General features: G+C 47.2%; 2 protein-coding genes and 1 long non-coding RNA gene across 8 annotated transcripts; all 3 read left to right on the plus strand.

Annotated features, from left to right (window-relative positions):
• Positions 1-41754: 41754 nt before the first annotated feature.
• Slc5a3 (solute carrier family 5 member 3) lies at positions 41755-68591 on the plus strand. Of its 6 annotated transcripts, none has more exons than XR_012909607.1 (3): positions 42137-42698; positions 47223-47389; positions 49447-49780. XR_012909607.1 is itself a non-coding variant. In XM_075960371.1 (3 exons), exon 3 carries the CDS (start codon positions 59202-59204, stop codon positions 61356-61358), a length of 2157 nt encoding a protein of 718 aa, XP_075816486.1. In that variant the 5' UTR covers positions 42137-42698; positions 47223-47389; positions 58873-59201; the 3' UTR covers positions 61359-68591. The 6 variants fall into 6 exon arrangements, 5 of the variants coding, with proteins under 5 accessions (XP_075816477.1, XP_075816518.1, XP_075816486.1 ...); XM_075960371.1 differs by lacking the exon at positions 49447-49780 and adding an exon at positions 58873-68591; XM_075960382.1 differs by lacking the exons at positions 42137-42698; positions 49447-49780 and adding exons at positions 42728-42920; positions 58873-68591.
• Positions 41757-95325, plus strand: Mrps6 (mitochondrial ribosomal protein S6). Its single transcript, XM_075960419.1, has 3 exons — positions 41757-41890; positions 83750-83889; positions 94844-95325. The coding sequence occupies exons 1-3, from the start codon at positions 41846-41848 to the stop codon at positions 95034-95036; spliced, it is 378 nt and encodes a 125-aa protein (XP_075816534.1). The 5' UTR covers positions 41757-41845; the 3' UTR covers positions 95037-95325.
• LOC142843284 (uncharacterized) lies at positions 71009-79922 on the plus strand. The gene is made up of 2 exons (XR_012909612.1): positions 71009-78099; positions 78135-79922. It is a non-coding gene; the product is annotated as an uncharacterized LOC142843284 (long non-coding RNA).
• Positions 95326-143590: the final 48265 nt, after the last annotated feature.

A 143590-nucleotide genomic window follows, 5' to 3' on the forward strand; every position in this document is an offset into this window, starting at 1 on the left:
GAGAGGGAAACTGATGACATCACAAGGAACTAGGAGAAGGTCCTGTTCGTATCTGAGTCAAATACTCAGAAGTGTTCTGTGACCACATCCCCTGCTCTCCGCCCGTGAGGAAGATGCTCAGCATAGCCCTCTGGGTTAGCTCTACAAAGCAAGTCAGTTCCTGGAATTTTCTTTTCTTCTTGTATCAACTGAGGCCAAGCAAAGGGATACCTTTCTGAAAAAAAGCCTATATAAATAATCTAAAATATTTTGCTTTTATTCAATGCCTTGATGGCGCACGCCTTTAATCCCAGCATTTGGGAGGCAGAGGTAGGTGGATCTCTGTGCGTCTGAGAACAGGTATATAGTGAGTTTCGGGGCAGCCACGAGACAGTTCTAAAAAGGTGCAGTAGCAATTACCATGAAGGCGCCATTTCCCCCTCTGCAGTTGGTTTTCAAGGGTGCCTTGTCTCTCTCATCTTCATTGCGTGTATCTTAAGACAATTGCACAGCTTTTATTTCTAAGTGAAATATTTCCACATTTCTCAGAATCGGAAAGGAACGACAATTGCAGAAAATGTCTTTCTTTTCTCTCTGTTCTGTATTTCAAGTCATTGTATTGGTTAAAGGCCCCACCCTCCAAAGGTGCCCGAACATTTGAATCTTTTGAATTGGAAGAATGGAGAGAAATGGAAACTTCTAGAGGCCCTATAAGATGGGAGTAGAATTCAGGCTGCACTTAGGAGATGAAGGAGTTCTAATTCCCCGGGAAAATATTTGCCCCCAAGAAACAAGCATATCTGTCCTTTGTAGCTTATATTCTGTTGCTGAGAGGCTGAGGGGTGCGAAGCGTCCAGACCGACATTTGCTCCCTGTGCTCATTTCATAAACTACTCTTTTCCCAGGTAGTTGACTACTCCCCACTCTCTCGGACGCTCTACTCTCTGCCTCCCAGCCTGAGAGCCCGAGGTCGAGGTCAGAAGGAAGCCATCAGCATGAGAGCCGCAGAGCAGCAGTTTGGCTTGTTCTGAGGTGCTCATGGAGAAAACAAAGGGGCCGAGAATGTGAACTTGTAACCCCCCTCACATGCCATTTGGTTGGTGGGCGGCATGGGCAAGCGTTTAGTTCCTTGCAGTGGGTGTTTTCATGGAGTCCGGTGACAAAGAGCCAAAGAGGGTAAGAACCCGTGAGCCTCAAGTGGAAAACTACCGAGTTCTGGCCGGATCCTCCTGCTGCTAGCCTCGCCTCAATGAGCTGAGTGGAGCGCTGCTGGGCTCAAGCTTCCGAAACCTGTAGCACCAGGCGTCCCTGGTGGGGTCCTCAGCACACTCCAACGGTCAGCCCTGCACCCCACAAGGCAGCGGTTATTTTAGTTAGTTTTCTTGCACTCTCGGTCCCATACTTGGTTTCTTCAGTTCCAATGGGCTGACAAGTTGGTAGGCGTGGGGCAGGCAGTGCATATTTAACTATTGCTAACTAGTTCCTGCCTGCAACTTTTAGGAACCCCACATTGTAAATTAACACACCAAAGAAGAGCGTCAGCTCAGGGTGCCAGAGAAGGAAGTGATTCGGTTGATCTCAGCTCGGTGGTTGTCTGAATGCATCCGCTAGCTGTGTGCTTGGGGGAGGGCATTAAATGTTCCGAATGCCAGTGTCAAAATGTGGCAAGTTGTGTCGTGGCTACATCAACATTCTAGAAAGTCTCCCCTTTGGGATTTTGAGTTAGCTCTGACGGTTGATAAAAGCTTTCTGGGTGATGAATCCGTGAGACCCAGGGCAGAGCAGTGAAAGCCGAATCCGCATCTGCAGGGAATGGTGGCTTGTGCTTTTGTAAACAATGCGGAAGAAAGCAGTAGCGGTCTTGGAGTTGACCGCCTGTGGAGGTGTGAGAGCTGGGGTGGAAAGCCTAACAGTGACAAGCCCATTTGAGGGGAGGGTCAACTGTGCTTGCTTTCTCATACTAGATAGTAGGGGAGAATGTATCTCATTAACACATTTCTGTAGGTGCCATACAGTTTTATATGACAAATGACGGAAGTTGCCATCTCATGTGTTTGTTCAACAAGCATATAGTAAGCGCCTCTAAGAGCAAGACGTATCTAACAACAGACTGAGTCCCTGTCCTCGATGTTTACGGTTTCTATCTACAAACAGGGAACTTACTCCCTTGCATGCCAAGTGCTAGTTGGGGTGGAGAGAGGAGCTCCCATGAAAGCTCTGAGGACTGCACTGACCCTGGGCTTGGGAAAGCCGCAGGAGGTCTCTGGGGGGAGATGTGACATTCCAACCCTGTCTTCTTAAATTTCTCTGTCCTGCTAATTTACATCACTGTGTAGCTTGCATTCCTTCCTTTCTCTGCAGCCTACCTTCCCTTGTAATTTAGTTTACCGTAGAGTATGTATCTCTATGTATCAGCTTGTGCTGTGGGATATTCCTTTACACTGTGAGCATGCGTCACTGTGATGGTTTAATGAAGAGCGGAATGGCCAATAGCTAGGCAGGAAGAGGTTAGGCAGTACTTGTGGGGACAGAGGACAGAGAGGGAGGAAAGATGCCAGGAAACATGGAAGAAACAGGGTGGGCAGCATGTGACGGGACGGAGAAGAATAGAAATGGGTTAATTTAAGTTATGAGAACTAGTTAGGTCAGGTGGTGGTGGCGCAGGCCTTTAATCCCAGTACTTGGAGGCAGAGGCAGGCGGATCTCTGTGAGTTCAAGGCCAGCCTGGTCTACAAGAGCTAGATGCAGGACAGGATCAAAAGCTACAGAGAAACCCTGTCTCAAAAAACCTAAGGGAGAAAAACTAGTTAGGAACAAGCTTAGTTAAGGCCAAGCTTTCGGAATTAATAAGTCTCCATGTTGTTATTTGGGAGCGGACTGGAGGGACAGAGAGACTTGTTACAGGCTTCTTTGAATATTAGAGATGTCGTTTCTGTTTTGTTTCCTACTGTGTTTTCTGTGGCTGCAGTATTTCCTGGCACAGCATAGCAGGCAGTCAGCGTATCTGTTGAGTTAATGGCTGTAAAACGTAAGCTTGGATCACAGACAGGAGGGCGGGAAAGAAGGCTCTAAAAGGAGAGAACTGCACACACAGACCAGGAGTCAGAGTGTGAGTGGGTGCTTTGACTAGCATGTTAATGTGTGGGTGGGATGTGGGGAGAAGGAGGCAGGTAGGGCTGCATCACAAAGGGACGCAAAGGCCATGTTGGTGAACTTGCTTCTTAGTCAGAGGGTCGTAAGGACATCCAAGGAGCCCACTGTGAAAGGGATGGTGACCGTTCAATTGACGATCTGGGAGAATGGGCAGGCCTTGATAGTGATTGGCGGAGGAGGATGGAGAGGTGGCTGTGAGGAAAAGAAGAGGCAGATCAGAGGAGCGTGGGGTGATGGTGCCAGTCAAGGAAGTAAGCCAAGAAGAGTAGGTTTTGGATAAAAGTCGAATGTTTAGGTAGACCATCTCTCCTGTAGTAATTTAAACATCCAGAGGAAGGAAAGATTGCTTCAGCTCATAAAGTCCACCATGGCAGAGAAGACATGGCAGCAGGTGTGAACGGCAGGGAAGACATGGTAGCAGGTGTGAACGGCAGGGAAGACATGGTAGTAGATGTGAACAGCGGGGAAGACATGGCAGCAGGTGTGAATGGCGGGGAAGACATGGCAGCAGGTGTGAACGGCGGGGAAGACATGGCAGCAGGTGTGAACGGCAGGGAACACATGGTAGCAGGTGTGAACGGCAGGGAAGACATGGTAGCAGGTGTGAACAGCAGGGAACACATGGCAGCAGGTGTGAACAGTAGGGAACACATGGTAGCAGGTGTGAACAGTAGGGAAGACATGGCAGCAGGTGTGAACGGCAGGGAAGACATGGCAGCAGGTGTGAACGGCAGGGAAGACATGGCAGCAGGTGTGAACGGCGGGGAAGACATGGTAGCAGGTGTGAACGGCAGGGAAGACATGGCAGCAGGTGTGAACGGCGGGGAAGACATGGCAGCAGGTGTGAATGGCAGGGAAGACATGAATTTCATACATAATCAGAAGACAAAATCATGAGCACTTCTGTTGGTTCAAGCTAGGACCCCAGCACACTGAACGGCGCTGCCCTAGTTAAGGTAAGTCTCCCACCTCCGTTGGTCTAGTCTAGATAATCTCCCACAGATGTGCCCAGAGACTTGTTTATCCTATCAGCTTGTCAATCAGAATAAACTGTCACACAACTAAATGTTTAATGAGCAAATACAATCTACAGGTGAGCCAGCCTAGAAGAGGAAATCAAAGCCACAGAGGCATGTAGCTTTCCAGAAAACTCCACTGCCTTCCTACACCCATGTTCGACTGTATAAAGAGGAGAGGTGTATGTGGCTCACTTTCCTGGCAGTTGGAAGGCATGGTGCCTGTGTGGACTCAGTTCTGATAAGGACCTCATGGCATATGGCAGCTGGTTGGAGCCTAGGCAGAGCTGGATCACAGAGGGCACCAGGAAGCAGGGTGAGCCACAGGGGGCGGGGCTCACTTCTTTTAGAACAATGGTCTTGCAGAAGGAAAGGAGCCACAGGAGAACTTCCTGTTGAGAGTACTCCACAATAACCCAAGGACATGCACCAGCTCCTCTGTCATCCTAAATGTCTGCCAGCACTCACTGGGCCCCCCTGGGACCAGGCCTCCAATCACCATGCATGTCCTCTTGGGAGAAACCCTAACCACATAGGGTGGTTTGGAATTTTTCAGATAATTGAGAAGAAGGCAAGCCTAGGGAAAGCCCCTAAGAAGCTTTTGACAGAAGGATAGGCCGAGGGAGAGGAGACCAGGGGGAGGATGGGCAAGTGTTGGAGCTACTGAGGAAGGGCAGGTGGTCAAGCAGAGAGGGGCTTGCCAGGTCAAGTTCAGTGTGAAATGACTGTGGGTTCAAGCTGTCTTCCCAAAGGATAGTTCTAGGTACTAGCCCTGGTTATCTGTGAGTGTGGCCTTAACTGGAAAAGGATCATTACCATATATATTACTATTAAATATATTATATACAACAAATAAAGATATATATATATATATATATACATATATGTGTATATATATATATATATGAATGATACCACAAGATGTCATCAAGTGGACGTGAAGCCATCTAATGGCCCATGTTTTTATAGGAAGTTGGACACAGGCTCACACACAGGCTGGGAATGTGCCTCGGTTGGAAAGTGACATGCGTGAAGCTCTCACTTCAATCCCAGGTACTGCAAAACCCAACCTTGGTGGCATCTACTTATAATCCCAGCATTTAGGAGGTAGATATTTGAGAGGATCACTAGTTCAAAGTCATCTTCAGGTACATGGAGTCCTGCTTATATTTCTTATATGATATATTTAATACTAATACATTTATATATGATATATATTAAAAGATAATATTAAAATAAGTAGAAGGCCATGTGACGAGAGCGGCAGAGATTGGAATTCTAGCTCTAAGCCAGGGACTGCCAAAGAGGTTGTCAACAACCAGAAAGTCCTAATCTAGAACCATAGAGGGACCTGTGCACCCTCCACACCGCGCAAGAATAAATTTTGACTGTTTTCAGCAACCTGCTTGGGGCTATTTATCATAATAGCCCCAGGAAACTAATCCAGGAAGGGAAAGTGTCCACAGATTTTGCAACAAGGAAGTCACAAGAGGTCTGTTGAATGGAGCCTCAGTTCACAGCAAGGGAGCCCCAGGCAGGAGAGGGGCAGCAAGGCTAATGACAGAAAAGGAGACAGAGTTCAGGCAGCTCTCTCTGGCAATAGAAGATTCAGAGCTCGCCAAGCAGGTGAGATTTATTTTAAAAAGCTAATTAACACGTTCCTCACCTCATGCGGTTGTTTTGGTGTGTGTGTGGCTGGTGAGAACACTGAGATCAACTCTGTTAGCAGATATTGCGTTGGTAACACAGCTTCATTAACCTGCCCCCATGCTGTGTGCTCCAGAACCCGTTTATCGAGTCGAGCTGAAAAGCCACACCTTCTGACCAGTGTTTCCCATCACCATCTTCCCCCTGCCCTAGATTCTAGGAACCGCTAGTCCACTTTCTGCTTCTGGGTTCAGCCGGACTGAACACCTCAGAGAGATCATCTAAGTTTACTTCTAAGTGCTGGCTTACGTCACTTAGGACCAGTGCACCTCCAGGTTCTTCCATGTTGTTTAAAATGTCGGGCTTCCTTCTTTGTTCTGTATACACATAGCCATGTACGCATGCCCCCCCACAGGCATATGATGCCGTCTTTATTCATTTATCTGTAGGTAGATGTTATATTAGTATTTTTTCCAGTTGCTATGGCAAAATACTCTTACAAAAGCAGCTTAAGGAAGGGAAGGTTTGTTTTGCTCGTGGCTGAGGGTACAGCTAGCTCATCATGCCAGGGAAGTCATGGCTGCAGGGTGATGTGGGAGTGTCATATATTAATCTGTTGATTTCATTGGCTAAGCAATAAAGAAACTGCTAGGCCCATTGGATAGGCCACCCTTAGGTGGGTGGAGTAAACAGAACAGAATGCCGGGAGGAAGAGGAAGTGAGGTCAGACTCCGCAGCTCTCCTCTCCGGAGCAGACACAGGAGAGACGCCATGCTACCTGCTCCAGGGAAGACACACACCATGCCCCAGCTCCGACCCAGGATGGACTTAGGCTAGAATCTTCCCGGTAAGACCGGTGCTCACAGATTATTAGAGATGGGTTGATCGGGATGTGAGAATTAGCCTAGAAGAGGCTAGATAGGAATGGGCCAAAGCAGTGTTTAAATGAATACAGTGTCTGTGTAATTATTTCGGGTAAACCTAGCCGGGCAGGTGGCTGGGGTGTTTGGGGACGCAGCCCAGCACTCCATATTACTACAGCAGGGGCTGGAAGCAGCCAGTCACACTACATGGGCAGTCAGGAGCAGAGAGCAAGGGATGTTCTGCCAGTTGACTTTCTCCTTCTGGTTCTGTTCCTGACCCCGGCCTGCCCGTGGAGCGGTGCTGCTCACGTTTCAGGTGTGGCTGGTTAGACTTCTTCCTGCCTGGTTAACCTCATCTTCATAAAGCCTTTCAGACAGTCCCAGGTTTGTCTCCCAAGTAAATCTCAAGCCTGTCACGTGACCACAGACACTCGGGTTAATTCCACAGCTTGGCTATGCAGACACTGTCACAGAGAACAGGGGAGCACAACTATCCTTTGTGTAGTGATACCATTTCTCTTGAATACACGCCCAGGAATTTGGGGTTTCTGGATCACACAGTAGCTCCATCTTGATTCTTGGATGACTTCCTACTCATTCAGAAATCACAAGTTTAACATATTCTTTCAACAACTTATTTTTCTTCGACTTTTATTTTAGGTATAAAGATAGGAAAATTTCTAGTTTCTTGCCGGATCCTCAGAAGATTCACCTTGTTTGACCTCTGTCTGTCCTGGGAAATTGTAGTTGTGCTGGTTAGTGTCACTGTCAACTTGACACACGTAGAGTAAGCCTGGACGAGAGTCTTTTATTTATTTATTTTGGATTTTTCTAGACAGGGTTTCTCTGTAGCTTTTGGTTCCTGTCCTCGAACTAGCTCTTGTAGACCAGGCTGGCCTCGAACTCACAGAGATCCGCCTGCCTCTGCCTCCCGAGTGCTGGGATTAAAGGTGTGCGCCACCACCACCCGGCCTGGAAGAGAGTCTTAAGGAGGAACTGTCTAGCTCGAGTTAGCCTGTGGGCATGTTTTGACTGTTCATTGATGTAGGGAATGTCCCACAGTGGGCAGCACAGTTCCCTAAACAGTGTCCCTGAACAGTATAAGAGAGGAGGAAACTCGCTGAGGGCAGCAAGCTCTTGGCAGTGGATTGATATGACAGACTCGATTTCCCCGAAATGATAGAATAGAATTTGGAATTAGGACAATAAATCCTTTCTTATCATGTTGTTGGTTTTTTTTTCCTTCTGGGTATTTGTCATAGCAACAGAAATGAGGCTAGGATAGAAATCAAGCTACATTTCGTCCCAGAGCTTGGGTGAGGCTAAACATTTGCATGAAATTTACCTTCTGTAAGCAACAGCTCACAATAACTCTGTGCTGATTGACACACCAAACAGTATGCCATGACTGACCACAGTCCTAACCGGCTTAAATGCTCAGGAAGCGTCATTCCTGAATTGATCAATGCTTACACAAAGCTGTGTAGCCTGAACTAATCAATGCTTACACAAAGCCTTCACCTATGAGCTGGTGTCCTCCATGGTAGCTGTTGTATTCTACTGAGGAACAATGGGAGATGGCTGTCTTATTTGTCTTTATCCTCATGTTATCTACCAAGCTAGATTTGATATGCAGATGGGACATCAAGGAATGCCTTCCCAGCACTGGGAAGGTAAAAGCAAGACAGTTAGAAGTTCAAAGCTATCCTTGACAACACAGCAAGTTTTGAGGTGGGCCTGGGCTACACAGGACCATGTTTTAAAACAAAACAAAAATAAAAAACAATAACAAAACGCCTAAACAAACGGTTAGTTTATTCCTGCCTATACAGGTCCATGGTAAGTTGTGGGACTCCTGCACCTTCCTTTCTACATATACATTGTATAGACCAAGCCACACCCTACACTCTAATTGATGAACATTTAAATACTCAAGTCTTAAGGTAAGCACACTTAGGAAGGTGAATCCATTGCCAGGACATTGTGCAATGCACCCTGTAAACTATTTTTAGATTGGTCTATTTGGCATGATCTGTGAGAGGGACTCTTTCTGTTAGTGTAGAGAGATCAAAACCAATACCTGCTAATGGTAACCTTCATACCCTCGAAGTATGCAGACCCATGGATGCCAAGAAAGGAATATTCTTCAATTTTGCAGATGAAGTAATTTTCTTTCCAATTATACTGGAGGAAGCTTGGAACTTAACCTTATGCTAATATGCCAGTCTTGTCATGGCCAACTGTTCTTTCTGGTCTAGGTAAACTCTCTCTCTCTCTCTCTCTCTCTCTCTCTCTCTCTCTCTCTCTCTCTCTCAACAAAGTTTCTCTTTATAACAGCCCTGGAACTCACTTTGCGGACCAGGCTGGGCTTGAACTCACAAAGATCCACCTGCCTCTGCCTCTCAAGTACTGGGATTAAAGGCGTGTGCCACCACTGCCTGCCTGGCTAGGTTATCTCTCTTGTGGTTAACCTGGGAGATTGAATTTCCTGTCAAGGTGACACAGGACAAATGTGTTCCTGTGAAAACAGGACTCGGGTGGTGCTCCTTGTGTTGGGCATAAGGACTGCTGTTCAGGGGAAGTCCTGAGTCTGACTCTCAGGTTTGGGACTTGATGCCACGTCAAACATGCCCTGGCCTCAGGTTCCTCTTTTATAGAAATCGGACTGTAGACCAGAAGGTTCTGGGGATGTCTTGAGCTCTGAATTCCATGCTATGGAATTTTTGGTAATTTCTTATTGTAATCCCCCACCTTTTTTAAAGACAGGGATTCTCTGTGTAGCTCTGACTATCCTGGAACTTGCTCTGTAGACCAGACTGGCCTAAAATTAAGAGATTCACCTGCCTTTGCCTCCGAGTGCTGGGATTAAAGGTGTGTACCACTTCCTGGCTGCAATGTTTGCTTCTTAAGTCATTCAAGAAAGCAAAGGCAGGATATGATTAGTGTTCTATTATTTTCCATGGTGTCCTAGCTAGCTTTAACTGTCAGCTTGACATAGTCTAGCATCATCTGAGAAGGGAGTCTTAATTAGAGAATGCCCAGATCAGGCTGGCCTGTGAGTATGTCTGTTGTTGTGGTTCCTTGATTGTTAATCAGCCCACTGTGGGTGGCACCATTCCCTAGGCAGGTGGTTCTGAGCATAAGAAAGTTGGGTAAACCTGAGCCTGGGGGAGAGCCAGCTAACTAGAAAGCCTGCTGTCAAGTTCCTCTTTGAGTTTTTGCTTAACTTCCCTCAATGATGGGCTGTGATCTGGAAGTGCAAACCGAATAAATCCTTTCTTTCCCAAGTTGCTTTTGGTAAGAATGTTTTATCACAGTATAGCAACAGAACCCAAACTAGAACTCATGGTGGAGGTATATTGAGGGTGAAAACAGACTAAATAAATGTTCAAAGAGAAGGAGGAGGCTAAGGAAATTATGGTAAATCAGTCATCTCAGTAAAATATTATTCAGAAATCAAGGGGATATTTATGAATGGAACCTGTGTTCTCAATGAAAAAGGCAGAAGATAACGGATCTTTTTTACTATGATCATATCTATCCAGAAAATATACAGGAACATGTAAAAATTTAGAAGGAATGACTAAAAGTGGAAATAGTTGATATAAAAATACGTGGATATTTTCTTACTTCTGGAGACAAGTATTCAGTATATCCTGGGTTTCTCATTAGGTGCTTCATTTTGTAAATTATCTAAGATAGGCTGATGACTTTGAGGGATGTAAATGCTGAGAAAGAGTGGGGAGAACTGGCTCTAGCAGGCTGGGTCCTAAGCCCCTCCGCTCTGTTTTCACTCCACCTCTGGACAGAGCGGGGAATGAATGGACTGACTTTCCCCCTTGACCACTTCCCCTTGTTCCTCCTCCTCTTTATCTTTCTCTGCCTTCTCTCTCCCTCTTCCTCTCTTCTCCTTCTTTTCCCTTGTATCTATCTCTTCCTCTGTCTTCATTATTCACGTTTGCCTCGATTTACACACAATGGAATACACAGCTGTAATATACACTTTCCAATTTTGACAAATGTGTGCAACACTGTAATCAACCCTCTGACCAAGGGAATCAAGACAGAATATGTCTACACCTCCAGAGAACTCTTCTTGTCTCTTTCTGGCCAATCACTTGGTCCCAGACAACACCAACTGTGAAGTCTACCAACATAGATTGGTCTCACCCATTCCAGATCTTCATATAAATGGAACCACACAGATATGCATTGAGGTTTTCTCTCTGTGTGTTTTGTTTTTAAAACAGGATCTACCAATTTAGCCCAGGTTTGTTTCAAACTTTCACACACACACACACACACACACACACACACACACACACACACACACAGAGAGAGAGAGAGAGAGAGAGAGAGAGAGAGAGAGAGAGAGAGAGAGAGGCTTCTTTAGGTCAACATACTGTTTAGGGTCACCTGTGTTGTAGGGTATCAGTAGCCTAATGCTGTTTGTTTCTAGGTTGCATACTTCTGAGGTCAGCTGGTGACTCCAAAGATGTCCAGGTTTTAACCCCACAACTTGCAAATGTGCTTTGCCAAGGAGCTTTGCAGGCATAGTTACTGGACTTGGGAGGGATTTATAAGGTTTTAAGAACTTGGACTTTTCTTGACAGTGAGATATGTCTGCTTCTGGCAGCACCAATTACTTCAGAGAGGTTGATGGGAATTGAAGAAACTTGATATGGAATTTGCCTTCAGTATGGCAAGGCTATCCATTTGGGCAAGAAACTGTTCTTGCCTAGACTGCTTGATGATACACTGTATGAACTGGATATGCAGGACACACAAAAATGACTGCCAAACTTGCCTAAAGAAGGTGAGAAAGTCCTTCAGGGTTCCTGTTTCATGAAAGCCAGACATTCTGCAGGACGCAGAAGAAAGCAACTGATGAACTTTGCCAGTACAAGGCGGAACAGATCTTCAAATTTCCTGCTTCACTGAAAGTCTGCTGGATACTATGGGCCTGTAGGCTGAAGATGGGTGCCTGCAACATTACAGAAGAACTTTGGGTGACTGTCCAGGCAGTGAGATGACTCTGTCAATTCTAGAGTTTTGGAAGTTGCTTTAAATGCATTTCCTGTTTACTTAGGTAATACTATATTCTTCTGAGGTCTTTGATGGAATTGAAAATAGATTATGGTTTTCCTATAGTTACGATAAAAGATAAATTAGATATAAAACTTTTCAGATATAAATAGACTAAATATTATAACTGTAATTCCTGCTTGATACCTGTTTTGTTATATGTAATTTTACTATGTAAAAGTTAAAACCTTCCTTTTTATTTAGACAGAAAAGAGAAGATATGATGTGGGATTCACCTCTGCATGCTATGAATATGTTTTATTACCATTGGTTAATAAAGAAGTTGCTTTGGGCTATGACAGGACAGAATAAAACCAGATAGGAAATCTGAACAGAAATATAGAGAAAGAGTAGGCAGAGTCAAGGAGACACCATGTAGCTGCAGAAGGAGACAGATTCTAGAACCTTTCCGATAGGCCACAACCTTGTGGTGATACATAGATTAATAGAAATGGGTTAATTTAAGATATAAGAGTTCCTTAATGAGAAGCCTGAGCTAATAGGCCAAACAGTGTTGTGGGATCTGCGGGCCTGCTTTTCGTCCTGCCAGGCTCCCACACGGCTAGCTTTACACCAGAAATAACAACACACAAACTGTATTCTTTTAAACACTGCTTAGCCCATTAACTCTAGCCCTTACAGGCTAATTCTCATATCCCGATCAACCCATCTCTAATAATCTGTGTAGCATCAGTCTTACCGGGAAAGATTCAGCATGTCTGACCTGGCAGCTTGCTTCATGGCGTCTGCCAGGGAGAGGGGAGCATGGCCTCTGAGCTCACTTCCTCTTCCTCCCAGCATTCTGTTCTGTTTACTCCTCCCACCTATGTTCTAACCTATGAGGGCCGAGCAGTTTCTTTATTATAATTAACCAATGACCTTCCTCCATCAAAACAGTGTTGTAATTAATATAGTTTCTGTGAGATTATTCGGGTCTCAGCTCTGGCAACGAAAGTGCAGTCTCTGCCTACAGGAGAGAAGGTTGGCTCGGCTTAATCACAGGGATATTAAACACAACCCCGAGTAAGTGGGGCAGAGGGAGACTTGAGTGGGGAAGGACAGTAGGCAGGTGGAAGAGACCGGCTTCAGGAGGCCATGAGCGGCTGGAAAGGCAAGGGAAGGGCTTCTCTTCCAAACCCTTCAGAGGATTCAGCTTTGACAATGCCTTAGCTGTGGCCGAGTGAAATTTGGTCCAGACTTCTGACCTCTAGACCCACAAGAGAATACATGCCTGCTGCTTTAAACCGTATGTCTGTGGCAGTGTATCTTAGCGACAGCATGAGGAGACTATGATTCCCTGTGCGGAGATGCTTCAAATTGTCTCTCCGTTCTCTTCTTGATGAACTTGGGTGCTGTTTGGGACTCTTGCAGATAAGGTTGGTAGGAGGATTTTTTGTGGATTTGTTTATTTGGATCTTAACTCTCTGTGTAGCCGAGGGTGACCTTGAACTCTTATTCCTCCTGCCTCCCTCTCAGCAATGCTGGCTTTACAGGTCTGCTCCATCATACCTGGTTTATGTGATGCTGGATGGAACTGGGGCTTAAGCATGATGGGCAGGCTCGTTACCAACCGAGCCACATCCCCAGTCAGTCCTCTTGTGGAAATGTCTTCATTTCTCTTAGATGAACGCACCTGGGAACAGAACTATGGCAGTATAGCCCAGGTGTACCATTTCATACCCCGAACTGAGACCTGACCCTCTTTAGAAAAATTAAGAGGGAGGCTGGGGTCATTCACCCCAAACAGGAAGGATTGTGGGAATCAATTCCTAGTCCCTTCTACCAGAGGCTGAGTGAACTTCCAGAGTCCCCGGCATGAACCCCAGTACATGTTCACGCTTGAATGCTTTTCTCTTCTTCTTGAGCAAAGCCCCCCCCCCCCCCGTTCTCTCTCTTCTCTCTGGCCCTGTGCTGTCTATGAGTACACCCTGTGCTCTGTGGATGGGTGCCGCAATCTCGGTGACCCGGACAACCCAGGAGTCAGGAGACAGGGAGTCTAGACCTCAGGGTCCTAACAGGGACCTGGGGGAACCAGGACGCTGCATGCTGAGTGACTTTCCCTGGGGGGCAGTCAACCGTGTTATTCTGCAGCAAATGGAATTTTCTTGTCCCTCTAAGTAGAAAAGCACCTGGCGTTCAGATGCCTCCCACCACAGTAGTTGAGAAAACACTCAGAGGAAAGGATGTAGGAGAGAAGGGGGTCTCAAGGGTCCGGGTTTCTTGTGGGACCAAGGAACCATTTTGTTAATCTTGCTTTTGTGTGCACACATGCATCTGGAGGTCAGATCAGGTGCCTCCTTCAAAGTCCTCCACCTTAGTTTTTGAGACAGGGTCTCTTTCTGAACCTGCAAGTTGCTGATTCAGCTCGACTGGCTGCCCAGAATGCCCCAGGCGTTCTACTGTCGCTGCCTCCTGAAAACTGAAACTACTGGCGTGGGCCCATGTAGTTTGGCATTAGATACTTCTATTTGTTTATGTGTGTGCTTGAGTGTATGTATGCACACCATATGTGTGCAGGAGCCAGCAAAAGTCACAAGAGGGCATCAGGGCCCCCAGAACAGGAGTTACGGGCAGTTGGGAGCTGCCTTGTGGGTGCTGAGACCCAAACCCTGGTCCTCTGCAAGATCAGTGAGTGCTCTTACCCACAGAATCATGTCTCTGAGAACGGCATTAAACAAAAATGAGGTCTAGGAACAAAACTCAGGTCCTTTTGAGCAGCAAACCCTGTCCAAAATGAGCCATCTCCCTGTCCCTATTTGTCTTTTGCTTTTTGACCTAAAGAAAATTTGCCACTTCTAATTCTCATCCCGAATTCCAGAGCTTTTCAGGGTGAAGCTAAAGAACAAAGAGGTGGTTGTTTTCTGGATATAATCTCGAGATGATAAGTTTTGAATCCTGAAATGGGATTTGGGATTTGAGAATCAGGTGATTCATCCAAGAATCGTAGATTTATTCGGGTCATGGATCCTTAATCCAGAAGGGGACGTCCTCTTGTGACTTCCGTGGACACCAGTCATGCATGTGACTTAATCCAGAAGGGGATGCCCTCTTGTGACTTCCGTGGACACCAGGCATGCATGTGGCACACAGGCATGCATGCAGACAAAACACCACACACGAAACTAAGAAAATCTCTCCCATCTCTTGCCATTCATGAGACCTACATAATAATACCTTGCACCGCAAATAAGCTCCCACATCTACCTCCTGGCATAGAGTCTGCTGCCTTCTGCATCCCACGTGGGTTGCTCTTGTGGCTGGTGGGATACGCTTAGAACACTGAGAATGGAAAACCACCACTGTCACTTGAACTCCCTAACACCAAGGAGAAGTGTCCTTCGACACACTGGCAGGTCTTATTCATCCCTTTGGTGAGTCCTAGCTTGGCAATAGTTATGATGGCAGTGACCACACAGGCTCCCCTAGTGGGCCTGCGTGGATGCTGTCCTGAAAGCTTTCTGCATACAATGCGCATGTCCTTCTGCTTGTCCTGTAACAGATTGTTCTTGAATGAGAGCTTACGTGTGGCTGGGTACATGTTGGAACTCCGAATGCTTAGAACAAGCTCTCCAATATGTGGGGTCCCCATGGGAGGGCCAGTGCTTTGCCAGGCAGAGAAAGTAACTTGAACAAGCCCCCCAGCTTATGCCAAGAGAGAAAGGGAAAATATGTGGGGACCTGGCATGAAAGTGCCACCCTAGGGCACAGATGATCTTTTTTCTTTGCGTATTCTTCTGTGTTGGACTCATACCAACCCCAACCATTCGTGGTACCAAGCACAGTGACATAGGCTTGCCTTTGTCATGCCTTTATCTTCTCATGACACCTGGAAGGGGAGGAGGGAGAAAGGGTGGGCTGCTTCTTCCAGGTGCCACCTTTGCCCTTTTTTTTAAGCTGGGCATGGAAATGTGAGTGCAGTGTGGGTTGTGGGCATGTTCTTCAGTTGAGTCAGCACAGAAGTCAACAAACACCCTGTGGAAAGCACAGTGTGTCGGAGCCACAGTGTGCCAGAGCGTTGTGAAAAGAAGGAGGAGGAGGGGAAGGAAAAGAAAAGAAGAGGAAGGAGGAGGAGAAGGAGGAGGAGGAGGGAAGAAGAAGAAGAGGCAGTCTTTATTTGGAAGGGAGATAAGGGTAAAAAAAAAAAAAAGAGCATCCCTTCCTGAAACCTGTCTCTATCATCTGGAAGGTGGAAGATGCTACTTGTTGCTTCCCCGGGCTCTGATGAAGGTAAAGGGGACCTGGTAGAGGAGGTGTCTTGCTCTCTGTCAAGGACTCTATGAGTACAGGTGATTAACAGAAAATGGCACCCTGTGGGGAGCAAGGTGGGGTCCCCCAGGAGAGAGGTGCACAATGGGGCCATGTGTTTACTGAAGAAGTGGAAGGTTCTACCTGGCGGGAAAGTTGTACCTACTGGGGAAGTTCCCTCCCAGCTTGCTTTCCCTTGCTATGATAAACATCATGACCAAAAGCAGCTTGGGGAGGAGAGGTTTGCTTTACCACATCCTCATCACAGTCCGTCACTGAGGGAAGTCAGGGCAGGAACTCAAGCTGAGCGGAGGGAGGTACCATGGAGGGGTGCTGCTTACGGGCTTGCTCTCCGTGGCTTGTTCAGCTTTTCTCATATGACCCAGCACCCCCTGCCCAGGTGTGGCACTACCCCCAGTGGGCTGTGACTTCCTGTATCAGTCATTAATTGAGAACATGCCCCACAGACTAGCCCGTAGGCCAGTTCATGAAAGGCATTCTCTCGATTGAGGTTCCCTCCTCCCAGATGACTCCAGGCTGACAAAAATCTAACCTGCTCACACTCATTTGGGGAAACACCCAGTGGGGAAGCTACACAGTAGAAGGGCGTACTTAGCCAGAAAGTTATGCCCAGGAAAACATTAGTACCCTGGAAAGAGATGGTATCCATCAAGGGGAGGTTGATACCCAGGGAAAGAGATGGTACCCACAGGGGAGGTTAGTATCCACGGAAAAGGTGGTACCTAGTGGGCATATGGGCCTTGCAGAGGCTCACCACCTGACTTGGGTTGTGAAGGCCTGAAGCAGAAATCAAATCAGAAACGACAAGAAAAATTGTACAGTCCTTCACATTTAACTAAAAACCAGCAGGATGCCCCAAGCCTTCAGTCCCCTGCCCACAGTTAGGACTTTTAGAGTATCCGTTTTGTCCACATGGGTTTTCGATTTCTGCCAAGGAACACTGGTTAAAATTCAAGACAACATTTCTGGATCAAACTGTTCTCATATTTCCCTGTTGGAAATACCTTTAATTCCTGAAGACAATGTTTCAATTTCCCACATGTCCCGTCACATGCTGGAGAGTAATAAAAACCCTGCCACCCTCTTCCTGCCTCCCACTCCCCGTGTTTGGAAGACTGCAGGGCACACATGGCCTTCCCATCAAGGTTTCCTGCACCTCCCTCTGTACTGAAGTCGGGGGTTCTGGTCAACCACAGCTCCTAGCTACTTGGGAGACATCACGAGAAAGAAGTGGACAAGTTATGGTAGAATAGGAGCTGCTGTGCTTTCTTCAGCAGTTGCTGTGTCCCGTGCTTGTGCAAATGACCCGTTGATCTTCACTGACCCATCCCCGACCCGCCATGCACTCACATTTGTGCCTGTGGTTGGCGCTGTTCTCTGGAAGGCACATTTCAGCCTGTTGAAATACCGTACTACTGTCTCCTGGGTTGGCATGTAGCCATTATACAGACACTTCTCAGCCTCCTCGAGGGCCTGTGTATTACCTGATTGGTCAGTAGCTATTGTCACATTTACTGGTAACGAGTTGTGATTTCAATTTGTGGGGTAATATACCTCCTTGCCACACACACGTGGTGCTGGGTGTTGGGCCTTCCTCTATCTGGAAATGCCCCCCGCCCCGGGTTCTTTCAGGATGAAGTCATCTTTAACTCCCATGTTTGAGTGACGAAGAAAACCAGATTTAGAGAAGAAACCTATTGGAATGACACCAAGATCCAAGTAATATCTGCAGTCTTCTTGGTTCCAAGAGCAATTCAACCCAATAAAGTCAACAGATACATGGCTTCAGAAAAAGATGAAGCTATATAGTAAGACAGAGGTCATCTGGCCCTGTAGCAGGTCAACAAGGGTAGCTTCTTTCTCTTTAATATTATACATGCCTGGGGTTGTTGTCTAGTTGTAGGGTCTGAGGACACAGTGGAGGTCAAGCTGAGAAAGGTTGTCTGTTTTCTTTGTTATATCAAGGCTGGGCTATGTACAGAGAAAAGAGCTTTATTTGGCTTAGAGCTTTGGAGACTGAAAATCCAAAATTGTGTGTCTGTGGGTGAATACCTTAGTGGAAAGGCCTTTGGCAGCAAAATGGGGTGTCTCTAGGGGACCTCTTGACAGACAGCATCATGGCAAAAGTGTGAGAGAGATCACATAGCAAGGCAGGGGATGGGTCAGGCAGAGATTTAGCAGAGGCCTTAGATTTACGGCACACTAACTACAGTTAGCCATGTTCAATGTTAGTTTCTTAAAGGAATCTAAAAGAGACACTGGGGCATGGCTCAGTCAGTAAAGAGCTTGCCTTGTATGCATGAGGCTCTGAGTTCAATTCCCAGTACCCACAAGACATGAACAGCCAGCCACGGTGATGCTCACTTGGAATTCCAGTGTGGGGAAGCAGGGGCAGGGGGAGATCTCTACCCTGGAGCTCTCTGGGTTGCCGGTCTGACCTACCTGATGAACCTCAGACTAGAGAGAGATGACTTGTCTCAAAGGAGGGAGCTGGCATTCTTGGGGATAACACTTGGCTGTACTTCAATGTCTTAACCCACAGATATATACACGTGCACAAACCACACACATAAACATGCACTAACGAGAAGCTTTAAAAGGAAACCCAGCTAAAAAAAAATAAAGGGGGAAAAGAAACCTTGTTTGTAGAAAATTCTCAGGCACCCACAAAAAATAAAGAAGATGATACATAAAAATGTGTTGCTATCTCCATGCTGGTGATGAATGATGCCAACAAGAAACCATGAAAAATAGTTCCATTTGCAATGGCTTCCCAGACCATCTGAGAGATGAACATAACAAAATAAGTGAGAGGCTTTCGTGCTGAGGACAATCTGGAATGAAAGGGTCTGACCAAAACAACAACAAAAACCAAAACCAAACAAAGAAAAAAATTGGGGAGACACTGATGTCCGGTGGCCTGGAAGATGACGACACTCCTCTAGCTGGTGTTCAGAAACTGACAAGGTGGTCGATCTCACAGTGCATGAGGACCCACACTAGCTAAAATAACCCTGCAAAAGAAGACAGAAGTTAGAGAGCTCACGTGGGGTTACAGACAGGTGGGAGCTACCTGGTGTGGGTGCTGGGAACTGAACTCGGGTCCACTGGAAGAGTGGCGATTGCTCTCAATTGCTGAGCAATTTCGATTTTTTAAAAATAGCTTCCAGAGTGAGTTTCCCACATAGTTCATTTTGGTTAGTTCTCTCTGCTTCGGCAGCATCTCCCTGTCCCACATCTACTGTTTCCCTTTGTTCCCAGCATTCCCTGCTTCTGCTTTGTCCTCTGGTCTACCCCACTCCCATCAGCTTCTTTATCTGCATAGTGGAGCTGAGAGTATCTCACCATGGTGGTATCAGAAAGTTTAAATCAGATACATTGTGTTGTTTGAAATATTGCGTATATCAGAGTCAGCCCTCAGTAAATGTTGGCCGTTATTATTGCTGTTTTGTAGACATTTGATGCTTTAATTCTGATTCTTCTTTCACTTGGTTAGAATATATCCTTGGGTGATATTCTCAGAAAGAGAAGACGAGCGACTCATTCTTCTTGCCAGCACTCCCTATTTTTTCCTTTGATATTCATGTTTGATCCCTAGTGAACATCCAGGGCATGCAAATTATTATATTTAGTACTTGCAAAATTTTTCCTTTCTTCTTATTTTAGTTCAGGCTCATCTTCACGGGATTTATTCTTGAAATAACTTCTTTGGAAAGGATGTAGGATGTATGTAGTCTGACTCTTGGCCCAACCAAACTTGTCTCTCTTTTCCGACCACACCCAACTCACAGCTTGGCTAGAAACAGGGCTCTAGAGTCTTTCAGAACAAGGCTTCAGTCTTCCAGTTTGATGAATATTTCCACATCTCTCCTCAACTGAGTCTTTTTCTTTCTGGTCTGTAAGTGGGAAGGATTCTCCTCAGCCTTAGGGTCAGCAGGTTGGCATATTCTAGAGGCCATCTTTGGTGCTGCCTCCTCTTGGATGGGTCCATTGATGCTAATCAAGTGTTTCTTTAGTGTGAGAAATTTTTACTTGTTGAAGTATGCCTTTCCCTCTAGTGGATTATGGTCTATTGTGGTGGTTCTCAACCTGTGGGTTATGACCCTTGCGGGGGCACATATCAACTATCCTGCATATCAGATTTACATTATAATTCATGACAGTAGAAAAATTACAATTATGAAGGTCCAATGAAATAACTTTTTAGTTGGGGGTCACCACAACATGAGGAACTGTCTTAAAGGGTCGCAGCATCAGGAAGGCTGAGGACTACTGGTCTACTGTAACTCAGTCAAGTGGCTGACTCATGGGTCTCTCCTCCTGTCTCATAGTTGAGTTTTGAGATGCTCATTTCTTTGGTTTTCATTTTTGGAGATTTTGGCTTTTTTAGTTACTTATATACTGAGTTTCCAAGTTCCTCATTTGGTTTTTCAGGGCTCCTGTTGAGAAGTTATTTTGAATACTTAAAAAAAAAATCCAAGATACTGTCTTCATGTTGACAGCTTGCTTTTGAGTGTAAAATCTTCCCCTAGAACGAGGAGGATGAAAACTAGAATATTTTAAGTTCCTGAATGGTGTTAGCAGCTTTCTTGAAGTCTTTATGTGTTACCACCTGACTCTCCTCCTGGTCAACCTCCCGAGTCACACCAGTGTGTGCTCTGTGGACTAGATGGGACTCCTGGGATTGTCTTTTAACTTAGTATACACTGTGTTGTGCCGGGGCAGGATTTATCATTTGTGATAAAACGCTGTGAGCCTTCCTAGTCGCAGTGAGAAGTGGTCTTTATGCATATTTTCATTTCCTTGTGCTTGTTTTCAGCTGATGACGGCCTCACAGTTTCACTTCCACCATGTAAACACAGTAAATTCCCACCCTCATTCTTACAATAGGGGAGTGCAGTGGGGCTCCCTAGGGGAAAGGTGCTGCTCTCTCCTCGCAGGGTTTTACACATGCGCGTTTTCAGGCGAGCCCTTGGCACTGCTCTCAGCCCGCCCTTTCCTTACTTTATTAAACAGCCTTGTTCATGTCAACTGGTGCTGTTATTGTTTGGCTCTTCTTTAGGCAGCCATATTGTTGAGATTTCCTGGTGTAGCTTCCCTGTCACATCTAGAAGACACCATCTCTTCCTGGATTCTAAGTCTTTCTGCTCCCTCTCTCATTATGTCCTCTGAGCCTGAGGCATCAGCTGGGGCTGGGCACCCTAGGGTTGATGCTCTCTGAGTCTGAGGTGTATGGTGATGCTGTAGATGCATCAGCTGGGGCTGGGCATTCTACGGTGTATTGTTCTCTGCATTCTGACCAGTTGTAGCTCTCTTTCTACAATGCTCTCTCTTTTTTTTTTTTGTCGCAAAAAGAAACTTCTTTGATAAGGAGCACATGTCAATGTGTATGGGAGAAATGTCACGGGGCCCCACTTCTGCATGAACTAAGACAGTTAAGCAGCCCCTTAAATGCTTATCCACTAGTGGTCAGCACTAAAAACATACATACAAACAACACTAAATGGATGTAACAGATTGATTTATGCATCTATTCACATATATAAACAATAATTAGAGAAAAAGAGGTCATGAACTTGAGAGAAAGGGGCATAGGAGAGCTGGATGGAACTGAGGGGAGAATGTGATTATATTTTAATTAAAATAAAAATAAATTAATAAAAAAGTACTTACATTCTCTTTATGGCATTGCAGTAACATTGAATTTACACTTACTATAGCATTACTCAATATCTGAGTCTTGAATTTTTTACCTGAGTATTTATCTATATGGCAAATTTAGAAATGTCTAATTTGTCTTTAATCCTAGAGAATCCATAGTTTGGGGAGGGAGCAGCCAAGCAGCAACAGAGTGGCCTTGAGGAAAACAGATTACCTGGACTGGTAGAGAACTCAGAGATATTATCTAAAACTTTCTCTTCAAGAAAATGATAGCCCAAAAGTTTCAACAGAGCCCTTTTTGTAAGTATTTATAGGCGTATTGACGGAAGATATGGCGTTAATCTATCTTTGACAGACTGTCAAAGAAGAACCTTTCACAGCCTTCTATGTAAAGCATGGGAGGTAGGGGGTCAAAAGGGAATGCAGCCGTGTAAAGAATGCCAGCACACTGTGCAGTAAACACAATTCCACAGGTAAACACAGGTGCCTGCGTCACAGGGGAGTAGCGGGGGGGGGGGGGGGGACTCAAAGGCACTGAGGGAAGGTGTTAGCAGTCGGTGAAGCTGGGAAGAACAAACAGCATCCACAGGAGGGACACAGAAGTACACACAAGGTGGAGGAGGGACTGGCCAAAGGCAATAAAGCTCACGTGAGTGTGACCCAGTGGGCTATAAGGAGAGGCTGAGTGCTTAGCCATGAAAGAGTCATTCCTGTGTGACCGCAAGCATCTTTGGAGAGTTCTCCATGTCTGCTCTGTCCCCGCTGTAAACATGAGCTGCATACGTGCGAGCCTGTGAAGATCTGGAATAGGACGCTCCAGCACCCCTTGTTCTAGGCTTTTTTTATATTTGTTTTTAATTAAAAATTTCCACCTCCTCCCCTCCTCCCATTTCCCGCCCCCTCCCGCATCTCTTCCCCCTCTCTCTCCAGATCAAAGAGCAGTCAGGGTTCCCTGCCCTGTGGGATGTCGTAGGTCCTCCCCCTCAATCCAGGTCTAAGAAGGTGAGCATCCAAACAGACTAGGCTCCCACAAAGCCAGTACATGCAGTAGGATCAAAACCCAGTGCCATTGTCTTTGGCTTCTCAGTCAGCCCTCATTGTCCGCCACGTTCAGAGAGTCCAGTTTGATCACATGCTCCATCAGTCCCAGTCCAGCTGGCCTTGGTGAGCTCCCATTAGATCAGCCCCACCGTCTCAGTGGGTGGGCACACCCCTCGCGGTCCTGACTTCCTTGCTCATGTTCTCCCTCCTTCTGCTCCTTGTTTGGACCTTGGGAGCTCAGTCCGGTGCTCCAATGTGGGTCTCTGACTCTATCTCCATCCATCGCCAGATGAAGGTTCTATGGTGATATGCAAGATATTCATCAGTATGGCTATAGGATAGGGCCAGTACAGGTGCCCTGTCCTCAGCTGCCCAAGGATCTAGCTGGGGACATCTCCACGGACACCTGGGAACCCCTCTAGAGTCAAGTCTCTTGCCAACCCTAAAATGGCTCCCTTAATTAACATATATACTTCCCTGTTCCCATATCTACCCTTAATCTGAGCATACTGCATGTCTGAAGGTACTGCAGAGCCTGAGAGGGAGCCCCAGGTCAGCAGTCGTGTGGAGACTGTAGGAACACCTGTTTGGGCTCTGGAGTGAGGTGGCTGGGAGGAGGGGATGGGTCCGAGAACGCTTTTTGGTACTTCATTGGATGGTACTCAAGTCTAGCAGTTTTGCACACAGCTAGTGTGAGGACCAGGTGCTCAGCGGTGTCACTCACAGACTGGAAGCAGTGGGACCAGTATACAGGGAGACACTGGGCTCCTGGGCCTGCTCAGACTGTGCTGTATTAGGAACATCCTGGTAGGGATATCTAATTGTCAGTCACAGTGTGCTGGGACCCAGGCAGGGAGCATGGCTTGGGAGAAGAATGGCTCTGGGTCCAGGTAGTGATGCAAACCAGAGAGAACAGAGCTCAGGGAAGGAGACTCCCACACAGGTCCTGAGGTGGTCCTGGGGACAAGTGGCAGTGCCCAGCAGTGGTCCAGTAACCAGTGGTCACAGGACTGCCATTATGGTTTGAGGGAGCTGCTCTCAGATACAAAAGGACCTTTATTTCACCTTGTGAGGTGAAAGAGCAACCGAGGAGGAGGTATCCTGTGGAAAAGATAACACTCAGATTAGAACAAGGCAGGAGGACATGCTAGATCCAGCAGGGAGTGGTGCCCATTGTGGGGCAGGGTGAAATAGCCTCCAGGTCCATGTTTGAGTAACTTTCCACTCCGCCTCTCAGCTTCTCTGCATATTGTACCTCCAGGGTCCCGGCCTTCACCTGCCCTTGCCTGCAGTCCCCTTTCTCTCCCGAGCTGGAACCTTCTGCCAGGCATTGGGGCAGCCAGCGGTGTGGTGTGGAACCGCTCAGCAGCCCCTTCTTTGCCCAAGGGCAAGTGCCCGATGACTCACTCTTTTGGCACAGGGCCCCACACACAAGGCAGGCAGTACCAGTCATCTCTGCTTCCTCTTCCTGTATCTTTTGACCTTCTACCTAGCCCCAGAGATCTTTTATTGCTATGTTGTAGATCCTGAGAAAGTTAGGATCCTCGCTGTTCAGGCCTCAGCCTCACCCAGTTCTTAGACCTACTCTTCACAGATGGTACCCTTTGAGGGAGGGGCCGGGAGTGTCACCGCAGGTCGGAGGATTATTCATTAGCTGTAAATGGGAGGATGGAAGAGGTATGACCTTAAATTTCCAAAACTAAGGGGAAAATTCAGTAGTATTTTTTTTCACAGTTGTTAAAAACATAGCTAAGGAGGTTAATTAAGGACATAAACGCAGGGAAGCAAATTCGGGAGGTGGGACAGGGAGCATGCTCAGAACGGGAGAGTGCTGGGTACCTCCCCCAGTGGGTTGCAGGCCAGTCCCCAGCACCCATGCAGGTCAGCTTGCAACCACCCACAATTCTTCTGGCCGCTGAGGGCACCCATAGATCTTAACTATGAACCCATAAAAATAAGTCTCTAAACAGAAAAGAACAAAGACATTCTTATAATTAGCTAACAAAGGAAAACATAGAGTTAGAAAAATATGTGCATTATGATTGCAAGGATATAAATAAATGTATCCATGGTTAAGTCTTGGAGAAAGGTCTAGAATGCCAACACTAGTTATGCATGTTAGTTCTTCATTTTGCTAACTTTCTGTGATGTGACTATGCATCTTATAACAGAAGAATGTACATAATAAAATAATAATTTAAAATGTAAAAGTCTAGTTGAACTGGCCGGGTCTTTTCTGGGGTTTCTGAGCTCAAGACTGGCCCTGGCCTGCCCTCAGTCTTTGTCCTGTTCCCTTTCACTCCTGGGGCCCATCAGTCCACACCTGGGGAGGCTTAGGGCAGGGCCACTCTGGGAACCAGGCCCTGCTCCCTGGGGTGGGGCACGCAGGCCTCGGCTTGGGATACTGGCTCTTAAAAAGTGAGGAAACATTTAAATCAAGACTTTATGGCTTTTCACTCAGTGAGAGAACGGGAAGCTCCCCGGAAGCGCTGGAGGCCGGTTTCCCCACAATGCACTCTTGAAGATGGTTTTGAAAGCTCCAGAATATGGATTTTTGGGGGTGTGGTCATTTTGGGACCTGCAGGTCACAAGGAAGCAATGCCATGGGGGCCAAGGTAAATTAAATTCTGATAGGCCAGATGGTCCAATTTAGGAGATTAACTAAAATAAAGAAAGAGATCTGGTTCTTGAGGTGGGAACAGGCTTCTACAAGTTGTTCTGTTTTCTTGTCTGCACAGGTAGAATACAGGGCTTCTTACAGGCAGGGACCCCTGCCCCACATCCTTGCACAGAGGCCTGCGGGCAGTTTACTCTTTCTGGAATGATCCTTTGCATGCATGGGTGAAGAAATACCTTTGCCTCAGGAACAATGTAGGAGTGGTCTTCAGGAACTTGGAAGCTTGGAATCAGACATGTGGGTGTGAGGTTTTCTCCATTTCTGGTCAGCTGGGTGGTTTGGGAACAAAACACTGACATGTTTCCAAATCCCAGCTATCACTTTTTTCCCCATGAGAAAAATAAGAACTCCCACCAAACCCTTCCCAGAGGATGGAGAAGACAGCAAAGAAGGGTCCCGACTCCACCTGGACACAGTTTCCGAGTGCTCCTGTGCACTCTTCCTCTTAGGAAAGGACTGGAAGTTGTTTATCGGAGGTGACCCTGAAGGGCAAGCCTTGGCCAGCAGAAGGACAACTGGATACTCAATCCAAGCTGCCGAAATAGAGCCCTTAAATCTCATTTGCTTGTTTCATTTCTGTTCTCCCGATCCCTGGAGTACGGCAGTGGAAAGAGGCCATGTTTAGGAGAAGACTCAGACAGGTGGGGCCGGAGAGCGCTCAGTCAGGAACATTCTTGCCTTGTGAGCATGAGGACCTGAGTCCCCCGTACCTGTGTGAGAACTGCTGGGTGTGGTGGCACACGCTTGTAACCCTGGTGATGTGGTGGCACACACTTGTAACCCTGGCAACGTGGTGGCACACACTTGTAACCCCGGTGACCTGGTGGCACACACTTGTAACCCCGGTGACCTGGTGGCACACGCTTGTAACCCCGGTGACGTGGTGGCACACGCTTGTAACCCCGGTGACCTGGTGGCACACGCTTGTAACCCCGGTGACCTGGTGGCACACGCTTGTAACCCCGGTGACCTGGTGGCACACACTTGTAACCCCGGTGACCTGGTGGCACACGCTTGTAATGCCGGTGACGTGGGGTGGCACACACTTGTAACCCCGGTGACCTGGTGGCACACACTTGTAATGCCAGTGACGTGGGGTGGCACGCGCTTGTAACCCTAGCACTGGGGGAGTGGAGACAGGTAGATCTCTAGGCTCACTGGATAGTCAGCCTATCCACCCACCACAGGCCAGAGAGAGACCCTGGGTCCAAAACAAGTGGGTTGCGCCTGGAGATGACACGCAAAGTTGTCCTATGATCTCCACATACACAAATCCACATGTACAGGTGTGTCAGCACATACATTTGTACCCAGGTAACCCCCACCCCTCCACACACATGTCTCAGACAGGGTTGTGGTGTTATCGGGACAAAAAGCAAACTTTGCTAATATGAGATCCCAAACACACACACACACACACACACACACACACACACACACACACACACACACAAGTCCAGCTCTCTCTCATGAGCTTACACTTTCCCCAGCCTTTAATGCTCTACCCTTGCCTTTCTGCCATGAGAGGACGCAGCACGTCATCCCTGATCTTGGAGCCCCAGCCTCCAGCCTGTGAGAAACAGATTTAGGTTTAGAATTTCCCGAGTATGTAGTATTCTGCAGCACAGCACAGACCACGATGGCACCTGTGTGAGGGCAGGAGTGTGTCACGGTCACGAGGGGAACTTGAGAAACTACCGACGATCTGATAGAGTAAGGAAACTGCCATATTAGTTTTACAATTTTAATTTGAAACTTTTTGTGGTGCAGGGAATTTAAATTTTGAACCATTTAATAGACTATAATTAACTAAGTTTATGAGTTGACTTTGAAGGGTGTATTACAGAACTATAGCCTAACCTATTGGTCAATATAGATAGATGTTTATTTCTCTCTTATTTGGTAAGTCAGACAGAAAGCGGTCCTCTGTACCACCTATCATTTTTGTTCACTTCTTATTGGTTCACTGTGCTGCCTATCATGTATTCTCACTTCTCATTAGCTCACACTCAGTCATATCATCACATATAGCTGCAAGGGAGTCTGTAAAATATGATCTGTGCTTGGGAATCAAAACTCATCTGTGCAAGTCGAATCAAAACTCATCAGTGTTAAAAGTCAAAAGGGTGGGAATTCGTGGTCAGAAGCAGTTGACAGCTACTCACCGTCTTTCACTAGATTCCTTAATTCCAGTCATTTCAGGGGCATAGATTTGCCCTGTCATGTTCTCGAAGATCAACTCTAGTGTACCCAAAATGTTTTAGAAAATTAATCACTTTATAAAATTAGATATTTAGGGGAATTTACGATGACAAACTTTAGTCATTTCAATATTAAAGAGAAAGTGAAGCTGATGAATCTTATTTTTACACAGAAATCACTAGATACCAATAAGCTATAGTTGTGTGGTGGGGCATGACTGTGATCCTGTCACTTAGGAAGCTGAGACAGAAGGACTGTTTAGTGTGGGCCAGCCTTGGAAACAACAAATTTCCACCAGTCTGGACAACGTTAAAAGAATTAAAAGTATGAGCGAAATGCAAAGGTTTAGAAGTACTTAGGTCATAAACGTTTATCAAAACAAGTAAATGTAAGCGGCCACCTGCATCAAGGAAACCTCCCTTAGATACTGTAGTCTCAAGGGACATGCATTGGGGTCTGTGTAACAGGCCACCTGAGGCTGGCTAGCTCATAAAAAACAGGTTTTTTTTTTTCTGTTTTGGAGATTTGGAAGTCCAAAGTAAAGAAGCCAGGAAGGTTGTTTGCCTGGGAGAGGATGTCTCTGCTTCTAAGACGACATCTTGAAAACCACATCCTTGGGAGGGGAAGATTTGCCATTGTCTACGATGAAGACACTTTAAGGGCGGCTGAGGATGTAGCTCAGTTGGTTGAGTGCTTGCCTAGTATACAAGGGGTCCTGAGTTCCACCCCAGCACTGTCTAAGCATGTGTGCTGTTGTAACTTCAGCACCTGAGAGCATGTCGTTTATTTTGGGTTCAAGGCTAGCCTGGGCTACATGAGACCTTGTCTCAAAAAATAATGCAAAACAACCAAAAGAATCACAAAACAGGAGAAAATAAAACCAACTAGTTCTATATGGAGCCTTTGTGACCTAATTCCGTCTTCGAGACTCCAAATACATTTTGTGGAGGACACTTCTAGACCACAGTAGAGCTCATGGTTTCCACTATGGCCAGAGAAACCTGGTCAATACTTCCTGAACCTCTCCTCCTTTTTCCTCTTGTTTTGAGACAGGGTCTGGGATGATCCAGGGCAACTTTAGATTCACAATGTAGCTGAAGGTGGCTTTGATCTGTCCATCATCCTGCCCCCAACTCTCTGGCTTTGATCTGTTCATATCCCTGCCCCCAACTCTCTGGTGATGCAATGTGCCCTTACACCTGCTCCATGGACCAGGTTGTTCTCAAAATCAGGATCCCCTTGCCAGCTCCTGAATTCTGGGATAGGCGTCAGCACACTCGGCTCTACCTCATGGTTTTGTCCAGCAGTGCAGGTCTTGTATGCACGTTTGTAAAATTAGCTTACCTTCCCCGTACAGAATAATGGGTTCCACTGCAACGTTTTCACCCACGGCTATAACATTCTTTGTTACTCGCTCTTAGTCTCCCTTTCTTCCATCCCATAATCCTCTGCCTCTTTCCTAATAGTCCCCTTTCTACTTTTTTAAAAAAACTCTGAATCCCATGAGAAACAATGTTGCATATATGTTTCTTAAAGTTAGGACAGCCCCAACACTGTGTAGTGGAGGCGCTGCCTGTGGAGCAGACCATCTCATCTCCCATGTGCCATCCCGTTCTTCCCCTTAACTGTAGCTTCCACCTTAACTGTTTCAGAGGTGCTTTTAGCAGCCATGGTGATGTGATTAGGCTGACTGGCCCAGTGGAGGGTCTCTGGCCCAAGCTAGGCTAACGTGTGAACAAACCGAAGAGTGTCCCCAGCTCTGTCTAGGCAGTTAGGGGGATTATATACAGTGTAGACCAAGGAGCCCAGAATGGCTTTCTTCTATTGATGGAAGACACAGAAAATGATTTCTTAACTAAGCTGATGGGGAAGAGAAGCAAGCAGAAGATGGAGAATATCTCTCTCTAGTCCGTACCGAAATCCGGGTCAGCTGCACGTTGCCTTGAGTCTCGAGAGAAGAGTGCCACAGTAAAAATCTGTCCTTCCCTCACAGACGAGCTATAGCTGCTGTTGTTGTTTGTAGCCTAATAAACCTGACATTCACGAAAATACACTAAACTTGTTGTTTGATGCTAACTTGTGTGTTATGTTTTCAGAAAGTGGAAGATCCCAGTGGAGAATTGATCTCTGAGTTATGGCCCCTGGTAAGTCAGTAAGATCAAATGTAACTAAAGGCTAACTCTTTTAGTAATTTTACTCTGATAATCCCTTACAGATGCCCAGGACTAACTGAGTATGAGAAAGGCATAGCTAATCAATGACGGTAACTGTGTGGCCACACAGGGGTAACTGCGTGGCCACAAGAGGATAACCGTAGGAAGCCATCCTAGACCCACCACGTGGTCTCTGGCAGAGACCGTTAGCTCTCCACCCTTCTCCAGCTGAAGTTAAGCTCACCATTTCCTCTCGAGGCCATGGAACCACAGAGATAGTACTAAGTAGTGTATTGGATTCCCTGGAATCAGAGTTATAGACACTGTCAGCCACCCAACGTGGGTGCTGGGAACTGAACTTGGGTCCCCTGGAAAAGCAGCAAGTGCTCTTAACTGCTGAGACATCTTGCCAGCCCCCCACTTTGGTTTTTTTTTTTGCCTCTACCTTTTATAGACAGTAAATTATTCTCTGTTCTTTTTTTAATCTTTTGTGGTTTTTTTAGAATTGATACTTAAATCTTGCAAGGCTGTTTAACTTAAAACACATTTAGGTCTTCTCTTGCTAGATTATAACTTCTTGAGGACACGGGTTGCTTGTTGTATATATTTGTTTTGTCTATAGAGATTAGTAAAGTTCACACAATATTTATTATTAATTTTAACTTGATAAACTTGAATTCCAGACCTTTACCTTTTTCTAAGAATCGGAAACGGGGAAACAGGGACTGTGCAGATAGAGCCATCAAACCATGATCTAAAGTTACATTCATTCCTCAGGGAATAATAATGTTATGAACGTTTTCACAGTTTTTGAAGTATAATTGTCTTCTAACAATCAGTACATAATTAACCAGGCATGGTGGTGCATGCCTGTAATCTCACCTACTTAGAAGACTGAGGCACAGGGATTACAAGTTTGAGGTTTTACCCGAGCTAAGCAGAGAATTCAAGACCACGCCAGGTAACTTAACAAGACCCTGTTTCAAAAATAAAAATAACAAAGGGATGGGAACGAAGCTCAGAGGTGGAGCACTTGCCTAGCACGTACAGGACTGTGGGTTCAGTCCTGGTGCTGCAAAACATATAAGCAGAGATGGCTGCTTGGTAATATCTGATATGAGCACACATTCACTAATCAAGATAACCAAGATAACAAAGAGAAATGAAATCTATCCCAGGCCCCTAAGGTTTCCTTGTGCCCCTGTCATCTCTACTTTACTCCAACTCAGAGCGACAATTCTGTCACTGTCATTTTTCATTTTAAAATTTTTATACAAATGAACACATTCAATATGTACTTTTTAAGATCTATTTTTTCTAGACCAGCTTCACTGAGAGGCATCCATGCTGCTAACCACACCAATAATTCATTCCTTTTCACTGCTGAGCAGTATTTCATCCTGTGGATACGCAGCCGATTGCTCAGCCACTGACTTCTTGACGGCCCTCTGAATGGTTTCCGGCTTTAATCCTGCAAACAGTTATTTGCGTGGTTCTGCGCCCTTCTTCATCGTGTGGAAGTAAGAATAGAGCGTTTGAGTCACATGAGATCTGGATAAGACATTTTAAGAAGGTGCCAGAACGAATTCTCCATTTTCATCCCCACTGAGTGTTTCAGTGGCTCTGTCTCCTCCACATGGTCTTTGGAGGCCTTTGACTTTGCTCTCCTCTAAAGGGCCTGCACTGATAGCACACCTTAGCTTTAACTTGCATCTGCTTGGAGGTGATAATGTCGAACACCTGTTGTGGGATGCTTGTAGCTGTGCAAAGATGCATTGCTGTGATTGGTGGAAGGAAAAGCCGAGCGGCCAATAGCTATGCAGGAGAGCACAGGTGGGGCTTCTGGGCACGGAGCGAACTTTGGGGAGAAGAAAGGTGGAGGAAGCAGGATGGGCGGTAATGAACCATGTGGGAAAATGTCCTAAGAACTCGTTAGGAACAAGTCTAAGCTAAGGTTGAGCTTTCATAATTCATAAAGGGCTCCTTGTCATTATTTGTGGGCTGGTGGTCCTGACCAGAAAGTACCACTACAAACACCTTTTCACATTATTACATGCCACTGAGGACCGGCCCCGTTGTCTTCCTCTTGGACACTGTATCCTATTTAAGAGACTAGGCTGTTTCCCCCTGGTTGAATTCTTTTTTTTAAAAAAATGTTTATTTATTTATTTATTATGTATACAATATTCTGTCTGTGTGTATGCCTGCAGGCCAGAAGAGGGCACCAGACCCCATTACAGATGGTTGTGAGCCACCATGTGGTTGCTGGGAATTGAACTCAGGACCTTTGGAAGAGCAGGCAATGCTCTTAACCTCTGAGCCATCTCTCCAGCCCTCCCCTGGTTGAATTCTGACTTTCTCTGTGTACTCTAGGTGTAATAACGTCTATCAGATGTGACGACCTCATCAGGACAGTCCCGATATGTCAGACACCAGTCTGACTTCACACTGCCATGATGTTCAGCCATGGTATGGGTGACTTCTTGGTAGCTGTGATAAACACTGTGACCCACAGGGACTTATGGAAGAAAGACTTTCTTTTGACTTCGGGTCCCAGAGGGAGAGTCTGTAAACGGTGGGGGAGGGAGGCGTGACTGACTACTGATTGCCAGAGCAGGAACTGAGAGACCACATCCTCAACTATAAATAGGAGGCTGAAAGAGGTAACTGGAAGTGGGGTGAGGCTGTAAGCTTTCAAAACTTGCGCCCAGCTACGCACTTCCTTCAGCAAGGCCCTACTTCCTAAAGGTTTCATCCCCTCCCCCAAACGGCTCCACCAATGGGGACGCGGTGTTTACCTATGGGGGACGGTTCTTCCTCAAACATCAGTCACTGACAGTGAGTAGCAACCGGAGGACTATGTGACTTTAGCCTAAATGGAGCAGAGGAATGGAGGGACAGCAGCTGGGGACCTGGCCAGCAGTTTTCCACATCCAGTAAGGTATGTAGCACAATGGTAGAGGAAGCACAGGTGGAGACCACACAGGCAGGGGTCCCTGACTGTCTCAGTGAGGGTCACTATTGTGGGAAACACCCTAGTCAAAAGCAAGCTGGGGAGGAAAGGATTTATTTCACTCACTGTTTCATATACCAGTTCTTCATCCAAAGCAGTGAGGGCAGGAACTCACACAAAGCAGGAACCTGGAGGTGGGAGTTGATGCAGAGGCCAGGGAAGGGAAGCTGCTTACTGCCTTGGTCCCCATGGCTTGTTCAGCCTGCTTTCTTATAGAACCCAGGACCAGCCAGTCCAGGGATGGCACCACCCACCAGGGGCTGGGCCCTCCGCCATCAGTCACTAAGAAAATGCTCTACAGCCTTGCCTACAGCCCGGAAGTTAGCAAAACCATCCACACTGCAGATGAAAGTGCTGGGTAGGCCACTTCTTCGGAAAACCTTTGCAATTAGCTGGAAAAGCTGTTTTGCATACCAGGAAGGCATATTCCATTCCAAGGTCCCGGTCTTAGCAAACGCTCACACGCGCACGTCTAGATATGAGTCTACAAGGACAAGAATGTTTCTACGGGCTCTGTTGGTAATAAACGTTCACCCGACAACCAGCCCGTCATCATCGATGGTAGAATGCAGGCATGGAGGTTTGGTTGTACGGTGCTGTATCAGCAGAGGAAATGAGCTGTGTTCAATGACTGGATGAATCTCATCAACCTAATGTTGGGGAGGAGAACAAGACACACAACATTCAAAACAAGCAGGAACACGCCATCGCTTAGCAACGTGTATACAAAAGATAAAGACCTTGAAGGAAAGCAAGGAAAGGGTCAGAGGAGCGGTGGTATTTCTACGGAGGTGTGGAAAGGGTCGTTAGCTGACGCTCTTTTAGATTACATGTGCTTTGTGCAATTTCTGCTTATGAGATATAGTTCATAATAAAAAGAGGGGAAAAGTAGGAATAAGCCAAATGAAGGGAAAGATGCGCACGCCAGGCAGAGGGCAAAAGTCAGCAGGGAATAGGCCTGCAGAGCTGTAGGCGTGACAGCAGGAATGGTGGTGTAGCCAGGAGTGGAAGCTCGCAGGGGCCCCTGCAGAGGGAGAAATCTGGACTTCATCCTGGGGGCGGTGGGGAGCCAACTGCTGTATATGGATTGAGGAGAGATGGAATCAGACCGTCTTCTGTGGCGACTCTGAAGAAGCCTTTGAACACACTTCAGAGGATGTGCCTCATGGTACCCAGGTGAGTGGCAGTGGAGTGGGGAGTAGAGGGTTAGAGTCCTAAGGGTGTTGTTACTGCAGGTGGCGTTACCCAGAGCCCTGCCTGCATCCCAGAGGCTGTGTGTCCACGTGGAGTCCAGTTCAGTAGTGCTGCTCCCAGAGCCCCTGGACCAATGGCTCTGCTAGTTGCTGATGATGCGGTGGCTGAATCTGGGATCTTGTCACTTCCTAATCACAGAGTTGTTAAGGACGGGGCAGGGGCAGATTCTCCTGTCTTCTTGCTCTTTAACGACAGCAGGTTAATATGTGATTGAAGAGGAAGTGTCATCCCTGATCCTGGACACCATCTCATTTAGATTTTGGATATTTCAAAGCAAAGGAGAAAAGACAATAAAGGATTCTGGTCTGAAAACAGTGGATTGCTGGAAGTTAACCCTGTGTAGGAGCCATGTGATAAACTAATAATGTAATAATACCAAATACCACAAACGATGTTCAGCTTGTCACTAAAACAACTTGCTTCATCTGCAATAATAACAGAGCCTCTGTCTCGGAAAAGGTCTTCTCAGACTTGGGGGCTCCTTTAAGTTGGGAACCAAGTTCCCTAGATAGATTCTACACACACTCTTAGGTTCTCAGTTCAGGATGAAGGATACTGAAAAGAACCACCTGAAAGTTCCCAATTGTCTTGTAATTTTAATTATATCTGAGGGATTTACCCCCAGGTAGTATAGATAGCCACTGATATTGTTGCACCTAGATTTAGTTTTTAAAATAAAGCAACCTAAACACACACACACACACATTATATATTGAAATAGTATAGATCAACTTAATAATTCTAAACTCAAAATCAAGAACATTTCCCTTGTTGTAGGAGGACGCTTGTTTATTTCTCGGCTGCCCAGACTCCCGAAATAACCACACAGATGCTTTATTAATTAGATCACTGCTTGGCCTATTAGCTCTAACTTCTTATTGGCTACCTCTTACATCTTAATTTAACCCATCTCCATTAATCTGTGTATCACCACGAGGCTATGGCTTACGGAGTAAAGTTTTGGTGTCTGTATCCAGCGGGGCTATGTGGTTTCTCCCTGACCCCACCTTCTTTTCCCCAGAATTCAGTCCAGTTTCCCCCACCTAGCTCTGCTATGCTATAGGCTCAAAGCAGTTTCTTTATTCATTAACCAATAAAACCAACATATAGACAGAAGGACCTCCCATACCATATCTGCTTATGAGGCATTTAGCTTGCTATGAGATATCTTCTGTAAAAGATTATTTCTCATGTTCTCTTGTAATTCCCTTTGCTTCATACACATCAAAAACAAGATTTATTTTTATTATTTTGAAGTGTGTGTGTGTGTGTGTGTGTGTGTGTGTGTGTGTGTGCAGGCATATGAGTGCATGCTCCTTCAGAGGCCGGAAGAGGGCATCAGATCTCCTGGAGCTGGAGTTACAGGGGGTGGGAAATGTCCCACCTGAGTGCTGGGAAGTGAACGCAGAGCCCTTGGAAGAACAGGACATGTTCTCAACCACTGAGCCATCTTTCCAATCCCCATTTCTCTCTATTCCTTTTCAATGAATCTGTTTGTCTTGTTCCACAATAAAAAGGAAGCTCAAAACAGTTCAGATTCAGCCCGGAACTATTTATTCAGACAATCTTCATGCTGAACCAATGTGTGCTGAACAACTATTGAGCATAATTTGGTGCCTGTAAGATTGATTCCCATGACTAATCCTCTGTCAGTCCAGTCTGAACACAGTGTTCCCCTGTTCACACTGGAGCCACCTCCAGACCGAGCCTGCAAGCCGAGGGTGGGATGGTCTTCGCTGACGGGAGATTCTTGGACATGGACCTTACCAGGAAGTGTTGGCTGGTGGTCATGATGCTGTCTATCAGCATTCTCAAGGTGGCAGGATCCTTTAAAGGCAGGCTCCCGGTGGCCTGCTGAGTGACTGCCCTCTTTGACTGTTAAGGCCAGAGTGATGAAAGATACCACTGTAGCAGATCCGAAAGACGTATTTCATGAGGGAGAACACATGAATTGAACTGAGAAATAAGCCTTATGAATTAAGAGCTGAGGACATCCCCAAGACAGGTGTGACCTGAACTAACAAAACTGCCTCAGGAGGAGACATCCTGCCAGTCCTGAGCGCTACAGTTCGGGTGTCCTAACATGTCTTCAACCCTCAGGAACTGAGGAGCACCCCCTTCGCCTGCTACAGTAGCCTTGGCGCTGCGCTCTGTCCTTGTCCCCTTTGTCCCCTCTGTCCCCTCCTGCCCCAGCTTCTGTCACCATCACCTGCAATCTCAGAGCTCCTAGTGCAGAGCCACCCAGCCCGAGGCACCACTGCATGCCCAGCCTCACTTGGAGGAGCCCCCCTCAGAGCCTCACTTGAGGAGCCCCCCTCAGAGCCTCACTTGGAGGAGCCCCCCTCAGAGCCTCACTTGGAGGAGCCCCCTTGGGGCCTCACTTGAGGAGCCCCCCTCAGAGCCTCACTTGAGGAGCCCCCCTTGGAAAGCTGATGCTGGAACCCCTGGGCAGATGGTGTTTGTCTCCTCTCTGGATCCCCCAGCTGCTGGCCTTTCTTCTTTTTGCTAAATCTGAAAAATGCTTCCAGAGAATTCTTATGCATTTGCTCTGGTGGCGAGAAAGCTGCTTCATCCCTCTAATATTATTGACACTGAACATCAAGGACCCTTGTGGGCCTATGAAAAGCTGGTAGGGGGCACTTCACGACACTGTTAGCAAAGAAAAACCAGCTTGGCAAGTGGAAGGGAGGATTTTGCCTTTAAAAACTATTGTTTTTTTTTTTTTTTAAAATCTGTTAAGTATCTCTTTACTAGAAAATTTGGTAAGAGCATCTCTCATAGAACAGCCCATAACTTTTCTAAGGAAAAAAAAATATTTTTATCACTTTAGTGGTATGTGTTTTACGTGCGTGCGCGCGCACACACACAGAGATTAGAGGTGTTGGATTCCCCTGGGGTGAGCCACACCTTGACACACATACACACTGGGAACCTCGCTAGGTCCCCTGCTAGAGCTGTATATATTTGAACAGTTGAGCCATCTCTCCAGCCCCAGCTTTTCTTTTTAACAGGAGAGGGTGAGGTAAGAGAACTTATGCCATGATCCTTTTTTTATTGTAGCAGAGTCCCAGTTTGAAACCCTTCTCCCTCAAAATTTACTTCATCAAAAATTTTAAAAATAATTTGGAAACTGGAAAATGAAAAGTGAGAAAATGTTTAAAGAATTCTTCAAATTTCTGCCTTAAAAAATGTTCCATGCAGCAATCTGTTCTGCTCTCAGGGTCACTGATAGATTGCACATACAAACTGATCTAGACAGGCAATGGTTAGTTAGGCCACGTTTACTGAGAAGAAAGGGAATCTGAGGTAAGTGGGTATGACCAAAGGATAGGGAAGGGTCCATGAAGGTTGCATGTAGAGGTTTAGGAAAGACCAGAGGGGAGGGAGGAGTCACAGGTAAAACACTTAAAATAAGTCTGAAATGTTGTGGCCTAAATTGGTCCACTGGCTGACAAGCACAAATGCATACTGAGCCACCAGGCAGGCACAGCAGGGGCACGCCAGGCCTTCCAGGTGTAAGTCACAGGAGCAGAGGGCTGTGGAGCAATCCCAGTCCCAACTGAGATGCCGGTCAGGAAATACACGCACTGTGCCTTTAACGCAAGCTCCTTTTCACGAGGGAGAAGATGACAGGTGGGTGATCATTTGTTAACAGAAAACTTACATATTTCTCCACTTCCTTTTCGTTTTTTTTTTTTTTTTGAGACAGGGTTTCTTTGTGGCTTTGGAGCCTGTCCTGGAACTAGATCTGTAGACCAGGCTGGCCTCGAACTCACAGAGATCCGCCTGCCTCTGCCTCCTGAGTGCTGGGATTAAAGGCGTGCACCACCATTGCCCGGCCTTCCTTTTCGTTTTTAATTATGTGTGTCTACACGCACACACACACACACACACACACACACACACACACACACACACACGGGCTCTCAGTGTCCAGAAGAGGGCACCAGATCCCCTGAAACTGAAGTTACAGGTCATTGTGATGTGGGTGCTAGAAATCAAATTTGGGTCTTGTGGGACAGCGGTAAACATCTGTAACTGATCAGTGAGCTCCCCGCCCTCATTTCTTCACTTTCTGGAGGGTATATTTAGGTACAGCAGAGGTCACAAGCAGAACAATTTTTATGTGACTTACCTCTCCCCAGTAACAGTCCTGCACCCTGCACCCTTTAGGTTAATCCACTGACAACAGCAGAATCCAAGGCTTGAGCCCACAGATGGCGAGAAGAAGCTGGTAAGCTCCTTTGAGCTGTACCAGCCCAGGGCTGTGTGACTCAGGATAAATAATTTACCTTGCTTCCTTATCAGATTCCCTATCTACAGATCAGGAACTCATCACTTTTATAGACCTGCATCGCCACAGTAGACTGGGATCCGGGCAGGGATCAACTCAAATTCTTTCCCAGGCAAATTCCTATGCACCTAAATTAAGGAAACTTGGGTAATGGCCCCCTTGTGCCTTTAATCCTAGCTACCAGGATGCTGCCTCTGTTGGAGATCAGCTACAGGGACAGGGAGGGGAAAGGGGACACAAAGGGATTATCAGGATGGCAGCTAGTATCCTGGTAGAGATGCCTGGGAAATAGCTCCTGGGGAGGAGACCCGGAGACTCTGGAGTAATGGGCAGACACAGACCTACAAAGTCTGGAAAGGGGCAGAGTAGGTTTGGAGACCACTCGGGAAATGTGGTTGAAAAGAAAGAGAAGTTGAGAGGGCAACTCGGCTAAGACAAATGAAAACAAACCCGCAGTGGCTTGAGGGGAGGAGGACGAAGCCTTAGGGGAGACTTTGGCACGGGTGCTGGAGGGGGAGACGGCAGTCATGTTGGGTACTGTTAGTGGACAAATAGCTGCAAATTGGCTAGGGGGCCCTGAAAGGCTGTGCGATATTAGGGTTAAGTATGCAAGTCCAGAATTCTGTCTGATTTGGGGCAGATGGAAGTGATGGAAGATTTATTAAGTCTCATTTTCTTCCTGTGTATGTGGCAGGGGTGCTAATACCTATCTTTATGGTCAGAAATTGTTGTGATAGGAGCGGCGGGCTAAGTTCCCGGCACTTGGCTGCCCGCACAGCTAGCTTTATACCCGAAATAATTACACGGAAACTGTATTCTTTTAAACACTGCTTGGCCCATTAGTTCCAGCCTCTTATTGGCTAGCTCTTACATATTGATCTAACCCATTTCTAATAATCTATGTAGCCCACGAGGTGGTTTACCAGGGAAGATCTTAACCTGTGTCTGTCTGGAGTGGGAGAATCATGGCAACCGACTGACTCAGCTTCTTTCTCCCAGCATTCTGTTCTGTCTACTTTGCCTACCTAATTTTCTGTCCTATCAGAGGCCAAGCAGTTTCTTTATTACTTAACCAATAAAACAACAGATAGAAAGATGACCCTCCTCCATCAAGAAATGAATATCAAATGCAAAGCACTTACAGCGCTTCCTGGTTCACAGTGAATGCTCGAAATATTAGGCCTGGTAATAATAATAAAATACTTCAGCTGTCTTTGAGTGTTATGACGGAGAGCTCAAGGTCAAATCTCTCACACTGTAGTAGAAAATAAGAAGGCGACTGCGATTAAACTGACCCAGGGCATATTTGATTTCAACTTTTATTTTAAATTTTCTCTCTTCCTATTACTCCTCAAAAGAATTTACTTGAAAATTATCCAAAATCTTTGCTTAAGAAACTCTTATGTTATCGACCACATTAAATATTTTTCAAGATACCAAAAGGTATTTTCTAGATCAATAACTAAATAATGTAGGAATAGCTTATGATTCTACATAGAGTATATATACAATTTAAAATTATCCTGATAAAACTTCAACTTTTTGTTTTACTTGGAAGATGCTGAATTTGCATCATCATCATCTCTCATAATTTCAAGAAAAAAGTTAAGGAATCACAACCACTTATTAAAAAATTGAAATGGGAGGGGGAAATTATGATAGCTAATTTCTTTTTTCATTTAAGAAATGGGATGAGTCTGTGGGGGTAAGAACTTGAGAGGGTTATGGGGTGTTGCCTCCCCCTGAGGCACTGTGTTATGGGGCTGATTTTCTCACCTCCCTTGCCAGGCTAGACAACCAGGATGTCACTCCTCCCTAAGCATCAGGGAGAACCTGTGGTGCTTTCAAGAGGAGATGCTCCCGGCTAGTCAGCTCAACAGAGCTGTTTAGTGTTTTGCTTGGCTTGGGAATGTGGGCCTCCTATCTTCTCATTCCTTAACTGGGTCATGGAATTGGTAACAGGAAGAGCGGCTGAAGTGGGATGTTAGACAGATCTGGAATTCACTTCTGAAAGACCAGAAATTCTTTCTTCTTTCTGTTCTTTTAATATGCTGTCTTAAACAAAGAAACAAACAAACCAAATACAATAAAACACCCCCCCCCCCAAAAAAAAACAACAGGAGCGTAGTGGAAGCTAAGTAGGTGACTTATAGATTGTGTAGTTTCTGTTTAGAAGGGTGCTATGGACAAACCTGAGAAATGAAAATGTTAAGAACTCAGGCTCACCGATTGTATTCACAATCTTCATGTTTGGTGGCAGGAAATTCTAAATGGTCTGTGGAGGAGGTGGCAAAGATAGTCTCTGTGCTTTAGAAAGCTATCTAATGCCACTGACTAGGACCAACATCTTGGCCTCGGGGGAGGTCCAGAAGTGTAGGCAATGAACCTACTTTTCAGACAGTTGGGCCCCAAATTGTGTCTCTGCGTGCATATGACCTTGGACTAATTAGATTATCCTTGCATGTTTATATTTGCTAATACCTAAAATAGGTTGAACACGATTTGCTTCACAGAGCTCGTGAGAATGACTCTTGCAACAGCTTAAGTGTTGTGCCTGATACAGACCTTAAGCGCGCAATAAATTACTACCAGTTGTTAGAGCACTTTAAACTTAAGAGAACATTTCAGTTAGAGACCCTTTCAGTGGGGTAAGCTAGGACCAGGGCATGGGATCTGCAGCTGGAGCTGCGCCCTTGGAGCAGAGCTGAGAAAACAGCACCTCACTCTAGCGGCAAAAGGGAGGGGAGTCCTGAGCTCTCTGGTGTGTGTGTGTGTGTGTGTTGGGGAGTGCTTGACCCTCTACGACGCCCTCCTCACTCTGGTACCCTATAGGGAACTCTCAGGATCCTTTACCTGAAAGCAGGGGTATCCTTTAAAGAATAAATGACTAAAGTCAAATCATTAGCCTGCTTTTGGGTCAGGCCAGGCGCACACAGCAAAAGCCCATATTAGCCCTTCTGTTCCAGGCTTGTTTCTTTGCGACTTGGTGCATCAGGCACTCGTTAGCACCCCGCCTTGCTCCCTGGGGACGCGGGCGAGGGGCGCACACCACCCAGCCAGACCGCACCGCGGCGCACGCGCACATGCTCGCCTAGCGCCCAGCGGGAGGAAGGCCTAGAAAGTTCCACCGGGTTCCAGAGACCAAGGTTGGTAGGCGCGGAGGCGGCGGGGAACGGGTGCGTGTCGAGGGAGGATGCGGCCTCCCACGAGTTGCTGCAGACCGTGTCCGCAGCCCGCAGGATAGGGGACAGAGAGACTGTCCCGGAGCTCGAGCAGGAACCCGCGGAGGCACAGCCGCGGGAGCCCGGAGGGGCGGGGCGGGGCCTGGCCTGGTGGGCGGGACCCCAGGTGGGCGGGGCGTTCCGTCTGCGCAGCTGCCAGAGTCTTTAAGCCTGGCTCGCGCGGTCGCACGGTGCTTTCGCTGCCCGGGAGCTCACCGGCCCCTCTTCCCTCGTTCCCCTCGCCGCTCTGCGCCCCGCGTCCCCGCCCTCGGAGTCCCGGCACCCCGGCTCGCCTCGACTCGGCGCCGCGATCCCGGGCCATGCCCCGCTACGAGTTGGCTTTGATTCTGAAAGCCATGCGGCGGGTAAGTGACCTTCCCTCAGACCGGTTCCCGCGCGGGCCCGCCCCGCCGCCTCTAGGCCTCCCAGCCCCGCGTCCCCGGCCATCTGGACACCGGGCGGGCCCCCTCGCGCGATCGGTCCACGGGAGGCCGGGTGCGCAGAGGGGGCGCGCATGGGTCGGGCGCTCGGCGCGGCCGGGTGCGCGCGGGAGGCGGGGGAGGGGGGTGTGTGCCCGCGCGTGTGCGCGGTCGCGGGAGGGGGGTGTGCCATGTACGCAGGGGCCGAGGCTGGCCTCGGACCCCGGCCCTCCGGAGTCTGTTGGAAGGACCGCGGAAGGACACGCGAGAGAGCCGAGGCCGGCCCCGCTCTACTCCCACGCGTCGAGAAGCTGCTCGTGGTCCCCGCCGGCCGCTCGTCTCTACTGCCTGTCCTCAGCGTCAGTGATCAATACAACCTTCCTCCAAAGCCTGTCGGTGCCGACTGTGTACCCCAGACGCTTGTCCCCGCTGTCACACTTAAAAAAAATCCTTTTGACCTCTCTTTTTCTGACTTCAGCGAAAATCCTGCTTCTGGTACCCTTAGCCCAGTTTTCATTCATTCAACGGTGGCCTTGCTTGCGCCTTCCGAAGACATGTTCTCCCCCACCCTCAACCCCCGGCTTTTGATTGATCTTGAGGTAGGGACTTTCAGGTCTGGAGGGATGATAAGCCACCAGGAGCCGGGTCACGGACTGGGGTCGGCGGAGGCAGCTATCTTCGTCCTTTGGTCCTCTGTTCTGAGTCAGGCTCTCCTCAGTCGTCGCTGACACCCCCATTCTGCTGAGAGAATTCGGTAACGTAGTGTGCTTTTATGCTCTCTCCTTCCCCAGCAGGTATAATTTAAAACAAGCATCGTTGTGTCTTGCTTGTACTTTGGAAGCAGCCTTCTTCAGCACCGGGCATGTGGGCTTTGGGTCAATTTCAAGTAGTCACTTCAGTTTGCATATGCTAATCCAGGGATCCTGAGTGAAGGCTCTGAACGACTTCATTGCCGTAGAGCATGAAGAGATGTTAGGTATGCCTTACACAAGGTTGCCTGGGAAGGGACACTCCAGCCACCTGATGGTCCTGAAGTCTAGTCAGAATGCCACGGTGTCCCCAAGCTGCCTTGCTCCCCAGCTCTGGGAGAATTTTGTGTTGTTTCACCTCTTGGTAGTACACTTTCTCTACCTTCCTTCCCCTTTGGATTGTACAGCTTTAAGAGGATGGGAATAACGGGGGTGGGTGGTAGTGGGTACAGAGTGTTAGAAGGGACCGTTTCTGATTAAGTGGAGATAGTTTCTGGCCTCCTTTCACACTTTTTAGATGGTGTCAGAGACTGAAGAATGTGACCACCAAAATTCCTTTTCGTCTTGTCTTAGGCAGGGGTAAGGACACAAGCAGGGGATCTCTAAAGAGGTAGGGTAGAGACGTAATTTTGTAATCCTTTGAGTGAAAGCATACACCCTTGCTTAGCGTGCTTGCCAGCTAAATGTATTTTACCATATAGATATGTGTTTTCGCTCTAGGTCAGAAGTTGTGTGTAATTTGATTAAAATAACCTGCTCAAAAATCTTTGCTTAGAAAGTAGATGTTTAGACACTCCCTGGGTAAGAGGGACCATGGGATAGAGAAGGCACCAGCAACAGTTCTTAAACCCAACAGTGTTGAGATCTCTAGCCCAGATAAACTAACAAATCTCGTTTTTTTATTCTGACTTTGTAAACAATTAACAAAGATGTGCAGGTTTTAGACAGTTTTGTTTGTTCTCAGTTTTAGAAAGCTGAATTCTAACAGGATGTTGGGGGTATAAAGGAGAAAGTGCTTGTTTAATATGTAATACCAGAGCCACGGTTCCAACCTTGGGCAGTTGCTGCTGCAGCAGGAGCCCTGAACCCTTAGTTCTGAACTGCACGCTGGATTCCCTCCCTTCTGTCCTCCAAGCAGTTTGTGTTCTTTGACCCCAGAGGGTTAAGCCTGGCAACAGGAAAGGGAGTTAGAGACTAGTTTCCAGCCTTTGTCTACCAGAGTTGTGCTTTTGTTTCTTCTTTGCCTACAAAACAGTTGTAATTTCTCTTCCCTTTGAGGTTGTTCGGCAGTTGCACTTTCAGAGTTGGAAGATACATGCTGACACCCACAGTGCCTCTTCAGTGGGCTGCCTGTGCGAATTCTGGGGCCATCACCTCACTTCGTAGTTGGGGCTGATTATTATGAGCCCTGTGTTTGTTGCATTTCCAAGTTGGTGTGTTTCTGTGTGCAGACCACCATCCTCAAGATTGTTGGGCTTGGATTTTAGTGTAGTAAAAAGTTGTGATTTCTGTATTCTGTAGCCTAAAAACAAGGTAAAAATGCGGCTCCCATCTGAATGTAGCACAGTGACAGGTGATTGGAGGTGCTGACCAGGCCATCTGAGAAGTAGTTGTTGAGAACAGCCTTGGATGGTCTCATAGAAGAGACCTGCCGTGGGCTTGGGAAGCCCTCCTACCCCAGGCTTCCTGGAGCTTCTAGAAGGACGTAGCTGCAGAGGGACAAGCTGCAGCTCCCAGCTTCGCGGTTCACAAGGATCACCTATGGGGCAGTGGGTGTTCCACTCCCCATCTGCAGAGGACCGGTCAGGTGGATTCGGGTGGGGCTGAGCTGTGGTGTATGTGTGTTGTCTGGGAAGAGAGCTGCTCACCTTCACTTTGTAGTTACTTCAGGTAGGTGAAAGATAGTTGTGGACACCAGCTGACAAAGCCACATTCCAGCCCTGAAGTTCTTTGTAGGGCTTTGTTTATGTTTTTTAAAACCTGGAATGGATGTAGAAGAGGCAATTTTTAGAAGAAAAATCTGTGTGGTATGTAGATATTCTTTGGTCACATGGTTCAGAAACACGTTGTTAGGTCAGAAGATGGGTCACAGAAGGGGTAGATTTGTGACAGCTCTGGGGAAATGCTTTTCTGGTAATCATGCCATCATTACTCAAGAATTGTTAGGAGAGTTTAAACCATATGAATATTTAAATAATGACTAGTTGAAGTACTAGATGAATGGATGTACAATAAAATAGCATTTATGTTCCTTCTATATATACAGAATTTTAGTAATAGGGATTGAATGGTGCGGTGGTACATGTCTGTCATCACAACACTTGGGTAGTGGAGACAGGATCCTGCGTAGTGAGTGGGAGGCCTGCCTGGAATGCATAAGGAACTGTTTCAGAAGAGCAGCAGACATACTACATGGGGGTAAAATAGGTACTTATCTCATGAAGACATCGTGTTCATGCTCCCCGATGTTAACTTCAGGGACAAGCAGATTCTGTTTTCAGTAACTCACTTAAGTAGTGTGTAGGTTGTGGTTCTGGGTATCCTGTGGCGTTAGATATAGAAGACTGTCAGAAATGAACTCTTTAAGATGCAGAGGGCACTGATTTCCTAAGTTCAGAGCGGAAGAGGTTCTCACGGTTTCTTTCACCTGGGCCTTTTTGGTAAGACAGCCTGGCCAAAGTTTTGTGGAGTTCCTAAGCTGTGGCTAAGTTAGGATATTTGGGAAAGAATGCTAGGATCGGTAGCCTCCTGTGGGCCTTTCAGGTGGGCTGGCCGACCTGGCCACCGTAGCCTGGCTGGCCTGACAGCATTTGCTTTCAGGACACGGCGAGGTTTCTGCTGTTAGTCGGTGCAGAGGTGGGGTGGAAGTGTCCGGCTGTCAGGTGAGCATGTCAGTCGTTTCTTTGTCTTTGGGCCCAGCCATATCAGCTTAGCTCGGGTCTCTAATACCCTGTCTTGGCGCTGTGCTAGAAGCTGTGCATGTTCAAACTCTGTGAGCAGTGCTCTGCTTTGATTTTGCGTTTAAGTTCTTGGGTTCCAGTTCTCTGCAGCCACAGGGGACAGAAGGAGGAGGCCTCCTCTGCCCTGAGCTGTGGGTGAGGAGTCCTTCCCTGTCAGACATGGTTTGTATATCTGACAGTCCTGTCAGATGCTCACCTTCTATCCCACTGGACTCCCGCACTCACACTAATGCTCACTAGAGATTTTCTACTAAATCTTATCACTAGAGAATCTCCTTAAAATGTCACATAGTGAGAGACGATTTGTGAAGAACACCTTCCATGTAGTAAGTACTGTTGCCGTGCTTCTCAGATTTAGTTGGTTTATCTGGTTTGGCTGAACGTGACAGTGGAAGGAAGGTGGAGGGGAGAAGTCTGTCATGATTATTCATATGGCTAAAGGCTTTGGCAGTTGGTTTAATGGTTAGATTTTTCCAGGTTGACTTAGTCACTGGTTTTATAGTAGATTTTGTTTATGTATTCTCATGAGTTTATATATGCAAGAGAAAAGGGAACCTCCTTTTAAAATTTCAGCTAAGAAGGCCATATTGTGAAACCATGAGATTTGTTGTCAACACATGTAATTGTTTTTGTTTAAGAAAATCAAACTTAAGGAATTAAATAAATGCCTGATAAGTTGTCAGTTTGCATAAAAGAGAAACTGCTGGAGAATTAATCTGTCCCTCTTGTCCTTATGTTACTGTAAAAGTAGAGACTGACAAACTGTTTCCCCCACTACTTACCCTTTTTATGGGCAGTGTTCTAAGAAAGAGTTTTACATTTACTAGTTGAAAAGATGAGCTATAGTTTATGGGTCTATGGGATTGAGAAAAGTCCAGATATCACAGTCTGTCAGCGAGTTTGTATTGAAGTATGATCCTGTGGAGTTTGTCATCAGTGTTCTTGGCTTTCTGTGGTGCTGTTTTCTGACTTTTCTTCTTTGATACTCCCTCATTTACATAATTACACCTTTGATCATTTAGGTGATGTGTGGTTTTTGAATCAAGCCCCCAACTGGCTTTCCCTCTGCTTGTCACAGACGCTTAGATACCACCTTGGCATTTCAGACTCAGTGTGGTTCAGACTTAGTGGATTGTGGTTCCCAGAATCGCCTGTTAGTTGCTTTCTAACTTCTCTGTTCTGTGGCCTGGGACCAAAACCTTCCCTCCTGTAGTCTCAGTTGCGTGTGCTTCCAGCCTCAGATGAGCACCCTGGGATTCTTGAAGTTTGTTGGTGGCTTCTTCTCATGTCACTGAGGAAATGAGTTAGTACTCGTAAATACACTGTTGGAGTGCAAGGGTGTTTGTTCTCGGAACACTTTACAAACCTGAGATGAATTTTAATAAGGAAATAGCATTGTGTGGCATTGGATATCTGGTTTTCACACCAGTTGATACTGTGAACGCTTGCTGAGTCAGGGCACACTCTTCTCAGAAGTCAGAGATGTCACCATGTGACGTCATGGGGGCTCTGGTATAATTCCAGCCTACTTTTTTCTAACGTCCTCGCTGCCTGTGTTCTCCATTCCAGATGCTGAGTGGCAGAGCTGTGGATCCCTGGATCTGCAGCTGCCTTTTGTTTCCTTGGTGCATGCATCTCATTTCCTCTCTGTCGGGAGGGCCTTCCCTTTCCATAAAACCACGCTGCTTCCATGAAAGCCTCCAAGATCTTTTCAGCTCGCTTGCTACCTTAAGCAGGTATCAAGGCCTTCCTTCCGCTGTTAATAATGTCGACAGATAGCAGTGTTCCCATTGTGAGCACTCCTCATGGTTTGTGTCTTTCTCGCACAGCAAGTTGGTGAATGAGTCTTACCTCTTGTGCTAGATTGCAGCTCTCTTTGGTCAGGTGTGTTATCCCTGTGGTCCTGTGCTGTGAGCATAACCGGTTCGCCAGCTGCCTTTCAGGGTCATTGCTGTCTGTAGTTTTAAGAGACTATAGCATGGTGACCCCCTGTGCCAGGAGGTTTGCTGTCAAGTCAGAGGAGCTTTCCTGCCCAGAAGTTCTACTGGTTTCTAAGATGATTTTATGGCAGAAAACCTTCTTTTTTTATAGTAATTTGCTTATCATATAAATTGACCAAATGAAGGTAAACTTGACTCTGAAATCCAAGTTGGGATCTCTGGAATGTCTTGATACAAGGTGAGTGGCTAAAATCCTGGCTATAGAAGAAGGAGTGCCCCAGAGTGTCGTGGTCTCTGCGTCTGTGCATCTGTGCGTAGATTGCCATAATGAAGCTAGATGTGCCTTGTAGATGTGGCACAGCTGGCACAGAGAGACTGTCGCGGGGGAACTGGATCATCAGCACCATTCTCCAAGGGCTCTGGTCCCACGTTAGGTTGGCAAATGCACATAGTTCATGTACTAAAGCATTGAAGGGCTGTGGGGATGGGTTATGATTAGATGAGATGGATATGAGAAGAGCTCTGCTTCAATATGTGCAAAACCAGGGTTTTGTTTTCTAAATGAAGAGTGGAAGGCCCTAAGTAAAGATATGGTTGCTGTGGTAGAATCAGTAAGAATTGGCGGTGGGAAGACCTGTAAGGTCCTTTAAAGGCAGATAGAACTTGTTTTAGATCCTAGCTCGCACTTCTAGGGTGTTCAACCACTTCAGACCTCCACTTTCTCATCTTGGTGAGAGTGACCTTTTTTAGAAGGCCTTTGAAGGTGGAGTGGGAAGTAGGTGTCCAGTACGCCTCTAGAGGAGCTCCCCGGACTCGTCTGCCGTTCCGTTTACTGGTGATGCTTTGTAAGGTAAACTGACGATGCTTATTGTATTGACACCCGAGACTAGGATGCAGCTCTTCTCAGGCAGTGTCTGGAGTAGAGATGCTGGTGCTGCTCACTGCAGTCTGGCATTCCACTTGGGAGTCTGGGCGCATCAGCTCTTTTCTCTCTTGCTTCCTTACAGAAACCCAGCTTATGTAGGAAATCAGGTTTTTAAAGTGTTGCCCTGTGGGCTGATTGAGGTGTGCCTGGATCAGTTAGAGCTCTCATTTTGTAGTTTCTGATTTAGATATTGGATTTAAGTGGCTGGTTTGAGCCTTTTGGAGCATTTATGTAGACAAAGACCACCTTGTTAGTCTGTCATTGGTTTATAGTAGGACCGATAGGACCAATAGCTACTCAACAAACACCAAGCATGTTCAGTTCTTAAAAAACAGTGGCACCCCAGTTTCGTTGCTAGATCATGTGACCATTCAGGCTGAAGTGTCCAGCAGAGGCTTCCGAGTTCCAGGAAACATAGGATGGCCTGACAGCGTGAGTTGTGAGAAATGGCCCTGTGCTTAGCTCGGTTTTGATTCTTGGATTATTTTAACATACTTAGTTCTTTTTGTTTTTCCTTGTCTCCCTCCCCCCCTTCTCTCCAGGTAGAGTTTCAACTGTGCTAACCAGGCTGGCTTAGAGCTCCTTCCATAGCCCAGGCTGGCCTTGGTTCATGGCCCTGCTTCTGCCTCAGCCTCCCGTGGACTGGTGTTACATGCTCATCAGGTCTATTCGATTTGCACCCATTTTCTTAGTTTCTTAGGGGCTTGTACGGTGTTGCTTTGTATGGAGAATGACACTGGGTCAGGTTGCGAGGAGGATGGCGGTAGGTTAACCTGTGACCCTAGAGTAGAGCATTAGGAAACACAACGAGGACTTGAGACTTCAGTTTTTATTTGTGACTAGGCTTCGTATTTCTGTAGAGTAGAAACCAAGTTGGTACCACAACTAATTTTCTCTTCTTGTCTTTGTCCCTTCTTTACTCCTCCAGATACCTGACGTCAGATTGCAAATTTGAAACCTGAGGCCCGGGTGTTTGAACGTATCTTTTGGCCTATGGTTCAGTTGACACGCTTGGCTCCTTTTCCCTAATGATTTCTTCTATGGTTACAGCGTCCCTGCTAAGGGTATCTACCTACTCTTTGGATACCCAGAGATTGGTACCTGGGTGAGAACATAAGAAGGAATTGCGGTTGAAAGCTCAGACTTAAGGAAGTATCCACTGAAGTCCTCACTCTGCAGGAACTGGCACTTGGTTGCTTTCCCTGTAACCAACAACTCTTGTTTTTGGCTTTATTTAGATTTCACTTGAAAAAAAAATGTTCTTGACACCTATTCTGGCCATCAAATTCTTTGATTTTTGTCAGCCACAGCTTTGGGAATCTAGATTACTGTTTGTGTAGCCCAGTGTGAGAACGTTGTCCCCTGAGGAGGAGTGCAGAGCCGAGCGTGGTCAGTGGCTGGGAGCGTGAGGACGTTGTCCTCGTGATGAGTACAGAGCCGAGCGTGGTCAGTGGCTGGGAGCGTGAGGACGTTGTCCTCGTGATGAGTACAGAGCCTAGCGTGGTCAGTGGCTGGGAGCGTGAGGACGTTGTCCTCGTGATGAGTACAGAGCCGAGCGTGGTCAGTGGCTGGGAACAGGTTCTCTGCAGTACCGTGCAGTGAGCTGCAGAGAAGTACAGAGATGGTTTCATCTCTGATAGACACATTGCAGATATGAAACATCCACTGGGTACTGGGATTTTGGTTCTGTTTTAAGGTGAGTTTCAAGACAGATGGCAAGTGAGAAGCTAACCGTGGGCTGTTTGCCTGGCACAAATTCTGCTTCTGTTTGCCCTTTAAATTACTAGACCTTGTTCAGTAAACGGTCAGTGTAGGTTGTTGTGTTTTTTTGGCTGGTGTACTGCCTGCCTTCTGTTTTGTTAGTTGTCTCAAGAAAGCACCTGTATGGAGTTTGTGGTCCCACAACCATAAGTCATCTGGGTTCTGATGGGGACAGTCCAAGCCTGAGGCCTTGGGGCACTTCTTGTCTCACAAGGTTCCATTTTATACACATAAAAAGTTTTTTTTTCTTTCAGATGTAGTCGGTGTGAGAAAAAGAGTGAAGAAAACTTGAGAATTTCTCCTAATATCTTTGTTGTTGTTGTTGTTAAATTTTATCTGATTAGGATGAAATCACTGGAAGTTTTTTCTAGAGTTTCCGAGATCTCGTGTCTTCTGCTATCCACAGGAAAGCAGTTCTGAAATGCTCTCTAACTTTCAGCCCCTTCTCTTGTCTCAGCTGACGTGGAGAGGAAAGCCCCGCTGCGCCCCCTTCAGAGCAGGCCTGTGCTCCTGCTGTGCTGGCTCGGGTTCCCTTCAAATGCTCTTCAGTTACTCTCTTCCTGCCCTTAGTTTTCTTTCTTGAAAAAGAGTTCTCTGCCCTTTAGGGAAAATTAGGACACAGCTAAAGTGTTTTTCAGAGGAGGCACAGGCTTAGGAGAGCTAGAGACTGGTCTACAGGAGCATCTGTCTGATGTGAGCAGAAAAGCCGTGCGTATGTGCGCTAGGAACAGGTTCTCTAGGGACATGAGCAGGAACCAAGGAGGTCGGACTCTTTGTCTCTCCACCCCTTCTCTCTCTCTCTTCCTCTCCCTCTCTTTCTCGTGCGCGCGCGCGCGCGCGCGCGCGCACACACACACACACACACACACACACACACACACACACCATGAAGGTGAACTATATAACGCTGACTTGGCTGAGTTTTACTGCTTTAAGCCATGTGGGTGTTAGCCGTAGTACTGCCTAGTCTTAGTGATTCTGAAGCAGATGCTGTGTGTTTTTCCTTCACTTCGGGTTCATTAACATTTTGAAGATGAGTGTGATTTACACTGCATAGGCAGAGAAAAGGAGTGTCCAGTGTTACATGGCTTAGCCAGGCTAGTACGCTGGTAGTCTGAAGTGGGGCGTCATGCCTTGATGACTGCATCAATAAATAGGGCACCTTGTAGTTAGACTGTAGTTACAGTCCGCGTGTCGAGGAAGGGGCAGTGCCAGCGTTATTTCAGGAATGCAGAGGCTAATGCGATGAAGGTTCAGTGTTGATGGTGTTCTAGCAGGGGACACGCTAGCTAATGCTATAAGGAAACTAGTCAGGAGAAAGACCAGAGTGCACCGAGGTTCACTACAGTTAGGATGTTCAGGCAGGATGGAAGCTCAGTGAGATGGGCTGAGGCCATTGGCTGCAGCGGGACTAGATCTGGATGAGGTTGTGTTAATGCATACGCAGTTAAATAGGGTGACTGCTGCTTATGCTGCTAGGTCCAGCTTCTTAGAAAAGCCTTCCTTGGGAGAGTTGGCAGGGCATAAAAATAAGTGATCTAATAAGGCATCTAATAAGTGATGATGGAGTCCACTGCTTTCACATCTCAAGTCAGGGTGTCAGGGATTGGCCAGGGCTACCCGCATGCTTCCAGCTTAGCTGGGTCCTCATCATCTCCACAGTTCTTAAATTGATAATCTGTCTGATGTTGCCTTGAGGTGTGTTCCTGTAGTCTGTAGGTGTGAGACGGTTTGGGTGTACATTAGCGCCATCACTAGCTCTGACAGGTCCATCAACCCCAGTCTTAGGGTAGCTCTACTATTGTTACCTTTTCTGAAGTGTATTTTATATTTCCTTTAGTCCTTATAATTTCAGACTGTTACAAGAACTCCATTTGATAGTCTGGTGCATAGTTTTTTTATATATTTATTTATTATGTGTACAGCATTCCTTCCATGTGTGCACGCAAGCCAGAAGGGGGCACCAAGTCTCACTATAGATGGCTGTGAGCCACCATGTGGTTGCTGGGAATTAAACTCAGGACCTCTGGAAGAGCAGTCAGTGCTCTTAACCACTGAGCAATCTCTCCAGCCCTGTTGCGTAGTTTTTAATTCATCACCGATTGTTAGAAATCATCTTTCTCTGTTTTAACCCAGCACCGAGTGGTGCATACCTTGATGGTGCTGTTAGGAGTGACGGCCTCTCCGGTGCCGTACAAGCATTGGCCTTGAAACTGCTACAACATTCGGTTTATACTGAAATGTGTCTGTTAAATCAAGGGTCGTGCTTTTATTGTTTGGTTTCCTTGGGCAGCCTACAGTCCTTTCCAGGAATGACAGTGTGCATTGCAGCCTCCATTATTTCGGGCTCTTCTGTGGTTCTCTCTGTGATTAGAGGAAGATTTGATATGTTAGTAGGTGTCGGTGACAGTGCCTTGTGTTGAGGTGTGCTTGTGTGCTTTGTTGGGGAGAGTAGGCAGTTGTCGGGTTAAGGTGACATGCATTAGATTACTTCATGGTGAATGGTAGCTCCTTTTCTCTTCTAATAAGGGATGATGGAGAACAGACTTGGAACTGGACATCTTGTTCTTACCCGTTATCCATTGGCTTTTGTATTTGAATCAGTTGCTGCTGGAGGACTTTACTATTGTCATGTTTCTCTTTAGAAACAGCTACTGCAGCTTCATGGTGGTGTCTCTTTACAATTGTTTCTTCCAGTCTGAATTCAAACAAGTTCCACAAGTTACCCTTCGTTCTGGCCTCACCATGCTGTTAATGAGAGCAGCCATCCTCTGCACAGTGTTTTGTGAGTTTGAATATTTTCTGGAAGCTGGTGGGAGAGATTTGAGTACCTAGCCAGGCCATGGTGGCACATGTGTTTAATCCCAGCATTCAGGAGGTAGAGGCAGGTGGATCTCTGAGTTCAAGGCCAGCCTGGTCTGCAGAGTGAGTTCCAGGAAAACCCAGTGTTACACAGAGAAACCCTGGCTTCAAAAACAAAACAACAGTGTAAACAAAATGAGTAGTTGAGGTTGCATTTTGTGGAGTATTTCCATAGTTTTGGTGATGACTGTCCTGTAGAGATAGACTGAGCATCAGTGAATGCATGCAGGCAGCCGTCCACTTTAAAGTTCACCGTCAGCTTCCCCAAGAGTCTTAGCAGGGACTCATTGCCACAGGTGCATTATTGTGCAGGTGGCTGTGGTTATCATTTCCTTTTTTCTTGTTTTTTCCTGATGTGTGTATATTTCTGCTCTATCTCTGTGTGTATCTTCCCAAAGAGTGCAACATCTACTCCAGAGACAGTGTTCCTGTCCTTCAGTGATCCTAGAGACCCCTCCTCAGTTTTTGTTCGTTTTAGTATCACTGGGACTCAACCCCCAGAGCCCTGCACATGCCAGGCAAGTGCTGCACCCTGAGTTGCATCCCAGCTCTTAAGTCTTCTTACCTGTAAACTGGGGTGATTGAGTCTGTGATTGTGGAGGGGCTTCTCCATGAACTGTAATGGTGCTGTGTGGTCAGTGCTGGTGCAGGAATCGTTTTTATCTGGGGTGTAATTCAGCTAGCGTGTGGGAGGCTCAGGGATAAGTGTCTCACACTAATGATTGTCATAGTGAAGAGTGGAGAAAATAAAAGTTCTTTGTAATACGTTGCCTTCTCAGGAAGCTTGGGCTTGTATTTGTATAGCGTGAGCTTAGGGAATGTGTGGGAGCAATCATCAGAGAACAAACACAAAGCAGCACAAGCAGCAGTGTGGTGTGGAAGCTGTTCCGAAATGGAGGTAGCAGTGTGAAGGAGCTGTGGATTGGTGCTGGAGCTGCTGGTGCCTCGAGACACGGGCGTTCAGTGCTCAGGACCTGACGGGGTCCGCATCTAACAGAGGGTTTCCTTGCTCTGGCAGGCTGGCCTGCTGTTCTGCACACCCTTACTTGAAGTCGAGGGAAGGGCTTCTGTTTTCCTCCAGTGAGTGATGTAATAACATGCGTGGAACTGACAGTTGGTGGATGGCTGGGAACCACTTTAAGACATTTGCGAGTGAATTTTACATGTTCAATACATTGTTTAATTTTGTCCTTTCATTTTATGTGTGAATAACATTTGTGAAGATCCTAACCTTCCTTGCACACAGTTGACAGTTAAATTTGAAAAGGCCAGTGTCATCATTCCCTGTCCATTCAGGTTGGAGAGAATAAATTGAGCCAAGCCACCAGCCTGTGGTAGTGTGCAGTGTTGGGAACGTTCTCCATCTTTGTTATGCTCCTAGGAGCGAAGCCGTGGCTGCATATTCACAGGGACATACTGTTGCAATCAGAATATGAGATTTTCCAGCCTGCTCTTCAGAGAGCCCCTGATTCCTGCTGTGCTGTGTGCAGTACCTGCAACTCTGTCCTGCTCACCTACACCCACACACCCTGTCCTGATGCATGCCATCTGGGCTGAACTTGTTTGTTGCTTTGTGATGGAGACAAAGGAAGCTTTGGGTGTGACAGTTCTGTGATGCAGGAGACCTTCAGAGTTCTTGTATGACCCTAGGTGGTAATGGTACTTCTCACTTCTGTCATTGTACGGATTTAACTAGCCAGGCCTCCCAGGCACAGTGCTGAGGTCCTGTGCAGTGTTTGTGAATTTAGCCCAAGGTAAGAACAGTGCAGTTGGTTACTTTTAGGGTCAACATAATCTGTCAGTGGTTCTCAACCTTCCTAATGCTGCAGCCCTTTGATACAGTTCCTCATGTTGTGCTGACCCCCAGCCATAAAATTATTTTTGTTGCTGCTTCATAACTGTAATTTTGCTACTATTATGAATTGTAATATAAATATCTGGCATGCAGGATATCTTATATATGACCCCTGTGAAAGGGTCATTCAACCCCTCCAAAGATCACCACTGACAGGTTGAGAACTGTGGGTCTGTGCTTTCTTAGCTCACATCTAACTTGGATGATGGAGGAAGGTCATTGGCTAATAAAGGAACTGCCTTGGCCCATTTCATTGGTTAGAAGATAGGTGGGAGGAGTAAACAGAACAAAAACGCTGGGAGGAAGAGGAAGTGAGGTCAGACTCGACAGCTCCTCTCGGGAGCAGACGCCTCAGAGAGACACCATGCTCCCCGCTCCCGGGCAGACACACGCGATGAAGCTCCGACCTAGAATCTTCCTGGTAAGACCGGTGCTCACAGATTATTAGAGATGGGTTGATCGGTATATCAGAATTAGCCAGTAAAGGCAAAAGCTAAAGGGCCAAGCAGTGTTTAAATGAATACAGTTTGTGTGTTGTTATTTTGGGGCAAAAGCTAGCCGAGCAGGCGGCTGGGGTGTTGGGGACACAGCCCCGCCGCCCTTATTACTACACTTGGAGTTGTGACAGGAGTCCCCACTGAGCTCTATGACTCTTCCTTGTTCCCTGTTGGGATTCTGTGTCAGGTGACTCTTCTTTTTAGAGATCTGTTCCTGGATTATAGATTGGTGCAGATTCACTCCCTGGTTTGGCAGATAAGTATAATGCTCCCCTAGACTGTAGAAATGAGGTTTGGTTGTCTGACTAGTTCTATGTTCGTCAGTGGAAGACTTACGAGTTGATCTCAGTTGGGGCTCATGTTTTCTCTCTAGTTGGCCAGATGTGGCACCATGTGCATTTCCCTTCTCTTTCTGCCTTAATGCATTTAAATGTATGACCATCGCATCTGCATTCTGATTTCGTGTGAAACAAGGTGATTTCACATTGTGTAAAATCACATTACCAGTGATTTTAGTGGGGAAAGTCCTATTTCAGAACCCTCTGTGTTTGATGTTAGCCTGAGTTAGTTCCTCTTTCCTGGGGACCATTTCTTTGCTCTAAATACTCTTGTTGTGGGAATCATTGTTTTTCTTTTTCAAAAAATGTCATGTCAAGGAAACATGTTAATTGTGAAAGAAAACTTACGGATACAGAACACAGTCTAAGAAGTTGCATGTTAGCTGGAGGTGTTTCCATGTGTATTCGTTCTAAAATAAAGGAACTCTGGGCCTGTTGTTGTTCATGGTGCTACTGGCAAAGAAATGTTCACTCTTTAAACATGGAAATATACAAAACTCACGTGTATTCTGTTGGGATTCCCTCTCCCCTTAAAGAAGCGTGAACCCCGTCTCCTGCAGGAAGGCTGGAATCCAGGCTCTGATAACTGTGACAGACATGTGGAGCTCACTCTCATTCTACTGTGACATTCATACCTTTCTGCAGTCTGAATGGACCTGCTGTGATTATTTTCCTTCTGTTCTGTAGGAAGCATCAATCCCTGTATGCATTTTAAGTTGAAAAACTAAAAACATCCTGCAGGCCAGTGCAGGGCCTGGTGAGGCCCCTGAGCAGTGGCTCTGGAAGGACATGAAGAGGGAAGACAGTTAAACACACTCTGGTTCTTGAGACAGTCTCACGGTAGACGAGGCTGACCTGGGACTGAAGCGGTCCTTTGCCTCAGTGTCCTGAGTGCTGGGATTACAGGTGTGTGTCATCGTGCCCAGCCCTCGACAGCTCTGAGCTCAAATTTGGCCAATCTGCTATTTGCTATGAAGGCATGTCTAAGGAATGAGGACTCAGGCTCTGTATGGGACTTTGAGCCAGGTGAGCCCCCTCTGGAAGCAGAAGACGGCTTAGTTGATGCTGTGAGTCACATTTAACACCACACTGGTCCTAGATTGATTTCTAGTGGTGGACAGGACATGTCTGCTTTGACTCTTGAGCACAGAAGCTGCTACCTCAGCAGGGGTCAGAAGCTGAACCCTCCCCCCTATAGACAAAGGCTCTGATGAAAACATGCTAAGCTTCCACCAAGAAGACTTTATCTGAAGATCCTGAACCAGCAAGGCTCTTCCTCCTCGTAGGTGGACGAGTGTCAGAGTGATAGCAGTACGCTTGGTCTTGCTTGGGCCGGAGGAGAGTCTCCACTGAAGGCGGGACCTCGTGACCAGCCTCTTCCCACTGCCACTGACTGGAACATTTATAGAGCTTACTCAAATTTTGGAGGTTTTTTTTTGGGGGGGGGGTGTTAAACTTGAAAGACTTGGAGGATTAGGAAAGCAGTCATAAAATATGGTCAACTTCAGGATTTGGCGGGTATGAAGTAATGATGTAAATTTGTACTTGAGTTTTTTGTTGTTTTGATTTGCTTTTGGCAGTATCTTGTTACTGACATGATTTTCAGGAGGTAGGTAGGATTTTAATGTGGTTTTATTTTCATTTTTTATGTTAGGTGTAATTATTGTGTGTTTTGACTTAGAAGAGAGCTGGAAATGATAGGACCGGCATTCTCTAGGGAATAGTATGGGTTCAGCCTGCTGGAGTGTAGTGGGATCTGTTTAGGGAATGACTCGCTGACTTTCCTTCTGAGAGTCACCAAGTTTTTAACACTACAGATTTAGTTCAAGCAGTTTTGAGAAAATTGGCCTTATTTTTATTTATGGCTCCATGGCTTCTAAGTTTACTGGGTTTTTTTGTTTGTTTGTTTAAAGAAAATGCCTAGATTTATCAGAAAAAAAACAGTTTTTTGAAGCATGGAAAATCACTTATTTTGAAGTTTCCTCACTGATAAGCAGAAGCACTTAGACGCTAATATGTGGCAGTATTATTTCGAATAATAACAATGTTATTGATCTGTCAGCTTCTTTTATAATTAACTGAAGACTGAGGATTTCTTTAGGAAGAGGAGAATCGGATTTATCCATTTGATTTTAGTCATTTTTAAATGTGTGTTTTACAGAATAATCTTAATTCAGAGCTGAAAAATGTCAGATGGATTTATTGAAGATGATTTAATGGTTAACTGTTTTGTTCGGGTTTGGAAGACAGAGAAATCAAATTATTCATCCTTCCAGAAAAATCTCCCTTTGCTTTTCATACAGGAAAAAAGAATTAGACATATTACAGCACTGAAAATATTCTATAAAATCAAACCTTGAGTGGAATGCTTTTGTCTTCTTAGGTTTTTTTTGGGGGGTGGGATTATTGCCTGCAGAAGGAAGGGAAAGAAGGAAGTTGTTCCTGCTGAAGGGTTCTTTTCTCCCTAGCAGAGTGCGCGCAAGGGCAGCTGGAGTCCGGGAAGCTGTACTGTTTGTGTAGGGTTCCTTTTTCTCATCAGCTGTGTATTATCCTAAGTTCCCTGTGACTACACTTACAGCGGGACTTTTACCGTCTCAGGTACCTGCTATTGCATCTAGGACTTAGCTGGCCATAATGCTAGCTCCTCTCCCCATCACTGCAAGAATTTGAAGATCTGTTTTGGGAATCTAGTGTTCGCTTTCTCCCTTAGGGCACTTTAACTTCTTGATTCTTGTTTTGAGGTGCAACTGCAAGACAAGGTGTCTATAGCAAGACAAGCAACAGTTTTGTGACATGGTGGGCAGTTGCTCCTTGAGACCTGAGGCGACTGATGATCCTTTTGTTTTTAGCTCAGAATGACGGCTGCTATCACTATCCTCTGTGACAATAGTTTGTGCTTTGCTGCAGTTATTAAAGTGTATTGTAAAAGTGTTTTTTTATAACAAATGTTGCGCCATGTTTGCTCAATTGAAAGTTTCCTCACCGCTTGATGCGCCCCTCCTCTAATTCACTCTTTGTCTTTTGTCTTTGCTGCCTTGCAGGGTTGGTACAGTAGGCTCCACTAGACTTAGCTGCAGCTCAGAGTTTCTCCTCCAGCACCTGAGTAAATGCTGATGGTCTTGTGGACTAAGAGTGCGAGCTAAATTCTCAATCCCAATTGAGAAGCGGAGGAAATTTAAAACTGTCTCCTTCCAAGCTTACTACAACCACCACCATCAAGACAGCAAACAAAGGACAAAGACTTTGAACTGCTGTGTTGCTCTGTGTAGTCCCGTTCACGTGTGCTTTACAGACTTGGCTGGGTTACTAATAAGTAAATAAGAAGTTGGACACTTCTTTCATTCGGACATTTTATTCACAAGTTACCAGAATGAGGGCTGTGCTGGAGACGGCAGACATTGCCATAGTGGCCCTGTATTTTGTCCTGGTCATGTGCATTGGTTTTTTTGCCATGTGGAAATCTAATAGAAGCACTGTGAGTGGATACTTCCTGGCCGGGCGCTCTATGACCTGGGTGGCAATTGGTGCCTCTCTGTTTGTGAGCAATATTGGGAGTGAGCACTTCATTGGGCTGGCAGGATCTGGAGCAGCGAGTGGATTTGCAGTAGGCGCGTGGGAATTCAATGCCTTACTGCTCTTGCAACTTCTGGGATGGGTTTTCATCCCTATTTACATCCGATCAGGGGTATACACTATGCCTGAATACTTGTCCAAGAGATTCGGTGGCCATAGGATTCAGGTCTATTTTGCGGCCTTGTCTCTCCTTCTGTATATCTTCACCAAGCTCTCAGTGGATCTGTATTCAGGTGCCCTCTTTATCCAGGAGTCCTTGGGTTGGAACCTTTATGTGTCTGTCATCCTGCTCATTGGCATGACCGCTCTGCTGACTGTCACCGGAGGCCTTGTTGCAGTGATCTACACAGACACCCTCCAGGCTCTGCTCATGATAATCGGGGCGCTCACACTTATGGTTATTAGCATGATGAAGATCGGAGGGTTTGAGGAAGTTAAGAGAAGGTACATGTTGGCCTCACCCAATGTTGCTTCCATTTTGTTGACACACAACCTTTCCAACACAAATTCATGTAATGTCCACCCTAAGGAGGATGCCCTAAAAATGCTGCGAGATCCAACAGATGAAGATGTTCCATGGCCTGGCTTCATTCTTGGGCAGACCCCAGCCTCGGTATGGTACTGGTGTGCTGACCAAGTCATTGTGCAGAGGGTTCTAGCAGCCAAAAACATTGCTCATGCCAAAGGCTCTACTCTAATGGCTGGCTTCTTGAAGCTTCTACCAATGTTTATCATAGTTGTCCCAGGAATGATTTCTAGGATACTGTTTGTTGATGACATAGCTTGCATCAACCCAGAGCACTGCATGCAAGTGTGTGGAAGCAGAGCTGGGTGCTCCAATATTGCCTACCCACGCCTGGTGATGAAGTTGGTTCCTGTGGGCCTTCGGGGCTTGATGATGGCAGTGATGATTGCGGCTCTGATGAGCGACTTGGACTCCATCTTTAACAGTGCCAGTACCATATTCACCCTCGATGTGTACAAGCTTATCCGCAAGAGCGCGAGCTCCCGGGAACTAATGATAGTGGGCAGGATATTTGTGGCTTTTATGGTTGTCATCAGCATAGCATGGGTGCCAATCATTGTGGAGATGCAAGGAGGCCAGATGTACCTTTATATCCAGGAGGTGGCAGATTATCTGACCCCTCCAGTGGCAGCCCTCTTCCTTCTGGCAATTTTCTGGAAACGTTGCAACGAGCAAGGGGCTTTCTATGGTGGAATGGCAGGCTTTGTTCTTGGAGCTGTCCGTTTGATACTGGCTTTTACCTACCGTGCTCCTGAATGTGACCAACCTGATAACAGGCCAGGCTTCATCAAAGACATCCATTATATGTATGTGGCTACAGCATTGTTTTGGATCACAGGACTCATAACTGTAATTGTGAGTCTTCTCACACCGCCTCCCACCAAGGACCAGATTCGTACCACCACCTTTTGGTCAAAGAAGACCCTGGTAACAAAGGAGAGCTGCTGTCAGAAAGATGAGCCATACAAAATGCAAGAGAAGAGCTTTCTACGGAGCAATGACAATAGTGAGGCTATCAACCACGTCATTCCCAACGGGAAGTCTGAAGACAGCATTAAGGAACTTCAGCCTGAAGATGTTAATCTGTTGGTGACGTGCAGAGAAGAGGGCAATCCAGTAGCTTCCATGGGTCATTCAGAGGCAGAAACACCAGTAGATGCTTATTCCAATGGGCAAGCAGCTCTCATGGGTGAGAAAGAGAGAGAGAAGGAAACAGAAAGCCGAAGCCGGTATTGGAAGTTCATAGACTGGTTTTGTGGCTTTAAGAGTAAAAGCCTTAGCAAGAGAAGTCTCAGAGACTTGATGGATGAGGAGGCCGTTTGCTCACAGATGTTAGAAGAGTCTCCGCAAGTAAAAGTCGTGTTAAATATTGGACTTTTTGCTGTGTGTTCACTTGGAATTTTCATGTTTGTTTATTTCTCCTTATGAACTTAAGAACATGGTGAGACACTTCAGAAAATACTGCAGAAATGTAACTGTTGCATCTCTCAGGCATTGTTTACGCTGAAGGTTTTAGCCAAATTTTACTTAGCAGAAAATCATCTATTTGCAGGACTATTTTCCTAGAGATGGATGAAATAAATCTTCAACTTAAATGAAACAAAACAGAATGAATTGTGCAAAAAAAGAAAATGTGGTTTAGAGTTTTCCATACCAAAGTGAGGAAAGACCAATTCTTCTCACAGGTCACTTAGAGCAGAACTGTGTTAAAGTACCATGATAAAGTGTCTTGTCTGCATTGCCAAGTCTCATAGACCTTGTGCTGAAGTAGATCTATCTGCTCATTTGTAAAGCTTTTGTCTCTAATCCCTGCTATGATTGAAAAATCAAATTCATAGAGATGTATGATTAGTTATGTCCTGAAAGTCTAATGTGTTGTATAGTAATCACTTCAGGACAACTTTGTTTGCCTGGCTGGTTTTGTTAGCATGAGTCCATGGATTCTGCTTGCCAAAAGAAAGGAAGAATGTTTTCCTGGAGGTATTTTTGTACCCCTTGTGTGTGGAATGTTTAATGGCTTGGGCAGACTTTGTTTCAGTTCCCTCCCTCTGTTTTTCTTTCTTAAACTGAACCATACGGAATGACTACCAAGTCTGTATATATATATATTTAATCAGGGGGGAAGTAAGTATTGCTGATGATCCCCACATTTATTGATGTGTTTTAAAATATAGTTTGAGAATTAACTACCATGCAGTGCTTGATAAACGTAATGCTAAGAGGATGCTGAATCATCTTCTGCCTGTGTCCTAGCTGCTTCCTTGTTATTTTGTAGTATTCCTTGTTAATCGGCCAGATGCCTTCCCCATGGTCCAGTTGTGAGAAACGTTCAGTGTCGCCACAGAAGTGGGCACAGCTTTTGTGTGCTGAGTTGTGGCCCTTGACTAGCTGTGATACACTGACGTTGTGTTTAGAGGAAAAATCAAATCCTGACTCACACTGCATTCTCTATTCGTTCTTTTCCTGGCTTTTGCCTTTGCTGAAGACGTGCTGCGAGTGTTAGCACACACACATGCGTAGTTACAAACTGGCCACCCGCCACAGAACTCTCCTCACCCTTGCTGTTGATCAGCATAAGGTTTCTGTGGATGCCCAGCGTGGTCATGCGCTCTTGTGGAGGACATCACAGGATTCTGTACAGACCTTTACCTTTATCCAATCACAGCATCCATGGGCAGCGGATCTTTGTTATAGGCTGTTTCTACCTAGTGAGGATGGCCCAGAAGGAGTTAGAGAAGAACTCTTAAGGATGTCTGTAGTCCTGTCTTCAACACTGCCTGTTCTCCATGAGAGATGGAGAACACTAACTATATACCTACTTTCTTTAAGCTAATAATTTTTTAAATTATATAACAAATTTATTAAGCCTTGTACTCAAGGACAATTATTACTTTTATAGATCATTTTGTAGATTTTGAATCAAAGCTCAATCCTGATAACTTTTTTTTTTTGTAATGCATCAATTTGTTTGCAGATGATGGACTTGAGCCCAACACTGACTTTGGGGCTCATTGGGTCCATGTAGTCTTCCTGTCTTCAGGAGGGTTTCTGATGGACTGAGCCTGCAGGTGGAAAAGGTGATTCATGTACGAATAGCATGTATTTTGGAAGAACTTAGAGTGCCTTGTACAATTTTTCTCTCAATTTCTATTTTGAGGTTTATAACTAGGGACCAAGTAGATAGGGCTTCCTTGTCTTGAGTGGAGGTTGAGGCTGTGATGCGTCCAAGGTCATGGGACCTTGTGGAAAGATGAGAAAGCAGTTCTCCAGATCTGGATTCAGAGTTTGCCCACATGTATTTGAATGAATGGTTTGTTCGTGGTTTGTGACAGTCTTCTCTTAAAGAATTTTCCATTTGAGATAACCTTTTAGGCTATGAAAAACATTCATAGGATCTTGGGTTGCCTGAATTTGTATCAAGTTGTAGGAGTTAGTATTTCCTTTGAACACATCCCTCTGCACTTAGCAAGAATTGACATGTTGGCTGAGTGGCCTTCCCAATCCTCATATTTACAATGTAAGAGAATAGGTGTTTATGTGAATTTCTCCCCTTTATTTAGTGTTGAGTCCTAATAATTTGGAATGTTAGATCTTCTTACCTCTTTTTGTTGTCTTACAGTAAGATACATACAATACATCACATGTCTGTGTAAATAGCAGTAGGTCAGGTTTAGAGTTCTATATCTATAAATAAGAAATACCTTAACATATCCATGAGGTGTTCATTCTTACCAGTGTGAGCATCTCTGTACTGACTCTGAAGTCCCTACCGCTTGTCTTCCTTACTGCCTCCCACGTGGATGCCGTGGTTGAAGAAGGATGTGAACTGGGGAAGGCAGCTTCATTCCAGGAGACCAGGCTTTAGTCTATAGGTTGTTGGAATGACCTTGGAATGATAGATGGTTATTTCAGGCTAGCAAAGTGTCCATCCTTCCCATGGATATATGAGTCCTAAAAGATAGCGTGGATCTGTTCAGACATTTACACATGCATTTCTGTGCTTGTGCAAGCTGAGGTTCTAAATTGACCAAGATTCACACTGACTAAAATGTGGCTAAAAGTAAAAACGTAGGTGGGGCTGTTGGTCCACAAACGCAGGTGAGAAATAGTTATCCTTGGTGTGTGGGCTCAACTTCTCCATGTTTTGTCTTCCCAGGCAGTTTGTGTCTGGGTCTATAGCAGAGGGCTTCTGACAGTGGCCTGAAGAGGGATTGTTGACTCTGCTGTGGGACTTCAGGTCTCTTTCATTTCTGAAGACTGTGTCCTGCCGATCTCTCCTCCAGCTGTTCTTTCTAGGAAGTGATTGCTTTTGTTTTTAGAGGAGCATCAAGTAATAACTCGTGTCCTTGGCTCAGATCCAGTGGGTCTCATTTCCAGGGCTTCCTTTCCACTGGCTCCAAGGATCCATCATTATCTTGCACGCAGAGGGAGGCTGACCAGGGCCGTGTGTCCTTACCTCTTAAGAGATGTCACCATAAGAGATTAGCAGATACCCTTCACTTTGTGAAACTTCCAGTTAAGAATGGATCTCTGAGTTAATTGGTTCTCTGAGCATGGGGTTAAAAGCCTTGTCTGGGGCTGGTTCTGAATCCTCAAATTCCTTCACTGGGACTCTTTCCCTGTCGCAAGTGCATGATCTTCTCATCTCTTTGAATGTCATTTAGTGTAATCTATGGATGAATCTTTTCCACCATAGAAATCAGCCTTGTCGTTAACCCATTGAGAGATTAGGTCTTGCATCTTCTCGTCTAACTGGCACTACAGTACTAAGATTGCCTCATCCCCTCATATCACACCTTCATGGGAGGTACGATTGGAAGGAGACCACATAGGTGTCACCCTTCCCTAGGTGTGCACAAGACCGCTCATTCCTGTTGAACCGTGTGTCTGCACAGCCTGTTGGTGAACAGTTTCTAAGACGTGATGAAAGCGCCAGCGTTTCAGTATTTTTAAAGTCAGGAAGCTGTAGTGAGTTCTCACAGGAGCCCCTTTGAGATGATGGGATCATGTGATACAGAAAGGCTGGGTTTTGCCATTGAGGTGGTAAAGTTGGAAATTAGCTGGTACAGAGAGAAACACTTGGGCTGTTATGTCCGAGGCTGGTGCAGAAATGACGACTCGGGACCAAAACCCTTCTCGTGAAGATCACCTGTCACACTGTCTTGAACACCGTAGCTGCTCCGCTCGTGAGCTGAGGTTCTGTGTAAGAGAATTGTTAGTGCCAAGTCCCACACTTAGTCGTGTGTTTTCATTTAAAGTTCTCACTACTGACTGATCTTTTAACAATGTTGTGAAATCGATGCCATTTATGCTTCTGTCTACACTCCTTTCTAACAGGCAAGGTTCAGTTTGCGTGTGAGCCACCATTGCCCTAGCAACCAATGGCTGTTGCCCTGTAGCCTTTGCTGAGAAACGAAGGAAAAGGCGTAGTGTGTGTCATTACTCATCTCGTGCACTTTACTCTTTGGAGGAGCATGTATCTGCAGGCTCTGTGGATGGCCTGATTCCTCTAAGTGTGCCCGGGAAGGCTGAGGAGTTCTGTCTGGCATGCTGCCCTCCTGCCCTTCCTCCTCACCCCTCGCCCCAGGTAGCGTATGTTTAAAGACTCTGCTAGGGATTTTCTGGACAGCACAAGTTGACAGTTTATACCCACAGCATAATTAGATGTATTTGCCCTATTTTCCTAGGGCTGCTGGCTTTATAAATTTATATGTAAATAATACACAAATTTAATGTTCAGTTTATTAGTGTGAAAGCAGAATGTCATTAGTATCTCGTATGTGCATGTCTGTGTGTGTAATTGGAAACAGATGGGGCATACTGAAATCTTGGAATGGCAGTTGTTAGTGTACAAGGTTTTCCACAGTATAATCAAATTTTGAGGTTTGTGTTTAGGTTGTAGGTAACCTTCTGCTTGCCAGTGTTGATCTGCTAGTTTGCTCCTGTCCCTTTCTTAGCCATAAGCTTCCTATGCTTTTAGCTTTTATTGTAACTAGTGAGGAAAGCTGCTAGTAGAAAGTACACATTTACACGCTTTTATATGTAGTTTTTGGTTCACAGAATCAAGGCAGTTTTAAGTATATATATTGTAGCTTAATGTTATTTATTCATCTTAATTTGCTTTTACATCTATAATTAAAACTTTAAAGTTACATTCTGATTCTGAGTATATTTTTAGAATGTCCATGTATAGTTTGTTAAGGACATCTGAGCACTCATATTTCCGTGTGTAAGGAGAGACTAAAGGTCCATAGAAAGCACAACACTGTTCACGTGTGTGTCTCCACTTGTAAAAAGCACAAACCTAATAGCATTCTCACTAACCCACAAGTGCAAGTCATAAGCCCACCAAGCTGCGCCCCAGGGTTGTCAGGACGACCACAGTACCGAAAGGCTGGACAGGGAGACTGCTGTCCAGCTGGTCCTGAGAGATGAGTCTTGTGTTCTCCCTGCTTGTGCTGCTCTGATGGGGAGAGTTCTCAGCTGCTTATATCTGGGGGTTTTAGGGAAATGAGATCTGTGGACACAGACCCACAGTCTGAAACTCAACTGGGACAGTGGGATTTCTGGGGGGCAGGCAGGTGACAGCTTTGTAAGTCGTAGTCATTGGAATGCTAAAATGTTGTCTAGAAGAAGTGTTACTAAATTCACACTCAAGTAGTGCAGATACTATATTGATCTTGCATAGGTTTGCATGAGGTGGCGTTAGCTTTGTGTTCTTTATGTGCTTAGCTGTACTTTTTAGTAGAGAGTTGGATCTCTGTGTTCCGAACATCAAACTATTTCTGGACAGACTCTATATGACATTGCTTTTCCTAATAGTACTGAGAATTTTCTAATGTGTTCTGTTAGCTCCTCAAGACTAGATGAGTGGAAAGCTGTGGGTGTGCATGCAGAAATAAAGATGTATTTCCTCCCACTCAGCATTGCCCTTTCCCCTGGTTTGCTTTACCTCCAGATAGTCCCATGGTTACCAAGAATGAAAATGAGCTGTCTAAATTATGGCTACATCTTCAGATAGAGCTCTCAGAGGAAAGAGAGCGCCTCCTCTGTTTGGGTATTTTTCTTCCCAGGGAAACCGTATAACAAAGACTGTAGATGACATAGACTAATGTGGTATGTCTTAGGAGAGTTCCCATGAACTGAGATGGTGGGGTTTCTCCCGTGTGCACCTATAGCGGCATTTCACAACAGGTAACCTGGAGGTGCAGGGAGGGTGCTGGTGGGGCTGGGGGCTGAGGGAGAGGCTGTGAGGAGTATCCTTGACTAGCAATATGTGACTACGTAGAGCAGTTAACTTTTGACCTCTGTATTCTGTACTTTTAAGAGAGTTTAATACAACTTTTTGAAATGCTTTTTAAAATTTCTTTGACACAAATGATTTTCATTTATAATTTCATGGAAAGAAAAGTAGTCATGGTGTAAATATGTATAATTTCCTGATTTCACTGTGAGAACTCAGACTGTTGAGTGGCAAACAGATCACCAAGTCTTTTGCTCATGGACTGCTCTGTGGGGTTATTAAGATGTAAAAGCTTTATTATTGTTATTATTATTTTAAATAGTGGCATACTGCATTAGTGTCTGAGGACGGTATGGAGCCGTTCCTCTGCTACCCTTGCCATTCTTGCTTCAGCCTGTGAGCACCTGCCAAGTTGAGACCCAGCAGGGGCTTGTCTGTCCCTGTGTGGACGCCGCTCTTTGTCTGGACCTGTTGGTAATCACCATATGAACTGGTCGGCTTTTCCGCTTCGCTTTTCTTTTTTGACAAAATGGGTGTCAAAAATAGTTGCTGTGCAAAAGTTAGTAGTCTTCTTCCAGAAGAGCAATTCTTTTTCTAATAATAACCTATGAAATTGCTTCATTCATTCCTTTATTTCTAAGCCAAATGCCAGCGGAACACTGCTGCTTTTATCTAAAGAATTTTGATATGTAAGTATTAATGCATTTTAAAAGATGTCTGCTTTGAGAAATGTTTTCCCGTGTACTGCCTGGAAGCTTTGTCCACACTCCGCGCTCAGAGACCCGTCAGTACACTGGGCCGTGTATTATGTGCGTGGATCATTTCATCTGGTATTGTAGACCAAATATGGCTATAATGGGATTTGTGAACATTAATTTGTTATTGGTTAGCTTTTAATTATTTCCAGTTTACTCTCTCTTGTCCTCAGCCTCTTTTGTTTTCAAGTTTGACTAATAAGGTCTGTTTCATTGTGTAAGGCTTTAGTTTCAGAGAAATCAGAATTTTCTTCCATCTTGAAAAGAAAACCGTTAAACTGTAAATTTAAAGCTGTTAGCTACTTGTGACAGTTCTAACTTGCCTATACTGTGTACAACTGAATTTTACAATTGTAGACTTGTATGATCTTGGTTTACTGTGTTGTGTTACTGTTGTTTAAATGGCAAAAAAAAAGCGCCAATCTTCTAAAGAGCCGTCAGTCTTCGTTGCTGACTGCAAGCTCTGTTCTTTGTGTACTCGTGTTATTTTGCCAGCTGCTGCATTAGCCTTCAGAAGTATTTGAAAACTTAAGATGAATACATTCCTTGCAAAGTCCGTTCTTTTCTGTGGTATTTTGTCCGGTAGCTGAAGTGTAGTAATTATTTTATGGAGATGTTAGCACTTCTGTACAAACTTTGAATAAAATGAAAACTTTACTCTTCTGTGACTCTTTCAGTGTGAATGTTTGTCCCCAGATTCAGTGTCTCACTCCACCCGAGACCCTGCCGACTTGGTTCTTGCGTGCTTTCCGAATGCCTACATGCTAGTATTGGTACCACTTTAGCTGTTGTGTGTCAACACCGACCTATGGGTACTTATATGTAAAACACGGAATAAATAAGAATGTTCGTGGGTTTTTCCTAATGGTTTCAAAATCACTTCAGGTTACAGGGAAGTTGCCCTAAGACAAGGGCATGTAGGAATTGTCTTCACCCCGGGTGACCAGAGTTCGCACTGCCTTGTTTGCTTTGCAGATGCGTCTTCATCTTCCCGAGAGAGACGTTTGCCCACATTACTCCCTTTAGAGTTCTTGGGCGCATTCTTAAGGCAAGGGCAGCAGTCCAGGAAGTAACAGTCTAGGAAGTAACAGTGTTTAGTCCAGAGACCTCAGATGTTGCTGGTTAGCAACCTTAACGAGAAGTCATTTAGAGGTTGGATGCTGCCTTTAGCTTTGTGCCTCTTGTTTCCCTTGATCTGGGACAGATCCTTGTCCCCAGCCCTGTGTTTGAGGTCTGTGGTGCCGTGAATGCCCCACAACTTGGGGTCATAGTTTCCTCATGATCAGAGCAAGACTGCATTGGGGCAGGAGCACACCATAGTGAAGGTAGTGTGTCTCAGCACGCAGGTCTGTGCCCCGTTGTTCACAGCATGGGGCAGGAACACACCATAGTGAAGGTAGTGTGTCTCAGCACGCAGGTCTGTGCCCCGTTGTCCACAGCATGGGGCAGGAACACACCATAGTGAGGGTAGTGTGTCTCAGCACCTAGATTAGTACCCAGTTGTCCACAGCATGGGGCAGGAGCACACCATAGTGAGGGTAGTGTGTCTCAGCACCTAGATTAGTACCCAGTTGTCCACAGCATGGGGCAGGAGCACACCATAGTGAGGGTAGTGTGTCTCAGCACCTAGATTAGTACCCAGTTGTCCACAGCATGGGGCAGGAGCACACCATAGTGAGGGTAGTGTGTCTCAGCACCTAGATTAGTACCCAGTTGTCCACAGCATGGGGCAGGAGCACACCATAGTGAGGGTAGTGTGTCTCAGCACCTAGATTAGTACCCAGTTGTCCACAGCATGGGGCAGGAGCACACCATAGTGAGGGTAGTGTGTCTCAGCACCTAGATTAGTACCCAGTTGTCCACAGCATGGGGCAGGAGCACACTATAGTGAGGGTAGTGTGTCTCAGCACCTAGATTAGTACCCAGTTGTCCACAGCATGGGGCAGGAGCACACCATAGTGAGGGTAGTGTGTCTCAGCACCTAGATTAGTACCCAGTTGTCCACAGCATGGGGCAGGAGCACACCATAGTGAGGGTAGTGTGTCTCAGCACCTAGATTAGTACCCAGTTGTCCACAGCATGGGGCAGGAGCACACCATAGTGAGGGTAGTGTGTCTCAGCACCTAGATTAGTACCCAGTTGTCCACAGCATGGGGCAGGAACACACCATAGTGAGGGTAGTGTGTCTCAGCACCTAGATTAGTACCCAGTTGTCCACAGCATGGGGCAGGAGCACACCATAGTGAGGGTAGTGTGTCTCAGCACCTAGATTAGTACCCAGTTGTCCACAGCATGGGGCAGGAGCACACCATAGTGAGGGTAGTGTGTCTCAGCACCTAGATTAGTACCCAGTTGTCCACAGCATGGGGCAGGAACACACCATAGTGAGGGTAGTGTGTCTCAGCACCTAGATTAGTACCCAGTTGTCCACAGCATGGGGCAGGAGCACACCATAGTGAGGGTAGTGTGTCTCAGCACCTAGATTAGTACCCAGTTGTCCACAGCATGGGGCAGGAGCACACCATAGTGAGGGTAGTGTGTCTCAGCACCTAGATTAGTACCCAGTTGTCCACAGCATGGGGCAGGAGCACACCATAGTGAGGGTAGTGTGTCTCAGCACCTAGATTAGTACCCAGTTGTCCACAGCATGGGGCAGGAGCACACCATAGTGAGGGTAGTGTGTCTCAGCACCTAGATTAGTACCCAGTTGTCCACAGCATGGGGCAGGAGCACACCATAGTGAGGGTAGTGTGTCTCAGCACCTAGATTAGTACCCAGTTGTCCACAGCATGGGGCAGGAGCACACCATAGTGAGGGTAGTGTGTCTCAGCACCTAGATTAGTACCCAGTTGTCCACAGCATGGGGCAGGAACACACCATAGTGAGGGTAGTGTGTCTCAGCACCTAGATTAGTACCCAGTTGTCCACAGCATGGGGCAGGAGCACACCATAGTGAGGGTAGTGTGTCTCAGCACCTAGATTAGTACCCAGTTGTCCACAGCATGGGGCAGGAGCACACCATAGTGAGGGTAGTGTGTCTCAGCACCTAGATTAGTACCCAGTTGTCCACAGCATGGGGCAGGAGCACACCATAGTGAAGGTAGTGTGTCTCAGCACCTAGATTAGTACCCAGTTGTCCACAGCATGGGGCAGGAGCACACCATAGTGAGGGTAGTGTGTCTCAGCACCTAGATTAGTACCCAGTTGTCCACAGCATGGGGCAGGAGCACACCATAGTGAGGGTAGTGTGTCTCAGCACCTAGATTAGTACCCAGTTGTCCACAGCATGGGGCAGGAGCACACCATAGTGAGGGCAGTGTGTCTCAGCACTCAGTTCACCGCCCTGTCATGTTGTCCCATTGTGGGCGCTTAGTCACGGTGCTGCCCAGTAGCTCCACTGCCGAGCTGTGTTCCCTGATGATAGTAAGTAGTTTTGGGAGGTAGTCAGAGGCTCCGAGAGCACTGACTGGTCTCTGTCAAACTGGACCCCTCGTTTGAGCATCCACTTGGAAACTTTGCTTGAGTTGTAGCTGACAGCACAGAATGGCTTGTCAGTATGGAATATTAATTAATTATGCAGTAAGTCATAGGCCACTACTGATGGTTTTTTATGTGTGTCCAGATTTAGCGAATAGGACTATCATAGAAGTTTTTGTCTTCTTTTGACATGGTTCCATCAGTGTTTGGAGAACCTCTTTTTAGTATAACAACTTTCTTGGCTCATCTTTCTCTATCCTAGTTGGGTCAAGCCTCTGGCAGGAAGTGGTCAAAGTGCTCACGCCGAGAGAATTGCCCCATTTTACCCTTTGATATACAGGGCATTGTCTGCTGGCTCCAGTTCTTTTTAATTTATCTGTTTGGTGTGTGTGGGCACATGCCTGTGGAAGCCTGGCCTTGACATTGGCTGTGCCCCTCAGTTGTTGGTGTGCACATGCCTGTGGAAGCCTGGCCTTGACATTGGCTGTGCTCCTCAGTTGTTGGTGTGCACATGCCCGTGGAAGCCTGGCCTTGATATTGGCTGTGCCCCTCAGTTGTCTACGAGGCCGAGTCCCTCCTGAGCCGTGCTTACTAACTGTAGTTAGCTGGCTTGTCCAGGATCCCCGTCCCTGCTGGTTCAGTGCTGGCTTTGCAGGTGGTCACAACGTCTGCCCAGCTTTTACATGTGTTGTGGGAATCCGAACTCGAAAAGTTGATAATACTGACTAACTTGTCACATTTACTCTCAACTCTGTAGAATTAAATGGCTTTTTATTTGCTTATTTAGTGTTTCGCTGAATATAGAATTGTAAGTTGGGAAACTTTCAGAACACTGGAAGCTAGAAAAATAGTGGAAATTTGGAAGCCTAATAAGATTTTTTTCTAGCTTGTATGTTTCATGTTATAAAACTTCATAATTAGAAGTTTTGCTGGAAGTTGCTGGCTCCAGGTAGGCTCTTCGAGTGTGGCAGCACAGTCCTGGGGTATGTGTGTGTGTGGGGGGGCTCTTTGTTTAGCCCTTGGAATGCTACATTTAATTTCCTCAGTCTTTTTAGGTCTTTGCCTCTTTCTCATAGGAATTTCTAAACTGTATCTTCTAGCTTTTTAGTGAACAAATTTAAGCAGCCTCTGTCAGCTTTTCATTTTAAGAGCTCCCTGTGCCTGAGTCCTGTAACATCTGTCCTTGTTTCCTGCGTGTGGCTTCTTGTCGGCTGAGCACTGGCACTCTTGCCCCTGTGTCACTTCCAGACAGCTTCTCTCTGCCCGTGCTGGTCTTTCTCAGTGTGCACAGGTCTCAGGCTGTCCTGCTGTGTGATACGGTGAACAGTAGCAAAGGCGGTGCTGTCTGCCTGGCTTTGCCAGCTTCATAAACTGAAAGCTGTGGCTGGAGACGGAGCTCTGGGTAAAACGCTTCCCTAGTGTGAGACCCTGAGCTCCGCCCTCAGAGCACAGGGTTTCAGAATTCACTACCTGCTGTTTTCATCTTGTTGGTATGACAGCCCTGCTCAGCACAGTGCTTGTGCCTCCTGCCCATAGGCCACCCTCAAATGGAGCCCCCCAGAGACTCCTGCATGCGCATCTTGGGATCTACCAATACCATGCCCTCCTCTCTCACTTGTCCCTCAGTTCCAGAGGCCCAGGGCTGAGGTCTTTGTGTACTACTGATCTTCCCTGATGTAGGTTTCCTGCCTCCTCCCTCTGCCTGTCTCTTTCCTCTCCCATCCCCCCCCCCGCTTTCCCCTAGAATGTGTATCAGTGTATCCTGTTGTATACTCTGTGTGTGTGTGTGTGTGTGTGTGTGTGTGTGTGTGTGTGGTCATGCATGCTGCAATAAAGCCAGGGTGTCTTGGTGAGTTCAGCCTTTGAAGCTGAAGTCTCTGGAAGAATGCTGACCACTAAAAGCAGAGCTGGGGTGTACAAGTCTGTTTGTCTTCTAGAGTACCCAACTGTGAAGACTGATGTCTCTTACCCAGCCAAGCCTTTTACTGTGCTGCTCGACATGCACATACACAGAGCCACACAACGCCACACAGATGGGGTGTGGTGAGCATCAGTTTTCACTGGATTCTATACATTTCTTTTTGACATTGATTTGACAAATACAAATTACCCCGGTCAAGTTCCTGTGAACCCATTTTTGTCAACTGATAATCTTTATTTTATCTGTGTCTGCTTAAGATGCCACATTTAGTAAATGGTGCGTGTGTTACACTCATCTCGAGTCCAGCAGCACCACAGCTCACACCCACACGCCTGTGATGTGCATCTAACGTTTTCCTAAAGGCCCATCACTGCCTGCACGCTAAGTAGTACTTCATTATTACACTTAGGGTGTTGTTGTTATTGTTTTGTTTTGATTTTTTAAACAGTAATATCAGCAATGAAATCATACACATTCAAAAAGTAAACAACAAAGCCCTCCCACATCAGCATGGCACCAAATAGACCGCAAAAAGGACACGTGTTTATGGTAGGAGAGCCAAAACAGGGTGCGGCATTGCCTTGTTCTGTTTCAACTGGGCATGTGTGCAGCAGGCTAGTGACCTTGCCTATGTGCAGGTCTACAGATAAGGATTTGGGGTTGCAAACTCATTTTCTAAATAACACTTGCATTGAAAAGCAGACACATCCATCTGGCACTACACACTGCCAGTCTCCCGCCCTAATATTCATTCCACTCTCAGCAAGTCCCTGTTTTAGGAGTTCATCTAAGACCCCATAGCTCTGGTTTTCGCTCAGAGTTCTGTCTCTGAAGTAGTTTTTCCATCCTCCATTGAAATCAATGCACTTCTAAATTTTAGAATTTGGTGTAATGTGCTCCATCCTCTGTGTCTTTGTCTTCATTTGCTTTCTGTCACTTCAACAGAATAGCAGAAACTAATTTACGATAGAGAGAGCTTCATTTGACTCATGCTGTGGTAACTGGGAAGTCCAAGAGCATAGAGCTAGCGTCTCTCACTGCCACCTCCCATTTCAGCATGTGGAGGACCTTGTGAGTTCTACAGGACATGGGACCATAAAGGAGGGAGGGTACACGGCAGAGTCGCTTGTGTGGTAAGCCTCTAGCCGAGAGTGTGCCCATCGTCTCCCGGTGCTCTTACTCCAGATACCTTCAGAATAAATATTGGGACAGCATTTCCCACACATGCAACTTGGGGACACATCTGTCCTTAGCAGGTGTGCAGCTCAGGACACGAATTCCAGATCCCTTACCATTGTAGTCAATCTTTGTGGATAGGGCCTAGGGAGTGAGTAGTGCAAACTACCAGGGAACTGAGACTCTTTCCGTTTGAGTTCTGGAATTGCAGACATGGCCATGTACCCTGTGAAGGTCCCTTACCACCTTCTTCCTTGCTGTCTAGACATCTAGGTGGGTGCCGCTCATTTTTCACAGATCTCTGACTTGGGTTTTGTACTCTAGATCAGATACTGCTAATGTTTAGCTGGCACTGATTAGGAAGGTACAGCATATGAACTTGTATACATGGAACACACACATTCCAGACAGACAGACAGACACACACACACCACACACACACACACACACACACACACACACACACACACACACACACACACACACCACGACAAGTAGGTGCAGACATGAGGACCGCTTTTCTTTGACTTTCTTCCTTCTAATTCCAGTGTCGCGTCCTGTGGCAGGCTCCCTGTTTTTTTAGGGTTTGCTAACTCTGTTTTCATTGCTTTTCAGAATCTTTCAGTGCACACTTTAGGATTTGAGCATCTCCTGATAATGAGTGATAGTGAGGTTGGTTTGTTCTGTTCCATCCCAAGTAGCCCTGGAAAATGGAGACACGGTAACTCACTCACTTTCTCTGCCTTCCTGGTTCCTCGTGGTGACTTCTCCCTCCTGTACTCTAGCTCTGGTTTAAGTAAGGGTGTGCATTTGCTTTGCTTTGCGTTTCTGCCTTTCGGAAAGTGGGACTTGTTTCTTCTTTGCAGTGGAGAGCTTATTTCTTCTGTCTTCTGACTGTTTTGTCCCCTCCTCCTCCCAACTGGTTCACATAGTAAGAGCTTTTACTTCTCTGACTTATATATCCATCAGACATGCTGAACACCCACTGTGCCAGCTCCTGCTCCTCTCCTGGGTTGTGAGCTAAGTTTTAGTTCAGGAAGAGACACTCCCTCATGGCTATACTAGTAGGATGCTCATGGGGTCACCGAGGAAAGGTACTCTTCTAGCTTCGGAAGTAGCTGAATCCCAGTGGCCAACTCTATCATGTAATTCTGGTATTTTTATGTCCTTGTGTCTGTCTGCCCTGCTTTCTGTGCTGGAAAAAATACTCTAAGTACCTTCCTTCCATCCCCTGACTTTAGCACCTCTGCCTTGGCCTAGCTGATGGTGCTGTAGTCTGCTGCTCAGCCAGACGTGTAGATCTGCGTCCTTTAACCGTGCCTGCTTCTGATTCTAATAATGAATTGTTTAAAAGGTAAAGAACACGTCTCTCAATACAGTCTTCTCATTAGTATTTTCCTAAGCATGGCCTTGGCATTTAGAAGATCCACAGGACCAAACTAGAATTTCCCTATCAATCTTTTGTCTTTGCTGTCAAAATCCTTTGTTGATTCAAACCTCCCAAGGCATCCCTGACACTCAGTGCTGTCCTCTGTGTGAAGATGTTGAAGTAGGTGGTGAATACAGGGACTAGATGGTGCAGAGGCAGCAATCAGCAAGGCAGCCTTGGTGATCTCTACCTGACCCCTGCTCTCCCCGTCCATTTACTTGCTGTCATAGTAACCAGGACTCCTGCCTGTCTTGCTGTCTCCCATCCTTTATTCATCTGGAAAGGGGTGGGAAGAGATAAATGGACCCTGCTAGAGGATCCTGGCTTTGGGAATGTTCTCAGAATTGTAAACATGGACATCTGAGTTTTGGTTTTGTTTCCTGATGAAGTAGGAACCCCAAGTAGCTGCCTGCTGGGACTGCTTTCTCCACTTTGCTTTCAGAGAGGACTGTAGTATCACCACGAGAAAGATTATTACCGCCTTAAAGGCCTTAGAAAAGGTCTCTGTGCCCATATGAGGCCATTCGGACCCCAAAAGAAGGATCTATGTTCTCCTTCATGCAGATCCCAGTCTGTGATGTATACATGTGCATACATGCATGTACATAAACAGCCGTATGTGTGGGCATAGTATAGTGTAGAAAGGAGACCAGGGGACTGTAGGTACAGGTTAACATGTAGGAAGGTAACCAAGGAGGTAGCAGGTGCTAAGGAAGGACAGAACACAGGTAAAAAGTCTTGAGTCGTGATAGAGACTATAAAGCTAATTGTTTTTCTAGTTTAAATTATGAGTGGTTTTATCATTGTGTGGTGGATAAGCGGACGAAGGTGCATGTGCATACTTACACACACACACACACACACACACACACACACACACACACACACACACAGGATAATAATGAAGAAGAGGAAGGCTTAGAACCTTGTTTACGTGCTGAGGAGCGAGGTTCACAGAATACTGCCGATCTCACCTTTGCACCTGGAGAGAGCGGAGCATTTCAGGGCTGAGACTTTTGTTCTCAAAGTCAGTTGAAGTTTGAATTGACACATGTGGTAGAGATGGAAGCATCTTCTTTCTTTATTCCAGTCAGGGCCTTCTTAGCCCAGGCTAGTATTAAACTCACTATGTGGCCAAAGACGACCTCTTGTTCCCTCTCCACTGTGCCGGGTTACAGGTGTGTTATCACTTGCTGGACTGCGTCTTTATTTTGGAGCTGAGTTGGTTGCAGTGTGTGTTGAGGGGTGCCATGCTGATCGCCTTCTCCCTGTGATGGCTCACGTGTAAAGGGAATGTTAGATTCTACTCAGGCAAGCCCGCAGAGTCGTTCCTAAACTAGATCTGAATAAGGCCCTGACTCAAGAACTGAAGCCATCACAGTTGAATTACGAAGCGTTCCATAGGAGTCAATAGTGTGGGCCTATGCACACGTCAACTGTCACTCTAAGGCTATCCATTTGTCTCCTGGATCGTCACTGATGGGCCAGCATGGGCCAGGTCCTGGCCTTCTGTTTTGTTTCTGTTTAACGGGCTTCAGCCTGCCTTGTTGCTGAAGTGACTTCACAGTTACCTGATAGCCATTCGCAGGGTAAAGCATGTCCTGCCCAGTGACCTCTGGTATCATGGGCACATCTGTCTGTTCTGAGCTGATTCTAGGCTGGCGATCCCCAGTTCCTCCAGAGTTTAGTTTTGCTCTGCTTTCCCAAGAGACAGTGATCACTCGTAACAGCCATTGGCTCTGAGTAACCTGGAAACTGTCTGTATGCCTAAACCTGTGTGAATATGGAATCAGCAAATGTATACGTCTTTAGGGATAGATCTAGGATTCCCAGAATTCTTTTTTTTCCGTTTATTTATTTATTAAAGATTTCTGATTCCCAGAATTCTTAAACTATGTGCTTATCACTCCCCCATGTGCCACCCCATCCCCAAAGAAGTTTGGTTCTAATGTATCCATCAAGGAACACAGGATCTAGGCTTCAAACATAAGCAGAAGGGCCATGTGAACCTACTTCTGGAACCAACTGTGGAAGAAGAAATCAGTGTATTTAAGAGAAACCATTGTCCCCCTGTGTTCCAGCAATATCCACTATAGATAGGACACAGAACCTCCTGTGTGCCCATCAGTGCTGAGTGGGTGACAGAAAATGTGCACACACACAGCGAGGTCCTCGGTCACAGAGAAAATGTGCACACACACAGCGAGGTCCTCGGTCACAGAGAAAATGCGTACACACACAGTGAGGTCCTTGGCCACAGAGAAAATGCGCACACACACAGCGAGGTCCTCGGTCACAGAGAAAATGCGCACACGTAGTGAAATTCTCTGCTATAAAAGGAGTGAGCTCGTGTCAGTTGCACCAAAGAGTAGGAATCTGAAGGGTGAATTAAGGGTCATAAGCAGGCACAGAACACAAATATAAGTGCTTACTTTTAAAGAAGCTAAGTATGTTGGCCCTACAGAGGTAAAGAGCAGATGATTTCCAGAAACTGAGAATAGAGACAAGTTAGTAAGAGGTACAAACAGCAGTGTAAGTGGATATTGCTCAGTCTTTTCCCAACTGCCCAGACCCAAATAGTCACACAGAGACAATATTAATTACAGCACTGCTTGGCCAATAACTTAGGCATGTTCCTAGCTAGTTCCTAATATCTTAAATTAACCTATATCTATTCATCTGTGTATTGCCACTAGTCTGTGGCTTACTGGTGCTGACATGTTACTCCTTTGGCAGCAATATGGCACCTCTTGACTCTGCCTACTCTCTACATATCTCATCCAGCCTGGCTATATTCTACCCTGTCATAGGCCAAAACAGCTTTATTCATTAACCAGTAAGAGCAACACATACAGAAGGACTTCCCACATCATCTCCTCTTTTCTGTCTAAATAAAAAGGAAGGTTTTAACTTTAACATAGTAAAATTACATATACAAAACAGGTATCAAGCAAGAATTCCAGTTACAATATTTAGTCTATTTGTATCTGGCAAAATTAAAGAAAATATTCTATCATCTATTTTATCATTGTGTTTCTACAGCTTCATTTCTAATTTATCTTTTATCATAAATAAGGGAAACTATAACTATCTGTCTTCAACTCCATCAAAGACCTGAGAAGGATATAATATTACCTAAGTAAACAAGAAGTGCATTGTAAACAACTTCCAAAACTCTAGAAATGACAGACATTTCGTTGCCTGTACAGTTACCCAAAGTTCTTCTGGGTTGTTGGGGCATCCATCTTCAGCCTACAGGCCCATAGTATTCAGCAGACTTTTCCATGAAGCAGGAAATTTGGAAAAACTGTTTTGCCTTTATTGGCAGTTTGTCGGTCACTTTCTTCTGTGTCCTGCAGAATGTCTGGTAGACTCTTTGGTGGAGCAGGAACCCTGAAGGATCGTCTCACCTCTTTTGGCAAGTTCAGCAATCATTTTTCTGTGGGTCTGCATGTGCAGTCCATACAGCATGCCATTAAACAGTTCAGGCAAGAGCAGTTTTTTGCTGAAATGGCTAACAAACTCCAAGGAGCCTTTTCAGTGCCCATCATCCTTTTGAAGTAATTGATACTGCCAGAAGCATACGTGTCTCACTATTAAGAAAAGTCTAAATTCTTAAAACTTTTCAAATACCTTATTCTGTAGGTCTTTGAATTGTTGGAATTTATCTGTCTACCTGAACTATATCTCTGTATATATATAAAACCTAACTGATGTAATTGAAAGTTTGATTATTATCAATGACTATTAATCTGTAATTTTAATTATACAGTTTTTAAATGAGCTGCACAAACATAATACCTTAAATAAGAGTAGAAATACATATAGACAGTGTAACAAAATTAACCTTAAATTTGTATCAATAGACCAAAGTCCATGCCAATGTAAAGCATTTATCTCTATATCATATACCCCCATTTTAGAAATTGACTTTGACTATTAATCATTTTTAACCAACCTTTTTAAAATATAAATAAATATTTATAAACAATCATTTTGGGAATTTGGTTGTAGTTTTCTCCCTACTTTTCTGCTGTTTGTTGGGCACAGTATTTTTAGTGTTCACAGAGACCTTTGGGAGGGTCTTGTTCCATCAAACCACATTAGCCTAGAAGGAATCCACAGGTTCTCATCTTCTGTGGAAACAAAAGCAGAACCTCTTTTCCAAAGAAACATATCCTTAGACTCAAATTTTGAAGTCAATAAACCTTTAAAATATATATATATGTTATATATATATATATAGCACACATGTATATATATATATGTTAGCTTAGCTTAGCAGTCTGTACAATGAAATGTCTCTGTAGTTAGCTCATTCACATTCAAAACTTTTAAAGAAAACACATTGGTATATATAGTCCAGATTTTCCATCTTTATGTGGCTTTTTCACTGTTACTTTTTAATATTTATTTTATTATCTTTACTCCTTTAATCTATGACTCTTTGCTCCTCTCTCTCTCCCAAGCCCATGTGCATTTATCCGACACTGTGACCCATTTAAAGGTCTTTTTCATCTGAATCTGTCTTTGTTGCGTATCTGTAATCATTTTCTAAGCAGGAACACTTCTTAAAATGCTAAGCAGTGTGACTAGGAATAAGTCTTTTTTTTTTTTTTGCCTTTTGGCTTTGTCCAGGCCAACATGCGGGTCTATGTTGCCATTAAGCAACTTGTAGCACACTGCTTACAAGCCCCATTTAAGTGCAAGAGCTCACAGAAGAGCCAGAGTTTGTGCTGCAGCCGGAACCAGGAAGCCTTCTCTGAAAGGAATCATGCCTCTGCTTGCCACCAGCAGTCAGCCTATCTGAAGAAAAATGCAGTCCAAGAAGATGCACTTGGCTTCGTTTTTGTGGGTCCAGAAGCCCTCCCTTAAGCTTTTTTAGGTCTTATGTGGATGCACATTGCTGAACGTTTGGGTGCCATTTTGTAAGCGGAGACTGCTCATTTGTTTCCTGGCCATCCAAACCCGAATAATCACACAGAGACAATATTAAATACAACACTGCTTGGCCAATAAGTTAAGCATATTCCTAGCTAGCTCTTATATCTTAAATTAACCCATTTCTATTAATCTGTGTATTGCTAGTAGGTTGTGGCTTACTGGTGTCAGCATGTTACTCCTTTGGTAGCTACATGGCATCTCCCTGACTCTGCCTACTCTCTCTTTATATCTCTTCAAGTTTGACTATATTCTGCCACGCCATGTGCCAAAGAAGCTTTACTCTTTAACCAATAAGAGCAACACAAATTCAGAAGGACTTCCTACATTGCAGCAGGACAGGAAAGCTCCATGGTTTTGCAGCAAAGAGTGTAACTAAAATTAACATTTCAAAATAGCTAGGGGGGTGGGTTTCATGTTCCCAACACAAAGATGGCAGGTGTCTAGGCATGGATAAGACAGTCTGATCTGAGAGCTGCACGTTGTACGCACCTATTGAAATATGTTGATCCATACATACGTACTGTTATGTGTCCATTGGTTTTGAATTGTTTCTGTAACAACTTTCCATTGATTATTATAAAACAAATCAGTGAATAAAGCATGATGATAAAGTAAACAAATGTAGATCCTCTCATTTGTTAGCATATGTCTGATGTTTTTCATACTTTTCCTGTGTGTTTGTGCACATAGAACATGCATGTGTGTTTTTATGAAATGTATATTTGTTATTAACACATATATTGGCTGGTGAGGTGGCCAGTGGAAAGAAAGAACCAGCTCTCAAAGTTTTTCTTGTGACCCCTGGGTGGGTACTGTGACTTGCAATGCCCGTGCGTGTACACACAATACTGAATGAGTGAACAAATGGGCGAAACATACCAGCAAGTAAAGATCAATAGCGTGGTTTTAATGCTTACATAAAAAGCACCTTACCATGGGCTGGAGAGATGGCTCAGTGGGTAAGAGCACTGACTGCTCTTCCAGAGTTCCTGAGTTCAATTCCCAGCAACCACATGGTGGCTCACAGCCATCTATAATGAGACCTGGCGCCCCCCTTCTGGCTTGTGGGCACACATGGAAGGAATGCTATACACATAATAAATAAATAAATATTTAAAAAAAAAGCACCTTACCTGTTCAAAGTCAGTGAAAATAATTCATTGAGCCCATCTGCTATTTATAGGCAGCCAATTTCACTTAGTGACCTATGTTGTAAACTTTGTCATAATTGTCTTTAGACAATTATGTTAGATTCTCATATGTGAATATGATAGGTTGTTTAGAGTAAGCTATTTAGTGATCTTAACCGTACACGTTTTATGCTAATAAGCATTCCTGGATTGCTTTACAGAAGGCTTATATTTTACCAGTGTTGTAGGTAAGTTGTGAAGAAACTGGAGCCATAGACAGACTACTGCCATGAGTAGAAAGCAGCCTACCTGAAACCCGTCTCCACACTGATATGTGACTGAGGCCCCGCTGGCTCCCTCCACCTTTCTCAGTGTAGAACCCAGGTTGGCTACATAGAAGCGATCAGGTTGGGGCCGTCTGGTCTCTGTTGTAACTACAAATCTGCTTTAAGGAGAACCAGCCATAAACACTTCAAATGCATGAGTTGGCTGTGTTCCCATAAAACTTAATTTCAAAAACAAAGTTTGAGGGCTCTGCTCTGTCTCTGGGACTCTGCTTGATTTCCAGGTAAGGTATATGAAAAAGGTATATTGAACAACCTTAATGACCGTAAACCTTTTATTGTTCTTTACTCTCTCTCTTTTTTTTAAGAAATTACATCTGTGCGGGTGGGGGGGAGCTCACTTTCCACCGTGTGCAAACGTTTGGTGGTCAGAGAGTAACTTGCCTGAGTGTTCTTTCCACCCAGTACCACGCGGGTGCCGGAGATTGACCTCAGGCTGGGTAGTGAGTGCCTTCAGCCACTGAGCCATCTCCCCAGCCCTCAGCCTCTCCTTAGACATCCCAGTGAAATGAGTGTCCATTGTTGAGGTCCCCGCCTTGACTTTTTTTTTTAAATTTATTTATTTATTAAGGATTTCTGCCTCCTCCCCGCCACCGCCTCCCATTTCCCTCCCCCTCCCCCAATCAAGTCCCCCTCCCTCATCTGCTCGAAGAGCAATCAGGGTTCCCTGACCTGTGGGAAGCCCAAGGACCGCCCACCTCTATCCACAGGTGAAGACACACACACACGCACAAGTGTGTACACGTGTGCGTGTGTGTGTGTCTTCACCTGTGTGTGTATGCATGTGGGGGGGTGAGGTGAGCTCATCTACCATATTCATTTTTGAGGTGTGGTCTCTTAGGAAGCCTGTGCTCACAGTTTGATTTGCCTGGGTAGCCAGTGAGCCCTGGGTTCTCCACCCTCTTATACATTTGCACATGTAGGTGCACACATGTGCACACGTCTGTGTCTATGGCACTGTCCTTTCCTATGTGTCTGTGTTAAACTCATTAGACTGTGTGCTCCAATGTTGCCCTTTTGGTTGTGATCCCCCAGTTTTCCTGTGAGCTCCAACCCCTTTCTCACTGGGCCGCGGTTGGTACACGACTCGGGTGCCCTGACAATAGGCCGATCTCCTGGAATTTCTGTGATTGGCCCCCCGATTCTGGCTGAGGCTCTTGAGAGTTCCCATCTCCCAGACCCATGGAGCTTTGCCACACTGAGCTCTGTTCTTGCGAGCCATCGTGTATCATAAAAGCCTTTGCTTCATTTTCTTTATTTAAGTTAGTGGAAACCAGTTTCAGGTGCTTTGACCCAGAGAAGTCTACAGTATGGCCTTAACCAATCACTCTCATTTTCATATTGATTGTGACTTTTTCTTTCTTCTCTTTAAAAAAACAAAACCAAACAAACAAACCTAGCCAGAGACAGCTGCTGCTTTGAAACGTACACTAGAATCCCTGATGGACCGAGGAGCCATCGTGAGGAACCTGGAAAGCCTTGGTGAGCGTGCACTTCCTTACCGGATCTCCAGCCACGGCCAGCAGCACAGCAGAGGCGGGTAAGTTTCTCTGTGAAATGGCTTCATGGGCTTAGGAGAGAACCCTGAGTCACAAGGCCACCGTCAGTCCCTGCTGTGCAGCTGCCCCCCAGGCATCAGTAGGAAAGCAGTGCTGTACTGTAGATGCTGTCTTAGTTAGGGTTTATTGCTCTGTGAAGGAGAACAGTTCACTGGGGCTGGATGAGGTCCATTGTGGTGGTGGGAGTGCTCTGCTGGAGAGGAAGTTCTCCATCGGATCAGCAGCTCAGCAGTGTGTAAGCCTCTGGGCCTGGCTTAAGCTTCTGAGGCCTCAAAGCCAACCTCCTCCAACAAAGCCACACCTACGCCAACAAGGCCACACCTCCTAATATTGCCCATCCAAACCACCACGGATACAGATGTTAAACTGGTTTAGTAGGCAGGTCCGAACAGAAGCTCTGGGTAGAGCAAGGGACTTGTAGGCTCCCACTCGGGGATTGTTTTCAAACTCAGACTTCTTTTTCTTGACGTTTAACCCTTGCCTTCAGAAAGCCTCTGCTTGCAGATACACATAGCAAAGTAGGCTTCCTTGGTTCCAGCCAGGGCCAGCTGCACCAACGTGGAAAGATCTGACTTACTCTAGACAACGTGTAGTCTTCTACCTGCGTGTGTTCTGTCCGGGGTGCTGCTACTCTCTGGCACTCAGAACTTTGTGCCTTCTGCAAGATTCTCTGGTCATCTGGGGCACTGACTTCAAGTCTCACACTCGGTTGTCTTGGGAATGGAGAGAGAATGTGCAGCTGCGTGCTGGTCAGTGAACTGCTTTATTTCAGGGTGTGGGCGACGTCTCCAGGTTGTACGGCATTCAATCCGCTTCTGGGATGAGGCCTGCGCTGTAGACGTCTTCATTGCCTCACCTTGTTTCCTGAGTGTTGCTAGGAAACAGGCAGCGCACAGTGGCTGGGCCTCTTCCACAGCTGTAATGACAATGAGGGATGGAGCGTGTGTGCCTGTTCATGGCAGGATACACATCCTTTCTTCACTTTTTTTTTAAACTTAGTCACAAATTGGTGTGGCTTTACCACAGGACTGTGGCTATCTTTGCTTTCTGTTTAAAAGGAACGCATGTGGTCTGTCCAGGGACCATTAGCTATTCTTGTGTAGAAGCAAGACTAGGTGTGTGACGTCAGTGCAGTGTGGGGAGCCCGGCATGGCCTGTCTTTCCAGACACAAATGGTGGGGAGTCCTTCAGTGGTCATGGTGCTGGTTAGTGTCATGTGAACATGGCGTGTGTGTGTGTGTGTGTGTGTGTGTGTGCAAGCGCGCGCGTGTGTGTGCGCACGTGGGCGCACTTAGGGAAGGCCTGTGCACGCCACAGTGCGTGAGTGGAAATCAGAAGACAGCTCTTGAAAGTTGTTTCTCTTGCCAGCTTGTGGGATTTAGGGGATGAATGCAGGTGGTCAAGATTACATACAAGCTCTTCCACCTCCTGAGCCATCTTGCTAGCCCACGGTGACTTTATTTTTATATACTCTGACTGTTCTCCATGGTGACATTTGGTAAATGAGCATTTGAGGGCTTAGAACTGCCTGAGTAAAGGTTTCTACTGCTGTCTTAGCAGGCTGAGGTCAGCTGGACACTTCATCCAGCCCTCCTTGTAGTAGGCATTTTCTTCACTTGACACATTGCTTGTGTGCATTGTGCATAACCAAGAAAGTGTTGCACACGTGACATGTCCCAGAAAGTGCATGTTTGCAGATGGTTAAGAAACAGCATAGGGTTGTTGATTATACATTTAGCATTTAAAGGTTTGGTTCATCAGTACTCTGAAGGTTGTGACCTGTACTTGCGGTTTGGTCAAGGCACTGATTGACGTTTTCATGCTGTGTGCATGAATCCGTATGTGTTTAGCTGGCTGATTAAATGGGCCTGCATGTCCTTGAGGAACCCACGTTTCATGTGGTGTTGTAACCATCCGTTCTAGGGGATAACAGCGTGTTTCAGTGGCATCCACAATTCTCAGGATGATTCTTGGGCTTGTTGTGGTTGCTGGTGTTCGTGAGTTTTCAGTCTATTGGAAGTCTCCATATGCGTGCTGACCTAGATAGCAGCAGCGAGGGAGGATGAGTAGAAGTGCCCGTACGACAGTAGTGCCCCACAGGGCTGACAGACAGAGTCTTTGCCACACAGATGCGATGAAGCTCCAGCCCAAGATGGACGTACACTAGAATCTTCCCGGTAAGCCACCACCTTGTGGTGCTACACAGATTATTAGATATGGGTTAAAGCAAGATATGAGAGTTAGCCAGACTAGAGCTAATGGGCCAAGCAGTGTTTAAATGAATACAATTTTTGTGTTGTTATTTCAGGGTATAAACTAGCCAGGCGGACAGGATCTGGGCAGCAGGAATACAGCCCACAGCTCCTTTCTACACCTGAGGGCAGTCATGTCCAGAGTCATTTGGCCGCCAGGTCATGATCTTGGGAACAGAGCAGAGTTGAGAAGGTCCCGCTGCTGCTTGGGCCCAGTGGGGGAGGCTGGGAACTTGGGACTCCTGGGTCAGCTTTGCAGATGGAAACTCTGGCTTCAGTTCCCACCTGTTGTCACTGGGGAGTGCCTGAAAACCATTAGTGTACAGCCTGGGGCTGCTGGGCTTGGACAGTCGTTTGCTTTCTCTTGCAGCCCTCTGGATGACCTCTCCTTATGCTCACCTTGAGGCCTGTCTGTCTGGTAGAGAAGGTCCCTTTAGAGGAACCCTTGCTGCCTTACCCTGCAGAGGGAGCCGCGGGAGCAGACGCTCCATATCCACCCTTTCTCGTGTGGGCTGCTCATGTCCTGCTGCAGGCACAGCAGCCAGTCCTACTCCGGGCTGCACACCCTCTGAAGCTCTTTCCACTAGATGGGGCTGGATGGAGTGTGGTTTCTAGAGCAGGAGGACCTCTGGTGCTGAGCTGTGTGTCTCTCAGGTGGCCTGTGACTGACCAAGTCTATAATGTAACAGCTGGGGGGGGGGGGAGCTGGGCTGACCTCATGTCCATAAGACTCTTTAGGTGTGGAAGGAGTTTGGTCAATGCTCGTGGCAAAGCTCTTAGCTGTGCACAGAGCACTCTTCTATTTACAGCTGAGCAGAATGATCAGCATAGCCGGCCCTGTGGTGAATCAGTGGAATTTTACTGACTTGTTTCCCAAATGTGTCTGCAGCTTGCTTACTCTGACAGCCCTGGCACCCTCTCTAGAGGAGGCTGATTCTCCTCTGTAGTTTTCCTATTAGTTAACATATCTGTGTTCATGTTTTCCTGCCAGCATCAAGTCATGCAGTGTCCTGGCCCCACTTCTGTGTGTAGGTACTCTGCAGCTTATTTGGCTCAGGAGTGCTCTGTCCTTGAAGGTTTCTTTTAAGTGGCATTTCTTCAAGATTTGTGGAAGTATTGCTTCTTAAAATGCACAAGACCCAACAGATAGGAAAGGAAATGGGGTTTGTCTGTAGAAAGCGAATAGTTTGTTGCCCCTGTGAAGTCTGAAATCAGAAAGCTTTAACCAAGACAGTGTAAGAACCGGCATCCACACAGTTGGCCTCTTGTCTTCCAACAGGTTCCAAGATGCCCTGGGGCTGCAGAGCCTCCCCCCCCCCCCCACTTCCCCAACTCAGCACCCACTGGGAGCCAGTGAGCCCTTCAGTGGAAAATTCCACCGTCTGGTCTGCATTGGGAAGGGGAGGGTGCCTGAGAGGGACAGTGACAAAGAACTCCAGTCTGAGCAAGCTCTTTTTGTGGGCTTCCGACAAATGGAATGAGAAAGAATGCAGCCTTTATAGCTAAGAGCACTTCCAGGAAACATTTCTTCCCCAGCACCTCTAGCAGTGGAGCTGGGGGCTTGGTCCCCAGCAGGCAGTGACAGCCGTGTGTCAGCTGCTGATCTTGAAGTGCTGAAGGGTAGGCTTAGCTTCTGGGGGAGTGGCAGGAGCTGGAGGTTCCTCAGGGAACACTGCTGTGCAGGGGCCCAGCTTGGGAGCCTTGTTTCCAGTATTGGGCCTGGCCTGCCCTGCCAAAACATATCTCAGGATCTTCTCAGATATCTGGAGCACTGGTCCTTGTGGAGAGTTTTGTGATGTTAAGGTGACTTAAATTCACAGGGGGGCACGTTGTACGTTGTCACCCTCAGACTGTTTGTGTGAAGCAGGTCACTGCTCTCCGGCCTTGAGCATCACATCTGTAGTGAGCTGTGCTTTAGTGGACTGGATCTGTCTTGGCCCTGCCTCTCCCTGCTCAGCAGCAATGAACTCCTCAAGTCCGCTTCTGCAGGGTTGGTGTGCAGCTCTGTGCAGAAGGGAGATGCTTGGGAGAGCAGATATCAGCTCTGTCCATGAGAAGATTCCATGATTAGAACCACACATAGGAATAGCCACACACTGCTGGGCTCTGTGTTCAAGGCTGCTGGAGGGATGCTCCCACCTCCTGGCTACCTGGTGTGCGTTGTGTGTGTTCTTCTGTGTGTGCAGAATGGGACTGAAAAGTGCTGAGATGTGTAGTGTAATTAGATTTTAGATTATTGCACTGATGTTTTCCAAAATGATTTGTCCACTTAGTGGTTCAATTACTGATTAAAATAAAAGCAGAAAATGGAAGCTAACTGACTAGAGTATTTCATTACTATTATTTTATTAGAATGGCCTCTTTGAGGCCTGTCAAGGTAGTTGCAGAGGGGTCATGGTTCTAACCCATCTGCCTTCAGTGAGCTGGACGGAGATGCGAGAGTCCACATACTAAGACTTCAGTGAGCTGGACAGAGACTCCACATACTAAGACTTCAGTGAGCTGGACAGAGACTCCACATACTAAGACTTCAGTGAGCTGGACGGAGATGCGAGAGTCCACATACTAAGACTTCAGTGAGCTGGACAGAGACTCCACATACTAAGATTTCAGTGAGCTGGACAGAGACTCCATATACTAAGACTTCAGTGAGCTGGACGGAGATGCGAGAGTCCACATACTAACACTTCAGTGAGCTGGACAGAGACTCCACATACTAAGATTTCAGTGAGCTGGACAGAGACTCCATATACTAAGACTTCAGTGAGCTGGACGGAGATGCGAGAGTCCACATACTAACACTTCAGTGAGCTGGACAGAGACTCCACATACTAAGACTTCAGTGAGCTGGACAGAGACTCCACATACTAAGACTTCAGTGAGCTGGACAGAGACTCCACATACTAAGACTTCAGTGAGCTGGACGGAGACTCCGCATACTAAGACTTCAGGGTTTTGTTTGGGTCTTGTGACTCTAAGACACATAAAGCCACTGACAGCTTTGGGACCCAGAAAGTTACAGAATTAACGGTTGTAGCAGATAGATGGGACAACCCCTTGGTGATCACAAGAAGCATACATAGTTGTCCCGTTGTGGCGTTGTCCGAGGCTCTGAGCCTTTCTCCGCCTCCTCCAACTCCCCTTCTCTGTGTCCAGCTGTAGAGTCTGCCATGGAGTAGGGAGCTGATCCCAGAGGTTCTTCTCAGAGCTGCCCTCTCTGCATGGGGCTTGCTTATGTCGTTGTAGGCCTAGGCTGTCAGGAGGCAGGCAGTACCTGACCTCAGAAGCTGCCCGTCCCCAGCACCGTAGGTGGCACAGCTGTAGTGGGAGGTGTGGATTGCTGCGACCTGGCCGGAGTGGGGATCTTATGGAAGTTGTAGAAGCCTGAATTTCTTCGGGCACAAAACCTTGGTGATTTTTTTTCTTAAAATCAACTGGCCAAAGGACTGAGGTTTGTCTGCAAGACATGTTCGCCTAAGTTTGCTTAGATAAATTCTTCTTTTTTTTTTTAGATAAATTCTTAAGAAAAATTAAGAGAAAAAGAATACTGGCTGGAAGCAACAACTTTTTTGTGTGTGTGAGCAGCCATGCGGATAGACTGGGATACTGAGGCACACGGGTAGAGTATGCCCTGGTAGCTTAGGTTTTAGGCAGTTTGGCTTCTGAGGAGAAGGAAGAGGTTCAGCTTTCAAGGAGAGGTGAATACAGTATATCTGCCCATCTCTGAGCTACTTACCCCTCCTCTGTTGGGTGTTTCCTTTTCATGGAAATTTCCATGGTATAATGGGGAGCCAGGGGAGTAGAAGCAGTCTTTGCCCACATCAGCTCCGGGCACAGATCCATAGAGTGATAAGCCTGAAATGACAGTCACACGCTGTGGTTGTGGGCACAAACCCACTTGCAGTTTGGCCAGAGCTCTTGTTTGGGTTTGGTTGCCGAAGGACTGGAAAACTCGAGGAGGTGGATTAAAGGGCAAAGGCCACAGGGTTTAATAGCAGTGAGGGCTCTTAGAAGCCAAACCCTGGCCCAGTCTGAAGACCTCCAAGCCTTTGTTTTATCCTTGAGAAGCCTCCAGAGTGCCAGTAATACATTGTGAGAAATGAGGTCTACCCAGGGACTGCACCAGGTAGAGCAGTTCTCTTTCTGCTTGTTATTCCCTAGTTGAAGGCGCTGGGCTACATTTTCCTGGCTATCACTTACAGAAGACCTGGTCTGTCTGAGTCCTCACTGTGGCCACACACAGCAGGGTGAACTGAGGATATAAATAGAAGCTTCCTGAGTCTGTACTTCTTCATGTTAGATGGTGAGCTTGGAAGGAGGTGATGTGTAGGAAACCATACTCTGGAAAACGATGCTGGACCCAGACCGGTGCTTAACCTCAGTCTCCTTCTTCCATTTCCTCACCTGACATATGTGGGGTTTCTCCTGCCCGCCATCCTCTCCTCAGGTGTTTAAAAGATGTGAGGGTACTATGGAAATCGAGACCTTGTTTTCAAGGTCTGAACCAGGAGGGATCTGGTACAGCGCGCTCTGCGCTTCCGTCCATCCACGGGGATTCTTTTTGCTCTTAATCACGGAGCAATGTTTAAAGGCTGTGGTGGTATGCGGCTAAGGACGGTTTGGTAAGCAGTGATTAGAAGGCCCGCGAAGTGTACCATTGAGGGGAAGAGGTTTGAGTTGACTCTTGGCCCCTGTAAACATTCTTTCTCTAGAATATTAGACCTTTCTGCCTACAGATGTGTGGCAGTTGAAAGAAGAGAGCAGTGCTTGCTGTTGACAGCACTGTAGGTAGAGCCGAGGTGGTCTCGGGGGGTGTGCAGGAAGGTAGCACTTAGATCTTACAGGGGGAAGGCATCATAGGGCAGGCCCTAGTGCTGGTGTGTCACAGGGCTCTGCATGAACAAAGGCAGGGGTGCAAAGTAAAATAAAAGGAGCCTCCTCAGAGTGAATGGGCGTGCTCCCAGACTCCGCTGTCCGCTCAGGTGGGTGTTAGCGGACAGCAGCCAGAGCTGCTCATGGTAGTTTGGAAGGGCATCTTGATCAATACTGAGTAAGAGAGGAATGGACACTGGGAAGAAAGAAGTGCTGGGGCGTGTGCTGGATTGAAGCGTTCCACCTGGCGCCAAGTAACCAAATGAAATGGGTGAGCTGGTGCTTAGCATGGAGGGGGTGGTTTGAGGTCACTCCACTTAACATTTTAGGCTGTGCTTCCTGGCTTGCATAGGGTAAGTAATCATGATTTAGTGTTGAACAAATGAGCAATTCATAAATTGGGTGGTTGAAACCCTTGAGGTTTTTTTTTGTGTGGTGTGTGGTGTGTGTGTGTGTGTGTAGTACGAATAAATGAAATTAAGCCTTGGAACGTGTGGGGAGGTTGGTGTTTAGTTCCCATAGTTATCGTGTGGGGAGGTTGGTGTTTAGTTCCCATAGACATCACAAGTGATTTTCTAGTGAATAAATAGACAAGTTACTGCCCCCAGGAGCCATTCTAGTGGTGTGGTGGTCTAAATGAGAAATGTCCGCTATAGGCGCCTGTATTTGAACACTGAGTTTCTATTGGCGCTGCTGTTTGGAGAGGTATGGACTCTTTAGGAAGTGCAGCATTGCTGGAGGAAGGCTTTGAGGATTTGTAGCTACACCCTGTTTCCAGTTCACTCTGTGCAGCTCAGAAGTGCTCTCTCGGCCTCCTGTTCTGCCACTGTGCCTGTGAGCCTTTTCTGCCATTGTGGACGTCTAGCCCTCGGGAGCTTTAAACCAAAACAGACCCTTCCTTAGGTTGCCATTAGTCACGGTGTTTTATTCAGCAACAGAAAGTAACCAGTGCAGTCATTTTCTCTGGTTCTCGTTTGTATCTTAGTGTTCTGTGGCTGTGAAGAGACACCATGATCACAGCAACTCTTAGAAAGGAAGGCATTTAACTGGGCTGGCTTACGGCTTGACAGGTTCAGTCCACTGTCATCATGGCGGGAACATGGTGCTGGGGAAGGAACCGAGAGTTGTACACCTTGATCCGCAGACAACAGAAGGAGACTGTGTGTCATAGTAGCTTGAGCGTGTGAGACCTCAAACCTGGCTCCACGGTGATGCAAACACTTCCTCCAACAAGGCCACACCTCACAGTGTTCAAACACCATGGTGTTCTTTCTTGACTCCATCATGTCTTCCTTTGATCTGTTCATTTTTATATATATTTAGTTTTATATTTATTATGTATACAATATTCTGTCTTGTGTATGCCTGAAGGCCAGAAAAGGGCACCAGACCCCATTACAGATGGTTGTGAGCCACCATGTGATTGCTGGGAATTGAACTCAGGACCTTTGGAAGAGCAGGCAATGCTCTTAACCTCTGAGCCATCTCTCCAGCCCCCCTACAGCTATTCTTAAATTGAGGCTTAGTTTGTTTTTGTTTTAACTTACTTTGTTTATATTTTAAATTAAATTTTTGAGAGTTCTTTGCTAGATTCAGGTATATTATCTGAGATATAATTAACAAATCCTGTCTGCAGCTTGTCTTTTTACTTTGAGAATTGTTTTTAATTTTGATGGTCTGTTTTTTTGTTTTTTTTAAATTATAAATTGTACTTTTTTGTGTGTTGCCTGATTAATCTTGGCTTAATCCCAAGGTCACCAAGGCTTTTCTTTTACTTTTTTTTCTAGGAATTCAATAGTTTGATTTCAGTCTGTCGCATTGAAGTAATTGTCCTGTCTGGCACACACATGTGCAGCAAAGCGTACTTTTGAAGTGTCAGGAACTGAGCCTGCCACCACTGCTGGGAATACTCTCCTCCCCTGCCGTGTCTCTGTCATGCTCGTCTCTGTGGTCTGTCTGTTCATGCTGTCTGGATCACCGTTGCTTCTTCATTCTTGACATAGGTGGTGTTTGCTGTTGAGCTTTATTCTTCATCAGAGCTGCTTGACCGTTGTGTATTTCCAGGTGAACTTGAAAATGTGCTTGTTGATGTTTTGATTGAGCTGTTGGAACTGTAAGTCAGACTGGAGAGAATAGACATCTAAATAACTGAAAAATTCTTACCCATGGTCAGTCTAAATACCAGAAAGGTTCTCCAAAGAATAGTCTTTATTTAGAGTGAGAAAGCTTTGCTCTGGGAATATAGAAGACATAGTAAATGCATGGAACATGGACAACAGTCAAGAAGGCAAGGGAAGTTTCTGAAGGTGAAAGGAGACTTTGTGTCAAGGTACTTGGACACCACTTTCCTTATTTATTTAAGGCGGTTGAGGGAGGAGTATCAGTCTAGATATTTGCTTGTAGCAGGCTTTCTTGGACCGCCAGCCCGCAAATCACGACTTGAGACTTATTATTGTGAATGCTGAGCCCTAGCTTAGGCTTTTTTTTAGCTAACTCTTTTTTTTAAGTCAAATTAATCTATTTCTATTCATCTGTGTGCTGCCCCAAGACTCATTTACCTATGCAGCACCTTCCTGCCTTGCACTGCAAGGGCTGGCGGCAGGGGCACACTTCCTGCCTGGATGGATACCAAACAGATCTCTCCCATGCTAGCAGTGGTGCAGCTTGGTCAAAGGAGGAGCAAGGCAGTGAGGGAGACAGTGTGGGCGTGGTCAGAGGGCCTCCAAGAAGACGTTTGGACAGAGCTGAGAAGTGGGCGGAGCCCAGTGGAATTTGGGCAAGAGGAACATTGAGGACAGAACCTCAGATAAGATTGTACTTTGAGAGTTCGGAGAAGGCTCGGCTGGAGAGAAAGATAATGTTGAAGCTAGAACATTGCCAGATCTTCATAACTCTCTGCCGACTGTCCTAGCCACCGACTGTACTAGCCACCGACTGTACTAGCCACCGACTGTACTAGCCACCGACTGTACTAGCCACCGACTGTACTAGCCATGCCATCCAAATCACACGGTGCACAGGCAGCTTCAACCCTGCCCTTGCCCTTTGGAGGCCTTAAGCTCCCTAGCTGGCCTAAATGCACTAGAAAGAGCTGCTGACTTTGAACTTGAAGCAATCCCCCTGCCTTTTCCATCTCAAATGTTGGTCTTACAGGTGTGCACCACTACATCTGGCTACTTGTGAGTGTGGACAGCAGGGATGGGCTGGGGACAGTCCTTTGTGACATTGTCTGTCAGGTACTAATAAGGTTTTGACCATAGCTGTCTCTAATGGCATTTAGCATCAGTCTGACATGAATATTAATGTTATGCCCATTGTCTTACTGAAGGGCTACACCATCTGCACTATGTTCCTTGTTAGATCTTGTTCCTACAGAGCAGTCTGGGTAGGTCTATCTCCTTCCTGTGGGACACAGCTGACTGACTTAATGTCTGACTGTCTGTTCCTCTTAGGGACGGAGTCACTAGTAAAGTCCTTTGGAAAACTAGACTTCCTAGTATTTTCATAAAAAGAATCAGATGATTTAGAATTCCATTCTTGTTGATAGGTTAGAAAATTCTGAGTGTATAACTTCACAATTATTGTATTATTCCCTGCTCTGGCTGACATCACAATGCCTCTTTGCTGTTGTAAAGGTGGTTTAGGACTGCTTCCACAGGACGTAATGTGTGATCCAGTCTGGAAGGAGATCGGGTGTGCCCCTGCCTGTTGAGTGCGCGTGAGGAGTGTCTCAGCAGTGAGCTCTGTCCGACCAAAGCAGCAGGGATGTGAGTCCCGATATAGGAGCTCACCCGCTTCTGTCTTGTTACAGGTATTTTCTGGTGGATTTTTATGCCCCAACCAGTGCTGTGGACGGCATATTGGATCACTTGAATCGAGACATTGATGTGGTGAGACCAAATGTTGTGAAACACCCGCTGACCCAGGAAGTAAAAGAGTGCGGCGGCATAGTCCCAGTCCCACTGGAGGAGAAACTGTATTCAACAAAGAGGAGAAAGAAGTAAGAAGATGTTCCGGATCTCGGCCACACACCTAATCCCAAGTACTCCCTGGCTGCTGATTGCTTGTTTTCTAGGATGCTCTAGCCCATGATCCTTCTCCTGACTGAGAACTGCCCCGTCATCTCTGGCGCCTACAGACCAATCTCGGTTTTGTCAGCCCTGTGTGGTCGCCAGTGAGGGGTTCACCTTACCTCTGCAGCGTTGGGGAGAGCAAATTGATTGTCATTCACACTTGGTTGTCTTGCAAAACTATGGAAACCAGAGCGCAGAGTAATAAATGTGACTACCAATCTGACTTGTGTATTGCCTCTCCCCTGCCCCAGCAAAGTGTACCCCCAAAGCTACCTGCTCCCATTGTACTGTGATGGCCCCCGGCGTTAGGAGCACTCTGAAGTTGGGATACCAGACAGTCTTCAGAATTAGTGCTTTTCCTCTGTCCACATAGCACTGGTCTTTGAGGAGGGACAGTGTTTGGGAGCAGCTGGGCCTCAGTGTTGCTTCCTGTCATCCCTTTGCCACTGGCTTCAGCCTCCTCCGCTGTCCCTTAGCCCTAGAAGGCCCTTTTGAAGACGGCAGAGAGGGATGGTGTCCATTAGGCGCACAGACTTTTCCCTGGAATAATAGTCTCTAGGATCTCACCCTTGGCTCCCTGGAGCTGGTGCCTTCTCAGACAGTCCCTGCTTAGGGTCTGCTGTCACTGCAGGTGACAGCTGCAGCTGGCAGGAAGCAGGAAGTGCCCATCACCTGGGTTGCTGCTGGTGTTGATTTGTAGCATCAGGTTGTCTTACAACGGGGAGAGGAAGAGGAGGGACACTGTGAGACCCACAGTGCAGCTGTTGCGCCTACCAGGGCTCCTCTGCCAAGCTGCCTGTCTCTGCACTGGCCGCTAGTTTGTCACCGCTCCCGACCTGAGAGCCCAGGCTACCCAGGAGCTGCTTCAGCTCCTTCCAAGCAAAAGTTCAACGGCATTTTCCTGAGGAACAACAGATCAGGGCCAGAGAGATGGCTCTGAGGTTAAGAGCATTGGCTGCTCCTCCACGGAGCCGGATTCAATTCCCAGCCCCTACATGGCGGCTTACAACCATCTGTAATGAGATCTGGTGCCCTCTTCTGTCATGCAGACAGAACACTATACATAATTAGTAAATAAATCTTTAAAAAAAGAGTTTTAATTAAAAAAACAACAACAAAACAATAGGCTGAACTGTTGCATGTGCCTTTAATCCCAGCACTCAGGAGACACAGGCAGGCAGATCTCTGAGTTCAAGGCCAGCTTGGTCTACAGAGCAAGTTCCAGGACAGCTAGGGCTACACAGAGAAACCCTGTCTTGAAAAACAAACGAAACAAACAACCCAGTAGATCAATTAAGAGGTTCAGAATTTGAGACTAGGAATAAAAGAGTTAGAATAGAAATGGGTAGATCTGGGGAAAATAGGCTGCTTCCTGATCATTAGGCATTTCCTATAACTTCCGGTTGTTGGCCGGCTCACAAGAGTCCATGCTCATATTCCATGTGCTTGTCCTCGGGGTCACTGTCTTCCTCAGCTGACGACGTCCATGTCGCATGCCGTGTGTTCTCCACTAACTCAGCCTGTCCAGCCCTTTGAGGGAGCACTGTTACCCGTGCTTTTGGATGAAGAGGCTTGACACAGACTTGACCTTAAACCCAGTTGCCGCATGACAGCTGGGATCTCAAGCTGGGGACTCTGACATTCCTTGCGGTGTTGATATTGACATTGCCTCTGCAGTTAACTGTGTCCGGTTCACAGTGTCTGGGGACGTTATTGCTGAGGGCTTACCCTCTGTTCTCATAGCCCAGGTGTGGCACTTACCCTGAGAAGATGATTGTCATCATTGGGCAATCCAGGTCACGCACATGTCCATAGCCCTGGGCACAGTTTGAGTGTTAGGGAGGAAGGAGGTGGCTGAGTAGGGCAGCCGTGCTAGTTCCCCTGTGTGGATGGTTAATGCTGAGGTCACCGTCTCTCTGTCCTGAGTGATACAGTGGACCTCAGCAGCTTGTTGCAGCTTCTGCCCATGCATGCCTGGTATTTGAGCACATGCCAGTGATTTCCAGGATGTGTGCTTTCTGTCAGAGGTAAGTGTTCAGTCTTCCTGGCTGGTGGCAGTCTGAGGAGCTGTTACAGTTCTCTGCTTCTTTAATTAATGAGGACACACGAAAAGCTTGAGCATAGCAAGCAAGGAAGCTGATAATTAGCGGGTTAGGATACAGAATGTACCAAATGGGCAAGTTCCACCAATGACAGCTACCGAGGGTGTGAGAAAGGGGGGCCTGAAAGTAAGGGTGCCAGCAGAGATACCCAAGGCCCCGAGTGGGAGGGCAGGATCAAAGGGAAATGGGCATGAGAAGACACCAAGGGGCTACATCTAGAAGTCTGGAGAATTCTGAGAAATAAACTTGTTGTGGGACAATGTACACTGTAAAGATTTGTCACTCGTATTAGTTTAATAAAATGCTGATTGGCCAGTAGTCAGGCAGAAAGTATAGATGGGACAACCAGACAAAGAATTGTAGGAAGAGGAAAGGCAGAGATGCAATCATCATCCAGAAGCAGAGGGCACAAGATGAGAATGCCTTACTGAGAAAAGTTACCAAGCCATGTGGCTAAACATAGACAAGAATTATGGGTTAATTTAAGTTGTAAGAGCTACTTAATAATAAGCCTGAGCTAATAGAGCAAATGGTTTATAGTTAATATAAGCCTCTGTGTGTTTCTTTGGGACTGAATGAATGGCTGCAGGACTGGGTGGGACAGAAACTTCTGTCTAATTAAACTTGAAGAGATAGGGACCTGAACTACAAGAAGCCTGAGAGCTTGGGCCTTAGGGCCAAAGCTCCCTTCCCTTGTGAATTCATATCCTTTCAAAGGGTGTCTTAGGTTTGTAATCTTGACTGTCTGGTCTACCTTCGACAGGGTCATTTTAACTGATACCCTTGCCTTAATCCAACTGCCTAAGGCAGGCAGAAGCCACCTAAGTGGGCGCTACCACAATGAACAAATATGTAATGGAGAGGTGTGCGCATTAGGGAGAGAGGCAGAACTGGAGACGTGATGGCGGTGGCAGGTGATGGAGAGGGCTGAGGTCTGCATGCTGCCATTGCCCAGGAGGGTCGGCAGGATGATACACACCAGCCTGGAGCTTATGCTGCACAGACTCAGCCCCTGAACCTGCTGCCTGGCCTGGGGATCCCCCTGGCTCTGTGCTGGGGAACCCCTTTAGCAAATGGCCTTTGGTTGGTTAGTCCAGTTTGGGTGTCGCCTTGGGTGCTAGAAACGTGCTCTCTCCCTCTCCCTCTCCCTCTCTCCTGCTGGATTCGGTTCTTGTTTCCTGCTCATGCAGAGGACTATAGATCTGTGAGTCTACTCCTAAATAAAGAACCCTTTATTAAACCCCATTTGGAGCTAGTCTGGGACCATTTTATCTCACTCACCTACAGCTCTGGGCAACAATGGAGGCCTGAGATGGGGGAAGGTTCGTGTTCTGGATTAGATCTCCTTGAAGGATTGCCATGGTTCCATGATGACACCAGAGGCCAGGTTGGTGACAGTGGTTCATGCTGCTGCCACGATGAAGCCTGAGATCTATGAGGATATACGCAACCTGTGCCTCTGCCCAATGCCTTGGTGACGTCATTGGGCTTTGCTGCCTCAGAAAGCCATGCTGCTGTGAGTGGCATGTGTAACCATCTGAGGCTATGTCAAGGCTCATGGTCTGTGCAGCCACTGAAGGATATGAGTGGGTCAATGGTCTTGATATGACCAAGGGCAGGATTGATGTCTGTGGCCTGTGTCACCACCACCAAAGTCCAAGCGGATGTCTATGATCAGGGCCGCCATCTGAAGCCAAGTTAGTGTCCCTGGGCACAGGAGAGCTGGCCCACAGCACTACAGTGCAGGTGGTGGGGTAAGCGTGGAAGAGCTAACTCCACCCCGCTCTGGCCAATGCCTGGCTCTCCTCAATTGATGGCTTTGGGTGTGGATGTAGTAGAGGAAGACTCATCCTCCTTTAGGCTAGCCTCAAGGAATTTGATCACACTCTGATGTAGGAAGTCCTTCTATATATGTATTGCTTTTATTGGTTAATGAATAAAGAAGCTGTTTGGGGCCTGTGATAGGGTAGAGCAGAGCTAGGCGAGGGGGGAACTAAACTGAATGCTGGAAGAAAGAAGGCGGAGTCAGAGAAGCTATGTAGCCCGGCCAGAGGCTGACTCTGGATGAAACCTTGCCGGTAAACCACAGTCATATGGTGATGCACAGATTAATAGAAATGAGTTAAATTAATATGTAAGAGCTAACCAACAAGAAGTTAGAGCTAATAGGCCAAGCAGTGATTTCATTAATACAGTTTCTCTGTGGTTATTTCGGATCTGGGCAGCTGAGAAACGAACAAGCAGCCTCTTCCTACAACACTCAGTGAATGCATGGGCAACACAAAATGGACTTGTTATTTTCTTTTTGTATGTGTGTGGGGAGGTCATGGGGAAGGGTGGATATGGAAGACAGGGAGGTGAGTGCACTGAGGCACATGATGTGAGGTTCCTAATCAATAATAATAATAATGCCTTTTAATAAAGGATACCCTTGAAAAACAGATCTGGAACCATACTGGCTAAGTGGTGCTTTTCCTCACAACCCTCTCAACCTTCCAGGGTCCAAAGTTCCTCTTCTGCTTTCTCCCACTGTCTTCTCGAGTCCTTGTAGTAGCCATGCTTTGCCGGTGGCCTGTGGGTATCAACTGGCTCAGTCCTGTGGAGAGCCAGGGCAGGAAGTGTTCCTAGAGAAGTGGGAGACAGATGGAAGCTGAGGACCAAGAAGCATTTGAGGTAAGCCCTTGGGAAGACGTCCTCAACACATCTGCAGGTTGACAGCTGTTCCAGAAAGCCCTCAGCCATGGAGCATCACAGACCACAGGTCCAAGTTGATAGAGGTGCGAGTATTTAAACCCTACGCTGTGTTTCCCCGCCTCTGGGTCTAGCTGACTTAGGAGTTAGGTTGAGGTCCGTGTGGCCAGCTGGAGCTCAGTATGAGTGATGTGCTTTAACCTCTTCATAGCAATGTAGTCAGTCTTCCAGCGCTGCCTATAAGGCATGAGGTTCAGAGAGAATACCCTCACCTAAAGCCTCAGGGGAGGAGTTAGGTTGGGAGCCTATCTGCCTAGTTCCCACGGTCATTTTTGGCTTGGTACACCCTTCAGGAGGCAGACCCTGCCAGCCTGGAGTCCAGTCTCCTGTGTGGGTGACCTCCTCTCCTGGGCCCTTCCTGTCTCACAGCCAGACTCAGGCCTCAGTCTCCCTCACTGTGGGAGTGGAGCTGAGCCTCCCTGGGAGTATTTTTTCATTGCAGGTCTTCAGAGGAGAGCAGTGGACTTCCTGGAGCCCAGGCCTCCTTTTTGCATGCTTCTTGGCACTCTCGAAGTTCCCACGAAGCTCTCTTCTCTGCACACTGCCCCAGGGGTGTATTTATAGCACGCACAGCACTGTGCAGGATACAGAAATGCGCTGGGCAGTGCCGCTGGCCTCCAGGCACCCACAGGTACAGGAGGATGTGGAAACAGCTCTGTAAGTCACGGCCCGTAAGAAAAACAATAATTGGGATGCAAACGGAGCACTGTGTAAATGGGGGGTGGGCCCAGGAAGTGTGCTAACAGAGCTGGCATTTCACTTGGCATGGGGACAACCGGCATGGGTGGAGCACTGATCAGGGAGATGGGGAGGCAGTGTGTCGCCATGCGTTTTGGGAGCTCCCAGAGCAGGTGAGTGTGGTATGACAGATGGACCTGATAGTGTTAGAGCCAAGGGCTGTCACTGGAGAAGAGGCTGGGAAGTTTAGAGTCCCCAGGGGTATGAAGGCTGAGATCACAAGAGGTAGTGATGCCTACCAGAAATGTAGAAATGCTTGCTCAGTAACCCCCAGCCAAACAGAGTGTCCCTTGAAGCCTGTGTGGGAGCATTTGAGAAGGACAAGACATTCCTTCTTTGTGTGGTGTGGGTTCCGGCCCTTGGTGCTAGAAGACTAACCAAAAGCTTTACTACATCTGTGGAGGCTGCTCAGCTGCTCTCCTGTCTTCTGCACGGGGAGGAGAAGGGCTCAGGTTTCCATGGCAACTTTCTAGGCTGCTTGGTCACTTTGAAAGACTACTCAGCAGTGAGCGTAGAACTTCCACTTGGAGACCTGCCTCCACTCGACCATAGCAGTTCCTTACCGTGTCCTCATGTGGGAAATGGGAGCCCTTTGGAGTCCGTCCCTGCCTAGCTGGCTGAGGGTTATCCATCGGGGGACTTGGACCTGGTGTGTGGGTGGGGTAAGGGTGTGGGGAGCATGGACAGGATTCTGCGGGCCTGTGATTTACCCTCTTCTTTCTGATAAGTTGCTTGCTGGCCCTGGGATTCCTCGTGGGCTTCTTAGCTGATTTGACCTGATTTCTTCCTCTCTGTGTTGGGGTGCCCTAGGCCCCTTCTATCTCTCCTCACTCTTAGGATTCCCTACCCGGCCCCACTTTAAAAAAGCTATGCTATTAAACTCCATCCCATCTTACTCAGGGTTCTCTGCCTGCTTTTCCAGGAGGCTTCCTGCCCCCCCCCCCCCGCCGGTCTCTAGCTGAAGTCTTAGAGGTCATCCTGGATTTCGTGTTCCTTCACAGCCACCATCTCCCTCTTTGACTAAAACCTGTTGTCTCACCTTCAAAACAGCCAGAATTTAACACTGGCCACCTCCACGTCACTACCAGGGTCCGACTGCATCTTCCTTTGCAGAGACCACAGCTAGAGCCTTGTAGCAATCAGTGTCCTAGGCCCACCAGAGTAAAGGACCTTGGTGCACCTAGGAGGGTCTGCCCCTGTGGTGATTGTTCTTCACTGCCTAAGCTGGCTTTGCTTGGCAGGCACCTGTAGTATGGGAGGGGCCACTGTATTTCATTTCTCAAACCTACCTGAACTGCTTCAAGGGCTGGTTTTGAGGACCCTTGTGGTGAATTTGTTCATGGCAGTGGTGACTGTCAAACTCTGGGATGAAGGGTAAGGCTTCTCTGAGCAGGGGAATTTGGGATGCTGGTTGTCCATTCAGGCTTCGTGTGTTTGTGGAGTGGGAACTTATAAAAATAAATCTTCAAGAATCAAAGATCTTTTTTTATTATAAAAATCTTTTTTTTGACTTTTTTTTAAAATTTATTTATTTATTAAAGATTTCTGCCTCCTCCCCGCCACCGCCTCCCATTTCCCTCCCCCTCCCCCGATCAAGTCCCCCTCCCTCATCATCCCGAAGAGCAATCAGGGTTCCCTGTCCTGTGGGAAGTCCAAGGACCACCCACCTCCATCCAGGTCTAGTAAAATGAGCATCCAAACTGCCTAGGCTCCCACAAAGCCAGTACGTGCAGTAGGATCAAAAACCCATTGCCATTGTTCTTGAGTTCTCAGTAGTCCTCATTGTCCGCTATGTTCAGCAAGTCCTGTTTTATCCCATGCTTTTTCAGACCCAGGCCAGCTGGCCTTGGTGAGTTCCCAATAGAACATCCTCATTGTCTCAGTGTGTGGGTGCACCCTCGCGGTCCTGAGTTCTTTGCTCGTGTTCTCTCTCCTTCTGCTCCTGATTTGGACCTTGAAGAATGGATGAAGAAAGTATGGAAAATATACATATTAGAGTACTACTCAGCAGTAAAAAACAAGGACTTTTTGAATTTTGCATACAAATGGATGGAAATAGAAAACACTATCCTGAGTGAGGTAAGCCAGACCCAAAAAGAGGAACATGGGATGTACTCACTCATATTTGGTTTCTAGCCATAAATAAAGAACATTGAGCCTATAATTCGCCATCCTAGAGAAGCTAAATAAGAAGGTGAACCCAAAGAAAAACATATAGTCATCCTCCTGAATATTAACCTTCATCAGGCGGTGAAAGAAGACAGAGACAGAGACCCACATTGGATCACCGGACAGAAATCTCAAGGTCCAAATCAGGAGCAGAAGGAGAGGGAGCACGAGCAAGAATCAAAGATCTTTAAGAAATAAAATCAGAAGCTCAGAATGCTGAGTGCTGCTGTTCATGAACACTGTTTCTGAGGAAGATGATGCTGGATTTTTTTTCCTTCTTTTGTTAACAGTTTCTCACTGTAAAAACAATGACCACATGCTGACTGTCCCTTTAGGGAGATGTTTGGTAACAGTGAAGACAATGAGAGCCAGCCCAGCAAACTACCCTGAGCTGCAAACCCATGGCCAGTGCCAGCTTTGATTTAGCGAGTGCTGATGTGGTTAGGAAGACAGTAGGTCTGCTTGTGAGGTCATTTTTCCGGGCCCTTATTATGTTCTTTCTGGGCTTAATGGAGTCCCAAGAGGTTCTCAGCAAAGCAGAAACGATAATAAAATTAAGGCGATGGCAGTTTGGATTATTTAGTCTAACAGAAATTATGGCTTAGACATTTCTGAGCAAGTAAAGCAGTTTAGACGAAGACAGTGATCAGCTGTTAGCCATTTCCAGAGTACAGCGTGAGAAGGAACAGCCCTACGCGATGAAGAACCATGAGACCGAGAAGACCCACAAGGGTGGATAAGGGCTGTTAGTTCACCCAGGAGGCTGCACAGGGGAAATGCCATCGGTCCCAGCTGATATAGGGAGGGCCCCCAAACCAACTGGCCAGATGGTTCCTTGAAGGGCTGATCCCATGACATCTTGATGAAGGTGTAAATTCACCTCATCCATTCCTGAACAGCCAGTCCTGGAACTCAGGCTGTCTGTGTTCTCAGCCAGGACTGGCCTGGGGGCTGGTGGCCATCTGTGTGGGAGCGCAGCCAGAACAGGACTCCTGTTGCTGTGTCATGCTGTGTGAAATCTTGCCAAGTGACACTCAGTCTTGGTCATCTGGAGCCCAGTGGGGTGTGAGTGAGACTCCCATGGTTCTCCCACCCCAGCTGATCAATGTCTTCATCTCGAACTCTTTACATACTCAGAGACATTCAATCCAGAATTTCACTGTGGATATATATATATATATATATATATATATATATATATATATATTTCCTATATAATAAATGATTCCTTCCTGAGTCTGTCTGATCTATCTCTCAAATAGGATTGGAGGTGTTTTAGATAACTAGTATAGAATTTTCTCTTGAAGAATTGTTGAGAAAACTTACCCATGGCTTGAGAGATGACTTAGAGCATTTGCTTAGCCTGTATTTGGTCCGAGATTCAGTCCCTAGTGCTGCATAAATTGGCACAGTGGTACAGGCCTGCACACCGAGAACACGGGAGGTAGAGGTGGCAGAGTCAGGAGTTCAAAGTAATCCTTAGCTGCATAGCAAGTTTGAGACCTGGGCTGCACGAGACCTATGTGAGGCTACTCATATTTTGAGTCTGAAAAACCCAAAACAGCAAAGAAGACTTAGCTGAAACCTAGAAATGAGACAAAGGGCTATATCATCTCAATGAGCTACTGGGACATCGGTAAGCTCAGCCAAGAATAACTTCATTCCAGAGAATACACCTCCTTGGCTTTGCTTTTTATGGGTTGATAAGCGTAGGTGCAGTAAATATTCATGCTACTTTGTTGATTTCTGTCTTTAAAAAAAAGACAACCAAGAAGGTTATGGTTCATTCCTTTGTAGGGTGTTAGCCAGCTTTCTCTGTGACCTGGCAATCATTCCAACATTGCATTGTGAATGCCTGTAAAATTCCAGGAATGTTCTTTGAATTGTCTACACGGCACTGCTTCCTTAATGCAGATAACGTTGCCTTCTCCCATAGAGAAGGGAGGAAACATCCAGAGCTCTGAGAGCATGGATGGGTTCTCAGGGTACAGCATGAGACAAGTTCGTGCCCTTCTTAGAGAAAGATACGTCAGGTACCAAGAAAAGTGGTGGCGCCTGTACAACTGCTTAGCGAGTGAGATAACATTTAGCTAAGACCAAGGTCTGCAGAAGAGTGGGCACAGCAAGGCCACCAGGGTGGGGGAGGAGGTCTCTAAGTGCTGTTGTTATGATTAGGACTCCAAATCAAGAACCCTGGTGGATTCGCCTGTCAAACTGAAGCAAGATGTTTCGGAGGCAGAGAAATACAAAGGAAGAGAAAGTTCTCGTACAACTGTAGGGGAAGCTGCCCAGGTGGGTATGAAGTGGATGGAGAGAGGTAAGGCAGAGGGTGTTTAGGAGCCACAGCGCAGTCTGTGGAGCTGCTGAACTGCTCCCTGGTGGTCACAGCATGGCCTGAACTGGAAGTCAAAGAAGTGCTGGGGTGAAGTGGAGGGTCTGCCAAAGGGGAGGGAGGAGAGCTGGGGTGAGGTGAGGGAGGAGAGCTGGGGTGAGGTGAGGGAGGAGAGCTGGGGTGAGGTGAGGGAGGAGAGCTGGGGTGAGGTGAGGGAGGAGAGCTGGGATGAAGCAGAGGGAGGAGAGCTGGAGTGAAGGGGAGGGAGGAGAGCTGGGGTGAAGGGGAAGGAAGAGAGCTGGGGTGAAGGGGAGGGAGGAGAGCTGGAGTGAAGGGGAGGGAGGAGAGCTGGGGTGAAGGGGAGGGAGAGGAGCTGGGGTGAAGGGGAGGGAGAGGAGCTGGAGTGAAGGGGAGGGAGGAGAGCTGGGGTGAAGGGGAGGGAGGAGAGCTGGGGTGAAGGGGAGGGAGGAGAGCTGGGGTGAAGGGGAGGGAGGAGAGCTGGGGTGAAGGGGAGGGAGGAGAGCTGGGGTGAAGGGGAGGGAGGAGAGCTGGTGAGCACAGGAGCTGACATTTAGGTCTAACCCAGTGACTGCTCTGATAGGAAGCATGAATGTAACAAACAAAGAAGCAAAAAAGGCAGACAGTGGTAGCGCATGCCTTTAATCCCAGCACTTGGAAGGCAGAGGCAGGCGGATCTCTGTGAGTTCCAGGCCAGCCTGGTCTATGGAGCGAGTTCCAGAACAGCCAACACTACACACAGGAACCCTGTCTTCAAAAAAAAAAAAAACGAAAAGAAAAGAAGAACAAAGAAAAGAAAAGGAAAGGAAAGGAAAGGAAAGGAAAGGAAAGGAAAGGAAAGAAAGAAACATAAATGTGCAAAGACACCCAAGAAATGCCCAAGCAATTGTGAAAACTGGTTTGACTGACGTGACCAGAGGACCTGGGTCGGGGTGAGAACATGGTTTACGTCCAGAAGGAACAGGGGTACGGACGCTAGCTCATGTGGCAGATCATCCGTCACACAGCTCTGGAGCTCATAGGTAACAGAGGTCGCAGTGGGAGGAGACAGGATGACCGCACCTCAAGCCATAGGAAACCTTACACAGTGCCTGAAGCCTGTGGGCTGATTCCACCCTAGATGATTAAAGACTACCCCTTCCCAAGCTATTGCTCACCGTGTGAACCCTGCTGATGCAGTACACTGTATGTAGGCCCCGACTTCTTTTTTTTTTTAATATTTATTTATTTATTATGTATACAATATTCTGTCTGCATGTATGTCTGCAGGCCAGAAGAAGGCACCAGACCTCATTACAGATGGTTGTGAGCCACCATGTGGTTGCCGGGAATTGAACTCAGGACCTTTGGAAGAGCAGGCAATGCTCTTAACCACTGAGCCATCTCTCCAGCCCCGACTTCTTCTTCTGATCTGTTCTGAAGAAACGGTAAGGCTCCGATAGAAGGCCTGTAAAGACCCTGGAGTTCGCTGTGCCAACTCCTCTGAAAAGAGAGTTCCCAAACAAAGACAGCCCTGTGGGCACCCTGTTCAAATCTGGGAATGCTTCCTTTGTGCTGTTTGCTGTTGGAAAGATATAACCTCACACACACACACACACACACACACACAGAGAGAGAGAGAGAGAGAGAGAGAGAGAGAGAGAGAGAGAGAGAGAGAGAGAGAGAGAAACAATTAAGAGTTTCTTTTTTTTCCAACATAATATTTTTATTGATTTTTTGGGAGTTTCATGTAATTCACCCCATCAGACTCATGTCCCAGTCTCCCCAGGCCCACCACACCCTCCACCCTTGTGACCCCCCCAAAGGAAAAAAGATGGAAAGAAAAAGGGAAAAAAGAGAAAGAAATACCAAGTCTTGTGTTTCCCATACACTCACTGGAGCCTGGTCAAAGTCCCAGCGGCAGCCCTTAAAGAAAACCCAGTCCTTCCCCACCCCTGCAGAAGCCTTCGACCTGAAGAGCTACACCTCAGGATCTCTATCACAGCCTTTAAGACTTCTGTTCAATCACTTCCTGTCTAGACTGTTTCTCCCCCTCCCCCCTAAGTCTCATTAAGACTTTGGACTTTGGCTTCTGAACATTGTTGAAGCTTTGAAGAATATGAGGACTTTTAAAGTCAAACTGGAGCTATTTTGCATTATGAGAAGGCCATGTGCTTACAGGGGTCAGGGGTAGAATATAAGATTTGGAAGTGAAGGTCCCCCCCCCCCCCCCCCCCGCTCATGTGTTTGCATACTTGGCTCTCAGTAGGTGGCACTGTTTGGGGATGTAGCTGACCTTTAGGGGGTGGGACCTAGCTGGAAGAGTAGGTGGCGGAGGGATGAGCCTGCAGAGTTATAGCTCAACCCTGCTTCAGACCTGACCGTCTGCTTCTTGGTCTACCAAGATGTGATGAGACAAGCAGAGCCAGCCTCAAGCTCCCACTGCCACAGAGCCACGGAGCCATGCCACGGAGCCACCTTCCTCCTTGAAGTGTTCTAGTCAGGCATTTTCTCATTGTCATGAGAAACACAGTACATGGTTTGGGTGTGTTTGGGCTCCTCTGGCGAGTCACCAGGGTCTGGGGGCTTAGACAGTTGAAGCTTATTTTCTTGTGGTCAAAGATGAAGGCGCTGGCCAGCTTTCACTTCCCCTGGGGCCCATTTTCCATGCCCATTTTCCGGTGTCCTCTCATGATCCTTTCCCTGTGCACCCATTCCCAGATCGCTTTTTCTATGCCCAAGATCCCTCATCTCAGGATACCAAATTGGATCAGGGTGGACAGTAGGACCTCATAGCCTGTAGAGTCATCCTGTCTGCAAAAACAGCCACTACAGCCATGTGGTGAGGTGCTGGGGAGGCAGAGCTGTTGCAAAATTTCAAGTGTGTCTTAGTGTGAGTAGAGCAGAGAAATAAAATCTAAAGATCAGGTGAGCATGTTCAGAACCAAAAGGGCACATAATTCAGTCCATAGCTCACCCCAGAGCCTAGCGCTTGGACAGCAATAGACACTCAGTTAAGAGCAGGTCCCCGTCTCATTCCTTTTGCTGATTTGATTTTCAGGAAAGTGGTATCACTTACAATGGCACCAGTTTATCCTTAAGATAAATGAAATCTTTATTATTCAGTTTGTTCCTTGCCATTTATATGTTTTGTAAACAACTCTACAGTGGTATGTGTGTATGTGCTCCCCACCCCGCACACACCAGATTTCCTTCTGTGGCCCGTGAGGAGTTCTGGGCCTGAGGTTGCATCCCTGGCAGAGGCCCGGTCTTTTCATGGCTGGTCTGCCTGAGTCTGAGTGTGGGGACTCACACCACCGCCTGCTGGGTTTACCCTCCTGCGCTGCCTTTCTTTCTGAGCCCTTGACCTCATCTCACTGGGTTTGTTTCTGCACTCCGCCTAAGTTCAGACGCGTTTGAATGTTTGTGGAAGTGTGGAATGCCATTCCACACACCTGTTATTGTTCTTTTGGGTTTCAATAATGAGGGATATTATTGATCCGCCCTTTGGTTAGCTTATTCCTCTGAATTCTTCATTTCTGTGTCTTGTTTTCAATCTTCTCATTGAAATTTTGATCTATAAAATCATAATTAAAGGTTCATATCAGGTCTCTTTGTGTGTGTTTGTATGTATGAGTGTGTATGTGTGTTTGTATGTATGAGTGTGTGTGTATATGTGCAAGCATGCACATGTGGATGCCTGCCTCTGTGCACGTGTTTGAAAGTTCGTGCAATCCTGAATGGGAGGTCAGAGGATAACGCATGGGAGTCAATTCTCTCTTTCCACCATGTGGGGCCCGGGGTTCAGACCAGGTCATCAAACTTGGTGGCAAGTGCATTTACCCCCAGAACCGTGCTGCTGGCTCCTGAAATGACAATTTTAAATGACGACCCAATGGTATATGTGCCCACAACACTCTCATCTGACTCACAAGCATGCCTTTCCGCCTGCCAAGACACTTTCCCACGCTCGCCAGAAACCTTTCCCTAGCCCAAACCAGCCTAGTGCTCTCCCCGTGAGCATGTACATCACTGGTTCTCACCCGAATGTGGATATGTCTGCTCCCCACTATCGACCAAGGATGCTTTCTTCACCATGGACCTGTTTGGCAGCTGCTTGGTCTATACTGGAATCATGGTTTCAAATGCAGGAGATGGAACACCTTGGGTGTGGTTTCTCACAAGATGCACAGCGTATTTCTGGCTCTCCCCTAAACGCTATGAAACTCATACAGATCTATGCAAGAGCCTGCTGTCTGAAGACTGAAAGGCCTATGGTTCCTGCCCTGCATGAGTTCCTGTCCTGATGGGACAATCTCGCTGTGCTCAGGAAAAGGTGTCATTGCTGGGATGATGCAAAATTTAAAACAGCGATTGTAACGGTATCGCAATATACGGTATACAGAAGTACACGTCCTCGAAATGAATGAAAGGATGAGAAGGTTTAGGAAAGAAAAGAAAGACACGAGGAAGACCCAGGAAGCAGATTTTAGATATAAGAGCTAATTTAACAGAAATAAGAATCTCACCAATGGGCTTGGTGGTGGAGTGGAGATGTCCAAGATTGAGCATCCGTGTATAGTCACAGAATGCCAATATGACCTAACCTCCCAGCACTCGGGCTGGGACAGCCTGGGCTACACGGATTGAGCGTCCGTGTATAGTCACAGAATGCCAATATGACCTAACCTCCCAGCACTCGGGCTGGGACAGCCTGGGCTACACGGCAAAGCTCTTGTCTAGCAACGGGAAAGCGTGAGCACTGGGGTTCAAACCTCAGCACCCACATGAACATGGGAGGCAGAGACGGAGGATCACGGGGCAAACTGGCCTGAGAGCTCTGGTGGCCGGGGATGAGAAGCCACCTGCCATCAGCCTCTGGGCCCCACGCACCTCCCACGACACACATGTTCACAATTAAAGAGGCCGGGGAGAAAGAATGAGAAATGTAGAGAAACTAGAAGAAACAGGGCCTGGAAGTCCCCTAGATTTGGAGAAGAGCATAAACCTGTATATTTCAAGAACACCAATGACCCCAAACCAGAGCCATGACCAGGCACGGCATGAATACTGATGAATGTTGAAGGAAAATACTTGAACCTGTCAGAGGACAACACATCAGTTGCAGGGCGATGCAACTCAAGCGGCTGCGCGCGTCTCCAGAGGGAATGAGCTAAAGTCCCTGAACTAAAGATAGACCATGAGGGGAGAGGCCTGGAGGACACCAGCTTGAACCAGGTAAAATCATTTCACAGAGAAACCCCCTTGTCACTTCATGGTCTTCACAGAAGCTAGCGAGAATGGCACTCGTGCTGGAAATGCTTGTCTCTGTTGATGCGCGGCCGCATGAAAAGGGTGAGTTACCTCGTAGCTGTTCCCGCGAGGCCAGTGAAGGTGACAGACTTAAATGCTGCATGAGCACTCTGTGACAGGAAGAGATTTCGCTTGAGGTAGCCAGGTGCCCTTCCGGGGAGCAGTGATTCCCAACAACAATGGCATTTAAACTGCTTTTTAGCCACACGATTTTGTAACTGCATAGGAAGTTTAGTTTACAGGTATATTGCTATTCCAAAACTTAGGAATACATTTCTAGCAAAAGAACTTTTCTAGTAAATTTCTATTCAGTTTTCAGGATTGATTATTAAAAGAAGAGAGGGAAAGAAGAAATTAATGGGAGAATGTTATGGAGATTTTATAGCTCGGCAAATAAAACAGCATCCTCACAAGTAACACAGAGCTTAGGGGCTTGAGATTAGGGCCTATTTTAACCTAACCGATATGGAGTATAATATATCACTCTTCTCAGACTTGGGGCTAAGATCAAGATAATAAAATATATCGGAGTGTGGGGTCATAGGTGAAGCAGTTCTTGGACAGCCATGTCACCAGAACAGGTCGAACTTCCTCCTTCACTAAGAAAAAAACAGAAGGTCAAATAAAAAACCAAAACAGACCAGGGAATAGAATGACAGAATCAGATCATAAGTCAATGAAATTGAAAACAGAGATACAGTGATATTTGATTTATGTTTTAATAAATAAAGCTTGCCTGAAGATCAGAAGGGCAAAGCTAGGCCTCTAGCAATCAGGCAGTGGTGCTGTACCTTAGTCCCAGGATTTAGGAGACAGTCAGGTGGATCTCTGAGTTCAAGGCCACCCTGGCTGAGATCGCTGCTGAAACAATCCTGCTGGTGGCTCACACCTTTAGCCTCAGCACTCTGGAGACACACACTTTAATCCCAGCACTAGAGGGCATATAAAATGGGAGAAGAGACTTGGTTTGCTGAGTCTGTGGTGGCCCAGCCGTGGTAGAGGTAAGACTTCTCTAATGGCTTGGCTGCTTTGCTTTTCTGGTTTTTTGGGTTGAACCCCAATTTCTGTCTCTGGGTTTTATTTTTTTTTTTAAATTTGTGCTACATAGAGAACAATTAGGGAAACCCAAACTTAGCTGCTTTAGGCCAATAAAATGGAAAAGCCTTTAAACAGATTCACTTTACTAACAGTTGAATGGAAAGAAAGATGTTACTACAAACTGATGGTAAAACTTGACACTTTAGATAAAATGAAAAAAATTCTGCATCAAAACACAAACTCCCAAAACTCAACCAGGATGAAGTGCAGGGGGCTCTCATGGCCCGCATGCCATCCTAAATACTGTGTCCCCTTAAAGCCTCTACCGTGGACTTTCTCAGCCAGTTCTAACTCAAAGAAGATAGAACGCTTTACCAAACATTTTTAAAGACATACGATGTTTTTATATGTCTAAAAATATTAAATGAGGACTTTTATTTCATGAGGCCTGAATTATCCTAATACTAAACCCATACAGAGATCACACACACACACTCACACATGCTTGCTGGGCAAGCCTGAAGATCCTAGTTCACTTCCCTGGAACCCATGTAAAAGTCATGGGGAGGTGGAAGAATCCCCCAGAAGCTTGAGGGCCAACTGGCCTAAAATATATAGTACAGCAGCTAATCAGACGGGATGGGAGACAGAGGCTAAAGGTTTTCCTCTGATACACACACACACCATATACAAATTTAAATACAGAACACTATCTCTCATGAACACACCGTGAACGTTCATAGCAATATTCCAGCAATACATATGCATACACACATTTGTTTATCATCATGGACTGTTAGAAAACCATTAGAGAAATGCATTAATATCCTGATGCAGCGTCATTAAGATCTATTTGAACGGTGGAATGAAAACTGCTAACAAAGCGATTGGAATTCTGGTATTTTACCAGTAGGATGACAACAATCATACATCCTTTCGGCAGAAGCTCGTGGAAGCTCCTCGCGAGGCCTACCACACACTTACAAACGTAACCTCGCCATTCCAGGGAACTTACAGTGTTCACAAAGAATCTGTGCGTGGACGGCTACAGTGACTCTGTTTAAGATGATCAATAACAGGAGACAACCTAAATGCCCTTCCGGGAGTTAATAGCAAGTAAACCATGGAGCATTCTGCAGTTAGCAGTAAGAGGAACAAAACAGTCACATGTGTGACGTGTGTGTTGGTGGATGACTCTCCGAGAGCGGAGAAACCCACCTCCGAAGTTCTATTTATATGTATTTGTATTGTTCTATTTCTATGTATATGTATTATATGTGTTTGTCAAAAAGATGAAAACAGTGTCAGAGCAAATCAATGGATCCCAGGACGGGAGGTTAATGAAGACTGTTGATGTGTCTCCGCACTCCTGTTCGTGGGCCTCCGCGAGTTTGAATTACTGGGAAGGGTGTGTTGGCCCTGGATTAAAAACACTGCCCTCTGCAGGGAACCCTGACTGCTCTTTGGACTGGAGAGGGAGGGGGAGAGGAGTGGGGGGAAGGGGAGAGGGGTGGGAGGAGGGGGAGAAGAGTGGGAGGAGGGGGAGAAGAGTGGGAGGAGGGGGAGGGAAATGGGAGGCTGGGAGGAGGTGGAAATTTGTTTTTTTTTTCTTTATTCTTCTTTTATCAATAAAAAAAATTAAAAAAAAAACACTACCCTCTGCTACATGCTGTGTGGGAGCTGTGTTTTTCACCTGTAATCCCCAAAGCCAGTACACGGGATGACAGCTGGTAGGCATCAGTTACTCAGTGAATAAAAGAATGAGCGACACAAGCAACCATTCAAGCTGCAACAATGACTGCAGAGACCCCAAGACAGATGGACGCATTTGCTTCACCCAACCTGTGATGCTGGTAGTTAGGACTGAATGCTCTCCCGGGAGCTGGCAATTAGAACTGAGTGCTTGCCCAGGATTCGCTAGCTGTACTTTTTTGTTCGGCCCACTACCACGTTTTGTGGTTGGATTGTGGCACTTGTGAATCATGGATTCAGAGACCACAATTGCGGAAAAGCATCGACTCCTCTCTTGGGTGCACAAGGTCATTAGAAGCAGGATAAAAGCCTGGCATCTCTACCCCTGACCGTGTCTCCTTCACTTGGTCACCTGACTAACTCTGTAGGTTGGAATGTTAATCACTCAAGGGCAGTCTCATCTGTGTCCTGTGCTCATCCAGGCTGAAGGTGACTTGGCTTTGGATCCAGGATGGACAGAATGTCAGAGGACAGACATCCCTCTCCAGCTGCACTCCCCCTCCCCCGATGAAGACAGTTCTTCACAATGGCCTTACTCTGGAGCAGAAGTATTCATCTTGTAGAAACCAGATTCATCCCCCTTGACCAATGATGACAAAGAAAAAGACTCCTTCACTCCCACCCCCTGTAGAACCAGAATGAGACAGTGATGGACCAGGCTACACCTGAACCAGAACTACTTACTTATGTCCACTTGTACTGCCACGGTTCTTTCTCTACGTAAATGTAAGGATCATCCCAACACCCTGATGACGGACTCAGGGTCTTGCCTGTCCCCTGTGCCTGTGCCTGGGGCCGACCACACTGGATAAATCTGCTTCCTCGGCTCTTCACCAGGTTAGTCTCTTTTAGTAACATATAGTGGACAGGTGGCTGAGCCTCACCTGATGGGGCTCCGGGATTTTGTCCTCAAAATTCCAGCTACACCTGCACCACTTCTGAGCATCATCCTGTAGCAGGAACGTACTGACATACACAAGTCCTTTCTCCACAGGCCTATGGCTGTCTTCACCAGAGGAAGGTAACTGTCGGCCAAGTTCACACCGGAATCAGGATTGGGGATTTGGGATAGGACTTAATAAGAATCATTTAGGCTAAGTCAGGAGTCTGTGGTGAAGGAATAAACCAGCCAAGTGCAACAAACATAGTCCATAGAAAGAAAACTGAGGCCGGGGGATGGGAAGTGTTACAGTGACCTGAAAACAAAGTTGCACCCAGCACTAGAAGGCTTTCTCAATCCTAAGCAGGAGTGAGGAGCAGTACAGAACTAGGTTGGCAGAGGGTTCTGGAAAAACTCTAGAGACTGCGTTTCTGTTCTTTACTGGCTCTGCCATGTGCGGGCAATCTTTCTGGATGACCTCTGGGAAGGCTGTGACAGAAATAAACAGAAGATTGGGTGAGGCCATTGCCTTGGCTCAAGTCAACTCTAAGACGCCCTTGATGAGCAGCTAGACTGGTATTTTATTCACCAGTAAAGAAGAAAAAAACCACTTCCCATAGACCCCCGGGGACGTCATGGTGGGCTTAAAGCCCATCTGAATCCTTCATATCAGGGGCCTTTGAAACATCTTCCTTCCTTCTGAGGGCTTTGGCAGCAAGACGCATCTCTCAGGAACAGGAAGTAAGACAGCACACCCGGCTCACGGGAACCTTCTTTTCTAGGATTTCTGTTACACTTGGCCGTTCTTTTGCAAGAGAATGTGGACTCACGCCAGTCCTTCTGTTGGCAGATACTCTCCAGCGGTGCCATGCGCCATCTTGCTGGCTTCGGCCCCTCTCTCAGTACAAACTAGCCTGCCCATCGCTGAACCTGAAGACATTTCTCAGCGGTGGTCTAGCTCTTACGTTCAGTGCAAGGGACACACATCTCTGTTGGAGAGAGGACCGTGGGAACAGCTGTGGCCAAGGGGATGCACTTGAGAATCCAAGGCTGCAGTGTCCTGACTGGAAGGTGGCTGACGTCTGTATTACGGTGCACCCAGATATCAGAGAGGTGACTGAGGGGGGCCTCTTCACATCAGCAGGACACGGTGCTTCTGCCTGACTCAGCAGCCTGGGAGGGAGGCCCATGCTGAGGGTGTGTCTCTGGAGCATCCTGCTTGCTGGGAAACAGGCTGATGGCTCCCCTGCCTACATAAGACTCACACTGAGCAGGGAGAAAAGTCTGTGGAAATGGCAACAGCAGCCATCGGATCCTGCTCTGGATCCTGTTCTTCCAGTGAGGGGAAGGAGGGGAACAAGAAGCAGACTGGGGTGGTATGAACCCTCTCAGATTCTGCTGATTTCTGACTCCGTCAACCTCTGGATCTGGATTGCTGTATGAGTTCCATTTCTTATGACTGAGACAACCACAAAAGCTCATGGAGGCCAGGGTGGCCTCGAACTCATGATCCTCCTGCCTCCACCTCCTTCAGCAGATCCTACTGGCATGCGCCACCACAACCAATATTTATCCCTAGTGAATAAACTGGCTTTTTGGAACTTGTTCCCTATGTAGGGATACCTTGCTCAGCCTAGATAGAGTGGGGAGGGCCTTGGTCCTGCCTCAAGTGATGTAACAGACTTTGTTGACTCCCCATGTGAGGCCTCACCGTCTCTGAGGAGTAGGGTGGGGTGGGGAAAAGGTGGGGGGAGTCAGAGGACAGGAAGGAGAGGGAACTTGGACTGGTATGTAAAATAAGATTGCTTTAAAAAATTAAATTAAATTTTAAAAAGCTAATGGAGGGTGGAGTTGGGGTGTAGTCCATCATGATGGGGAGGTACTTGGGGCACTGTTGTATCTGCACCCCCAGGAAGAAGATGTGGTATTCAGCTTGCTCTTCTTTTCATTCAGGATAGCTACCCTTGGGATGGTGCCGCCCACATGGGACCCCCATTCATACTCCCAGGGGTTTGTTTCCATGGAGATTCTAAATCCCTTCAAGTTGCCAATCAAGATTACAGACGGAGAGTCCTGGAGAGCTTGCCGGGTTGTCTACTGTCTCAAGGCTGCTAGGGGCCGAGGCATTTCTGTAACAGAACAGGCGGTCCCATGCTTCCTGGTGCTGCTGCCCACCTCTGGGAGAGCTTAGCCTCTTTCCTCTTCGTGACTGTCTCTACAGCTGTGCTTGTGATTTTCTTGCATTCCTATCTCTCCTGTTTCCATAAACAGGCTAATTAAAGAGACAGGGCTAAAACTGCATGGCACTAAACGTATCCAATCACTGGACAATTAAGTTCCCACTTCAGGTCCTTTGGGAGCTATGAGGAGAGCGGCGGGGAGAGACCTGTGTGCAGCGGCAGACTGCACAGATGTCTGCTGCGGTTCCAGCTAGAGGAGGTGGGTGCCGAGTGAAGCACGGATGAGGAAGGCAGGGGAGCCTGCTGGCTGCGATTTTGTTTTCCTTCAGATGAGCAATACCAGCCCAAGGCTCTGAAGAAGAGTAATTTTCTATGCCTTTGAAATGAATTAAAGGCAAAACCAACTCCCTCCTGTCACGTGCATAATCACTTCAGGGAAATGGCGAACCCTTTTTGTCCTTTAACTAAAGCTGAGCTGAGCTCTGGGTGCAAAGGCCTCTGTCTGTGTTAGAAATTCATTTTTAAAAATTTTGTGGCGTGTAGGTACACTCACCTGTTTGTGTGAATGCAGAGACCAGAGGCTGATGTCGGGAGGGCCCCTCTGTCGCTGTCCACCTCATCACCATTCTTGCTGGGCGACCAGGCCATCAATGCCCATGCTCACAGCATCTGACTCCACACACTGACGTGTGTTACCACACATCTATTCCAGAGCTGGGCTACAGCTGTGCACCACCGCACCTGGGTTTTACAGAGGCTCTGGGGGCTGAACTCAGGTCTTCATGCCTGGGCAGAAGTACCTGATCTTGTGAGCTGTCACCACAACCCCTTGAATATACATATACACACACACACACACACACATACACACACACACATACACACACATATTCGTGAGTTGTGGTGCAGTAGAGAAATGTGGGGGAGTGGAGAGGTGAGGTGGGGGATGTGGAGGGGTGAAGTGGGAGGAGCAGAGACGTGAGGTGGGGGAGTAGAGAGGTGAGGTAGGGGAGTGGAGAGGTGAGGTGGGGGGGTGGAGAGGTGAGGTGGGGGAGTGGAGAGGTGAGGTGGGGGAGTGGAGAGGTGAGGTGGGACAGTGGAGAGGTGAGGTGGGGGAGTGGAGAGGTGAGGTGGGGGAGTGGAGAGGTGAGGTAGGGGAGTGGAGAGGTGAGGTGGGGGAGTGGAGAGGTGAGGTGGGGGAGTGGAGAGGTGAGGTGGGGGAGTGGAGAGGTGAGGTAGGGGAGTGGAGAGGTGAGGTGGGGGAGTGGAGAGGTGAGGTGGGGGAGTGGAGAGGTGAGGTGGAGGAGTGGAGAGGTGAGGTAGGGGAGTGGTGAGGTGGGGGAGTGGAGAGGTGAGGTGGGGGACAGTGGAGACGTGAGGTGGGACAGTGGAGAGGTGAGGTGGGACAGTGGAGAGGTGAGGTGGGGGAGTGGAAAGATGCAGGGGAGATGGTAGAGGTGGGATCTTGGGTTTCACACATCCTAGGGGAGAGTTCCATTACTGAGTGACACCCCAGGCCCCTTAGGATGTAAAAGTGATGTCCGCTCAGGATAAAGCACACTCCACATTTTGAATTTGATCTTTTCTGGGGCTAACGGCCTGCAGTCTGTTCCTCTCAGAATGCTGGCAAAGGCAGCAAGCCATGCTCCTCGTCAGACCCCCATGACCCTGTCACAGTAGCTTCTCCATCCAGCAATTAACAGGCTGTCAATGGAGCGCACAGTCTCGGGTGCCCATGGAACCACTATCTCTTTCCCTTCGGTAGAGTGGGAAACAAACGGATGAACTGTCCCGCAAGTTCTCATGCGGTGGCCTTTGTGTCATGTAATTTGTCCAGCGCTAGGTTAATGTGCTTCCGCAAGGTCTGCGTGTAGTTCTGAGCTTTGCCTGTGATCCCTGCATCAGGACCAGGTGATGTGTACCGATGTGCACCTTCTGCTGCGCCTGAGCCCTTCTCTAATTAACCCTTTGGTCTCACCGCCTTCTCATATCGCAGGAGCACAGGAATCTGCATTTGAAGAAGAGCCGTGCTGAATACCATAGCCAATCTCAAGCATTGCTATATGGATCGAGCAATTATGCTAATACTGGTGTAATGGGCACCTGTAGAGGGTTTCCAGGTCCTTGAGTCTCAGAGAAAGGAATCAGGAGAGTAAATTTGTACTGAGTGGCAGTTCATGTCCAAGAGTAAACAGCAGCGTGGAGCAGAATGCAGCGCTCAGGTAGCCTTGCTGTGCTAAGGGTGGGGTTAGGAGCTGGGGAGATGACTCCACCATCAGAAACGCTTGCCTGACCTGATCCCCAGAACACACACACACTCGGACACACACAGATACACTCACACACACACACAGATACACTCACACACACACAGAGATACACTCACACACACACACACACAGATACACTCACACACACACATAGATAAACATACACACATACACTTCAGACACACACACGAATACACACACTCAGACACACACATAAACATACACACAGACACATACATGAATATACTCACATACACAGAGATACACACACTCAGACACACACACAGATATGCATACACACAAACACAGACACACACATTCAGACACACAGTCACACACACACACACACACACACACACACACACAGCGCCAGATGTGGCTGTCTGCACCTGCAGTCTCAGTCTGAGTCTGGCAACACAGAGACAGGAGGATCCCTGAGGCTTGCTGGCTAATTAGACTAGCTAATTGGTGAGCCCCAGTTTCGGCGAGAGACCCCCCCATCTCAAAAATGAAAGTGGAGGGGGCTGGAGGGGGCTCTGTGATTAATGTGATTAAGAGTGCATGCTGTTCTTGCAGAGGATCTGAGTTTGGTTCCCATCCCCTGGATGGATGGCTCACAGGTGCCTGTGACTCCAACTCCAAGGAATTCAGTGCCCTCTTCTGGCCTCTCTGAGCACCTGCACTCGTGTGTGTGCGCAAACACACACACACACACACACACACACACATTGACATGCACGCACACACACACACACCATTAGAAACTAAATCTTTAAAAAGAAATAGAAATAAGACAGGGATGATAGAGAACGCCACGGATGTCAGTCTCCGGTCTCCACACACTTGTGCATATAAAGATTTCTGATTTGATGTCACACAGTACAGGCTTTTGGGGTCAATTGCATGGCTTTCTCCTTCATGATCTATTGAACGTAGCTTTACTATAGCTGCATGCATTGTCTGTCTTGCTATCATCTTAGCCCTCCATCCAGCAGTGTGTTAGGATGTAATGAGTGGGGGTCACCATCAGACACTCTGGAGAACCTCTGTTCTGTACCCGCTGGACTCAGTGGGCCCAGGCTAGGATTTTCCTAGCCTTCCTCTTTGCTAGTCGGCTTCGTCGTATTCTAACTTGGTAGCCTTCTGGTCCTCCCTGTAGACCAAAATCTCTACCATATTCTCCTGCCTCAGAACTTTCTCCTGCTCATTCCCAGTGTGCACTGGAGTTCCGTGAAGGTTATGCTGAGGGCCATGCAGACTGACTGGAGCTCAGCTGGGATGCTGGACCCCAGAGGCAAATTCTCTTGGGCTTTAGCTCCCTCGCTCTGTACTTGTGACTCATCTCTGCACCTGACATAATAGTCTTTTCCTTACCAGAAGCTGTGGTGAACCCCACCAGTGCCACCAAATGTTACCAGGGAGATTGGGCTCCCCATTTAGGGTTATCTTGTTCAAAGCAGTAATTTAATAATGGACCCCAAAGAAAGCTTGAGAACAGCTTTAATAGAGTATAATAGAACACCCCAGGGCAGCAAACTGCAAATCCCAGCGGCTGCCTGGAGGAGGAAGATGGAGACGGAAATAGAAAGCAACCATGCTCCTGGGTTAAAGCTGACCCAGAGGTCATGAACAGTCATGGGATGGGGGGGTGTCATTAGAGAAAACCCCCCAAAAAACCAGAATGTTAGGTTAAGTTTGCTTAGAAAGAGATAAGGAACAGGTGAGTAATTCAGAAATGTGGGCAGATGTGCAGAGCTGCGCGGTTGGGGCCTGGAAAGCAGCTGCTTGTGGAGTGGGGATTCTAGAAGGAAAACGATTATCTCATTAAAGGTATAGCCAGGCAGTGGTGGTAGTGCACACATTTAATCCCAGCACTCAGGAGGCAGAGGCAGGCGATCTCTGTGAGTTCAAGGCCAGCCTGGTCTACAAGAGCTAGTTCCAGGATAGGTACCAAAGCTACAGAGAAACCCTGTCTCAAAAAAACAAAACAAAAACAAAAAAAAAAAAAGAAAGGTATACTTATTCCTTCTGTCTCTTTGGCATGGCTAAGGTGGATCTGCCTTTCTGGGACGAGAATCACCTTCCTAAGATGTGGTCCTTTTCCCAGGTAACTGACTTGCCCAGCTGAAATGGGAGGTTACCAACCCAGGCCAGAAATTCCATCCTCTTGACCAGAAAGAGCAGCTTTCTCTCAGAGGGCCTTCAGTGTGATGGAGCCTTGAACTGCCATCTCAGTTTTTTATTTATTTATTTATTTATTTATTTATTTATTTATTTATTTATTTATTTTTTCATTGTTTGAGACAAGGTTTTTCTGTGGCTTTGGAGCCTGTCCTGGAACTAGCTCTGTAGACCAGGCTGGTCTCGAACTCCCAGAGATCCGCCTGCCTCTGCCTCCCGAGTGCTGGGATTAAAGGTGTGCGCCACCATCGCCCGGCCAGTTTGTTTTTTTTTAATATTTATTTATTATGTATACAATATTCTGTTTCTGTGTATGCCTGAAGGCCACCAGACCTCATTACAGATGGTTGTGAGCCACCCACCATGTGGTTGCTGGGAATTGAATTCAGGACCTTTGGAGGAGCAGGCACTGCTCTTAACCACTGAGCCATCTCTCCAGCCTGCCATCTCAGTTTGGAATGGAGAATTCAGCAGGCCACTACCTCCTGCCAGCCCCAAAGCTAAGCACGCCATCCGATGGCATCTGCAACCTACGGCAGAGGATGTCCCTGCTTTCCTGTGAGCTACCTGCCTGACGTCCCCACAAGGGTAGAGAATGCTTTGGTTTCTGACCATCTCTTGTTCTGTGATGCTAGGAGTTCGTGTAGCCATGGAGAACATGCCATTCGGGATGATCTGAATCTCTGGTACCAAGCCAGGACCACTCATATTTGGCTCCTTCCTTCCTTCCTTTCTTCCTTCCTTCCTTCCTTCCTTCCTTCCTTCCTTCCTTCCTTCCTTTCTTTCCTCTTTTAAAAAAAGATGGAAACTGTTATATGAAAATGCAAGCTTTAAATCCTTAGCCTGACTTATAGCTTAAGTTCACCTGTGCTGAGGAACTAGATGGTGGATGATTCTCTCTCTCTCTCTCTCTCTCTCTCTCTCTCTCTCTCTCTCTCTCTCTCTCTCTCTGTGTGTGTGTGTGTGTATGTGTGTGTGTGTAGCAGGGGAAAGAAGACCCAAGAATCTTAAAGTTATGTAAAATTTAGAATCAATATTTCAATTAGACATGCTTTATAGGCCGATGTGACTTGAGCACTGAATAGCTGGTGTTTAAAATAGATTTCCTTTCTTTCCAGAGCGTGGACAGGGGCCAGTAAGTGGCAAAAAATAACCACATGCATTTCTTGGGCTCTTTGGTCTCCCCCCTGAGGGTTTTCTTGTGTAGGAACCAACAATTCCTTGGATGGACACGCTGCATAGGCTGATCGTTATTTTAAGGTTTAGGGAACTGCAGATTCTTGGCCGATCTCTGCTGTTTTTCTAGTGCAGTAGGCAATGGTTGGCATGACAGCCAGAAAGCCGAGCCACACCACTGACTCCAGATTCTCAGTGAACGGATGAGCCAAGGTGGGTGGGTGGCTCGCACACCTCTCTCTGTCTTGTGAAATAATGAAGTGACCACAGTCATGTCGTCTGACCATGGTCTTTTGGGAATCAACAAGCCCTCTGGGCTTGCTGGCCAGTGTAGGGAGGCCTGGGCAATGTCTGCTTGTTGCTTGCCAGCACAGCCCACCGAGGGGTAAGCCATAGCTGTTGCTGGAAGGGAAGGAACAATCACTCCATTGTCAGATTTATTTTCCTCCGTTTTCGTGCAGACGCTGGGAGGCTTTGTTGCATGGCTGGAGGTTCTGTGCTGAGGAGTCTCTGCTCATGGCAACGCTCCTTTGCGCTTCTGCAGCTTCTCGCATTGGAAATTTCCATCCTTTAACACTGGGATTGTATGTCACCACGGTTGGACCGTAGAGTGCACTTGGTTTGCTGCAAGCCTGAGAAGTGGCCAGAGAGAGGGAGAGAAGATAGCATTCCCTCATATAAAGAGAGGCTTGAGTGAGGGCAGTGAACCAAAGAGCCAGTGGGTCACAAGCCCTCGGGGAGGCACGAAAACCTTCCTGGGTTTCCTGACCGTAGGAGCAAAGAATTCACCTCTTCAAACTCTGAAAAATCTAAGTCTCTAAGACTGGCCATCCGATGCTTGCGTTGGGTGATGCATTTGAGGACTTACTGTGTTTTCTGTACTTCTGTATATTTCTGAAACTTTCAGTGTTTAAGAATGATTAGAGGATGTTCGAATAGCATTTCCTTCAGCATGTCCAGAGGCTCTGGGTTGGTGCGAACTAGGGGAGGCTGTTCAATTGAGCATGCTCGGACCTGGTGGTTGTTAATCTGTGACCTGAACACCAGAACTCTAACCACCCCAGTGGTTTCCAGCAGCCTTCATTCTCAGCCAGTGCCCTTGAGTCCGTGTACGGAATGGACCACTTATAAAATACTGAAAATATGGGTGCCATGGTGGAATTCATCTTCCCAAGTCAGTATGGCCCCAAGACTGTCCGCACTTTCTCTGAAGATGGCCTTTCTCTCATCAAAGTGTGCCCCGCAGGTGACAATGACTTTGGGTATCAGAAACCCAAGGTAACAGAAAGGATACTGTCAATTGTACTTAATTTTGGTTTTTATTTATAGGGAACAAATGGATACAAATAGAAGTTGATAGCTTAAGCCTAGCATATAAGAATTTCAGACTCAAGGTCGTGAGAGTAATCTTTGGTGTTCAACTTTTTCTAGTCAATCCCAACCTAATCTTTAATCTGATTGTTCAAGAACTGTGGCAAAGATAACTTTCTTTGGCTTCCTTCCTGTATCTAGTGGCCTTGGACTGGTTGCCATGAAATTTGTTTAGGCAGTATTTCCTAGATGCTAAAATAAAAAGTAGAACTTTCTAGAAGTGAAGCATATAGCCATACTGTAAGGCTTAAGGATTTTAGACAGTCCTGGCTCTTGATTTCAGCCTTCATGTTTGATTATAGCTCTAAACATATTGGTTTAAGGATGTTCACGTGCATGAAGCTTATAATATACATTGATACAACAGCTTTTTTATAATGCACCCTGCTGGAGCAAGCTTCTCTGTGTATCTCTCACCGCTTGGTCTGCCTTAGAAGCCCGCCATTCCTGGAGAGGCCAGCTGTATACAGGTGGACCGCCTGGTCTGCCTTAGATGCCCGCCATTGCTGGAGAGGCCAGCTGTATACAGGTGGACCGCCTGGTCTGCCTTAGATGCCCGCCATTGCTGGAGAGGCCAGCTGTATACAGGTGAACCACCTGGTCTGCCTTAGATGCCTGCCATTGCTGGAGAGGCCAGCTGTATACAGGTAGACCGCCTGGTCTGCCTTAGATGCCCGCCATTGTTGGAGAGGCCAGCTGTATGCAGGTGGCACCAGATGGCTCCTTGTTTCAGCTCTACGACATGCCTCCCTTCCTCCCTGGGGCCTCTCTGAGAAAATAGCTGAACATTCAAGTGCACATCCCTGAAATATGAGGGAATAAACACCCCATCAGGCAATGCATGGCTGAGAGATTAAGGCTAAAGGAGGTTCAGGGAGGCGCATTTCTCATGGCTTCCTTGGTGAGAGGGGTCCCTCTCCCCCTCTTCTTCCTACCCTGATTCATTCCCTTTAGTACCAGACTCTGTCTTGTGGGCCTCTCTCCGCAATCTGCCCTGTGTGAAAGTCCTTGTCTCGGAAAGAAACAGGACCAGTGTAGGCAGCCTCTTGGTTTGCAGTTCCTCAGACCTCAGAAGTGTGCAGGGCTGGAGTGTGTGTCCTTTTCCCTAAGAGTGACAAGGCACGTTGAGCCCTAAGTGTAGCTGAAATACTGCAGTGTCACAGTGAAAAGAGACAGGCCACCGTGCCCTGGGAGAACTACTAGCCAGCCAGAGCAGGAAAGGAGGTGATCAAACGAGAGGATGAGCTGGGATGTGGGAATTCCTGAGTCCTGAGATTCTGGAGTCTGCAGTCATTGTCTTCAAGTGTCGTGATTCTGGTCTCTGTTTCTGCAAGCATCTTATTAAGTATGGGCCTGGACTGCCACCTTCTTCTCTGAGGGCAACTTTCCCACCATCACTGGGCAAAGCATCCTGAGACACGTTGGCAGGTGTATGTGGAGACTGTGTTTTCCTCTCCTGGCCACCCAGACCCAAATGAGCACACAAACACTATATTCATTACAGTTCTGTTTAGTCAATGGCTCAGTCATATTGCTACCTAGCTCTTACATCTTAAATTAACCCATGTCTCTTATTTTATATTTTACCATGAGGCTCATGGTTTGTTACCTCACATATTGCTTCTTGGGTGGCTACAAGGCATCTGCCTGATTCCACCTTCTTTCTCCCTGCATTCAGTTTAGTTTTCCCGCCTAGCTCTATTCTGCCCTGCCATAGGCCAAAGCAGCTTCTTTATTAATCAATGGTAATAAAACATATTCACAGCATCCAGAGAGTCATCCCACAAAGAGTGAGGGAACTCAAGAGAAGTGAGAGTATCTGTCTATTATCATGAGCATGGGCGGAGGGAGAGGGAATTGGAGCTCTGAAAGGTTAGGTAGGTTCAGAATTCCCCTGATATCAGCGGAAGCACAGAAGGAAACTGGATAATCACCAACTAGAGGTTGGGCCAGGCAGGGGCTGCTGGCCCTGGACCCTGTGCATCTTCTCACCCATGCCCGCAGTCCCACTCCGTGTCATCTTGTCATTGCCATGGCCAGGGATGGTCATATGACCAGAGGCCTTGCTTGTGACCTGGGATGGTATAACGAGATGAGCTGAACCCACGCTCTCTTCCTTCCTAGAGCGTGGATTTGAAGAACACTCAGAGCATTTTTCAAGCCAAGAGGGAAACGATGTGTGAGTCGGCTTTCTGATGTGGGAGTCGGCTTTCTGATGACGTGGGAGTCGGCTTTCTGATGACATGAGAGTCGGCTTTCTGATGATGTAGGAGTCGGCGTTCTGACATGGGAGTGGGCGTTCTGACGTGGGAGTCTGCGGCGTTCTGACGTGAGAGTCGGCGTTCTGATGACTTGGGAGTCGGCGTTCTGACGTGGGAGTGATGTGAGAGTCGGTTTTCCGTTACTGTAACAAAATGCCTGCGATAAGTCAGTGAAGGAACAGGTTGACTTCGTTCATGGGTTCAGAGGTTTTCATTCATGATCACTTGACCCTGTTGTGTGGGGCATGTGACAGCCAATACAGTATGGTGCGAGGAACTGGGAGAAAGCAAGAGGGGAGGCTGGCCTCCCAACACCCCCTGCAAGCGTACACTTTCAGAAAACTAACTTCCTTACATCAGGCTTTAGCTCTTAAAGGTCCATCACCTTCCAGTAACGGGACAGGCTGATGACCAAGCGTAACACCTGGGCCAGGGAAGCACACCTCCAAACCACAGTGGGAGAAGCTTGGACATGGCCCCTGAGTATGTCACACAAACAAGAGTCCGCTGGCTGTGTTTCCTGGGGCAGTGTGCACACTCCCACGCCTTTGTGACACATTGATTCGGCCTTTTCTGGTTTTGTATAATATAAATTATAAGAGCAGACAGCTGGAACGGCTGCACCCGGAGAAGCAAGGTAGCCTTAATAGAATTTATTAACTGAATGATATTGCCCAACAAATGGCTCCATTATACCCAAGGGGGCCTGTGGCTTAATTACTGATGTCAGTTATCTTTCTATTTGTACCTCAACAATAAGCGACTTGTTTCTCATTAACACTGGGTCAGCTTCCAAAGGGGAGAAAATAGGCCCAAACTATCAGGAAATGTGTGAATATGTGTGTGAGTGTGTGTGAGTGTGCGTGAGTGTGTGTGTGTGAGTGTGGGTGTGTGAGCATGTGTGAGTGTGTGTGAGTGTGTGGGGTGCTGTCTTTGTTTCCTATCTCTTTATCCCGGGAAATCATAGCAGACTCTGCTAATTAGAAGGACACTTAAAGCATCCAAATCCGGTCCAGGCTCAGAAAGAAACCCCCCCTGGGGACATGGCCTTCTCTTGGGAAGAGATGAAGGGATGTCTAAAGGCAAGAAGTGGCCTTCCTGCCGCTGGAAGGGCTGAGGCTGTCTCGGACCGTAGCCTGGGTGTGATGAATGTGGTGTGCACAGAGGCTCGCCGGATCCATGTCTTAGGAAAGGGACATGGGGCTTCGGCTGTCCCTGGGAGGAAAGGAGCCAATTAACAGGGAGCAGGTGTGAAGAGGCCCCGGCTTGATCCGGCCAAATTAATTGCTCCAATTGGACTTGTGTTTGGTAACTGGAAACAGAATTAACTCCAGCCGGATGCGGCTAATCTCTAGCTGGTCGGTGACTGTGGGTAAAACACACTGCTCTCCCGGAGAACACAAACAAAGAGGGATTTGCAGCAATGGGAGAAATAGATCCTTGCCTGGGAAAAGTGGGGAGCCACCACAGCTACAGATGGCAGCCCAAGGTCTGGGACAGCCCTGGCTTAGGCCTGTGGACTAACAGAACTGCCAATAGGGGTCCCTTCCGCTCTCACAAAGCACCCCGATGTGGGCATACATTGAACAGTTATTCTATCCCAGGTTTAGGCGTTTCTCTTTCTTTACCAGAAGAGTGGTGTCACAGGTTCAATCCCTGGCATCTGTGAATGGGGCTTTTCTCATTTCATTCCTGTTCCTCTGTTTAGACACCCTAACCAAGAGCAACTTAGAAGATACGGAGTTTATTTTACCTCATAGTTCCAGTCGTCAGCCATGATTGTGGGGAGGTCGTGGTAGGTGTTTGGCTGGAATCTCCAGCTTGGCCCCACTCCGGTCTCGCTAAACGCCACTTTCTCAGAAAAACCACCAAGAGCAGTGGTGGCTCCTCTCCTGGAGCTGCCAGCTCCCTAATCCTCACCCCAAGCTTAAAATTGGGCACAAACTCAGCTTGTGGAGGACGCGTCATCATCTCACGCCTTCAGGGTGGTTAAGCCCCTTCCTCTAGATGGGCCATGTGATTTCTCTCCCCCCCCCCCATAACTGGGGGCTGGAAGATCACCCATGAGTACTCTGCCCAACGAACTTGGTCTTTTGCTTTTAATTTGGCTTTATCTGACTTACTGTGTTGGTGGAGAAACCTGTTACGGGGTCCAGAAGCCTTTTAGCGGGAACAGCCGCAGTTGAGAGTACAGAGTGAGTGCACGTATGTATGCATGCATGTGCGCATGCTCCTGAACTCACTTCCTCAGCTCTCCGACAGTCCAAGATCCAAACCCGGTGACGGTGACGGTGCCGCCCACAGCGGGCTGAATCTTCCACATCCTTTAATACAATGAAGACAGTCTCTCACAGGCATGCCCACAGACAACCCCGATCCAGACACTCCCTCGTGAAGTCAGACTGCATGTCTCCGTGAATCTAGATTGTGTCAAGTTGACAATTAAAACTAATGATTACAGATTTTAATTGGAAATAGGGTCTTTGTAGATGACCCAGTTAGGATGAGGCCTGAATCCAATATGACCTGAGGAAATAGGAACTCAAGAGACTTAAGGGAAAACACCATGGCAACTTGAAGACTGACAATGGCGATAATTCGAAGACCCAAAGAACACCAGCAAACCACCAGGATGCAGGAGAGGGGCTGGAGCAGGTTGTCCCTCTGGTCCAGCTATGTTAGAACACCAGCAAACCACCAGGGTGCAGGGGAGGGGCTGGAGCAGGTTGTCCCTCTGGTCCAGCTATGTTAGAACACCAGCAAACCACCAGGGTGCAGGGGAGGAGCTGGAGCAGGTTGTCCCTCTGGTCCAGCTATGTTAGAACACCAGCAAACCACCAGGATGCAAGGGAGGGGCTGGAGCAGGTTGTCCCTCTGGTCCAGCTATGTTAGAACACCAGCAAACCACCAGGGTGCAGGGGAGGAGCTGGAGCAGGTTGTCCCTCTGGTCCAGCTATGTTAGAACACCAGCAAACCACCAGGATGCAGATGAGGGGCTGGAGCAGGTTGTCCCTCTGGTCCAGCTATGTTAGAACACCAGCAAACCACCAGGATGCAGGGGCGGGGATGGAGCAGGTTGTCCCTCTGGTCCAGCTATGTTGTCACCTTGATCTCAACTTCTGACCTATGGGACTGAAACTGAAATACCCATTGTTTAAGCCGCCCTGTCCAGGGTACTCTGTGACAGCAGCCTTTGCAAACATATCCAGGTGGGTCTGGTTTCAGAGTGTCTGATAACGTGCTAATTACTGTCAGTTTGTTCCTTGACTGTACTGGGCTACCCTGGTGACAAGGGCTGACTGGTGATTGACGTTCAGCTGGGGAAGAAGCTGACCAGCAGTTAGATAGGATTGTGTCCCTTTCATGGTGCTGGGCTCTGGAGCAAGGGTAATGTAGGCATCTCAAGGTGCCAACAGCCTGGTGGAAGGGTGGGTTGTACGGGTGGCCTTGGAGTCCTTAATGATGCAGACGGCTCTGTGTCCCCCTTCCCCCCCTCAGGAGAATTACACCTGAGCTGGGCTGAGAGGTTACATCTTCCCCAGGAGGGCCATCCCAGCAAGGTCTACCTGGATTTTGAGACAGAAGAGAGAAAGGAAGACTTGTGTTGGTGCCAGGACCAGAGGGACTGGGAGCCTGGCTTCCCTTGGAGTCACCCAGCTGCAAGAGTGGAAGGGGCAGCTGTACAGGCTGTAGGGTTTCTCGGTCTCCGGTTTCATGGTCTCAACCATCGAAAGACTAGTGCCTGCAAATCACACATCAGACCTGAGGCAAGAGGAGTGGGACCGGGCAGAGAACTTCTGAATAGGAGTTAGTGTTGAGAGCAGGGGCATAGAGTCCAGTTACCATAGAGTCCAGTTACCATAGAGTCCAGTTACCATAGAGTCCAGTTACCATAGAGCAAAGCTGTCTCTGTGTCAGGGACATGAGGGTCCAGCCATCCTAGAGCAAAACCGTCACTTCTGACAGGAGGAGTTCAGGGTAACAGAGGCTTCTAGGAGGGAAATCCAAAGAAAAATCCATGTGTGGTACCCTAGAAGGGAGAGAGCAGGGTAGGAGAAACCAAAAATGTGAAGCCCTAGCTCAGAAGGAAACATTCTTGATCCAGTCTCCCTGGCCAAGAATTTCTGTGCAACTGGGCATGAAGAGGTTACACCCCGATCCCTATAGCTATGCCTTTAGGTATCAGCTCTGGCTGGTTTCTAGCACAGAATGGAGGAAAGGGACAAGAGTTTCCCAGGTGGATTTCTCGGTTGGGTATTGGCCTCACGGTTTCCCTTCTCCAGCTGGCCTCTGTGGACTTCAGATATCTGTGTCTGGTGGACCCAGGACAAAGCATTTCAGCGAGATAAAACTAGGCTCTGATTTTGTAGGCATAGCACATATTATATAAGTGCACAGGTCTGTTTCAAAATGAAAAATAACAATAATTAAGGATCCCGTAGCTTCCTTCTGTCCAAACCAATCTTGAAAAAGCACTTTTGGAAGATCTTTATGTGTCAGCAAATTAGAAACATATGGGTGTAATTTCTTCAAAATGCACGGGTTGGGGGGAGGGCAGAGAGAGAGGGGGCAGTGGGATTTGGCAGCCAGCATCTTAGGATTTGCCAAACCCCAAGTATCTGGTACTCGGAGAGACATTGTGCTGTCTCCACAGTGTTGTCTGGTAGCCCAGCCATTGCCTCCCTTATTGTGCCATCTAGAACTTTCCATAGCCATGTGCCATTTCAGGTCCACTTTAGCTACCAGAAAGCCAGTGTTCTCACCCATACACTGTAACGGGGCTTGGAAGAGGGACCCGCATGGCTCTGAGGTGTCAGGGCATCTCTGCAGCTGCTCACCTCACCCTGGCAGGAGAGCAGGGTGGGGTGTGAGATCCAGAAACATTTTGCAAGAGAGACTGGGACATTAACATATGAAAGATTCCAGCTGGCAGGGGAGTACCCAAAGAGTCCGGCAGGTAGCAGGTAGGACATGCAGGAACAGCCCATGGTGTGCAAATACCAGGGAATGGAGACACTACACAAGTCACCTATAAAGGTCACCACCCTCTGGGCATGGTGCCATTGAGTCCCAGCCTCCTCGCTGCTCTGGCCACTGTCTAGAAGTTTTTATGTCTTCATAAATGACTCTCTCTACTGCTATCTGTGTTTCTCTGCCACTTTTTTTTTCTTTGAGATAGAAGAGCCTGGAAATGCTACCAGGTACCTGCTGGACCCCATGTTCACCATGACATCACCCTGCATTCTTAAGATTGCGCAGCCTCGATGGTCTTACGAGGCAATCCATCCCTTATCGCACACCTCTTTATACATCTGTAGAAAATCTCGCTGTATTTGTTGGCTGATGTAAAGTCCAAGGCCATACAGTGTGTTAAGACTCTTGCCCAAGTTGCTCCAGGCAGAAGTTCAACCCATTTACTTCCAAGTCAGCACTGCAATGCCAGTCCTGGCTTAGGGCTTGGAAACAGTTCACACACACACATCCCTATACACACCACATACACACACACACACACACACACACACACACACACACACACACCCCTATACACACCACATGCATACACCCCCCACATACACCTATATACACCACATACACACAATACACTTATACATACCACACACACACACATGCACAGACACACCCCACATACATAGGCCTATACACCTCCACACACACACCACACACTCATACACCTCTACATACCATACACACATATGCACAGACACACCCCACATACATAGGCCTATACACACCACACCCCCCCACACCACGCCCCCCCACATACACCTATACCCACCACAACACATGCACCCCTCCACACAAATGCACCTATACACACCACATACATATACCCTCCACATAATACACCTATACATACCATATACATACACACACTTTGTACACATACACCTATACACACTCCACACATACACACACACACACCACTCCGGCAGGCCGGAGATAAAATGATCTGTTTGCATCCACGACATATCCTGATTATGATGAAACAGGCGTGTTCCTTGGTGGTGAATGGGAGGCTGGTGAAATCATGTTTGTGTGTCTCCTGTGCTTATCAAGTGGTCAGAGACCTGCAAGGAAGCCGTAGAGCCTTTTGCTGCTGCTTACGAGGGAGAAATCCTCTGTGAGCTTCAGCCACAGATTGATGTGTAATCCTCCAGTCTTCCTCCGTTCTCCACCCACCCACGTGGGACATGTGCGTTGAAACACCTGTGGTAGCGGTGCACAGGGATGGTATGTTTGCATGTGGTGGTTTCCTTTTGAGGCATGCAACCTTCCCTCTGTTTCTCGGGAGCCAACAAATTGGTAGTGGCAGAGGAAGGCTGGGCTGTTGGAGGGAAGACCACTTGTTTCCCGGTTGCCTGGTAGCTTAGACCCGAAAATAATCACACAGAAACTGTATTAATTAAATCACTGCTTGGCCCATTAGCTCTAGCTTCTCTTATATTAATTTAACCCATTTCTATTAATCTGTGTGTCGCCACATGGCTGTGGCTTATCGGGTAATGTTTCCAGCGTCTGTCTCAGGTGGAGGTTCCATGGCTTCTCTCTGCTTCTGCCTCCTTTCTCTCAGCATTCAGCCTAGCTTTCCCTGCCTACCTAAGTCTGCCCTGCTATAGGTCCAAAGCAGTTTCTTTATTCGTTAATGGTAATCACAGCACACAGAGGGGACTCCCACATCACTGGGACTGATGCTACAAAGATGGATGGGGGAGCAGGTGGGGTGTGGCGTCTGCAAGCAGGTCCTTGGTTTAAATGAATGATACGTAACAAGAGACAGAATTGAGAACGAGGCTCCTGACGGTGGACGGGATTCAGCTTGGCCAGGGAACTGAAAGTGTGCTTGTCCTGTAAGACTGTTATTAACTGATCTCTCGTGATTGCACACACTTGTGGGGCACGGTGATGCGTCCAGTCTTGTTCACATTGTCTAATGATCAGGTCAAGGTACTTAGCATAGCCCTTGTCCTTGGAGGGCGAGCCTCTACCTTTTCCAACCCCTTAATCTCAGGACAATATCATTTTCAAAGGGTTAGTTTCATGGCTTCACATCGTGAACTAGTCACTTGTTAACAAGCACAAAGAGAATATCATTTTCCCGTTTAAAAGCGGGTCTCAGCACCATCTGCCCGAAGCCAGGAGCTGTGCCCTCTCTAATGGCTGCACACGAAAGCCTCTCTCTTTTGTTGCTGATGGCCGAGGGAGCTTTTGCTAGCAGGGCTGAACAAGAAATGGCTTTATCTTTACCCTACCCACTTACAGGCCAGACTGACTCATACATGCTGCTGGACAATGGACTTGGGGCTGAGGAGGAAAATGGAGTTTAAAGAGACATTTGCTCTTGGAAGAGAAACAGAGCTTAGAACCCCATTCATTCCCTCTGGCCTCTGGGATGGGTATCAATATCATGGCAGCGTAGGCTTAATTACTTGCTGAGGGGCAAGCGGGGCTCCTGTTTCGTGCTTTGTAACTGAGGTTTCTCCCTCTCCAGGCCTCAGGATCAGCACTGTCGGATGCCAGCCCTTAGTGGCCAGGTGCTTTTGATGGCCTGGAATCACCAAGGGATACGGGGTTTACACAGCATCCTAGAGATCTTCCCAGGTAGGTGCTTCAAAGACCCAGCCACAGCTGGAAGCCACTGAACTGGAAAAAATAAAAACTATTCTCTGGCTATGTTTGCAGAAACTTTGGGGTCTGTCACTGTGGTGAATAAAGTAATCCCACACTAGCTCCCAATAGGGTATAATAAGGGGTTCTTTATTTAAGGGAGGACTTACAGATCACCATGGGGAACAGGAACAGGATCCAGCATCCAGGTGTGAGAGCAGTGAGAGAGAGCAGAGAATGGTGGGCGTGCACCTTTTGGTACCCAAAGCCACACCCAACCTGGTCCAGATTCTCAAAGGTTGTTTCCCATCACTGTCCCCTTTTGTCTAAGTCCTTCTCCCAGTGAAGTTTGTCTTCAGGGTTAGGGTCATCAGTTAGGGGTTGATTTAACTGGTATAGGGTTGGGGGTTGGGGGTTGGGGTGGAAGTTTTGTAGGCTTAGGGATCTCACTTAAAAAAGGAAATTGAATGGCCACCCCCAGTGATGCACTTCCTCCAACAAGGTCACCCTTACTTCAACAAGGCCTCACTCCTAATTCCTCTCAGGTAGCGCCACTCCCTGATGAGCCAAACATATGAACCTAGCGAGTCATTCTCATTCAAACCCCCATACCCTGTAAGCATGAGGACCTGAGTTCAATCCCAGAGCCTGTGTGTGTGGCATACGCTGTAATTCCAATGCTAGGGAATGGCGGACCTCTGGCTCACGGGTCTAGTTAGTGTGTCCTGACAGGTGAGATCCAGGCAGATCCCGGTCTCACTGGTCTAGTTAGTGTATCCTAACAGGTGAGGTTCAGGCCAGTGAGAGTCTGTCTCATTCAAAACAAACAAAAAGCAGATGGTCCCTGAGGAATGACAGATGAGTTTATCCTTTGACCTCCACACGCCTATGTGAACAACCATACATACACACGCACACACATACACACGCGCACACATACACACGTGCACACATACGCGCGCACACACACACGCACATACACACAGACACACACACACACACACACACACACACACACACAGAATATGCACATCCTTGAGGTTGGAGACTGGAGTCTGAAATCCTGGCACTCTCACAAATCCTGGCCCATGACTAGGACCCCAGTGTTAGGGATGGGGATACAGGGATCCATGAGCTGCTGCCCTCAGAGGTGGTGAGCTCCAGTTTCAGGGCGAGATCTGGCCTCAAGCACCAAGGCGAAGGTTGAAATCAACAGAGGGAGTATCCAGCATCAACTGCTAGCCTCGCCTCATGTTCACATGTGCATCCTGGTACCCACACGAACATGTTCACATGCGCGCGCGCGCGCACACACACACACACACACACACACACTGATTTGTGTATCCACATGAATACATTCACATGCACACACATGCTGACATGTGTGTACCCATACAAATATGTTCACACGCACCCCTACATGCTGACATGTGTGTATCCACACAAATACGTACATGCACACACACGCTGACATGTGTGTACCCACACAAATATGCTCACGTGCACACACATGCTGACATGTGCGTACCCACATGAATGTTTACATGTACACACATTGACATGTGTGTGCACGTTTACATCCACACATAATGAATGAATGAATGAATTAATTAATGTGCATATGACAGGGGTCTAGCAGCTTTGGAGACACATGTGGGCTCCCTGGTACAATGCTAATGTCCACTCTAGGTGCTGCCCCCAGGGTGAAGATGACCAAGTCCACTGTCCTCAGCAGCAGCTGGATTCTGCAGAAACCCCACCTTCTCAGACTGCCTCTAATTCCTTTAGCAAAAGCTCAATATTACCTACATTGTCATTTCTTCATGTGTTTTCACATCTTAAGGCGAGGAAACGTCCCTCCTCGCCCCAGCTCCGGCTCCACGGCCTTGGCACTAGATCCTGGGCTAAGCTGTGTTCCTGGGGTTGGGAGTCTCAGGGCAGGAAGTCTGGATAGAGTGTGTCGCAGTCTTTTTCTGTTGCTGCAAGAGAGTTCTCAAGACTGAGTAACTTATATTGCAGAAATAGAGATTTCTCTCTTGCAGACCTGGAGGCCGGGAAGTTTGCGGTTGTGAGCCTGTGTCTGGTGAGAGCAGGCGATCTGCCTGAGAAGAGGGAAGAGGGGCTACCCCAGCCATGCTCCCCTGTGATGCCTGCAGTCGTCCAGGCATGGGCCAGAGCCCTTGAGACCTGTCATCTCCAAGAAGTCTCAACACTTGTATGGGGGATGAAGCTTCCAACCCATAAATGGTGGGGACACATTTAAACCATAGCCCCATACCTGGGACCAGCTCTCTGCATGCCCCCTGAATCCTCTATGGGCAGGGAGGCCAGGGCACACTTGGCTATCTTGACGAAGTCTGCTGTGTAACTAAGGTTGGGGAATGAGGTGACAATGGAGGTTCCACAGTCATCAAGAAAAGCATAAAAGGAACCTGGGAAAAGGGAGACCAGAAAGCAGTCCAGCCTGGGCTACAGGTAGCAAAACAAGAACGCACAAAAAGAACAACCCCAGTCTCGAAGGCACTGCGAAAATGCCTATCAAGAAGCAGGACGCTCATAGCCAGCATCCTGGAGCTGTGGTAACCCCAGGTCTCCCGCCCACTTCCACTCTGAGTGTCTTTTTCTTTCTTGATAAACATCTATCACTGTCACTATCCCTGACCCAACTTCTTTTTGTCCTGGGACACAAAATCGGAGAACCCTGGACTCTGACCTGTGCCTATGACATAAAGGAAGTGTACTGGTGAAGGGTGCCCAGAAACTACCCCATTCAACATGTGGGCCTGCGCCCCTGCGTCAGCTGAGACCTTTCAGGTGACTGCCGCACCGGAATCTGTATTTTAGTGGCCTCTTAGCAAGGCTCAGGGCACACATCACACTGAGGAGAATCAAGTATTTTTAAACCATTAAAGAAAATCATGAAAAGTCTGTTTTTTAATCAGCAAACCCTAAAATCAAGAAGCCACTGTGGCAATGTATGTGTTAGCAGGTCCCTTTGCATTTGACACTGCGGGTGAGAGCGCAGATGCGCATTTCTGAGGGACACTTGCATGAGAAATCTTAGGGCACTGGCTAGCTAAAGGTTCAGTCTCCTCCAGATGACCCGATGTCGGAGGAAGCTTAGGAGGGGAGAAGCTTTGGGGAAACCAGGGAGTGCTTTCTAGTCTTTCCCCTCCTACTATGGATCCTTGGGTTTGCAGTGGGAGAGGATTAAGCCCTTGGCTAAGCCTGTTTTCAGGATTCTTGGCAGTTGGGAATGAGCCAAGGAAAGCACCCCTAAAAGCAACAGGGAGACCACACAGGAAAGCACTTCAGGGGAGACTGCTCAGCATCTCTTCGGCCCCTGCGTCAGCCCTGTATCCTTCCACACATATTAGAGAAGGAAAATCTTCATTTATTTAAGTCTCCATCTTTTAGGAACTTGATATTTGTAGCTGAACATCACTCCTGACCCATATACAACCCAAACGTCCAAACAGGGACTTGGTTATCAATAAATCATCACTTATAGACAGAATGAAACACGATACAGCATTAAAAAATCATGTGGTTTCCAATTCTGCCTCATAGAGGATACCTCCCCCTTCATTTCAGTCTTCCGTGGGCTCCTGGCACACAGCACTGCAACAGCAGAGCTGTCCTGGGGACGTCAGAGAATGAGGACTCACCTCCCTCCACTCTGCGATTTACGCCTTTTCCTAGGGACGCCCCAAGGCCTTCACGGTTCAGGAATGGTTTGAAGACGATCCCTGTAGCTGCCTCCTTGCCTGCGGAACCCACGCTCTATGGTTTTGTTAAAGCAGAGGGCTCCCTAATCAACTATAGCAGAGTAGGTGCCAGTTTTATATAAAGCGCTGCATAGGAAAATAATGCTCTCAGGTGTTACGGAACGCCAGCCTGGGGAATAGCAGCCACTTCCATCTCACTCAGAGCAGCTGCGGCTACCGCCAAGCGGTAGCAAACAAGCTCCCCCAGTCGAAGTTCCCTCGGAGATGGTCCGTTACCTCCATATTTCTCCTCCCACAGTCTAGTGTTTTCCAGTTCATGGACTCAGTTTCCCAGCTTCCATCCACACTTACTTCCATCTAAACACATACATGTAGCAGTTAGAAGCTAGGATCGCCGTATGGGAGCGAGCATTAGGTTAGTATCTAGACTATATAAAGAATTTCACATTTTCAACAACAAAACTGCCAGTCAATAAATGGGCCAATGAAACTGACAGGCGGTTTTCAAAGGAAGAGATACGAACAACCATGGCTACCTTGAAAAGTGTTCAACGTTCTCAGGCAGCAGAGAAATGCACGCCTGAGTTCTGCTCTTTCCCTTGTCCTGCAGACTTCCTCCCTTGGGAATATAGGTCCCTCTCGGCAGACTCCCTCTGTGTGCTTGCTGGTCTCCATGTGTTTCTGTCTAAGTCCTTGTTCTGGGACCCAGGAACCTCCGGCCCCCCAGAGACAGATGCTGAACATTTGTGATCACAGATTTTAAGTGTGAAGCAAGAACTTTAAACTTAGTTGTAGTTCAAAATGGCCACATTGCCATTCTTAAAACTCTGCTGTTCCTTTTAAAATATATTTAAACATTTTTACAATATGTATCTATTACTATACAGGAAGAATGGACACCCCTGAAGTTACTTCTGGTCCTAACCTTTGAATATTCTCAATCACTTGGCACATCTCACCACCCAGAAGGGTTTTGTCTGTGTTGTGAGGTGGGTGGAGGCAGGGGAGAGGAGGGGACAGTAATATACACCACACACATAAAACATTTCAGGGAGGGAGCTGGAGAGAGTGCTCAGCAGTTAAGGGCACTTGCTGCTCTTACAGAGGACTCAGGTTCACTTCCCAGCACCCATGTCAGATGGCTCTCAGCTCCCTGAGAGTCCAGTGCCCTCTTCAGGCCTCTGCAGGCACCCACTCAATTATATGTGCAACTACACATACATGCATACACATACATACCCAGAGACATACATACAATATGCACACACATGCATACACACAATATGCACATATACACACACAAATGCTGGAATAAATTCTGAGAAATCTTCAAGGAAACTGGTTAGCTCAGTGTTTGAGGGTTTGTTTAGCCTGTGGCTGGTCCAGGGTTCCATTCTCAGTGCACACATGCACACACACACGTGCAAGCACTCTCACAGGGAACTGTGGTAGAACTGTGGTATCCGATGCTGTCCAGGAGAGGACATTCCTGCGGTGGAATCCCAGCATCTGCACAGTCAGGCCTTCATGTGTGCTGGTTGCCGATCTTACATTAAACCAGCTGTAGGACTCAAACATGCAGGGGAGGAAATTCCATCTCTACTGAACAGGCTCTAAACGACCCAACATAACAATGATTTACACAGCATTTTCGTTGCTCTGGCACTCTAAAGTCATCTGAAGGTGACTGAGTATACGGCAGGGCTGATGAGATGGCTTAGCAGTTAAGAGCTCGTGCTGCTCTTCCAGAGGTCGAGTGTTCAGTTCCCAGAACCCATGTCAGGTGGCCTAACAACTGCTTCTAACTCCAGCTCCAGAGGATCTCCCGGCCTCACAGCATCCACACCAATGAGACATGCACACTCACACAAATACATCTCTAAAGTATGTGGGAAGATGTGACGGGTTTTATGCAAAGACCACACCACCTTAGATAAACGAACGTGGGCATTGTGTATTTTGGTCTCCTAGTGGTGCGGGACAATTGTATTCTGTCAATTACGTTTTAAATAAACGCTGATTGGCCAGTAGTCAGGCAGGAAGAATAGGCGGGACAACCAGACAGGAAGTAGAGGTGGGGCAATGAAAACAGGAGTATTCTGGGAAGAAGGAAGCTTTCTCTGCAGTCCTGTCCAGACACCGACAAAGCAGGATGTGACCTGCCCCATTGAAAAAGGTACTGAGCCATGTGGCTAACATAGATAAGAATAATGGGCTAATATAAGTTATAAGAGCTATACAAAGCCTGAGCCAATAGGCCAATCAGTTTATAATCTTATGGAGAACTCTGTGTTTTTCTTTGGGGTTAAATGGCTGTAGGAACCAGGCAGGACAGAAACCCCAAAAAGCAGGCCTACATGTTACATTCTAGGATCCTTGAACCAGTCTGTGGTGGGCAGACTGCATGCGTGTTTGGAAGCCTGCAGAGCCTGAAGTCTGGTGGTGCCTCTCTGACAAACCTTTCTTTTTTTCTGGGATGTTGGTGACCAGTTTTCCCAGGAGTGCCTGCTCCCTAGACTCTTCGCTATTGCAGCAGCTAACTTGGGGGGCACAGACTGACCATGCAGGGGTGTGTGTGTGCTGTGTCACAGACCCTCCTACAGGGGCACCCCTCAGTGTTGTGGAATAATCTTGTTTAGTGTGAAGAGGTGTCTTTGCCAAGACGCCTTCTGATTGGTTTAATAAAGAGCTGAATGGCCAATAGCTAGGCAGGAGAGAATGGGTGGGACTTCCCGGGAGAGATAGGAACTGGAGATGAATCTAGGTGCGTGGGAGATGCTGGTGCCTGGGAGATGCCAGTGCCAGTGAGATGTGGAACAAGCCAGACGTACAGAATGGGAGAGAGATAAAAGCCACACAGCAAGGCAAAGACTAATAGGAACCGGTTAACTTGGGTTATAAGAGCTGATTGGGAACAGGCCTAAGCTTTCATCATTAATACATTTCCGTGTCCTTCTCCGTGGACTGGTGGTTCAAAGAGAGTCCAGTGAGGGTGCACACTACACCCAGTTCTCATTCTAGCGCACCATGAAAGGGCGAATCAGGGCGGGTCCAGCAGAACTTCTGGGGCAGTTGGATGGTGGCGGGGACTCCAGAGGATGAGGGTGGTTTCACATGGGAAACAGGAAGGGCCTGAGTCCTGTTAAATCTTCCTCTTCTTTGCTGCTGAGGGCTCTTGGCCCCAGGCTGATTGGCAGGAAGCTCACTCTCAGAGGATTCTTGCCTCAGGCGTGGAGGAGCCAGCAGACGGGGGACACCTGCACCCAGGGTTTCTATTTCAGAGCTGAACTCCTTAGTGTCTTCTAAGGATGTCACTCCCTTGGTGCCGCAGATGCAACCTTGAGAATGTCACTTCCCATTACAAGGGAACTCCAGAGTCCCCTTTCTACTGTTGGAATAGAAGAATGCTCTTTGTGTGCCTTGCAGGAGATCACAATTGTCATCCATAGTCCCACTGTGAGCCACTCATATCTTAAGGTGGTGACATCACTTCTAGGTAGCTCCTTTGTGCTTGAAAGGAGCTCAGTGGCTTTTTCTTCATCACCCCAACATCCCACAACAGAGCACAGACCCCTCCACTTCCCTTGATCATTTGTCTCCTCTTCTAAGGCAATTGATGCTGGCTGAGCACAGGTTCCACTGCTGGTGTATATACAACACACGCACACACACACACACACACACACACACACACACACACACACACACACACACAGGCTTACTCAGTGGGCTTTCTGGCAATCCCCATTGGTTAGGTAAGCCTTGGATTGAGAACCCCCCACTCCATGTGGAAGATGGCAGACCCAGGACACACACCAGTCCTGGCAGCTGGGCTCTTAGCCCAAACAGCCTGTCCTTGAGCTGTTCTAAGGATTCTGTATCCAACATTTTAAAGATACAAATGCTGCCATCCACAGCATCCACCGGTTTCCATGGTGCCCCAGATCCTGCAGGAAGGAGACTGGCAACACTGGGAAGCACCGCTGAGCCCAGGGTTAGAGCAACAGACAGCTTCCAGTTCTCCCACACCCTGTGTCTTCCCAGTCAAGGAACTCGGGGCATTCCCACGCTCTACTGCAACCGGTGCTGAGTGGATCTCGGGTTGTCTGAACTTTAGCTGAAAGCTTTGGAAAAAGCATTTTTCTCCATGCTGGAAAATAATGAGGGCATTAGAAGGCATACTTTTAACTCGTGCAAGCTCCTCTATGTAGGTGACTCTATTTAATCGTCAGGAAGGTCTTTCTGTGACTTGCCCCCTTAAAGACTGTTTTAAGTGCTGGGGAGATGGCTCAGCTGTTAAAGCCCCTGACAGCATGAGAATCCTAGGTTCAGGTCCTCAGAAGCTCTTACTAATTCTGTTCATGGTGTTTGTGGTCCGCCTGGAATTCTAGCCCAGGCAGGTAGAGGCAGGGGCTCCCCAGGGTAAGCTGGCTATCAAGACTAGCATGTGGGGAGCTCTGGGTGAGACAGGGTCCCGCCTCCATGTATAAAGTGGGCAAGTAATAGAGCAAAGGAGAAAGATTCCTGATGCCCACCTCCAGCCTACACACAGACATGCAGTCACACACGCGAACAACGGGAAAAATTTAATTAGAAAAACCAAACAAGTTATTAAGAGGAAATCCACCTGACATAAAATCAAACGTTTCACAGAGTCCAGTAACAGTAATTTATGGTGCTGGGCGCCATGAGCTTTTGTTGTAATAGGAGCGGAGGGGCTGCGTCCCCGGCACCCGGCTGCCCACACAGCTAGCTTTACCCAAAATAATTACATGGAAACTGTATTCTTTTAAACACTGCCTGACCCATTAGTTTCAGTTTCTTATTGGCTAGCTCTTACATATCGATCTAACCCATTTCTTGCTAGGCGCCATGAGCTTTCTCATGTACGCTGAAGGTATCAGGTGGTTGAACGCACCCCCTACCCAGCTTCGGCAACCTGGGCTGTGCTGGGCTCTGTGGACTCACACAGCGCGAACATGTATGTCACTATGTGGCCTATATCTGCATCTGCCTTTTCCACCTGGCAAGTTTTCCTGGGGCAGCATGGTGTGGCATGTCAGCATTCCTTTCCTTTCTGTGGCTGAGTAATAATACCCTAGTGTGTGGTAGCCTGCTCTGTCTATTCAGTCACTGGTGGTCAAGGACGCCTGGGTTATGAACTCCGTCCGTCTGCTGTAGATCGTACTGCCAAGCTCTGGCACCGAAGGATGAGATTGGGTCAGAGTATAGCTCGGCATTTAAGCCTCGGTTTTTAAAGCAAAGCCTGCAGAGACACCTGCAGTTCTTCAAGGTCACGTGACAAATGAGTCCACCCCAGGAACCAAGGCTTCCCTAGCTGTCACAGAGTCGATTCATTCACCCAACAACCATTTCCAGTTTGCCAAAGGTAAGCCGCTAGGGTAGATTTAACAACTCGGGAGAAATGAAGCAGGCTGCATTAAAGCTGTAGCAGGCCAGGCTCCCACACAAATTCCTTAAAATTCGCCCCGCGTGAGCGTGTTGATTGGACAGGGCGGCGTCTCCTGTCTTGCACGTATTTGACAGTCCGTGTTGCGATTTCTCTTGTTTGAGAGAAGCACCCCACCGCCCTTCACCGCTTTTCTCCATGAACCAGGAATGGGTTCCCATTCCGTCAGAGGTACTGGCCTGATCCCTGAGTCTGTGAAAGACACCACCAAATGGGATCTATTGATGGCAACGCACTTAATGCATTAAATAGGGCCAGGAAGAGGGAACAAGGGTCTGGGATCTGGAGTCAGGCTGGAGGAGGGGGACCGGGTTTGTGCAAAGGGGAGCCCTCTCCCTTCCCCCTCCCCATTCCCGGGTCTGGCTGCAATGAGCGGGGGCTGAGGACCAGCTTTACCCGACTCCCACCTCCCCATCCCCGGGTTGGGCAGCAGCACGCAGGGGCTGGGGATCAGCTACCCCACTCCTGCCTCCCCTCCGGACCCCGCCCACCCGGTCAGTCAGAACCTCTGCGGAGCCCACTGCGCACTGCTGGCTGGCTGTCCTCACCTCCGCACCCACGCGGCGACACCACCGCGCTCCACCAATGGGACGCGGCTCTGCGGGTCTGCCCATCGGTGGAAAATTCCAAGCACTCGCCGCAGCCCCTGGAGGAGCTGCGGGCGCCCGCCCAGCCTGGCCTGATGGTTGATTTAGACCCAAACTGCGCTGCTCTTCTTCGTCTGCGACAACTATGTGCACAAAAATCCATGAGATTTGTGTGGTGTGTGTCACGGGTGCTGTGCCCCGCTACACAGGGTGGGTGGGGGGATGGTGGTGGTTTTCCCCTTGTGTAAATTCTGATTCTCACCTTTTCCACTTAAGCTATAAATCCTGCTTGAGATTGTCTCTATCTCCCAATCCTGGGTGGGACTTGGCACCTCAGCGTAAGTGGTGGGGATAAAGAATCGGGCATCTTCTTTGATCCGCCCACCCTGGAACAATCGTGGAATCTAGAGAAGGGTCGAATTAGCAAAGATGTGGGATAACAATGAAGAATCCCATACTAGCGACTGACCTAGTCAGACAGTGTTGTGATTTAGACAGGCACGGAAAATTCCAGAGCCACAGAGAAGGAACGCTTTGGTTTGTCCTAAGCAGAGCGA

This window comes from Microtus pennsylvanicus, chromosome 1 (genome assembly GCF_037038515.1).
Source record: "Microtus pennsylvanicus isolate mMicPen1 chromosome 1, mMicPen1.hap1, whole genome shotgun sequence".
In the NCBI taxonomy this organism is placed as follows: Eukaryota; Metazoa; Chordata; class Mammalia; order Rodentia; family Cricetidae; genus Microtus; species Microtus pennsylvanicus.

Bases quoted from the DNA above. Each gene is read 5' to 3' on its own strand.
- Slc5a3 (XM_075960362.1), top strand. From the start codon at position 59,202: ATGAGGGCTGTGCTGGAGACGGCAGACATTGCCATAGTGGCCCTGTAT.
- Mrps6 (XM_075960419.1), top strand. From the start codon at position 41,846: ATGCCCCGCTACGAGTTGGCTTTGATTCTGAAAGCCATGCGGCGG. The intron at 41,891-83,749 runs GTAAGTGACCTT...AAACAAACCTAG, and splicing joins TTCTGAAAGCCATGCGGCGG to CCAGAGACAGCTGCTGCTTT. The intron at 83,890-94,843 runs GTAAGTTTCTCT...GTCTTGTTACAG, and splicing joins CAGCAGCACAGCAGAGGCGG to GTATTTTCTGGTGGATTTTT.